The 144,179-nt window shown below is 44.5% G+C and overlaps 5 protein-coding genes, 2 non-coding genes and 1 pseudogene across 7 annotated transcripts; 5 read left to right on the plus strand and 3 right to left on the minus strand.

Moving 5' to 3' along the window:
* Positions 1-12,687: 12,687 nt before the first annotated feature.
* Positions 12,688-27,777, plus strand: LOC137349287 (zinc finger protein 239-like). The gene is made up of 3 exons (XM_068014829.1): positions 12,688-12,763; positions 15,648-15,769; positions 23,148-27,777. The coding sequence occupies exon 3, from the start codon at positions 23,511-23,513 to the stop codon at positions 24,183-24,185; it is 675 nt and encodes a 224-aa protein (XP_067870930.1). The 5' UTR covers positions 12,688-12,763; positions 15,648-15,769; positions 23,148-23,510; the 3' UTR covers positions 24,186-27,777.
* Positions 27,778-37,922: 10,145 nt separating this feature from the next.
* Positions 37,923-43,947, plus strand: LOC137349282 (zinc finger protein 229-like). The gene is made up of 2 exons (XM_068014818.1): positions 37,923-38,179; positions 38,956-43,947. Exon 2 carries the CDS (start codon positions 39,305-39,307, stop codon positions 40,145-40,147), a length of 843 nt encoding a protein of 280 aa, XP_067870919.1. The 5' UTR covers positions 37,923-38,179; positions 38,956-39,304; the 3' UTR covers positions 40,148-43,947.
* Positions 43,948-52,251: 8,304 nt separating this feature from the next.
* On the minus strand, positions 52,252-61,882 carry LOC137349263 (zinc finger protein 16-like). Its single transcript, XM_068014779.1, has 2 exons — positions 61,797-61,882; positions 52,252-61,118 (listed from the first exon to the last, which is right to left on the minus strand). Exon 2 carries the CDS (start codon positions 60,763-60,765, stop codon positions 59,671-59,673), a length of 1,095 nt encoding a protein of 364 aa, XP_067870880.1. The 5' UTR covers positions 60,766-61,118; positions 61,797-61,882; the 3' UTR covers positions 52,252-59,670.
* An 823-nt stretch (positions 61,883-62,705) lies between these two features.
* LOC137348759 (jerky protein homolog) lies at positions 62,706-69,780 on the plus strand (annotated as a pseudogene).
* Positions 69,781-69,911: 131 nt separating this feature from the next.
* On the minus strand, positions 69,912-73,781 carry LOC137348760 (zinc finger protein 664-like). The gene is made up of 3 exons (XM_068014011.1): positions 73,629-73,781; positions 70,243-70,537; positions 69,912-70,165 (listed from the first exon to the last, which is right to left on the minus strand). Exons 1-3 carry the CDS (start codon positions 73,779-73,781, stop codon positions 69,912-69,914), a joined length of 702 nt encoding a protein of 233 aa, XP_067870112.1.
* A 3,900-nt stretch (positions 73,782-77,681) lies between these two features.
* On the minus strand, positions 77,682-91,645 carry LOC137349267 (zinc finger protein ZFP2-like). The gene is made up of 2 exons (XM_068014792.1): positions 91,595-91,645; positions 77,682-89,380 (listed from the first exon to the last, which is right to left on the minus strand). The coding sequence occupies exon 2, from the start codon at positions 89,343-89,345 to the stop codon at positions 88,302-88,304; it is 1,044 nt and encodes a 347-aa protein (XP_067870893.1). The 5' UTR covers positions 89,346-89,380; positions 91,595-91,645; the 3' UTR covers positions 77,682-88,301.
* Positions 91,646-135,784: 44,139 nt separating this feature from the next.
* Positions 135,785-135,856, plus strand: trnae-uuc (transfer RNA glutamic acid (anticodon UUC)). The gene has a single exon. It is a non-coding gene; the product is annotated as a tRNA-Glu (tRNA).
* Positions 135,857-137,441: 1,585 nt separating this feature from the next.
* Positions 137,442-137,513, plus strand: trnae-uuc (transfer RNA glutamic acid (anticodon UUC)). The gene has a single exon. It is a non-coding gene; the product is annotated as a tRNA-Glu (tRNA).
* The last annotated feature ends 6,666 nt before the right edge of the window (positions 137,514-144,179 follow it).

The following is a 144,179-nucleotide window of genomic DNA, read 5'->3' on the forward strand; positions in this document are numbered from 1 at the left end:
GTAAGACGTGTGGGGGGAGCGGGTTAATAAACTCTGGCGGGAGCGGCTCCCGGGTTCACCCCGGCCGGAAAGCACAGTGTAAATCGCAAACTCCAGGAGGAACAGCAAGAGCTGGGAACTCTCAGGGAGAGTCTGTAAATAGAGGCAAAATGGGGACAGGTCAGGGAATTTCTGTAAATGATAGAGCAGTGGTAAAGAGTGAGAAGGATGGTATCAGATCTCTGGAGGATATTGACAGACTGGTGCAATAGGCAGTTACATAGCAGATGAAATTTAATGCAGAAGATTATCAAGTAATACATTTTGGAAGGACGATTGAGGAGAGGCAATATAAACTAAATAATACAATTTTAAACAGTGTAAGATCAGAGAGACCTGGGGGTGCCTGTACACAAATCTTTGAAGGTGCCAGGACAAATTAATAATGCTGTTTAAAAAGCAGATCAGATCCTTGGCTTTATAAATAGAAACCTAGAGTACAGAGGCAAGGAGGTTCTGTGAAATCTTTATAAATCACTAGTTAGATCTCAGTGAGAGTATTGTGTCCAGTTCCAGGCACCAGACTTTGGAAAAGAATCAAGGCCTTGGAGAGAGTGCAGAGGAGATTTACTAGAATGATACCAGGGATGAGGGGTTTCAGTTCGCTGGAGAAGCTGGGATTGTTCTCCTGAGAGCAGAGAAGGTTAAGGGGAGATTTAATAAACGTGTTCATAATGATGAGAGATTTTCATTGAGTAGAGTCGGAGACACTGTTTCCACTGGCAGGAGGATCAGTAACCAGAGGACAGAGATTTCAAATAATTGACCAATAAAGCCAGTGGGAGGAGGTGAGGAGAAATGTTTTTAGGCAGTGAGTTGCTCTGATCAGGAATTCACTGTCTGAAAGGGTGGAGGAAGCAGAATCAATAATAACTTTCAAAGAGAAATTGGATAAAAACTTCAGAGGGGCAATTTTCCAGGGCTATGGGGAAAGTGTATGGAAATGGGACTAATTGGTTAGATCTTTCAGTGAGCCAGCACAGACATGACAGGTCGAATGGCCTCCTCCGCTGTATGATTCTATGAAATGGTGACAATCAGGGAGCATCTGCATGAGGAGGAGAAATGGAGAGTGGTCAGTGAGAGCCCATCACCAGAACTGGGAGATGTTACAATGGACAGGGAGGGCCAGAGTGTCGGAGAAGGGGGAGAGAGCACGTACACACAGAGAGAGTCAGCACCTTCAGAGGAGGAGAGAGAGGGGAACCAGTGAGTTTAGATTTGAATCCAGCCAGAGTCAACACCTTCAGGGGAGGAGAGAGAGGGAAACCAGTGAGTGTAGAACTGAACCCAGTCAGAGTCAGCACCTTCATGGCCCAGCTTGCAGACTGAACGGAGTTGTTCCTCAAGGTGATCACCCAATCTGTGTTTGGTCTTCCCAATATAGAACAGACCACATTGGGAGCAGTGAATCTCATATACTAAATTGCAAGAAGTAGACATAAATCACTGTTTGTTTTCATCCCTCAAAACCTTGAGAACAGCCCAATGGAAGAGACTTTAATTGAAGAGTGAAGGTTACAATGTAAAGCAAAACAATTGCCTGAATATTAAACTCCACCCCAGTTATAAAGACTATTAACAACAGTCGATATAAACCCCACTGTCAGAATGAATATGGTTCAGTCCTGGATGTGATTCACAGCAGCAATAACAGCAGAATCCAACCCCTTCCCACACACAAAGCACGTGAATGGCCACTCCCCAGTGTGAACCCGCTGGAGCATAAGCAGTTTGGATAACTGAATGAATCCCTTCCCACACACACACAGCAGGTGAACGGCCTCTCCCCAGTGTGACTGCGATGTGTTTCCTGCTCAGAATTGGGGAATTGAATTCCTTCTCACAGTCCCCACATTTGCACTGTTTCTCCCCAGTGTGACTGCGCTTGTGATTCGACAGGCCAGATGATCGGCTGAACCCTCGTCCACACGCAGAACACGAGTCCTGTTCCTCCACACTGTGAATGAGGCTTTTTGCTTCCATGATCATAGGTCGATGACCTTCATATCCTGATGAATGGATTGACTCTGTCAGATCTTGACGTGATGTTTGGTTTGAGCTTCACTTCTGCAAATCCTCCCTTTCTAATACCCTGTAAAATGAATTAATTTAAAACAGGAAAAGAGTGAGAGAGATCCCACAAAACACAAAGACAGGTTGTGAAATGGAGCTGAATGAATCTGGTAACTTGTGGGACCAGAACAGAGAGTGGGCGGAGTTTCAGGGTCCCAGTGACCGAGAGAGAAAATCATTGACTCGTTGATTTGATTCTCACTCTGCACACAGGGGCTGGAGAACTGAACCCAGCCAGAGTAGAGGGAGGGAGAAAACTGGCAGAGGAGGAAAGAAATGGTGCAGATGGTGCCATGGGTTTGGATTTCAGCACAGGGAGGAGGGAGAGTGTGTGGGACGGGGATTTACAGCATTGGGGGAACAAGAGAGGGATAAAATGTTCCATAGAAACTAGAATTGTCTGTTCTGAATTTCTATCCTGGACTGACCGTGATGACTTTTGATTTTATTCTCACTCTGCACACAGGGGCTTTCTCACCATCTCTCCTGAAGGTGTTGATAAATGCTGAGGTCACTGTTCACATCCCATTGAATTGTAACAGATAAAATCAAACAAAACATCGCATCAAGAACTGACTGTCACTCGATTTTTCAGGACCTGAACATCATCAGCCTTTGAACACGAGATCAAAAAGCCCCGTTCACAGCCGGGAGAAATGGTAGACCCATTGTGTGTGTGGACGAGGCTTCAGCTAATCATCTGGCCTGTCGAAACACAAGTGCAGTCACACTGGGGAAAAGCCGTGGAAATGTGGGGACTGTGAGAAGGAATTCAATTACCCGTCTGAGCTGCAAACTCATTGGCGCATTCACACTGTGGAGAGGCCGTTCACCTGCTCTGCATGTGACAAGGGATCCACTCTGTCATCCAAACTACTGGCACACCAGCGAGTTCACACGTGACTGCAGGGGTTGGATTCTGCTGTTATTGCTGCTGTTAATCACATCCAGGACTGAACCATGTTCATTCTTCTATTTGAGGTTTGTTTCTGCTGATGTTAACAACTCCTGTAACCAATGATGTCTGTAAATGTTATTTGTTCTGTGACTGTTTATTTCAAGACCTGTTACCTTTCAATCACTGTATCTTAAAGGGGCCAACTTGTACCTTCCAGAGAGCCTATCCTTGCTTTGGTATCCAGGGAAGGTATCAGTAACACACCCGGAATCACTAAACACAAAACCCAGTCTGTTAATCCTTTTAGCGACCAAACTAAGTGTGATCCCACCACATCTCTCTCACCTTTGATGTGTGAATAGATCATTATGTCTGCAAATCTGGTTTAAGTTTCAATTTAAATCCACTCAGCAAATGTATTTAACAAAAGACGAACAATTAAACACTTCAAATAGTTGACAAAATACTGAGTGATTTGCCGTGATCTGGAATGCTCTGTCTGAAAGGGGTGGAAGTAGACCTTATCGAAAGCTTTCTGAAAGTCCAAACACACCACATCCACTGGTTCTCCCTAATCCATTCTACCAGTTACATCCTCAAAAAATTCCAGTAGATTTGTCAAGCATGATTTCCCTTTCGTAACTCCATGTTGACTTTGTGTGATCCTGTCATTGTTTTCCAAGGACTCTAGCATTTTCCCCACTACTGATCTATAATTCCCGGTTTTCTCTACCTCCTTTTTTTAAATAGCAGGGTTACATTAGCTACCCTCCAATCCATTGGAACTGTTCCAGGGTCTATAGAATTTTGAAAAATGACCAGCAATGCATCGACTATTTCTAGGGCCACTTCCTTAAGTACTCTGGGATGTAGATTATCTGGCCCTGGGGATTTATCAGCCTTAAATCCTGTCAATTTCCCTAACACCATTTCCTTCTAACACCTTCTGTGCCAGAACGACTCTAAAACTCATTTGTGTAACCCTTGCAGTCCAGGTATCATTCAGGTAAATCTACACTGCACTCCCTCCAAGGCCAATATATCCTTCCTAAGGTGTGGTGCCCAGAACTGAACACAATACTCCAGGTGTGGTCTAACCAGGGCTTTGTGTATCTCAGTGCTTTTCCAGTCACACTGATACCTGAAAACTTTTCCCACAGACAGAACAGACAAATCTTTTTCCTTCCAAGTTCAAAGGCTGATGATATTCAGGTTCTGATGAGTCGAGTGACTTTCAGATTTTGTTGTGATGCTAGGATTGAGCTTCCTGTCTGCAAAACCTCCCCTTCTAAGTCCCTGTAAAAGGAGTTTACAAAAGCCATCAACGTTAGTCCAGGATAGAAATTCACAACATTCTCTCCTCCTGCTTCCTGGTCCAAGATGTCTGCGTATGCGCCCTGCTGCACATTGCATGTAGAAAGATGGCGGTAGGTCAAGGGACCTCCACGTGGGACTGCTCCTGGACCTGGCTAAAGTGGCGATCAACAGGTCCAGGCAGCAGGCATTCGAGGGGGTTGGCCAGCCACACTGTCTGTCTCTCTTCTGTGGCTATGTCTGTGCCCAGGTGTTGCTGGACAGGGAGCATGTGGTGTCTGCCTGCAAGCTTGGGCCCTTACACGACTTGTGGGCACTGGAGGACCTGGAGTGTAGCATCACGTCCAGGAATTACTTTTTATTTTGATTTAGTTAAGTTTCCTTTGTAGTTTTGTTACAAGATATTATTGGTGCACCTCCCTTAAAGTTACTGATGCAACAAAAATGACCTATACAAGTCAAAGGCCAACTTCCACATTCAACACCCACCCCAATACCAATTGGTCTGTCTGTGTTTCTTGACTGAGTTCTGAGAGCAATGCCTGCAATAAAACAAAAGCAAAAAACTGCAGATGATGGAAATCTGAAATAAAAGGAGAAAATGCTGGAAATACTCAGCGAGTCAGGCAACACCTGTGGAGGGTTAACATTTCAGGCACATCGAGCCACCGGAGCCTACAGTCTGGAACTCGGAGTGGGAGAAGGAGGAAGAATGAGGAGAGGCAATATAGTCCAACACTCACAGCAACCTACAATCCACCGACATTACTGGGATAGGGAGACAGAGTTTAGAAACACTCAGCAACACGACTCCAGTAAAACATCCCAGGAAGAAAAGGTGGGAGCAGTGTGTGTACCTGCCCTGATATCCCCCTCGCCAGGCCTGTCAGTCAAACCCCCCACTCCTCCCAGTCCACAGCTCAACCTATCAGCTTGCAGCTTCCTGCACCTTGAGCCAGCCCTGCCCAGGTGTGGCCCAGTCCAAGGGGAGTCTTTGTGGAACCAGGGAGGGGGGACCTCCTGCCCTGTGCTGTGTCCCAAATGGTTCCTCCCTCCCTCCCCTCCCCCAGGCCCCTTTATAACTGAGCTCAGTTTCCTTTAAAGTTTTGTCCTTTGATGTTACACTTTATTAATCTTTAATTCCTCCAAAACAGCTGGAAATCTGGCGGCCGTTAACCCCGGGCCTGTATCCGGGAGAAGCCCCACTGGGTGCAAACGCGGCACCGGGAGCCGACACTGGGTGTTTCTGAAGCCTCCTCGCCCACCCTCACCGATGCGACTCACAAATGTCACTCCAAAGCCATCACTAGCACTGCGCATGCTCCAAGTATTGTTCCGCGATGCGCCTGCGCTGTTCTCTCCGGAAGTTTCTGCCGGCGAGAAATCGCTTCTTAATTGACGGCAGCTGCGGACCAATAGCAAGAGGGGGCGGGACCGGAGGAGAAGAGGCTCCGCCCGCTCGCTCTGATTGGTTGGAGGATCCAAAGCCCGTCCGGTCCTCCAGCCCCATTGCCGCTCTTTCTATTGGTCTGGAGATGCTGTCAATCAGATGGGAGGGCGGAACGTTTGAATTGAGCATGCGCGGCCGGCAGGGCTGAGGTGGAGAGCGCGGTTCCAGCGGGCGAGAGGGAGGCGGGTTAATGAAACCCAGATGATCAGAAGCTTGATCAGAGAGGTGGGTTTTAATCAGTGTCTGAATCAGGGAAGGTGAGGTAGAGAGGCGGAGAGGATTAGGGAGGGATTTCCAAAGATTATATCCTTGGCAGCTGAAGGCACGGACACCAGTGGTGGAGCAATGAAAATCAGGGATGTTCAAGATGCCAGAATTAGATGATCCCTGATCTCTCGGAGGGTTGTAGGACTGGAGGAGATTATAGAGATAGTGAGGGGTGAGGGAATGGAGGGATTTGAAAACAAGGATGAGGATTTTAAAATTGAGGTGCTGTTTAACTGGGAGTCTGTGTAGGCCAGTGAGCACCGTGGTGATGGGTGAACAGGACTGGGTCCGAGTAAGGACACAGGCAGCAGAGTTTTGGATGATCTCAAGTTTACAGAGGGTAGGATGTGGGAGACTGGCCAGGAGTGTGTTAGAATAGTCAAGTTGAGAGGTAACAAATACATGGATGTACGTTTCAGAGGCAGATGAGCTGAGGCAGTGGTGAAGTCGGGCGATGTTACTGAGGTGGAAATAGGCGATCTGAGTGATGGTGCCGATATGCAGACGGAAGCTCACCTTGGGGTCAAATATGACACCAAGGTTATGAATGGTCTGGTTTAGCCTCAGACAGTTGCCAGGGAGAGGGACAGAGTTGGTGGCGAGGGAGTGGAGTTTGTAACAGGAACTGAAGACAATGGCTTCAGACTTCCCAATATTTAAATGGAGGAAATTTCTGTTCATCCAGTACTGGATGTCAGACAAGTCAGGATGGCGTGTGACTTGGAGGAGAACTTGGAGGTGATGGTGTTCACATACACCTGCTACCCTGGTCCTTCTAGATGATGGAAGGTGAGGGTTTGGGAGGTTGTGTCAAAGTTCTGGTTGAGTTGTAGATATCTAAAATCCCTCTCCTCTCCCTGCTCCTCCCACTTCTCCCTCTCTCTCTCTTTCCTCGCATAGAGGGCAGAGTCATGTGTAGGTCCAGACTGGGTGACAGGTTCCCTTCCCTGAAGGACATTAGTGAACCAGTTGGGATTGTACATCAATCCAGCAGCTTTCATAGTCACTTTTTCTTAGTGTTGGCCCCAAAAATTACCAGATTCATTCAGCTCCATTTCACAACCTGCCTTTGTATTTTGTAGGTTCTCTCACACTCTCTTTTTTCTGTTTTAAATCAACTTCACAGGGTTTTAGAAGGGGAGGAATTGCAGCTGTGAAATGCAAAGCAAACGTCAGATCAGGATCTGAAGGAGTCGCCCAGTTTATCGCAATCTGAATATCACCAGATTTTGAACATGAAAGGAAAAAGCAGCGATCACAGTGGGGAAAAGCTGTACACGTGTTCTGTGTGTGGACGAGGTTTCAGCCGATCATCTGGCCTATCAAAACACAAGTGCAGTCACACTGGGAAGAAACCATGTAAATATGGGGACTGTGGAATGGGATTGAATTATCCAGTTGAGCTGGAAACTCATCCACGCAGTCACACCCTGGAGAGGCTGTTCACCTGCTCTGAGTGCGGGAAGGGATTCACTCAATCATCCCACCTGCTGAGACACCAGCGAGTTCACACTGGGGAGAGGCCGTTCACCTGCTCCATGTGTGGGAAGGGATTCACTACTTCATCTGACCTGCTGAAACACCAGCGAGTTCACACCGGGGAGAAGCCATTCACCTGCTCCATGTGTGGGAAGAGATTTGCTGATTCATTCTACCTGCTGACACATCAGCGAGTTCACACTGGGGAGAGACCTTTTAAATGTCCATTCTGTGGGAATTGCTATAAAAGTTCTGCTGAACTGATGTCCCATCAACGTGTTCACACTGACGAGAGACCATTCAGGTGTTCTCATTGTGGGACTGGGTTTAAGCGATCATCTGAACTCACTGTACACCAGCGGGTTCATACTGGGGAGACGCCATTCGCCTGCTCTGAGTGCGGAAAGCGATTTACTACTTCATCCGCCCTGGTGAGACACCAGCGAGTTCACACTGGGGAGAGGCCGTTCAGCTGCTCTGAGTGTGGGAAAGGATTCACTACTTCATCCCACCGCCTGAAACACCAGCGAGTTCACACTGGGGAGAGGCCATTCACCTGCTCAGAGTGTGGTAGTGGATTCTTTACTCCATCCCATCTTCTGATACACCAGCGAGTTCACACTGGGGAGAGGCCGTTCACCTGCTCTGTGTGTGAGAACAGATTTGCTGATTCATCTGTGCTGCTGATACACCAGCGAGTTCACACTGGGGAGAGGCCATTCACCTGCTCCGAGTGTGGGAAGAGATTCACTCGGTCATCCAACCTGGTGAGACACCAGCGAGTTCACACTGGGGAGAGGCCATTCACCTGCTCAGAGTGTGGGAAGGGATTCACTACTTCGTCTGACGTGCTGAAACACCAGCGAGTTCACACTGGGGAGAGGCCGTTCACCTGCTCCGAGTGTGGGAAGGGATTCACCACTCCATTCAACCTGCTTACACACCAACGTACTCACACTGGGGAGAGGCCATTCACCTGCTCACAGTGTGGGAAGGGTTTCACTCAATCATCCAACCTTCAGAAACACCAGCGAGTTCACACTGGGGAGAGGCCATTCACCTGCTCAGAGTGTGGGAAGGGATTCACTCAGTCATCCAGTCTTCTGACACACCAGCAAGTTCACACTGGGGAGAGGCCGTTCACCTGCTCAGAGTGTGGAAAGAGATTCACTCGGTTATCCAACCTGCTGAAACACCAGCGAGTTCACAAGTAACTCAGGGATGAGAAATTTCTGCCAAATAGTGGATTTCTGACATTGGGGTTTCGAAATCCTACATTGGCTTCTCCCTTTCTGATCTTGACCAAAAGACCAGCTTTAAAAAAAAAATTGGAACTGATTGTTCCCTTTTAATGTCTGACAACCACAAAGCTGTCCTGTGGTCTTTTTACCTGTTTTTAAGTTGTCTTTATTTTTTATAGTCTTCCACCTTGTTGGAAATGAACTTCAACCAGGAAAGCAAATGGGTGGAACTGCATACTCCTTCACAACTTCAGTGTGTCAGTCTTCTGTAAATGGCCAAAAAGGAGGTGTGTGTAAACACAGACCAATTCCCAATGTTTGTTTTTGCCTTCATGGGATATCTTAGCAGAGACCACCTGAGAACTGACACATCTCATTTGACATGGTTTAAAATTAATGGTGCAGAATCAGTAGCTGGCAAGTCGCTGGTCTGCAGCAAAAACATTGGTCTGTTAATAGGAATTTGAAACTTGTTTCAATTTACACAGCAGTGTGTATCTGAAGTAATTTCTGAAAACTCTGCACAAACTGGTTACTGCATGTGAATATCCTGCAGTGAGCATGAACTGGATAAACTGAATATATCCTGTGTTTTGCAGCAACTGAAGTGATCTGGAATTTCCACTTATCAGTTTGCTCAGGTGTATGGCTGAATTCCATTCATTGTTCATCTCCATTTTCACTGTCTCCTGTCCCAGTCACACTGTAAACCTTGAGTCAGTGTGAAGCTGTCTTTTGCACCATAGTGATGCAAGGCAAGGAGTATAACTCTGGCCATCTTCCTTCAATGTGTGGTTTGGCATTGCTTAAGATTATCTGGAAAAGGCTGTCCTGCACCACAAGTGCTGTGCATTGGCTACAGTGCAACTATCCTGTGAGCTCTCTGCAGTCACTATAAATTCTCACTTTGTAGGTTCGTATGGAAGTATGAATTTGGAAAATGCCGAGAAATAATGTAAGATTCCTATATGTGGAGGACAGCGGAAGGAAATAGCAAGCTTTTATAAAAGCTGCGGTCAGGAAGTATTCTGACCTTTGACTGTTTGGAGGCTTGGATAAGCATTTTCATCTGCCGAGCTCTATAATAAGACAATAGCAAAGATAAATAACTATGTTATGTTAACTATGTTCGCTAAAGGATCTCCTGCTTAGTAAACAAACACACCCTGCATGAGGGACATGTAAGTTTACAATATAGTCATGGACAATAATAAAATCATAGTAAACTAATCAGGTTGGTTAAGATGAGGTTTCACCCTACTCACGGGTAAACTAATCAGTCAGCTAATATGGCACAAGGCTGGACTCAAAAGAAGAAGAGCTTTGTGGCTCTCAACACACAATCAGGAGAAGAGGAGATAGACTGTGGTCGACAAGAACACAGCATCAACAAGGACAGACCAGGAGACAGCACCCCAATCAACCAGAGAGTCTGGAACTGGTGTTTGTAATGTCAGAGTGTGACACTGCCTTGCTAATAACCATTTTGTTATACTACTTGTGCTTCCACTTAATAAACTTGCTACTGCTTATAACAAAAGCCTCATGGCTTGAGTGGTCAGTGACTCATCGGAACTAAAGGTCCCAAACATTGACTTAAACCTACAATAGTACAGAAAACGAGAATGGTTCCAGGGATGAGGAATTTCAGTTATGAAGATAGATTGGAGAAGTTAGGTTTTCTTGGAGAAGAGAAGGCTGAGAGGTAATTTGATAGAGGTATTCAAAATCATGAGGGGTCTGGACAGAGATAGATAGAGAGAAACTGTTTCCACTCGTGAAAGGATCGAGAATGAGAGGGCACAGATTTAATGTATTTGGTAAGAGAAGCAAAAGTGACATGAAAAACGTTTTCACGCAGTGTGTGGTTAAGGTCTGGAATGCGCTGCCTGAGAAAGTGGTGGAGGCAGGTTCGATTGAAGCATTCAAAAGGGAATTAGACTGTTGCCTGAAAAGGAAAAACGTGCAAGGTTATGGGGAGGAGGCAGGAGAATGGCACTAAGTGAATTGCTCTTTCGGAGATCCAGCGCAGAAACGATGGGCCGAATGGCCTTCGTCTGCGCTGTAACAATTCTGGGAGGAAGGCAGATGGTATGTTGGCCTTCATTGCAAGCGGGTTTGAGTACAGGAGTAAAGAAGACTTTGCAATTGTGTAGAGTTTTGCTGAGACCGCACCTGGAGTACTGTATACAGTTTTGGTCTCCTTGTTTAAGGAAGGACATACTTGCCATAGATGGAGTGCAATGGAGGTTCACCAGGCATGGAATGGCAGATTGTCTTATGAGAAGAGACTGAGGAAACTGGGCCTGTATTCTCTAGAGTTTTGAAGAATGAGAGGTGATCTCATTGAAACTTACAAAATTCTAACAGGGCGTGACTAGGTGGATGTAGATTGGATGTTTCCTCTGGTTGGTGAGTCTAGATCCAGGCGACACAGTCTCCGCATGAGGGGTAAGGCATTTAAGACTGAGATGAGGAGGAATTTCTTCACTCAGAGGGTGGTGAATCTATTGAATTCTTTACCCCAGAGGGCTGTGGAAGCTCAATCATTGAGCATATTCAAGACAGAAATCGATAGAATCTGGATACTAATGAATCAAGGGATATGGGGATAGTGTGGGAAAGTGCTATTGAAGTAGATGATCAGCCATGATCTAATTGAATGGCAGAGCAGGCTTGATGGGCTGAAAGGTCTACTATATGTTTTGCTGTGTTCCTCACTCCACAGATACTGCCAGAGGTGCTGAGCATTTTCTGCTTTCATTCAGCAAATAAGACATGTTGGTTGTGAATGTCTGCGTAGAAGTGAGAATTATTCATTCTCTGACCAGGAATCCAACCCGGATCGCGTCAGTGAAAGCACCAAATTCTGACCACCAGGGAAGCTCTGCAATGCCCCTTCAGTTTAGCTGCTTTTCCCATTTCACTTTCAGAAGAAAATTTCTATGATTCGATCAAGATTTGAATTCTGCTGCGGCCGTTTTACACACAGAAATTTGGTTCAAATTAATGAAACCAAACAGCATTCCCACTCATTCACTGAAGGAATCATTTTCCTTCGAAACATTGCAAGAATCTTCATTATAATACATTTTTCTTGCTTTTTTTCCGTGTGTATTTCTCACTCATTTTTACATGTTTTGTTTGCAACAAATTCACAATATCTAATTGATGCCACTCCAGAATTGGCCTTTATAGCCACTCCAGGCGCTGCTTCACAAACCACTGACCACCTACAGGCGCGTATCCATTATCTCTCGAGATAAGGAGGCCCAAAAGAAATTGATGCCACTAAATGTTGTTTCCAATTCGAGAAAGGTTAGCCTCAATCATTTTAATAGAGTACAGTAGATGTTGTTGTGATCAGTTTGCAAGTCAGTGATCTCCCCAGGCAACAAACTAAAGAAAGCAAAATCACATTCACTGCCAGCAGGATTTGAACCTGCACAGGAAAACCCCACCTTAACCTAAAATAAAAGCAAAACACTGCAGATGCTGGAAAACTGAAATAAAAACAGAAAGTTCTAGAAATACTCAGCAGGTCAGGCAACATCTGTGGAGAGAGCAACAGAGTTAACATGTCTATGACTTTTCATCAGAACTGGGGGCTTCATTAACCCACCTCCCTCTCACCTGCTGGAACCGCGCTCTGTGCCTCAAAAACGGGCGAACGCGCATGCTCAGCTCACACAGCCCGCCCACCTGGCTGATTGACGGCATCTGTGGACCAATAGGAAGCGCGGGGGCGGGACTGGAGCAGCGGCAGGTCCTCCAAACAATCGCAGCGAGTGAGGGGCGGGGCTTGAGCAAGGAGTGGGCGGGCCGCCGACTGCACTCTAGTCCCGCCCACTTTTGCTATTGGCCTGGAGCTGCCGTCAGTCACCCGAACAATGGGGGTTCTCAGGTCGCTGGAGAGCGCGTCAGGTACCGAGAGCGCAGGCGCAGTGCGGACCATTGTGATGACGGTGGAGAGGTGCTTCTGAGTGGCATCTGCAGTCGGTAAGTGGTGCAGGGAGCGATGGAGCCGGTCAGTCGGTGGGCGGGGAGGCTTCAGAAATACCCGGTGTAGGCCTCAACATCCCCAATAAGAAGCTCCCGGTCCCGCGTTTGCACCGAGCGGGGCGGCATCTGCGGGGCTTCTCCCGGTGACAGGCCCGGGGTTAACGGCCGCCAGATTTCCAGCTCTTTTGGAGGAATTAAAGATTAATAAAGTGTAACATCAAAGGAGAAAACTTTAAAGGAAACTGAGCTCAGTTATAAAGGGGCCTGGGGGAGGGAGGAACCATTTGGGACACAGCACAGGGCAGGAGGTCCCCCCCTCCCCCACTCCCTGGTTCCACAAAGACTCCCCTTGGACTGGGCCACACCTGGGCAGGGCTGGCTCAAGGTGCAGGAAGCTGATAGGCTGAGCTGTGGACTGGGAGGAGTGGGGGGTTTGACTGACAGGCCTGGGGAGGGGGATATAGGGGCAGGTACACACACTGCTCCCCCTTTTCCTCCTGGGATCTTTTACTGGAGTCGTGTTGGTGAGTGTTTCTAAACCCTGTCTCCCTATCCCAGTATTGTAGGTGGATTGTAGGTTGCTGTGAGTGTTGGACTATATTGCCTCTCCTCATTCTTCCTCCTTTGTCCACTCCCGAGTTCCAGACTGCAGGCAGAAGTTGGTCTTGTTTGTTGTATCAATTGAGCTGGAGTGAAGATGGAGGAGAAACTGCTGGGTTTAACTCTGTGTACATTTGAGCCCAACAATTTCCAGTGTGGTACTGTTAAAACGACTCGAGCGAAGACTTTCCCCACTATGCTGAGCAGGGAGATTCCACAGTAGTTGTTTCAGTCACCGCGGTCACCCTTGTTCTTATAGAGGGTGATGATATTGGCATCGTGAATGTCCTGTGTTACTGCTCCCTCATCCCAGCACAGGCAAAGCAGTTCATGGAGTGCTGAGAGTCTAGCAGGCTTGGCACTCTTGATTATTTCAGGGATAATGCTGTCCTTTCCAGGGGCTTTTCCACTGGCTAGAGAATCAATGACATCACTGAGTTCCGATTTTGTCGTACAATTTCCAGTGTGGTACTGTTTTCCCTTCACCAGCTACAGGAGAAATGCCGAGAACAACAGATGCCCCTCTACATTGCTTTCATTGATCTCACCAAAGCCTTTGACCTCGTCAGCAGACGTGGTCTCTTCAGACCACTAGCAAAGATCGGATGTCCACCAAAGATACTCCGTATCATCACCTCATTCCATGACAATATGAAAGGCACAATTCAGCATCGCGGTGTCCCCTATCCTGAGTGGCGTGAAACAGGGCTGTGTTCTCGCACCTACACTGTTTGGGATTTTCTTCTCCCTGCTGCTCTCACACGCGTTCAAGTCTTCAGAAGAAGGAATTTTCCTACACACAAGATCAGGGGGCAGGTTGTTCAACCTTGCCCATCTTAGAGTGAAGACCAAAGTACAGAAGGCCCTCATCAGGGAACTCATCTTTGCTGACGATGCTGCATCAACATCTCATACTGAAGAGTGTCTGCAGAGACTCATTGACAGGACTGCGGCTGCCTGCAAAGAATTTGGCCTAACCATCACCTACCTAGGCTCAACTATCACCAGTAACCTGTCTCTCGATGCAGAAATCAACAAGCGCATGGGAAAGGTGTCTGCTGCTATGTCCGGACTGGCCAAGAGGGTGTGGGAAAATGGCGCACTGACACGGAACACAAAAGTCCGAGTGTATCAAGCCTGTGTCCTCAGTACCTTGCTCTACGGCAGCAAGGCCTGGACAGCGTATGTCAGCCAAGAGCGACGTCTCAATTCATTCCATCTTCGCTGTCTCCGGAGAATCCTTGGCATCAGTTGGCAGGACCATATCTCCAATGCAGAAGTCCTCGAGGCGGCCAACATCCCCAGCATATACGCCCTACTGAGCCAGCGGCGCTTGAGATGGCTTGGTCATGTGAGCCGCATGGAAGATGGCAGGATCCCCAAAGACACATTGTACAGCGAGCTCGTCACTGGTATCAGACCTACCGGCCGTCCATGTCTCTGCTTTAAAGATGTCTGCAAATATGACATGAAGTCCGGTGACATTGATCACAAGTCATGGGAGTCAGTTGCCAGTGATCGTCAGAGCTGAAAGACAGCCAGAAAGGCGGGGCTAAAGAGTGGCGAGTCGAAGAGACTTAGCAGTTGGCAGGAAAAAAGACAAGCGCAAGGAGGGAGCCAACTGTGTAACAGCCCCGACAACCAATTTTATCTGCAGCACCTGTGGAAGAGTTTGTCACTCGAGAATTGGCCTTTATAGCCACTCCAGGCGCTGTTCCACAAACCACTGACCACCTCCAGGCGCTTACCCATTGTCTCGCGAGACAAGGCCAAAGAAGAAGACGACTGTTAAGGGAGGTTTCTTCCAGGGGAGATGAGGTTGCGAAATGGACACCAGCCACTCAATGTAGAAGAGTATTGTTTCAGTAACAAGTATTTATGTAGAGGCTTTTAATTCATGTTACATATACAGATTTTTTTTTTTAAACTTCATTCTTGGGATATGGGCGTCACGAGCAAGACCAGCAGATATTGCCAATCCCCCCCCAGTTGCCTGTTGAGAAGGTGACGGTGGGCCGCTTTGTTGAAACACTACACTGTCCTATCAAACGCTGCCGTATCAGATACAGCACAGCAGGTTAGATACAGAGTAAAGCTCACTCTACACTGTCCCATCAAACACTCAGGACAGATTACTGATACATTCCCTAGATGCCATCTTTCCTGACGATGTGCAGCAGGGCACATGCATGGCCATTCTGGGTCAGGAAGCAGGAGGAGAGAATGTTGTGAATTTCTGTCCTGGACTGACTTTGATGGATTTTGTAAACTCCTTTTACAGGGGCTCAGAAGGGGAGGATTTGCAGACGGGGAAACTCAAACCAAACATCACATCACGATCTGACAGTCACTTGATTCATCAGAACCTGAATATCATCGGCCTGTGAATGTGGAAGGAAAAAGGTTTGTCTTCTGTCTGTGGGAAAAGATTTCAGGTATCAGTGTGACTGGAAAAGCACTGAGATACACAAAGCCCTGGTTAGACCACACCTGGAATATTGTGTTCAGTTCTGGGCACCACACCTGAGGAAGGATATATTGGCCTTGGAGGGAGTGCAGTGTAGATTTACCTGAATGATACCTGCACTCCAAAGGTTAAATTATGAGGAGAGATTACATAGATGAGTCATAGTCGTTCTGACACAGAAGGACATTGAGAATTTTGATTCGCTGCCAGCTCTCTGTAGAGCAATCCAGTCAGTCCCATTCCCCCACTCTATCCCCGTAGTCCTGCAGGTTTATTTCCTTCAAGTGCCCATCCAATTTCCATTTGTAATCATTGATTGTCTGTGCTTCCACCACCCTCGTAGGCAGCGAGTTCCAGATCATTACAACCCACTGAGTAAAAAAAGCCTTTTCCTCGCATCCCCCTGTATCTCTTGCCCAAAACCTTAATCTGTGTCCCCTAGTCCTTGTCCAATCATCTAATGGAACCAGTTTTTCCTTGTCTATCTTATCGAGAGTCATGGAGTTGTACAGCATAGAAACAAGCCCTGCCGACCATAATGCCCATCCATACTAATCCTACCTGCCTGCATTAATTCCATATCCCTCTGTGCCTTGCTCATTCAAGTACCTGTCCAAATGCCTCTTAAATGTTGCTACTGTTCCTGCCTCCACCACCACCTCTGGCAGCTCATTCCAGATACCCACTACTCTTTGTGTGAAAAATTTACCCCTTTGATCCCCTTTAAACCTCCTCCCTCTCACCTTAAATCTATGCCCTCTAGTTTTAGTCACCCCTACCATGGGAAACAGACTCTGGCTATCTACCCTATCTATGCCTCTCATAATTTTATATACCTCTATCATGTCCCCTCTCAGCCTTCTTCGCTCCAGGGAAAACAGACCCAGCCTATCCAATCTCTCTTTATAACTCAAGCCCTCCAAACCAGGCAACATCCTTGTGAACCTTTTCTGCACCCCCTCTAGCTTAATCACATCTTTCCTGTAGTGCGGCGACCAGAACTGCACCCAGTACTCCAAATGCGGCCTAACTAACGTTATGTACAACTGTAACATGACGTCCCAACTCTTGTACTCAATGCCTCGGCCGATGAAGGCAAGCATGCCATACGTCTTCTTCACCACCCTGTCTACCCGTGTTGCCACTTTCAGGGAACTATGTACTTGCACCCCAAGGTGTCTCTGCTCAACAACACTCCCCAGGCCCCTGCCATTCACTGTGTATGTCCTGCCCTGGTTTAACTTCCCAAAATGCATCACTTCGCACTTGTCTGCGTTAAATTCCATTTGCCAATCCCTTGCCCACTTTCCCAGTTGATCTATATCCTGTTGTAACCTTAGACAACCTTCTTCACTGTCCACTTTACCGCCAATTTTGGTGTCATCTGCAAACTTACTAATCATGTCCCCTACATTCACATCCAAGTCATTAATATATATGACAAACAACAGAGGGCCCAGCACTGATCCCTGCAGCACACCACTGATCACCGGCCTCCAATCTGAAAAACAACCCTCCACTACCACCCTTTGCCTCCTACCACCAAGCCAATTTTGTATCCAATTTGCTAGCTCACCCTGGATCCCATGCGTTCAAACCTTCTGGACCAGTCTACCATGCAGGACCTTGTCAAAGGCCTTGCTAAAGTCCATGTAGACAACATCCATCACCCTGCCCTTGTCAATCCTCTTGGACACCTCCTCGAAAAATTCAATCAAATTCGTGAGACATGATTTCCCATGCACAAAGCCAAGCTGACTATCCCTAATCAGACCACACCTTTCCAAATGCATATAAATCCTGTCTCTCAGAATCCCTTCCAATAACTTTCCCACCACTGATGTCAGGCTCACCGGCCTGTAGTTCCCTGGCTTATCCCTGCTGCCGTTCTTAAATAAAGGCACAACATTAGCTGTCCTCCAGCCTTCCGGTACCTCACCTGTGGCTAACGATGATATAAAAATCTCTGCCAGGGCTCCAGCAATCTCTTCCCTTGCTTCCCATAGAATCCTAGGATACACCTGGTCAGGCCCTGGGAATTTGTCCACCTTAATGCGCTTCAAAACCTCCAACATCTCCTCCTTTGTAATGTTGATATGTTCCAGGATATCGCTGTTCCCTCCCTTGAACTCACTAGCTTCCATGACCTTCTCCACGGTAAAGACAGATGAGAAGTATTCATTTAATACCTCGCCCATTTCCCATGGCTCCACACATAGATTACCACACTGATCCTTAAGGGGACCTACTCTCTCCCTAGCTACCCTTTTACTCTTAATATACTTATAGAATCTTTTAGGATTCTGCTTTATCTTATCTGCCAGGGAAATCTCATGGCCCCTTTTCGCCCTCCTAATTTCCTCCTTAAGTGTACTCATACATCCCCTATACTCCTCGAGGGACTCGCTTGATCCCAGCTGCCTATACCTGACGTATGCCTCCTTCTTTGTCCTGACAAGACCCTCAATATCCCTCGTCAACCAAGGTTCCCTAAACTTGCCAGCCTTGCCCTTCCATCTAACAGGAACATGCCAGCCCTGAACTCTTCCTATCTCACTTTTAAAACCCTCCCACTTGCCAGCCGTCCCTTTACCTGTAAACATCCTCTCCCGTTTAACTTTTGAGAGTTCCTGTCTGATGCCATTGAAATTAGCTTTCCCCCAATTTAGGACTTCAACCTGAGGACCAGTCCTATCCTTTTCCATAACTATCTTGAAGCTAATAGAGTTATGGTCACTGGTCCAAAAGTGCTCCCCCACTGACACATCAACCACCTGCCCAGCCTCATTTCCCAAGAGGAGGCCGAGTGTAGCCCCTTCTCTAGTAGGGCCATCCACATACTGCTTCAGAAAACTATCCTGGACACACTTAACAAATTCTTCCCCATCTGATCCCTTAGCACTAGGGCAGTCCCAGTCAATATTAGGGAAGTTAAAACCACCTCCTATTATAACCCTATAATTCCTACTCCTATCTGTGATTTCCCTACATATATGCTCCTCCATTTCCCTCTGACTATTGGGGGGCCTATAGTAAAATCCCATCAAAGTGGTCACCCCTTTCTTAATTCTAAGTTCTACCCAGATGGCCTCGCTGGACCTTCCCCCGGGATATCCTCTCTAAGTACTGCCGTGATGTCCTCCCTAATCAATAGTGCAACTCCCCCTCCTCTCTTACCTCCACCTCTGTCACGCCAGAAGCATCAGTACCCCGGAACACTGAGCTGCCAGTCCTGCCCATCCCTCAACCACGTTTCCGTAATAGCTATAATATCACAATCCCATGTACCGATCCATGCTCTGAGTTCATCTGCCTTACCTGTAAGGCTTCTTGCATTAAAGTAAATGCAGTTTAGCCTACCAGACCTTCCACACTCCCCGTCCTGCCCCTGCCCAGCCTGCCTACTGGACTTGCTTGCTTTCACCTCTACATTTGCCTCAACTATCTCAACGGAGAGACTACTACTTTGGGTCCCACCCCCCTGCAAGACTAGTTTAAACCCTCCCGAGTAGTACCAGCAAACCTCCCTGCAAGGATATTGGTCCCCTTCCAGTTCAGATGCAACCCGTCCCTTTTGTACAGGTCACCTCTGCACCAGAAGAGATCCCAATGATCCAAGTAGCTGAAGCCCTCCCGCCTACACCAGCTCTTCAGCCATGCATTCATTTGCCTTATCCTCCTATTCCTCCCCTCACTAGCACGTGGCACAGGGAGTAATCCTGAGATTACAACCCGAGAGGTCCTGCTTTTTAACCTTCTGCCTAACTCGCTATATTCACTTTGCAGGACCTCATCTCTCTTCCTGCCTATGTCGTTAGTACCAATATGGACCACGACCTCTGGCTGCTCACCCTCCCCTTTCCGAATGTCCTGCAGCCGCTCTGAGACATCCTTGACCCTAGCACTAGGGAGGCAACGTACCATCCTGGAGTCTCGTTTGTGGCCATAGAAAGGCCTGTCTGCACCCTTTACGATAGAATCCCCTATCACAATAGCTCTTCCAACCTGAGCAATAATCCACCCCTGGGCCCTGTAAATCCGAGCACTAATCCATCCCTGGGCCCTGTGAACCTCAGCATTAATTCATTCAGGCTGAACGTACCCAGAATTACAGCCCAAAAACAGTCCATTCAGCCCCGCTGGTTAGTGCTGATGTTTATAATCCACATGAGCCTCCTTCTAATCGAATTGCCTCGTCCTCACTCTGCCCCCATATCCCTCTATTCCCTTTTCCCTCATAAATGTATTGAGCCTCTCCTTAAACACATCATTGTTATCTGCTTCAAACACTCCACATGGCAGTGAGTTCCACATTCTCACCACTCTCTGAGTAGAGAAATTCCTCCTAAGTTCTCTATTTGACCTGTTAATGTCTGTATTATATTGCTGCCCCCTTGTTCTGACTGACTGATAATTTTAAAGACCTCTATCAGATCTCCTCCTAGTCTTCTCTTTTCCAGAGAAAGGATCCCCAGCCTGCTCAATCTTGCTGGATAGTAACATCCTCTCTGGTGACATCTTTGTAAATCTATTCTGCACTTTCTTCAGTCTTCAATATCCTTTTTTAATCTGGAGACCAGAACTGCTCACAGTCCTTCTAAGTGAGGTTCTCTATAAATTTAACATTCCCTCCCTGCTGTTACATTGTATTCCTCTAGAAAAGAACATCAGCTCTTTCTTTGCTCTCTTATCGACTTGTGTTGCTCCTTTTAGTGATTTATGTGACTCTGTTCCCAGATCTCTTTGCTCCTCTGCTCCATTTAATTTCTTACATTCTAACCAATAACTGGCCTCCTTATTCCTCCTCCCAAAATGAACCAGCTCACATTTCACTATGTTGAATTTTATTTCCATTTATCTGTCCAGTCTGCCAGCCTGTTTGTCTTCCTGGATTTCAGTGCAGTCTCTACATTATTAGTTCGACCATCCAATTTGGTGTCATCTGAACATTGTGAAAACATCCCTCTAATTCCTGAGTCCAAATGTGGGTCATGAACAGAAGTCCCATTGTACTTCACACCATAGTTGATGGCCCGGGCACTCTGGTTTCTGTATCATTTATTTAATAATTTTATTCATTGTCTCTCTGGCCCCAATATGCATGTGATGACACAAAAATAATCATCCATTTAACAAGTGAAGCTTTCGATGGCGAATTAATTACCCAGGACTCCCCGCGTGTCAGAAAGACATTGACTACAGGACCCCAGTGCACCAGTGGAAAAACGGACTGTGTTCTGAGCATGTGCAGTGCAGGCGGCCCTGGAGGCGGGAGGAGATTGTGGGGGCAGGGGAGGAATTGGAGAAGTGGGTGGGCTGGGAAGCTTCATAAACACTGGGATTGGCCTAAGGCCCTGAATAAGAGGCCGCAGGCCCCGTGTTTACCCCGCGGTGACAGGCCCGGGGGAGCGGGGGCACTGGCCGTCATCTTGGACTGGGCGAGATCAGGGCACATGTGCGGCCATTTGGTGAGGATGCAGAGAGTGGGCGGGGCTTCAGCATCTCTGTTCCCAACCGGGTCCAAGTGCCCAAGAGATGGAGCATCCTGAACAACAAGGTTTTAAGCAACTTCACCCACTCCCAGGCTGCTTGTGATGTTTACAGCCTAGAGGAGTCCATGGGCCATATATATATTCAGTGTGAGAGGTTACAGTACCTGTATAGTTACCTGAAGGGGCTGCTCATCAAATTTAATATCATAGAAATATACAGCATGGAAGGAGGCCATTCGGCCCATTGTGTCCGTGCCAGTCGACAATGAGCCATCCAGCCTATTCCCACTTTCCAGCTCTTGGTCCATAGCCTTGTAGGTTCGGGCACTTCAAGTATACATCCAAGTACTTTTTAATTATTGTGAGGGTTTGTGCTTCTACTTCCCTCCTAGACAGTGAGTTCCAGATCCCACCACCCTCTGGCTGAAAACATTTCCCCTCAAATCCCCTTTAAACTTCCTACCTCTTACCCTAAATTTATGCCGCCTGGTTATTGACCCCCTCAACCAAGGGGAATGAGGCCTACCTATTCACTCCATCTAGACCCCTCATAATTTTATACACTTCAATTCAGTCTCCCCTCAGCCTCCTCTGTTCCATGGAAAACAATGCTCACCTATCCAAACTTTCCTTATAACTAAAATTCTCCAGTCCAGGCAACATCCTTGTAAATCTCCTCTGTACCCTCTCGAATGCAGTCACATTCTTCCTGTAATGCGGTGCCCAGAACTGCACACAGTACTCCAGCTGTGGCCTAACCAGTGTTTTATATGGTTCCAGCATAAACTCCCTGCTCTTGTATTCTGTGCCTTGGCTAAGAAAGGCAAGTATCCTTTAAGCCTTTTTTAACCACCTTATCTACCTACTCAGCCACCTTCAGGGATCTGTGGACATGCACTCCAAGGTTCCTCCATACTTCCCAGTATCCTATAATTTATTGTGTATTCCTTTACCTTGTTTGCTTTTCCCAAATGCATTACTTCACACTTCTCCGGATTGAATTCTGCCTACCTGACTAGTCCATTGATATCTTCCTGCAGTCTACAGCTTTCTTCTTCATTATCAACCACACGGTCCATTTTTCTTATTGTCTGCAAATTTCTTGCTCATACCCATTCAAGTCCAAATCATTGATATATACCACAAAAAGCAAGGGACCTGGTCCTGAGCTTTGCAGAACTCCACTGTAACAGCCTCCAGTCACACAAACACCATCGACCATTACCCTTTACTTACTGTCTCTGGGCCAATTTTGGCTCCAACTTGCCACTTTGCCTTGGATCCCATGGGCTTTTACTTTGGTGATGAATCTGTCATGTGGAACCTTATCAAAAGGTTTGGTTACACTTTAGCCCCACTCTCCTAATCTTTGGTCGCTCAGTGTGGAGGGGGGTGGGTAAGTTGGATGATCTTCTTCTGGACCTGCTCTTGGGCCTGGTTGAAACAGCGGTGTTTAGGTCCAGGATGTGCAGGGACTGTGTTGGGAATGAGGGTGTCTCTGTGTCTGCCGGTCTCTGTTTCGTGGTCTTGTCCATGCCCGGATGGCCCTGGAGAGGGAGCTCGCTTGATATCTTCATATCTTCTGTGTCCTGGTGAGGGGGTACCTCAGAGTACAGAGGGTCTCATAGACACTGCTAATGCCATTCTGGTCGAGTTAGGAAGGTTCCCTTTGATTTTGTTAATTTTGTCGTCTTTTAGTTTGAATGGACCACATGTTTGGGGAGAACAAAAGAGGGAACAATGTTCCATAGAAACTAGAATTGTCTGTTCTGAATTTCTATCCTGTACTGACAGTGATGACTTTTGTAAACTCCTTTTACAGGGTATTAGAAGGGGAGGATTTGCAGACGGCAAACACAAACTAAACATCACATCAGGATCTGATAATGTCACACAATTCATCAGGACCTGAATATCATCGGCCTTTGAATGTGGAAGGAGAAATGTTTGTCTGTTCTGTCTGTGGGAAAAGATTTCAAACAACAGTGTGACTGGAAAATCACTGAGACACACACACACCCGAGTGAGAGTGTTCCAGTGACTGACTGTGGAAAGAGCTTTAACCAGTTACACAGCCTGAAAAAACATCACCATTCACAGCGGGGAGAAACTGTACACGTGTTCTATGTGTGGACGAGGCCTCAACTGATCATCCAACCTGGAGAGACACAAGGACACCCGCACCATGGAGAAACCGTGGAAATGTGGGGACTGTGGGAAGGGATTCAATTACCCATCAGAACTGGAAATTCATCGACGGAGGCACACTGGGGAGAGGCCGTTCACCTGCTCCGAGTGTGGGAAGGGATTCACTCGGTCATGCAACCTGCTGACACACCAGAGAATTCACACTGCAGAGAGACCTTTTAAATGTCCGTTCTGCGGGAATTGCTATAAAAGTTCTGCTGAACTGATGTCCCATCAACGTGTTCACACTGACGAAAGACCATTCAGGTGTTCTCACTGCGGGACTGGGTTCAAGCGATCATTTGATCTCACTGAACACCAGCACACTCACACCGGGGAGAGGCCATTCACCTGCTCCGAGTGTGGGAAGGGATTCACTCGGTCTTACGCCCTGCTGAGACACCGACACACTCACACTGGTGAGAGGCCATACACCTGCTCTGTGTGTGGGAAGGGATTCACTCACTCATCCGCCCTGCTGACGCATCAGCGAGTTCACACTGAGGAGAGGCCATACACCTGCTCCGAGTGTGGGAAGGGATTCACTCACTCATCCGCCCTGCTGAAACACCAGCGAGTTCACACTGGGGAGAGGCCATTCACCTGCTCCCTGTGTGGAAAGGGATTTGCTCAGTCATCCCACCTGTTGAAACACCAACGAGTTCACAAGTGACTGCAGGGATTGGATTCTGCTGTTATTGCTGCTGTTAATCACATCCAGGACTGGACCATGTTGGGATTTATTTCAGTTTCTAATCCCTGTACCTGAGCTGGAGTTTAATATTCTGGATATATATCAAACTGATCAGCTTTGCTTCAAACAGAGTGTTCGAGTTATTGATTTCTCTCAGATAAGAGGAGACTGATGTTCTGTTACTGACTGTTCCATTTTTGGGCCTTTTCTCCTTTATTAATGGAAGACTTGTATTTGTATAGCGCCTTTTATGACATCAGATGTCCCATAGTGTTTTATAGCTAATGAATTTCTTTTGATGTGTACTCAGTGCTGTTGGCAGCTGTGGTTCAGTGGGTAGCACTTTCACCTCTGAGTCAGAAGGTTGTGGGTTCAAGTTTTCTCCAGGGCTTGAGCACAAAATCCAGGGCTGGCACTCCAGTACTGCAATACTGAGGGAGTGCTGCACAGTCGGATGTCCTGTCTTTCAGATGAAACATTAAACTGAGACCCCATCCTCTCCCTCAGGTGATTGTATAAGATCCTGTGGCACTATTTCAAAGAAGAGTAGGGGAGTTATCCCCAATGTCCTGGTCAATATTTATCTCTCCATCAACATTAGTAAAATAGATGATCTGGTCATTGTGACATTGCTGTTTGTGGGATCTTGCTGTGTGCAAATTTGCTGCTGTGTTTCCTACATTACTACAGTGTCAACACCTTAAAAGTACTTCATTGACTGTAAAATGCTTTGGAACATCCTGAGGTCATGAAAGGCGCTACATAAATGCAAGTCCTTTTAATGTTGGAGATACAGCAGGAAAATTGTGCACAGCAACACCCACAAACAGAAAGGAGACTATGACCACATAATCTTTTCGGAGTGTCTCACGCACAAGAGGTGCGATAACGAAAGGTTATGGATATAACTGAAGATTTATAAAAACTGACTTTTTATTTAAAGAATGGACCTTTCTTTTGAAAAGTGAACAATGCTCCAAAATGGCTGTCGAAGGAAAAGGACTTGGACTTTTTCTCTGTCAGACAGTTTGAATTTACAAAGAAAACTATTCTTCAATGCTAAGAGGTGTCAATTGCTCCCATCCTAGAATATTCCAAAATTGAATGGGTTCTTTTGAAACAAAGAAGGTGTGAAGTAGCTGCGTCCTGGGCCATTGTGTGATCACCAATGGGGAGAGACCAAAGCGTCTCCTACCCGGAGGTGAGAAGTAATACAGCTTTACTTTAAAAAGCAGCCGAGAGAGAGACACCCGAGAAAAAAGGCAGAATTTAGAAGCTTGTTTCCATCAAACAAGAAAGCACATGCCCTGCTGCAGAATTCTGTATCTACTCTATACAGCAGTGAACTAGAAGTGATCCACTGACTTCAACTGAACTTTCAACCAAGAGAGAAATCTAAAAACACCTCAGGCCTGCAACCAACGAGAACTGGATTTCCAAGAGAATTCAACAGGTTTACCATGAACTCCTCGAAATCTAACCCCTCCCACCCCCCCCCCCCCTCCTTTGTAATTGCTTCACTCTTTTTCTCTCTCTGTCTGTCTCTTGTGGCTGTGTGTGAGAGCAAATACGTGAGTGAATGTGGTTATGACAATTTCAGGATAAAGTGTATAGATCAATAAACAATTGATTTTCTGTTTTAAAACCTATAAGAAATCCTGTCACTGTCTGTTTATTTGACAAATAAAACACTGAGCGGCTAAACCCTTATAACAAAACACACTTGCTGTGGTCAGGTGGGAGTTGAACAGTGGGAACCACTCAAGGCTCCACGTGGCTGTAACATTAGTGATGTTGCTTGAAGGATAAATATTGACAGCACACTGGGGAGAACACCTCTGCTCCTCAAAATAACTTTATGGGATCATTTGTGTCCATCTGAGAGGACAGATGAGATCTTGGTTGAAGGTGTCATGTGAAAGACGGGACCTCTGACAGTGCAGTGATCCCTCAGTGCTGCACTGGAATATCAGCCGAGATTTTGTGCTCAGGTCTCTGTATGTGGATTTGAATTCACAATCTATAAACGCAGAGATGAGAATGTAAACACTGAGCCATGACTAACACCTCATTGTTACTCTAGATTATTTCAGTTCTCAGACCTTCGGTTATTCTCATGGCCAGGTCCCAGCTCCTGTGTATTCCTCTCCTAGTCTTGGTATCCAGGGAAGGTATCGGTAACATGCACATGTATCTGCCCTTGGAGTATTTGATGGGACAGTAAAGATGGAGATTTACTCTATATCTAACCCGGTGCTCTACCTGCCGTCGGAGTGTTTGATGGCAGAGTGTAGAGGGAGCTTTACTCTGTATCTAATCTGTACGTTTATCTAACTGGAGAGTGCTTCAAGCAGACACACAGTGCTCGGAATTCCCCATTCCCGCGTGCTGATATTCAATACCTCGATAAGAACAACATTGAACCCAATGATAAGGGAAATCCATCAGTTTCCCTCCTGGACACACTTCCAGAGGGAAAATGAGTGTCCCGGATATTTTTGTACATTCTGCTGGATATTTCCTCCCTGTGTCTGAGTCTTTTGGTGTTTATTTGAATTTGATGTCCTCTAGTTACTGACCTACCGACTAGTGGAAATATTTTTTCCTCATTTACCGGATGAAATTTTGAACCCCTCCCTCTGATCTCCAATGACCCTTTGTTCGAATGAAAAGAGCCCCAGTTTCTCTAATCTCTCCTGATAACTAAAGCCTCTCTTCCCTGCTATCATCTCAGTGAATCTCTTCTGCACCCTCTCCATGGCCTTGACATCCTTCCTGGTGTAAGATGCCAATTCTTGACCCAATATTCTAACTGCAGCCGAACCAATGATTTGTACAGGTTTACATGACCTCTGTCCTTTTGTACTCTACACCCTGAGTTATAAAACTAGGATCCCATGTGCTTTTTAACCACTTTATCAACTTGTCCTCCCACTTTTATAGATTTGTTTCTTTGAACCCCTTGTAAGTTTTAGAGATATTAGCATAACATGGCTAAAATACATTGACATTAAATGTCTGGTATAATGTGTATTATGGGATAGAGAAGTTTAATCTGAGTTAGAAACTCTAACCGGTGATTCACTGTAGACAGGTTGCTATGGCAACACTGACAAGACATTTCATTCCACAGAATCAGCTCATTGGAAACTCTAATCAGATCAGGGGAAAGGACAGGGTTTGTCTGTTATTAAACACAATATAAACTGAAACCGGATTGAGGAATAGATTAGGTTATAATGTGTGCTGGTTATACTCATAATTGTGAAACAATAAGAAATAACAGAATTAAAACTAGGCAGGGTAGTTTAGGGAAAAGAAAATTACTGAAGAAAAGTAACTGCTGGGAACTAGGGAATGTGTCCTGGTAAATCATAGATTAGAGAAGTTCCCATAATACACATATCAGGATGGTGTGTGGCATGGAGGAAAACTTACAGATGCTGGTGTTCCCATGTGCCTGCTGCCCTTGTCATTCTAGGTGGCCGAGGTCGCAGGTTTGGAAGGTGCTTTTGAAGGAACCTCAGCAAGTTGCTGTGGTGCATCTTGTAGATGGTTCACACTGTTGCTACTGTGCGTTGGTGGTGGAGAGAGTGAATGTTTAATGTGGTGGATGAGGTGATGATCATGTGGCTGCTTTGCCCTGGATGGTGTCGAGCTTCCTGAATGTTGTTGGAGCTGCACTCATCCAGGCAATTGGCGAATAAACACTCCTTTACCAGTGAGTTCGCAACTGACTGCTCAGGTTGGATTCTGCTGTGATTGCTGCTGTTAATCACATCCAGGACTGAACCATGTTCATTCTGATAGTCGGAGTTTAATTGTCCTCCTGTTATGAACTCTATATCTGGGCTGTAGTTTAATATTTTGACATCTGTCAAATGAATTCATGTTGTTTCAAACACACACTTTAATTTCCCCAGGAGAAGAGGAGACTGATTGATGTCCTGTGACCAACTGTTCCATTTTTGTGTATTTTCTCCTTTCTAACTCTACATTATTTCAGTTCTCAGATGTTCAGTTACTCTCATGGACAAGTCTCAGCTCCCCATCCCTTCCAGAGAGCCTCTCCTAGCCTTGGTATCCAGGGAAGTTATCAGTAACATGCCGGGATCACTAAGTGCAAAACCTAGTCTGTTCATCACTTTCAGCTACTGGAGTTTGTGTGTTTCCCACATCATCTCTCTCACCTACGCTGTGTGAATTGAGGATCACACCTGCAAACCTGGTTTAAAAGGGAAATCATGCTTGACAAATCTACTAGCATTCTTCGAGGATGTAACTAGTAGAGTTGATGAGGGGGAGCCAGTGAATGTGGTTTATTTGGATTTTCAGAAGGCTTTCGACAAAGTCCCACATAAGAGATTAGCGTGTTAAATTAAAGTGCATGGGATTGGGGGTAGTGTATTGCGATGGGTAGAAAATTGTTTGGCAGACAGGAAATAAAGAGGAATAAATGGGTCTTTTTCTGAATGGCAGGCAGTGACTAGTGGGGTACCGCAGGGGTCGGTGCTAGGACCCCAGCTATTCACAATATCTTTGGCCTACTTATCTCGAGAGACAATGGGTAAGCGCCTGGAGGCGGTCAGTGGTGTGTGGAGCAGCGCCTGGAGTGGCTATAAAGGCCAATTCTAGAGTGACAGGCTCTTCCACAGGTGCTGCAGAAAAATTTGATTGTCGGGACTGTTACACAGTTGGCTCTTTCCTTGCACCTCTGTCTTTTTTCCTGCCAACTGCTAAGTCTCTTCGACTCGCCACACTTTAGCCGTGCCTTTATGGCTGTCCGCCAGCTCTGGCGAACGCTGGCAACTGACTCCCACGACTTGTGATCAATGTCACAGGATTTCATGTCACGTTTGCAGACGTCTTTGAAGCGGAGACATGGACGGCCGGTGGGTCTGATACCAGTGGCGAGCTCGCTGTACAATGTGTCTTTGGGGATCCTGCCATCTTCCATGCGGCTCACATGGCCAAGCCATCTCAAGCACCGCTGACTCAGTAGTGTGTATAAGCTGGGGATGTTGGCCGCCTCGAGGACTTCTATGTTGGAGATACGGTCCTGCCACCTGATGCCAAGTATTCTCCGGAGGCAGTGAAGATGGAATGAATTGAGACGTCGCTCTTGGCTGACATACATTGTCCAGGCCTTGCTGCCACAGAGCAAGGTACTGAGGACACAGGCTTGATACACTCGGACTTTTGTGTTCCGTGTCAGTGCGCCATTTTCCCACACTCTCTTGGCCAGTCTGAACATAGCAGTGGAAGCCTTTCCCAAGCGCATGTTGATTTCTGCAGCTAGAGACAGGTTACTAGTGATAGTTGAGCCTAGGTAGGTGAACTCTTGAACCACTTCCAGAGCGTGGTCGCAAATATTGATGGATGGAGCATTTCTGACGTCCTGCCCCATGATGTTCGTTTTCTTGTGGCTGATGGTTAGGCCAAATTCATTGCAGGCAGCCGCAAACCTGTTGATGTGACTCTGCAGGCACTCTTCAGTGTGAGATGTTAAAGCAGCATCGTCACAATATATATTAATGATTTAGATGAGGGAACTAAATGTAATATCTCCAAATTTGCAGATGACACAAAACTGGGTGGGAGGGTGAGTTGGGAGGAGGATGCAGAGAGGCCTCAGGGTGGGGTAGCAAAAACAGGAAGGCAGATTATTATCTGAACGGCTATAAACTGAGGGAAATATGCAGCAAGACCTGGGTGTTCTTGTACACTAGTTGCTGAAGGTCAGCATGCAGGTGCAACAGGCAGTAAAAAAGGCAAATGGTATGTTGGCCTTCGTAGCGAGAGGATTCGAGTACAGGAGCAGGGATGTCTTGCTGCAATTATACAGGACATTGGTGAGGCCACACCTGGAATATTGTCTGCAGTTTTGGTCTCCTTATCTGAGGAAGGATGTTCTTGCTATAGAGGGAGTGCAGCGAAGGTTTAGCAGACTGATTCCTGGGATGGCGGGACAGACTTACGAGGAGAGATTGAGTCGGTTAGGATTGTATTCGCTGGAGTTCAGAAGAGTGAGGGGGGGATCTCATAGAAACCTATAAAATTCTCACAGGACTTGACAGGGTAGATGCAGGAAGGATGTTCCCGATGGTGGGGGAGTCCAGAACCAGTCTCAGGATATGGGGTAAACCTTTCAGGACAGATGAGGAGAAATTACTTCACTCAGAGAGTGGTGAGCCTATGGAATTCGCTACCACAGAAAGCAGTTGAGGCCAAAACATTGTATGTTTTCAAGAAGGAGTTAGATATAGCTCTTGGGTCGAAAAGGATCAAAGGATATGGGGGGAAAGCGGGAACAGGTTACTGAGTTGGATTATCAGCTATGATCATAATGAATGGCAGAGCAGGCTCGAAGGGCCGAATGGCCTACTCCTGCTCCTATTTTCTATGTTTAATCCGCTCAGGAAATGTAGTTAACAGGAACCTTTAGGTCGATGAGACTCTGAAGGCACCAACATAAATCCATAGCTCGACCTGTATGAAATTAGCTGAAAGCATTTCATTCGCATGTTTAAAATTAAAATTGGGATTAATATTGTGGCAATTTTGTACATTTCTGGATAAAGCATCATTTCTGCTGCACTCAAGTCAGCCTTTTCCTAATACAGTAAGGAGGCGGTGATATCACACAAATGGAAGATCAGTGGGGCTTTAAGTCAGCAGCTGACTCACACCAGGATGAGTCCGATTTCCTTCCACTCTGGTTAATGTTGTTCTTATCCACCGTCAGCTTCACGGACCCTGATTGGAAATGACTGGGAACATTGGTCCAATTGTGTCCTGTATGAGGTCACAGTCCTGGGTTCATCTTGGGTGTTGTGTTGACCTTGGAGTGGCAGCTACTCTGTGTCTGAGGTGGAGAATCAATGTTAGCAGATTAGAAAATGAAACCAAGCAAGAGGGACAGAGAGAGCGACAGACAGACTGACAGTGAGAGACAGAGTGAATTTCAAACCACGAGATTGATTTCTATTTGTTAGGTACGATTATTAAGGGATATGGAACCTAACTGGGTAAATGTAGCTGAGATACAGATCAGTCATGATGTAACTGAATGGCAGAACAGGCTGGAGGGGCTGAATGGCCTCCTCCCACTCAAGTATTCCACTATTTCACAGGATCACTGAGACTGATGCTCTGTGGCTCCTCTCACAATCCCGACAGTTATGGAGCAAGGGTATTCAGGGTGGTCTAGACAGGACAACAACCTCCCCTTCATAGACACATGATCCTGACTGGGAGGTCATGGTGAGTCTGGGAGAACGATGGGTGGACACAGTGTGTGTTGTCATTTTAATGTTAATCTTGCCCTCAAGAAATAAACCAGCCCCACGAGTGAAATGAGGCCCTTCAATTAAACATGAAATTTCATTTGGAGCAAATCAGATCTGGGATTGTCTTTCTCACACATGGATGTCGAGATGGTCCATGTTATCGGGGCTGGTGGAACTGGACAGGGCCTGACCCAGCAGTGACAGGACAGGACAGACCCACTGGGAGGTGATAGAAAGCTGAATTAAACACAAATGTAGCATTTTCATTATTTAATTAATTTTACAATGAGACTCAGTGGATATTTCCTGTCGGGTTACCTTTCAGCTGAAGGAAGGATAAAGGTTTTCACATCACCAATCACATCAATGTTCATTATATCGAACAGCCCTGATAAACTTTCCTGCAAGTCCCTTTAACAGGACACTGATGAACTTTACATTCAGAAATGTAAATGTACAAGGAGTTTATTGTATAATTTAGGTGGAGGTGGGGAGGGGTCTGTGATTACTAATCCATTTGAAAATGGGATCAACCAAAAATCTTTGAGAACCACTGCTGTTGATTCACTGTGACTCTATGTACTCGATGTAATTTTATATAACTCTGTTACTATGTCTCTGACTCCTAACATAGCTGGAAAAGCTTTCACTATTCTCACCACAATGGTGCACCATCTTCTTTTCCAAAGATATCTCAGCTTCTCTAATGACTGCTTTTGTCTCCCTCAATTGTGGGTGATATTTGTCCCTATTCTCCTGGAAACTGAATTCATCTTGTTCCAAACTGGGTTCAATGTATGACAGTTCGGGGAGTCAGGCATCATTCACCCCTAGACCTACACTGGCAGGTAAACCCCCAGACAGTTCCTTAGTAAGGATACCTCTGCTTCCTCTATCAGGATACTGAAACCCAGCTTTCTTGCAGTCCACTCCTGGAGGCTCCACTCTCTGAGCCTACAACCTTCAGCAGGGTCAGTAATGGAGTTCCACAATGGGAGTGATCCCAGAGTAACTGTCAGGATCGCACCCCCATGGATGTTCTGGGTTGTGTATTTTTAGTTATCCTGGTGTCTGACACTCTCACATCAATAAAACAGGGAATTCCTGGAAACACGCTGCAGATCCTTCTTTATCTGGAGATCAAATGTCTGTTATATAATTGTACCAGCAGTGAACAGGCTCCTGTGAACTCCTCCATCTGTTATTTTAATGCAGACTTTAACCAATTTACTTTTAACAGGGATATTTTAAATGAGTTAACACCTGCCTTAGAATAGTAGACTCAGGACTGTCACACAAACCTATTAAAGTTTTGTAAAATATTTACCACAAACATTTTCAGACTGGAAATTTAAACCTGCCGTTTCACTTTCAGTCAGGAACAGTTTTACACCAATCTCTGATTTGACAGCACGTTTCCAGCATTCACTGTTGTTCTTCCTGACTCTAAACACAGTTGTAAAGGAGCCTTCTGTTCCATGCCCAGGAGCTCTGAGCCATGGAAGAGAGCGGCTGGGACACATTTCTTACAGGCCTCAGGATTAACCCACACGGGGACTTTGCTGTCAGTGAAGAGAGACGAGAAAGACCAAAGTGCCGTTTGTCCCTCTCAGTGTGATCCTGAAGGACTGTGTTCAGACTGAAGTTCTGTTCCTGCCGTACGATCCTCCCCCCAGATTGTCCTCTCTGAGCTCCAGCCAGGTGATGCTAAACACTCAGGTGGGAAAAACAAAAAAAATCTACAACAGTGTGTTTAAAACAAAGCTAATTTATTTGACATTTGACCAAAATATTAAACTCCAGCCAAGTTACAGGGATTATTCTCATCAGCAGAAACAAGCCCCAACTCTCAGAATCGAAAGATAAAAAAGCTGTGCACAGGAGGCCATTCAGCCCATCATGTCTGCACTGCCCGTTAACAGTTATCCAGTCTCATTCTACTTCCCAGATCTTGGTCTGTAACCTCGTAGGTTACGGCTCCTCAGTTCCATATCCAAGTACATTTTAAATGTGACAAAGATTGCTGCCTCGATCACCCTTTCAGACAGTGCGTTCCAGACACCAAACCCCCAACCCTCTGGGTGAAAAGAATTCTCAACTGTCTTCCAATCCTTCTGCAAATTACTGTAAATCTATGTCCCCTGGTTATTGACCTCTCTGATAATGGAAATAGCTCCTTCCTATCCACTCTATCTCAACTCCTCATAATTGTATGCACCTCAGCCGCCTCTGTTCCAAAGAAAACAACCCTAGCCTAACCAATCTTTCCTCACAGCTAAAATTCTCCAATCCTGGCAACATCCTTGTAAATCTCCTCTGTACCCTCGCTAATGCAATCAGATATTTCCCGTACTGTGGTGACCAGAACTTCACACAGTACTCCAGCTGTGGCCTCACCAGTGTTTTATACAGTTCTACTATATCCTCCCAGCTTTTATATCCTATGCCTTGGCCAATAAAAGCAAGTATCGAGTCTGCCTTCTTAACTATCTTATCTACCTGTCCAGCCACCTTCAGGAATTGTGGACATGCTCTTCAATGTCCCTCTGTTCCTCTATACTTCTCAGTATCCTACCATTTATTGTGTATTCCCTTGCTTTTCTTTCCCTTCTCAAATGCATTACCTCACACTTCTCCGGATTGAATTCCATTTGCCATTTTCATAGAATCACAGAATTGTTACAGTGCAGAAGGAGGCCATTCAGCCCATCATGTTGGCACTGGATCTCCGAAAGAGTAATTCATCTAGTGCCATTCTTCCGCCTTCTCCCTGTAACCCTGCACATTATTCCTTTTTATATAACAGTCTAATTCCCTTTTGAATGTTTCAATTGAACCTGCCTTCACCACATTCTCAGGCAGTGCATTCCAGACCTTAACCACTCGCTGTGTGAAAACAGTTTTTGCTCATGTCACTTTTGCTTCCCTTGCCAAATACTTCAAATCTGTGCCCTCTCGTTCTCGATTCTTTCACAGGTGGAAACAGTTTCTCTCTATCTACTTTGTTCAGACCCCTCTTGATTTTGAATAGCTCTATCAAATCACCTCTTAGCTTTCTCTTCTCCAAGGTGCATAGTCCTAATTTCTCCAATCTATCTTCATAACTGAAATTCTTCATCCCTGGAACCGTTTTCATGAATCTTTTCTGTACTCTCTCCAATGCTCTCACATCTTTCCTAAAGTGCGGCACCCAGAACTGGATGCAATACTCCAGCTGAGGCAGAACAACTGTCTTATACACGTTCAACATTATCTCCTTGTTCTTGTACTCTATGCCCCTATTAATAAAGCCCAGAATATTGTATGCTTTATTAACTGCTCTCTCAACCTGTCCTGCCACCTTCAATGACTTATGAACATATACACCCATGTCCATCTGCTCCTGCACCCTCTTTAGAACTGTACTCTTTATTTTATATTGTCTCTCCATGTTCTTCCTACCAAAATGAATCACTTCACATTTCATTGCATTGAACTTCATCTGCCACCTGTCTGCCCATTCCACCAATTTGTCTATGTCCTTTTGGAGTTCTACACTATCCTCCTCATATTTCACAATGCTTCCAAGTTTCGTATCATCTGCAAACTTTGAAATTATGCCCTGTACACCAAGGACCAGGTCATTAATATGTATCAGGAAAAGCAAGGGTCCCATCACTGACCCCTGGGGAACTCCACTACAATCCTTCCTCCAGCCCAAGAAACATCCATTAACCACAACTCTTTGTTTCCTGTCACTCAGCCAATTTCATATCCATGTTCCAACCGTCCCTTTCATTCCATGAACCATAACTGTGCTCACAAGTCATTGTCTGTGGCATTGTATCAAATGCCTTTTGGAAGTCCATGTACACCACATCAACTGCATTGCCCTCATCAACCCTTTCTATACCTCCCTTAAGAAATCCATGCTGGCTTTCTTCAATTAATCCGTCTGCGTACCTGACCAGTACATTGATATCTTTCTGCAGTCTACAGCTTTCTTCCTCACTGTCAATCATTTAGTCACTTTTGTCTCATCTGCAAAATTCTTAATTATGCTCCCTATATTTAAGTCTAAATCATTGATGTATACCATAAAAAGCAAAGGTCCTGCTACTGAGCGCTGTGGAACCCCACTGGAAACAGACATCCAGTCATGATTCAGTTCTGGATATGATTAACAGCAGCAACAGCAGAATCCAACCCCAGCAGTTATATGTGAACTCGGTGGTGTGCCAGCAGGGCGGATGACTGAGTGAGTCCCTTCCTACATACGTAGCAGATGAACGGCCTCTCCCCAGTGTGAACTCGCTGGTGTGTCTATAGATCCTTTTGCCTTTTCAAGCTCTTCTCACAGTCAGAACATTTAAACGGGCTCTCCCCAGTGTGAACTCACTGGTGTGTCAACAGGTCAGATGACTGAGTGAATCCCTTCCCACACACGGAGCAGTTGAACGGCCTTTCCCCAGTATGACTGCGTCGATGAGTTTAAACCAGGATGGGCGATTGAATCCCTTCCCACAGTCACCACATTTCCACAGTTTCTCTCTGGTGCGGGTGTCCTTGTGTCTCTCCAAGTTGGAAGATCAGTTGAAGCCTCGTCTACACACAGAACACCTCAATGGTTTCTCCCCATTGTGAATGATGCAATGTTTTTTCAGGCTGTGTAACTGGTTAAAGCTCTTTCCACAGTCAGTGCACTGGAACACTCTCACTTGGGTGTGTGTGTGTCTCGGTTTGTTTCCAGTCACACTGATGTTTGAAATCTTTTCCCACATTCAGAATACTCAAACATTTCGACTTCCACATTCAAAAGCCGATGATATTCAAGTTCTGATGAATCAAGTCAGATCTTGACATGACTTTTGGCTTGACATTCCCATCTGCAAATCCTCCCGTTCGTATACCCTGTAAAAGGAGTTTATAAAAGCCATCACTGTCAGTCAGGATAGAAATTCACAACATTCTCCCCTCCTGCTTCCTGGCCCAGAATGGTCGTGCCTGCGCCCTGCTGCACATTCCCCTCCAATCTACCTCCCTTGACAGTCTCACATTGGAAATTGTTTTGCCTGACTGGACTCAAAAGTACTTGGGGTTAAACCCAACAAGTTTCTCCTCCACCTCCACTCCAGCTCAAACAGATGCAAAGACCATCACAGGAGTTCAGGGACTGATTTCTGCATCCAACACCCACCCTGATACAAACCGTCTCTTAATTAGTCCGTCTGTGTTTCTCAACTCGGTTCTGTGAGCAATGCCTGTGATAAAAGAAAAGCAAAATACTTCGGATGCTGGAAATCTGAAATAAAAGGGGAAAATACTGGAAATACTCAGCAGGTCAAGCAGCATCTGTGGAGAGAGAAAGAGAGTAAACATTTCATGTACATCAATCCACCAGAGCCTGCAGTTTGGAACTCGGAGTGGCAGGAGGAAGAACAAGGAGAGACAATGTAGTCCAACACTCACAGCAACTTACAATCCACCGACATTACCGGGATAGGGAGGCAGAGTTTAGAAACACTCAGCAACACGACTCCAGTAAAAGATCCCAGGAGGAAAAGGGGGAGCAGTGTGTGTACCTGCCCTGATATCCCCCTCCCCAGGCCTGTCAGTCAAACCCCCCACTCCTCCCAGTCCACAGCTCAGCCTAGCAGCTTCCTGCACCTTGAGCCAGCCCTGCCCAGGTGTGGCCCAGTCCAAGGGGAGTCTTTGTGGGACCAGGGAGTGGGGGAGGGGGGACCTCCTGCCCTGTGCTGTGTCCCAAATGGCTCCTCCCTCCCCTCCCCCAGGCCCCTTTATAACTGAGCTCAGTTTCCTTTAAAGTTTTGTCCTTTGATATTACAGTTTATTAATCTTTATTTCCTCCAAAAGAGCTGCAAATCTAGCGGCCGTTAAACCCGGGCCTGTCACCAGGAGAAGCCCCGCAGCTGCCGCTGTGCTCGGGTCCAAATGCGGAACCGGGAGCTTCTTCTTGGGGGTGTTGAGACCTACACCGGTTGTTTCTGAAGCCTCTCCGCCGCCGCTTACCGACTGGTTGGGGGAGGGGCGAGCGGACGGGTGGGGGAGAGCGCGGGAAAGAGAAGCGGCAATTTCGGTAGCAATCGCGACGATAGTTTGGTTGAATCTGTATTTTTGTGACAAACCGAGCAGCACCATCTTTAATAATAAATAAAATATATTATTATAGCACCATCTTTAATACTGGCAACGGCCTGAGACGTCGCAGAGAGTGACGTTTCAGTCGATGAGGGTGCATTTGCGCATGTGCCAGTGTGCCACCACCTAGTGGTTGGGTTGTCAACATTTAATAATAACTATTATTAATAATTCGCATCTTTAATATATTTTCAATGTTTGACACTATTAAATTTTTCTATGAGTATTATACATGAACTTACCCTCCATTCTATTTCAGGTATATGGCAGACTACACTATCCAGAATGCTCCGCGGGTGAATACGGCCTATCTCCATCAGAAGGGTCGCAACGCGCAGGCGCGGGACCCCCCGTGCCCGCCTGACTGCGCGGAGCGTGCGCATTGTGGCTCCAGGAAGTTGAGCGGGCCGAGGCTCAGAGGCTCTCAGACCTTGAATCAGAGCTGCCGGATTCAGCGGACGTGCGGCGAGGGCCCCGGGGGCACCATTAAAACGATGCTGTAGTGTCTCTTCCATCCTAGGCGCCACTTCCCGGTTTCTGCTTCTGGTAAGTATTGTAACTTTGTTTCCCTTTCTCCAAAGTTAGGAAGTTAGTCCAAGGAGCTGGAAATTAAACATTCCAGTTTTCTTCAGAATAAGGGCCAGCTTCCCTAGATTTCAGTGACACCAACAGAAGGGAAGTGGTAAGGTTTAAGTAAGAAGGTTTTTTTTTAGTATTGGTAAGGTTTATTACTGAATAGATAGAGGAATGGCAGGGCCGCTCCAACCTCCCGGGTGCACATCCTGTGCTATGTGGGAACTCCAGGACAATTGCGATTTCCTGGATAACCAGTTGTTCAGGAAGAGTCATCAGTTGCAGCAGCTTGAGCTCCGGGTTTCGGAGCATGAGCAGCAGCTGGTGTCACTGCGAAAGTGACGGTTCATCTTGGGAGTGCAGCCAGAGCCAAGGCCATGGCACCATGGGCGGCTCAGCTGCCCAGGCGGGCACTAAGAAGACTGGAAGAGCAGTAGTGATAGGAGATGTGATAGGGGAATAGACAGGCATTTCTGCAGCCACAGACGTGACTCCAGGATGGTGTGTTGCCTCCCTCAGGACAATGCGCAGCAGGGTGCATGCGCGGTGATCCTGGGCCTGGAAGCAGGAGGAGAGAATGTTGTGAATTTCTATCCTGGACTGATAGTGATTGCTTTTGTAAACTCCTTTTACAGGGGCTTAGAAGGGGAGGATTTACAGACAGGAAACTGAAACTAAAAGAAATGTTTGTCTCTTCTGAATTTCTATCCTGGACTGACAGTGATGACTTTTGTAAACTCCTTTTACAGGGTATGAGTAGGGGAGGATTTGCAGATGGGAAACTCAAAATCTGATGGTGTCATTCGATTCACCAGGACCTGACTATCATCGGCCTTTGAATGTGGAAGGAGAAATGTTTGTCTGTTCTCTCTGTGGGAAAAGATTTCAAACATCAGTGTGACTGCAAAAGGACCGAGACACACACACACCCGAGTGAGAGTGTTCCAGTGCACTGACTGTGGAAAGAGCTTTAACCAGTTACACAGCCTGAAAAAACATTGCATCATTCACATCGGGGAGAAACCATAAACGTGTTGTGTGTGTGGACGAGGATTCAACTGACCATTCAACCTGGAGAGACTCGAGGACACCCGCATCATGGAGAAACCATGGAAATGTGGAGACTGTGGGAAGGGATTCAGTTACCCATCAGAACTGGATGTTCATCGACGCAGGCACACTGGGGAGAGGCCATTCACCTGCTCAGAGTGTGACAAGGGATTCACTCGGTCATCCAACCTGTTGACACACCAGAGAGTTCACACTGGGGAGAGACCATTCACTTGTTCTGTGTGTGGGAAGGGGTTCACCAGTTCATCTGCCCTGCTGATACACCAGCAAGTTCACACTATGGAGAGACCATTCACCTGCTCTGAGTGTGGGAAGGGATTCACTCGGTCATCACTCCTGCTGACACACCAGCGAATTCACACTGGGGAGCGGCTGTTCACCTGTTCCGAGTGTGGGAAGGGATTCACTCAGTCATGCAACCTGCAGAGACACCAGCGAGTTCACACTGGGGAGAGGCCGTTCACCTGCTCTGTGTGTGGGAAGGGATTTACTCAGTTATCCAACCTCACTGAACACCAACTTGTTCACACTGACAAGAGACCTTTTAAATGTTTTGACTGTGAGAAGAGTTTTAAAAGCAGAAATGATCTGATGAGACACAAACACACTCACACTGGAGAGAGGCCATTCACCTGCTCCGAGTGTGGGAAGGGATTCAGTCAGTCATCCACCCTGCTGAGACACCGACACACTCACACCGGGGAGAGGCCATACGCCTGCTCTGTGTGTGGGAAGGGATTCACTCACTCATCTGCCCTGCTGATACATCAGCGAGTTCACACTGGGGAGAGGCCATTCACCTGCTCCATGTGTGGGAAGGGATTTGCTCAGTCATCCCACCTACTGAAACACCAACGAGTTCACAAGTGATGGCAGGGATTGGATTCTGCTGTTATTGCTACTGTTAATCACATCCAGGACTGGACCATGTTGCAATTTATTTCCATTTATAATCCCTGTAACTGGGCTGGAGTTTAATATTCTGGATATATATCAAACTGATCAGCTTGAGATCAAACAGAGTGTTCGAGTTATTGATTTCTCTCAGATAAGAGGAGACTGATGTTCTGTTACTGACTGTTCCATTTTTGGGCCTTTTCTCCTTTATTAATGGAAGACTTGTATTTGTATAGCGCCTTTTATGACATCAGATGTCCCATAGTGTTTTATAGCTAATGAATTTCTTTTGATGTGTACTCAGTGCTGTTGACAGCTGTGGTTCAGTGGGTAGCACTTTCACCTCTGAGTCAGAAGGTTGTGGGTTCAAGTTTTCTCCAGGGCTTGAGCACAAAATCCAGGGCTGGCACTCCAGTACTGCAATACTGAGGGAGTGCTGCACAGTCGGATGTCCTGTCTTTCAGATGAAACATTAAACTGAGACCCCATCCTCTCCCTCAGGTGGTTGTATAAGATCCTGTGGCACTATTTCAAAGAAGAGTAGGGGAGTTATCCCCAATGTCCTGGTCAATATTTATCTCTTCATCAACATTAGTAAAATAGATGATCTGGTCATTGTGACATTGCTGTTTGTGGGATCTTGCTGTGTGCAAATTTGCTGCTGTGTTTCCTACATTACAACAGTGTCAACACCTTAAAAGTACTTCATTGGCTGTAAAATGCTTTGGAACATCCTGAGGTCATGAAAGGCGCTACATAAATGCAAGTCCTTTTAATGTTGGAGATACAGCAGGAAAATTGTGCACAGCAACACCCACAAACAGAAAGGAGACTATGACCACATAATCTTTTCGGAGTGTCTCACGCACAAGAGGTGCGATAACGAAAGGTTATGGATATAACTGAAGATTTATAAAAACTGACTTTTTATTTAAAGAATGGACCTTTCTTTTGAAAAGTGAACAATGCTCCAAAATGGCTGCCGAAGGAAAAGGACTTGGACTTTGTCTCTGTTAGACAGTTTGAATTTACAAAGAAAACTATTCTTCAAAGCTAAGAGGTGTCAATTGCACCCATCCTAGAATATTCCAAAATTGAATGGGTTCTTTTGAAACAAAGAAGGTGTGAAGTAGCTGCGTCCTGGGCCATTGTGCAATCACCACTGGGGAGAGACCAAAGCGTCTCCTCCCCGGAGGTGAGAAGTAATACAGCTTTACTTTAAAAAGCAGCCGAGAGAGAGACACCCGAGAAAAAAGGCAGAGTCCAGAAGCTTGTTTCCATCAAACCAGAAAGCACATGCCCTGCTGCAGAATTCTGTATCTACTCTATACAGCAGTGAACTAGAAGTGATCCACTGACTTCAACTGAACTTTCAACCAAGAGAGAAATCTAAAAACATCTCAGGCCTGCAAACAACGAGAACTGGATTTCCAAGAGAATTCAACAGGTTTACCATGAACTTCCCGAAATCTAACCCTCCCCTCACTTATAATTGCTTTGCCCTTTTGCCCTCTCTCCCTCTCTGTCTCTTGTGTCTGTGTGTGTGAGTGAATGTGGTTGCAGCAATTTCAGGATAAGGCGTATTGATCAATAAACAATTGATTTTCTGTTTTAAAACCTACAAGAAATCCTGTCACTGTCTGTTTATTTGACAAATAAAACACTGAGCGGCTAAACCCTTATAACAAAACACACTTGCTGTGGTCAGGTGGGAGTTGAACAGTGGAAACCAACCAAATCTCACCATGTGGCTGTAACATTAGTGATGTGGTTTAAAGGATAAATATTAACAGCAAACTGAGGAGAACACCTCTGCTCTTCAAAATAACTTTATGGGATCATTTGTGTCCATCAGAGAGGACTGATGGGGTCTTGGTTGAAGGTGTCATGTGAAAGACGGGACCTCTGACAGTGCAGTGTTCCCTCAGTGCTGCATTGGAATATCAGCCTAGATTTTGTGCTCAATACTCTGTATGTGAAATTGAACCCACAACCTACTGACTCAGAGATGAGAATGTAAACACTGAGCCACGACTAACACCTCTTCATTACTCTCGATTATTTCAATTCTCAGATCTTCGCTTGTTCTCATGGCCAGGTCCCAGCTCCCTGTATATTGCAGAGTGCCTCTCCTAGTCTTGGTATCCAGGGAAGGTATCGGTAACATGCACATGTATCTGTCCTTGGAGTATTTGATGGGACGGTGTAGTGGAGATTTACTCTATATCTAACCCTGTGCTATACCTGCCGTCGGAGTCGTTGATGACAAAGTGTAGATGGAGTTTTACTCTTTATCTAACCCATGCTGTATCTGACTGGAGAGTGCTTGAAGCAGACATGCAGTGCTTTGAATGCCCCATTTCCAGGCACTGACATCGATAAGAACAACATTGAACATAATGATAAGGGAAACCCATCTGTTTCTTTCCTGGACACACTTCCAGAGGGACAGTGAGTGTCCCAGATATTTTTGTACAGTCTGCTCAATATTTCATCCCGAGTCTGAGTCTTTTGGTGATGATTTGAATTTGATGTCCTCTAGTTACTGACCTACCAACTAGTGGAAGTAGTTTTTCCTCATTTACCGGATGAAATTTTGAGCTCCTCCCTCAGATCTCCAATGACCCTTTCTTCTAATGAAAAGAGCCCCAGTTTCTCTAATCTCTCCTGATAACTAAAGCCTCTCTTCCCTGCTATCATCTCAGTGAATCTCTTCTGCACCCTCTCCATGGCCTTGACATCCTTCCTGGTGTAAGATCCCCAAACTTGACCCAATATTCTAACTGCAGCCTAACCAATGATTTGTACAGGTTTACATGACCTCTGTCCTTTTGTACTTTACACCCCGAGTTATAAAACCTGGGATCCCATGTGCTTTTCAAACTCTTTATCAAATTGTCCTCCCACATTTAAAGGTTTGTTTCTCTGAAAAAACTTTCTTTTTGTTATTTCTTATTGTTTCACAATTGTAGGCATAACCATCACACATTATAGTCTAATCTAATCCTCAATCTGGTTTCAGTTTATATTGTGTTTAATAACAGACAAACCCTGTCCTTTCCCCTGATCTGATTAGAGTTTCCAATGAGCTGATTCTGTGGAATGAAATGTCTTGTCAGTGTTGCCATAGCAACCTGTCTGCAGTGAAGCGCCTGTTTGAATTTCTAACTCGGATTAAACTTCTGTTACGACCAGGTGACAAAGGTGTTTAGGGGTCTGCAAATATGGAGACAGAGAAGAGCAGAAGAAAAATGAAGTAAAGAAGTTTGAGGCAATCTCTGAAGAGGGTTTTTTTCTTTTACTGTGCTTCGAGCTCGCTGTAATCTTTGATTGTAGGTAGTCTTGTTTTTTGTTGGGGCCCAGTATTCTTCTTAAACCTTGTTCATTATAGGAGACTTTTCTCTCTTAGTCTTCAATGAGAGCAGACAGGAGAGAGATGTTTTCAGTCCAGGAGCAAAGTGCTTTCTGATTTCAAATTCCGTGGTGGAAATTCAAATTCGAAAAAGTCCAACAGTCAGCCAGCCATGTGACCAGACCTGTCCTATCATGTCTGTTTGTGTATTTGGCCATCTTAGCGGTTAACCTGGAATGCTAGCCTTTCCACCTTCAACGTCTGGTAATCAAAAGCCAATTGTGGATTAAATTGGAGCAGGGAATAGCCCTTTTGTCCTTTGAAGTACTGTCTGTGGACGTGGTAATGTCTCTCTCTAGCCAAAGTCTCCAATTGTTTTTTTAAAGCAAGTTCTTTCTTCATCATCAGCAGTTTAAAATCAATGTTCATGTAGCAAAATTAATTTTCCTCATTCTTGGCAGGTGGGGAGGAGGGAGGGGGGTGGTGGTTGGGGTGCTTGCTTGACACTTCTCTATCCCATAATACACATTTCAGGATGGTGTGTGGCTTGGAGAGACACTCACAGTAATGATGTTCCCATGCATCTGCTGCCCTTGTCATTCTAGGTGGCAGAGGTCATAGGTTTGGAAGGTGCTGTCGAAGGAGCCTCAAGAAGATGTTACAGTGCATCTTGTAGATGGTTCACACTGCTGCTACTGTGCGATGTTGGTGGTGGGAGTCAATGTTTAGGTGGTGGATGAGCTGCCGATCAAGCGGTTGATTTGTCCTGGATTGTGTCGCGCTTACTAAATGTTGTTGGAGCTGCACTTATCCATGCAATTGGTGAATAAACACTCCTTTGCCAGTGAGTTCACAACTGACTGCTCGGGTTGGATTCTGCTGTTAATCACATCCAGGACTGAACCATGTTCATTCTGATAGTTGGAGTTTAATTGTCCTCCTGTTAATAACTACATCTGAGCTGGAGTTTAATATTCTTATATCTGTCAAATGGATTAATGTTGTTTCAAATGAACACTTTGTCAGGTCTTTAATTTCCCCAGGAGGAGACTGATTTAAAAAAATAGTTCTTTCCTGAAATGTGGGCCTCGCTGGCTGGGCTGGTACTTATTGCCCATCCCTAATTGCCCTTGAGAAGGTGGTGGTGAACTGCCTTCTTGAGCCGCTGCAGTCCATTTGGGGTAGGTAGACCCACAGTGCTGTTAGGAAGGCAGTTCCAGGATTTTGACCCAGTGACAGTGAAGGAACGGTGATATAGTTCCAAGTCAGGATGGTGTGTGACTTGGAGGGGAACTTGTAGGTGGTGCTGTTCCCATGTATCGACTGCCCTTGTCCTTCTAGGTGGTAGAGATCACAGGTTTGGAAAGGTGCTGTCTAAGGAGCCTCGGTGCGTTGCTGCAGTGCATCTTGTAGATGGTACACACTGCTGCCACTGTGCGTCGGTGGTGGAGGGAGTGAATGTTTGTGGATGGGGTGCCAATCAAGCGGGCTGCTTTGTCCTGGATGGTGTCGAGCTTCTTGAGTGTTGTTGGAGCTGCACCTATCCAGGCAAGTGGAGAGTATTCCATCACAATCCTGACTTGTGCCTTGTAGGTGGTGGACAGGCTTTGGGGAGTCAGGAGGTGAGTTATTCGCCGCAGGATTCCTAGTCTCTGACCTGCTCTTGCAGCCACTGTATATATATGGCCAGTCCAGTTCAGTTTCTGGTCAATGGTAACCCCCAGGATGTTGATAGTGGGGAATTCAACAATCATAACGCCATTGAATGTCAAGGGTAGAAGGTTCGATTCTCTCTTGTTGGAGATGGTCATTACCTGGCACTTGTAGGCATGAATGTTACTTGCCATTTTTAAGCCCAAGCCTGGATATTGTCCAAGTCTTGCTGCATTTATACACAAACTGCTTCAGTATCTGAGGAGTGATGAATATTGTGCAATCATCAGCGAACATCCCCACTTCTGACCTTATGAATGAAGGAAGGTCATTGATGAAGCAGCTGAAGATGATTGGGCCTAGGACACTACCCTGAAGAACTCCTGCAGTGATGTCCTGGAGCTGAGATGTCTGACCTCCAACAACCACAACCATCTTCATTTGCACTAGATAAGACTCCAATCAGCAGAGAGATTTCCCCCTGATTCCCACTGAGTCCAGTTTTGCTACGGCTGCTTGATGCCAGACTCAGTCAAATGCTGCTTTGATGTCAAGGGCAGTCACTCTCACCTCACCTCTTGAGTTCAGCTCTTTTGTCCATGTTTGGACCAAGGCTGTAATGAGCTCTGGAGCTGAGTGGCCCTGGCGGAACCCAAACTGAGCGACACTGAGCAGGTTATTGCTAAGCAAGTGCTGCTTGATAGCACGGTCAATGACGCCTTCCATCACTTTACTGATGATTGAAAGTAGACTGATGGGGCGGTAATTGGCCGGGTTGGACTTGTCCTGCTTTTTGTGTACAGGACATATCTGGGCAATTTTCCACATTGCCGGGTAGATGCCAGTGTTGTAGCTGTACTAGAACAGCTTGGCTAGGGGCACAGCAAGTTCTGGAGCACAGGTCTTGAGTACTATTGCCGGAATATTGTCAGGGCCCATAGCTTTTGCAGTATCCAGTGCCTTCAGTCATTTCTTGATATCACGTGGAATGAATCAAATTGGCTGAAGACTGGCATCTGTGATACTGGAGACTAAAGAGGAGGCCAAGATGGATGATTGTTGATGATTGAAGATTGTTGCAAATGCTTCAGCCTTATCTTTCGCACTGATGTGCTGGGCTGCCCCATCATTGAGGATGGGGATATTTGTGGAGCCACCTGCTCCAGTTAGTTGTTTAATTGTCCACCACCATTCACGGCTGGATGTAGCAGGACTGCAGAACTTAGATCTGATCCATTGGCGTGGAATTGCTTAGCTCTGTCTATTGCATGCTGTTTACACTGTTTGGCATACAAGTTGTTCTGGTTTGTAGCTTCACTAGGTTGACCCCTTATTTTGAGGTATGTCTGGTGCTGCTCCTGGCATGCCCTCCTGCACTCTTCATTGAACCAGGGTTGGTCCCCCGGCTTAATGGCAATAGCAGAGTGGGGGATATGCCCGGCCATGAGGTTAAAGATTGTGCTGCTGCTGATGGCCCACAGTGCCTCATGGATGCCCTTTTGCATTGCTAGATCTGTTCTAAATCTAGCCCATTTAGCATGGTGGTTGTGCCACACAGCACGATGGAGGGTATCCTCAATGTGAAGGTAGGACTTTGTCTCCACAAGGACTGTGCGGTGGTCACTCCGACCAATACTGTCATGGACAGATGCATCTGCAGCAGGCAGATTGGCAAGAATGAGGTCAAGTATGTTTTCCCCTCTTGTTGGTTCCCTCACCACCTGTCGCATACCCAGTCAAGCAGCTATGTCCTTTAGGACTCGGCCAGCTCGGTCAGTAGTGGTGCTACCAAGCAACTCTTGGTGATGGACATTGATGTCCCCCACCCAGAGTATTTTCTGCCCCCTTTCCACCCTCAGTGCTTCCTCCAAGTGCTTGATTGATGTCCTGTTACCCAATTTTTTCATTTTTGTGTATTTTCTCCTTTCGAACTCTAGATTATTTCAGTTCTCAGATATTCAGTTACTCTCATGGACAAGTCCCAGCTCACCATCCCTCCCAGCCTTGATATCCAGGGAAGATATTGGTAACATGCCCAGAATCGCTAAACACAAAATCTAGTCTGTTCATCACTTGCAGCTACTGGACTTTGTGTGTTTTCCACAGCATCTCTCTCACCTTCCATGTGTGAATAGAGGATCACGGCTGAAAACCTGGTTTTAAATGTTAATCCATTCAGGAAATGTATTTAACAGGAGCCTTTAGGTCGATGAGACTCTCTGAAGGTGCCAACATTATAAACCAATTGCTAAACCTGTAGGAAATTCGTTCAAATCATTTCATTCACATGTTTAAAATTAAATTGGGATTTATATTGTGACAGTTTTTACATTTCTGGATAAAGCAGCATTTCTGCTGCACTCAAGTCAGTCTTTTCCTAATACAGTAAGAAGATGGTGATATCAGACAAATGGAAGGTCAGTGGGGCTTTAAGTCAGCAGCTGACTCACACCAGGATGAGTTTGATTTCCTTCCACTCTGGTTAATGTTGTTCTTATCCACTGTCAGCTTCACGGACCCTGATTGGAAATGACTGGGAACATTGGTCCGATTGTGTTCTGTATGAGGTCACAGTCCTGGGTTCATCTTGGGTGTTGTGTTGACCTTGGAGTGGCAGCTACTCTGTGTCTGAGGTGGAGAATCAATGTCAGCAGAATAGAAAATGAGACTGAGCAAGTTAGAGAAAGGGTCAGAAAGGGGGTGAGAGATAGCGAGAGAGAGAGAGTGAAAGACATAGAGAGACTGACAGAAAGCGAAAGAGGGTGAGCAACAGACACAGCTAGACAGAGAATGAGCAACTAACAGAGAGAGAGAGACAGATAGATAGATAGAGTCAATGTTAAAACTCGAGATTGATTTATTTTTCTTGGATAAGATTATTAAGGGATATGGAACCAAACTGGGTAAATGTAGCTGAGATACAGATCAGTCATGATGTACCTGAATGGCAGAACAGGCTGAAGGGGCTGAATGGCCTCCTCCCACTCATGTTCCTCTATTTTACAGGATCATTGAGACTGATTCCCTGTGGCTCCTGTCTCAATCCCAGGACCTTCTATTCCTTACAGTTATGGAGAACGGGTATTCAGGGTGGTCTAGATAGGACAACAACCTCCCCTTCATAGACACATGATCCTGACTGTGAGGTAATGGTGCGTGCGTCTGGGAGAATGATGGGTGGACACAGTGTATGTTGTCATTTTAATGATAATCCTACCCTCAAGAAATAAACCAGCACCACGAGTGAAATGAGGCCCTTCAATTAAACATGAAATTTCATTTGGAGCAAATCAGCTCTGGGATTGTCTTTCTCACACATGAATGTCGAGATGGTCCATGTTATCGGGGCTGGTGGAACTGGACAGGGCCTGACCCAGCAGTGACAGGACAGGACAGACCCACTGGGAGGTGAGAGAAAGCTGAATTAAACACAAATGTATCATTTTCATTATTTAATTAATTTTACAATGAGACTCAGTGGATATTTCCTGTCGGGTTACCTTTCAGCTGAAGGGAGGATAAAAGTTTTCACATCACCAATCACATCAATGTTCACTATATCGAACAGACCTGGTAAACTTTCCTGTCAGTCCCTTTAACAGGACACTGATGAACTTTACATTCAGAAATGTAAATGTACAAGGAGTTTGTGGTATAATTTAGATGGGGTAGGATCTGTGATTACTAATCCATTGGAACATGGGATCAACCAAAAATCTGAGAACCTTTGCTGTTGATTTGATGTGACTCTATGTACTCGATGTAATTCTATGTAACTCTATGTTACTATGTCTCTGACTCCTGAAGTAGATGGAAAAGTTTTTGCTATTATCAACACAATAGTGAACCATCTTCTTTTCTGAAGATCTCACAGTTTCTCTAATGGCTGCTTTTGTCTCTCTCAGGTTTGGGTGATATTTGTCCCTATTCTCCTGGAAACTAAATTCATCTTGTTCCAAACTGCGTTCATTGTTAGACAGTTCAGGGAGTCGGGCATCATTCACACCTTGACCTATCTTTCTTTGGCTTCCTTATCTCGAGAGACAATGGGTAAGTGCCTGGAGGTTGTCAGTGGTGTGTGGAGCAGCGCCTGGAGTGGCTATAAAGGCCAATTCTAGAGTGACAGGCTCTTCCACAGGTGCTGCAGAAAAATTTGTTTGTTGGGGCTGTTACACAGTTGGCTCTCCCCTTGCGTCTCTGTCTTTTTTCCTGCCAACTACTAAGTCTCTTTGACTCGCCACACTTTAGCCCCGCCTTTATGGCTGCCCGCCAGCTCTGGCGAATGCTGGCAATTGACTCCCACGACTTGTGATCAATGTCACAGGATTTCATGTCGTGTTTGCAGACGTCTTTAAAGCGGAGACATGGATGGCCGGTGGGTCTGATACCAGTGGCGAGCTCGCTGTGCAATGTGTCTTTGGGGATCCTGCCATCTTACATGCGGCTCACATGACCAAGCCATCTCAAGCGCCGCTGACTCAGTAGTGTGTATAAGCTGTGGATGTTAGCCGCCTCGAGGACTTCTGTTTTGGAGATACGGTCCTGCCACCTGATGCCGAGTATTCTCCGGAGGCAGCGAAGATGGAATGAATTGAGACGCTGCTCTTGGCTGACATACGTTGTCCAGGCCTCACTGCCATAGAGCAAGGTACTGAGGACACAGGCTTGATACACTCGGACTTTTGTGTTCCGTGTCAGTGCGCCATTTTCCCACACCCTCTTGACCAGTCTGGACATAGCAGTGGAAGCCTTTCCCAAGCGCTTGTTGATTTCTGCATCTAGAGACAGGTTACTAGTGATAGTTGAGCCTAGGTAGGTGAACTCTTGAACCACTTCTCGAGCGTGGTCGCCAATATTGATGGATGGAGCATTTCTGATGTCCTGCCCCATGATGTTCGTTTTCTTGAGGCTGATGATTAGGCCAAATTCATTGCAGGCAGCCGCAAATCTGTCGATGAGACTCTGCAGGCACTCTTCAGTGTGAGATGTTAAAGCAGCATCGTCAGCAAAGAGGAGTTCCTTGATGAGGACTTTCTGTACTTTGGACTTCGCTCTTAGACGGGCAAGGTTGAACAACCTGCCCCCTGATCTTGTGTGGAGGAAAATTCCTTCTTCAGAGGACTTGAATGCATGTGAAAGCAGCAGGGAGAAGAAAATCCCAAAAAGTGTGGGTGCGAGAACACAGCCCTGTTTCACGCCACTCAGGATAGGAAAGGGCTCTGATGAGGAGCCACCATGTTGAATTGTGCCTTTCATATTGTCATGGAATGAGGTGATGATGCTTAGTAGCTTTGGTGGGCATCCAATTTTTTCTAGTCCTTGACCTATACTGGCAGGTAAAACCCCAGACAGTTCCTTGGTAAGGATTCCTCTGGTTCTTCACCATGTATCTGTCAGGATACTGAAACACAACTTTCTTAAAGTCCACTCCTGGAGGCCTCACTCCCTGAGCCTACAACCTTCAGCAGGGTCAGTGGTGGAGTTCCACAGCGGGAGTGATCCCAGAGTAACTGTGAGGCTCGCACCCCCGTGGATGTTCCAGGTTATGTATTTTTTAGTTATCCTGGTTTCTCACATTCAAACATCAATAAAACAGGGAATTCCTGGAAACACACTGCAGGTCCTTCTTTATCTGGAGATCAAATGTCTGTTGTATAATTGTACCAGCAGTGAACAGTTTCCTGTGAACTCCTCCATCTGTTATTTTAATGCAGACATTAACCAATTTATTATACAAAAGTTTTATTTCAAATGACTTAACCCTTGCCTTAAAATGGTAGACTCAGGACTGTCACACAAACATGTTAAATATTTGTAGACCAATTACCAAGTCATTTTCAGACTGGAAACTTCAACCTACTGTTTCATTTTCAGTCAGGAACAGATCCCAGTTTTACACCAATCTCTGATTTGACAGCACGTTTCCAGCATTCACTGTTGTTCTTCCTGACACTAAACACATTTGTCAAGGAGCCTTCTGTTCTGTGCCCAGGAGCTCTGAACCATGGGTTAGAACCCAGACTGGAGGAGTGCACTGTCTTTCTCTAGTTTCGCTTCTCCATGGGTCACATTTAAATATTTTACCCAGTTACCAATGCGGCCAATTATATTGTCATGCTAGGCCTCCACATGCCAAGAATGAGGCACATTAATTTTGTCATGAATGCAGAATTTAAACTCTTGCTGGAGTGAAGAAAGGACTTGTTAAATCGATCAGCTGTGGCTGGAAAAGACATTTGCATATTAACAGACAGTGTTTGGAAGGACAAAGCAGCCATTCCCTGATGCATTCAACACACAATGGACTTTTGATTACCAGACGTTGAAGGTGGGGGAGCTCGCATTCCAGGTTGACTGCTGAGATGGCCGAATACACAAACGGACATGGTCAAACCAGCTAGTTGCATGACTAACCTAAGTTTTTTGAATTTGTACAAACAGTTTGGGCAGAAAGCAGAATGCTCCTGGACTGAGAAGATTTCTCTCCTGTCTGCTCCAATCTCTTTCTCACAAGCCTCTGAATCCACTGATCTCCTACAGTCTCCTACAGCCAACAAGGTTTAAGAAGAATACTGGGCCCCAACGAAAAGCAAGATCTACCTGCAATCAAGGACTCTGCAGTGTGTTCGAAGAACCGTAACAACAACTCTTCAGATATTGCCTCAAACCTTCCTACTTTCTTTTTCTTCTGCTCTTTTCTTTTTCTATTTGCATGTGTGTATCATGTATACATGCAAGCGTGGGTGCATCGTGTATCCATAGGCGTTAACCGAATTAGAGTTTACGTTTAATAAATTTCAACTTTTCTTCTTTAAGCCTATGTAAGTCTGTTTGTGTTGGTTTCTTTGCCTTATAATTGAAAAGCGGTGAACAAGGATTCATCAAGGGGGAGCCAAAAACACGGTGTGTTTAAAAATAAACCCTGTTACAGTAAGACCAGGTGAAGGCTGAAAGGGAACCCTGGACCTCTTTCTCACCTGGTCGTAACAATATATTCTATTTTTTTATTTCATAATAAAATCCAGATGTCTAATAAACAAGAAAATAGTTCATTTATTATAAAACACGAGTTATTCAATAAAGTTGCAAAGCTTATTAACATACAGATTGAAATATGAGAGTTCCATTCTAAATTAACCCAACACGCATACTTGCACACACCAGTTAAAGAATAAAATAAAGAAGTTTTTTTCTGCAGCGAACTCTTCACAAAAAAGACAACAAAAAAAAACTTTGGTCAAATACTTGTCACTTCTTGAAGAAAAAAAGGATAAGATATGGAATGTTCGCCACTGGCCCTTTCAACTGGCGTCCAGATACTCAGCTGTCACTGGGATCGTTTTTGAAGCAGTTCGCTTCAGCGACATCCAGGATTCGTGTGACAGGCTTTTCAGGAGAAATGCAGCATCAGTTTCTCTATTTCCCACATTGAATTCTCAAGGTTTCTCAAAGGGATAGAAAAGGATGAGCTGGTGGCCGCTCTCTTAGCAGGCTTACCCCTAACAGATTCAAAACAATATCCAAAAACAAAACCAACTCTTGTTCACCATAAATCTTGACATGTCACTTCTCTGTAAACAACTCCTCTAATCACCAAGGCTCCTGATGTTTACTTAGCTTAAGACATGTCACTTCCAGTAAGGGTGTGTTTTTAAATAAAGTCTGAAGTCCTTCCAATGACCTTTTTTAAAAAAAAACGTCCAGCAGTATTGGAATCACTTCAGAATTTCAAATGAATCAATTTCCTCAATCATTTACACGAGTGATCAAAAAACATATTAGTTATGGAAGCACCTTCAGAACACCTCCATCCTTGGAGGAATGAAACGCCATTTTTTAATGTGTTCCATTCCAAAGTATGGAAAAAACAGAAGATGAAAAAAATGATTTTACACACTCATTTACATTCACTCTTTACCTGTAACAGATAGTTATACCCTGCACCATCTTTGTGCTCAGATAACCAGATAACTCAAATCAAGATTAACTCTAGACGAAGCATTAACAATTGCATTGTTTTCCCCCATAATGTGGATAATCTTTATGTGGTAGGACTGCAATAGTTAAACCCCATTGGAATAGTCTGGCATTCTGGATTTTTCCACAAAGGCCAGGGGGTTATGATCAGTATATACCAGTGTCTTTCTGTAATCATGGTGGACATATACTTCAAAATGTTTAACAGCTAGTAGTAAGCACAGGGTTTCTTTTTCCACTGTACAGTATCTCTTTTGGTGTCGATTTAGCTTTTTGGAAAAGTATCCCACTGGCCTCTCTGCCCGATTCATCTTCTTGTAACAGGACTGCACTGACCCCCAGGTCACTAGCATCAATTGCTACCTTGAAGGGCTTAGTGAAATTTGAGACAGCCAACACTGGTTCATTGATCAAAAATGGCTTTCAGCCTCGCAAATGATGCTTAGCACTTTCCTGACCAGACTACATTGGTTTTCTTTTTTTTTAGCAAATCCATCAGTGGAGTATTTTTAGTGCTAAAATTTGATACAAACTTGTGGTAGAAACCAAACATCCTCAAAAGCCTCATGATTTCTTGTTTAATCTTAGGGGCAGGGAACTCCATCAATGCTTATACTTTTGCTGTTCTTGGCAACACTTGTCCTTTCCCTACTGTATGCCTGAGGTAGGTTAGCCGCACTTTTAAAATTCACTTTTGGAAAGGTTTATCACCAAATTAGCCAACTGTAATTTTCTGAACAGAGCTTTTAATTGTTCCAAGTGGTCCTTTCAAGTGTAACTGTGTACCAGCACATCATCAAGGTAAACAACACAGTTAGGAACACTGGCTACCATTAAGTTCGTTAGTCTCTGGAAAGTTGCTGGGACAATTTTGGCCCAAATGGCATCACTTGGCATTGGAAAAGAGCATCTGGTGACAAAGGTCAATATTTCTTTAGCCTGGGGTGTTAAAGGAACTTTCCAATATCCCTTTAACAAATATATTTTGGTAAAAAACATGGCTCTGCCAAATCTGTCATGGCAGTCTTCCAAGCAAGGAATTGGGTAGGATTCTGCCTTTGTTACTGCATTAATCTTTCTGTAATCTATGCAAAATCTAGATGAACCATCAGGCTTAGACACTAATACAACTAGGGAACTCCAATTGCTTTAACTGGATTCAATTAGGTGATTTTCCAACATGTATCGGATTGCTGCTCATGCTTGGCTGCACATTCCTTCATGGCTGTTTGTGAAGCTTTTGGGTGTTCCTGAGCCACTTTGCAAGCTCTCGTGAACCACTCATGGAACATGGATACATTATCTAACATGAAAGTATCATCCCTCTGTTCTAAATACATTTCTTTGATTAGTTTTAGAGCATTTCTTACCTCATGTCCATAAGCTAACTCAAAAGGACTAAAACTGGTAGACTCATTAGGTGAATCCCTGGTGGCAAACAAAGGAAATTCCAGCCCTTTGTTCCAATCATGAGGATATTCATGACAATAAGCCGTGATAATTGTTTTGAGGGTCTTGTGGTACCGTCATAAAGCCTCTGTGACTGTGGGTGGTATGCTGAGGACTTTAACTGTGTTATATTCAGATTACTCATGGCTTCCTGAAAAATTTTAGGCATAAAATTGGAACCTTGACCCAACTGGATCTCAATTGGTAATTGATATCTCATGAAAAACTGGGTTAAACTCTCTACCACCTGAGCAGAAATTGTTCTCAATGGAATAGCCTCTGGGAACTGAGTAGCCATATCCATAATAGTGAGTATATATTGATGTCCCACTTTTGTTTTTGGTAGAGGTCCAACACAGTTACTAATATCCCACAAAATAGTTCCACAAAAACTGGTATGGGAATTAGAGGTGCCGGTTTTATGGCAGGCTGTGGTTTTCCCATGTTTTACAAAACTGCAACACGTCCTTGTAAAGATCCGGCCAGTAAAAATGTCAACTTATGCGTGATTGGGTCTTCTGGATCCCCACATGTCCTGCCATAAGAATTTCATGGGCTATCCTTAATATTTCCCAGCGATACTTGGCAGTACCACTATCTGTTGAACCACCGTCAATTCTTTGTCTGCAAGTCTGTGAGGAGGTCTCCATTTCCTCATCAGAATTCCAATTTTAATATAGAATCCTTCTGGAACTCCCTTTGCTTCAGCTTTAGTTAGAACCGATTGTGCCACTTAATTCCGGATCGGCTTGCTGAGCCTTGATCCTAGAAGACCTACTGAACATTTCCTTTGGATTATCCAAATCACCAAAGAAAGTTTCAGATATTCCCCTATCTGTTTGTAGTGTCAATCTGACCTCCGACAATGTAACTTTACAATGTAACAAGCCATTGCTTGGGTCATTACACACAAAGGAAATTCTTTTCCTGCAACTATCTGCCTCCTTGAACTCACGTGGTCTTTCCATGATTACTGGAGAAGCTACAACCTTCACTCTGGCCAAATCATTCTGCAGTAGGTCAACTCCGTCTCCAGGCAAACTACGGACAACTCTTACAGTTATCGTTCCAGACATTAGGTCACACCCCAGGTGCACCTGATACAAAGGTATGGGTATATACTTCCCACTGAAAACATTCACTAATACTTTGGCATTCAATATACTCTTATCGTGGAAAGGTTATGCCTTCCCCAGCAAAAGAGTTTGGGTGGCTCCTGTATCCTTAAGTATAACTATAGGTTTACCTGTCTCACTTGTGGGATAAGGAGTTACTTTTCCATTTGATAAAAAATCCCTATAACTCTCAGGTTATCTTGTCCACATCCACCACACTCACAGTGGTTTTTCTACTTGGCCTTACAGCTGCAGTCAAAGCTACAGTCTGATCTGCTGTACTCTAGGTCAGGGCCCTTTTCTCTGCATTGGCTTTGTGTAGCCCAATAAGTTCCATTAGTTTACCTCATAACTTGCAGCATTTGGCACGAAGGTGTCCCACCATGTGACAGTGGTAATACTTAGGCTTTTGAACCTCATTTCCACACTCAGCACCTTCCTTTCTGCTTGAGAAGGAGATCCTGAGCTATCCATCCTTTCCTGTCCCCAGCTACTTGCCTTCCTTTCACCCTCCCACCTTGTAGGGTTTGTGGGAGTGACAGAAAAAGGGTTTGGGCTTGCAACCAAGCTCGTAATCATCAGCGATCTCAGCTGCCTGTCTGGCTGTTGAAACCTTCTAGTTCTCTACCTGGGTTCTTAGTAACGAAGGGAGCGAATTTTTTAATTCTTCCAGAGAATTATTTCCCAAAGGGAGTCATATGTGGCCTCTACCTTTAGTGCCCACATCCAGCGATCAAAGTTAATTTGATATACCCTCTCAAATTCTACATATACCTGCCCAGGCTTTTTCCAGAGGCTCTGAAATTTCTGTCGGTGAGCTTCAGGGACTAACTCATAAGCAGCAAGAATAGCCTTTTTTGCCATCTCAATCTGCAGAAGCCTCCTCAGAAAGCATGGCATAAACTGCATGAGCTCTGCCAATCAACCTGCTTTGTATGAGCAGTGTCCAGTTTTCTTTTGACCACCTCATCTGTTTAGCTAGCTTTTCAAAAGAAATGAAAAATGCCTCTACGCCACTTTCCTCAAACTTCTGGAGGGCTTGCACAAATTTAAACAGCCCCCCACTGGGTCCTGGGTTGGAGTCAGATTCTTCCTCCTCAGAACTTTCTCTGGAGTCAAGGCCACCTTTTTGTTATAGTTTCTGTTATTTTTTGAAATACTGTTTCTTGCTCTCTTTCTCTCTTCTATTTTTCTTTTGTAATTCTAGTTCCAGTTTATGAAATGCTCTTTCCTATTCTCTCTCCTGCTGCTCTGCTTGCTCCCTTTGAAATGCCCTTTCTTTTTCCTTTTCCTCTCTTTCTTCTTTTTTCCTTTCTTTTTCTCTTTCAAGTTCAAGTTTTCTCATTTCTTTTTCTTGTTCAAGCTGCTTCATCTGCAACTGAATTCTAGCCAATTCAACTGAACAACCATCTGGATTGCCTTTTCCTTCTTCCAATTTCAAATGCCCTGCTATTACCTCAATTATATCTGCTTTCTTAGCTCCTGCTTTTAACTCAAACTCCAATTGTTCTGCCAATGCTTTTAGCCTAGGCTTGGTTAAGATTTGCAAATCACTCAGGGATAAAACCTCCCTCTCCAGAAAGGTCATAGCAACTGACAAAGCTATTCTGGTAGTGTAAACTTTACTCTAATGCACAAGAAACAAGGTGCTTTCCTTTACCTCTTTTCAATTATTATTATCCCACTTAAAATTCCATTTCATAGGCTTTGGGTTATCCTAGATGAGACCCTAACTATATGTTACAACTGAGGCTGGAAGAGTGCACTGTCTTTCTCGAGTTCCACTTTTCCATGGCTCACAACACATATTTAAATGTTTCACCCAATTGCCGACACGGCCAATTAAATATGCCTTTTTTTTTAAATTTCAGAATAAAATCCACTAAACAGGTTTTTTTTAATGAACAACAAAATTATTAAATTATAAAACAGACTTATTCAATAAAGATGCAAAGCTTATTAATGCACAGGTTGAAATATGAATGTTCCCTCCTAAATTAACCCAACACAAACTGCTCACACACACAGGTGAAAGAAGAAAGTAAAGAAGTTTTCCCTGCAGCAATCTCTTTACAAAAAAGACATAAATAAACTTTGGCAAAATCCTTGTCAATTCTTGAAGAAAAAAAATAAGATATGGGATGTTCTCCGCTGGCTCTTTCATCTGACGTCCAGATATTCATAGGCAGTTGTCACTGGGATCCTTTTGGGAGCAGTTCTTCTCAAGCGACGTTGAGGATTCGTCTGACAGGCTTTTCAGGAGAAATGTAGCATCAGTTTCTCTATTTTCCACACTGGAATCTCAGGGTTTCTCAAAGAGATGGAAAAAGAATGAACTGGTGGCTTCTCTCTGAGAAGGCTTACCCTCAACTGACTCAAAAGATTATCCAGAAACAAAACCAACTCTTGACCACCATAAATCTTGACATGTCACTTCTTTGTAAACAACTCACCTCGTCACCAAGGCTCCTGCTGCTTACTTAGCTTAAGACATGTGACTGCCAGTAAGGATTTTTTTTGAAACAAAACACAAGTCCAGCAGCTATGAAATTTCGTCAGTCTTTCAAATGAATCAATTTCCACAATCTTTTACAAAAAACACATCCGGCATGGAAGTACCTTCATAACACATGGAAGAGAGCAGCTGAGACACATTTCTTACAGGCCTCAGGATCAACCCACACGGGGACTTTGCTGTCAGTGAAGAGATGAGAAAGACCAACGTGCCATTTGTCCCCATCAGTGTGATCCTGAAGGACTGTGTTCAGGCTGAAGTTCTCTTCCTGCCATACGATCCTCCCCCCAGACTGTCCATTCTGAGCTCCAGCCAGGTGATACTAAACACTCAGGTGGGAAAGACAAAGATCTGTAGCACTATGCTTGAAATCAGGTTGATTTGCTTCACCTTTATCCAGAATATTAAACTCCAGCCAAGTTATAGGGGTTATTCTATCAGCAGAAACAAACCCCAAATGTCATAATAGAAACGTAGAAAAGTTATAACACAGAAGGAGCCTCATAGGTTACGGCTCCTCAATTGCATAGTCAAGTACTTTTTAAATGTGATGAGGGTTGCTGCCTCGATCACCCTTTCAGACAGTGAGTTCCAGACACCAAACCCCCAACCCTCTGGGTGAAAAGATTTCTCAACTGTCTTCCAATCCTTCTGCCAATTACTGTAAATCTATGTCCCCTGATCATTGACCTCTCTGATAATGGAAATATCTCCTTCCTATCCACTCTAACTCAGCTCCTCATAATTTTATACACCTCAGCCTCCTCTGTTCCAAAGAAAACAACCCTAGCCTAACCAATCTTTCCTCACAGCTAAAATTCTCCAATCCTGGCAACATCCTTGTAAATCTCCTCTGTACCCTCTCTAATACAATCACATTCTTCCTGTAATGCGGTGACCAGAACTGCACACAGTACTCCAGCTGTGTCCTAACTAGTGATTTATACAGTTCCAGTATAACATCCCAGCTCTTATATCCTATGTCTCGGCCAATAAAAGCAAGCATCACGTATGCCTTCTTAACCACCTTATCTAACTGTCCAGCCACCTTCAGGAATTTGTGGACATGCACTCCAAAGTCCCTCTATTCCTCTGCACTTCTCAGTGTCCTACCATTTATTAAATAGTCTAATGCTTTGTTTGTCCTCCCCAAATACATTACCTCTCACTTCTCAGGATTGAATTCCATTTGCCATAATCTGCCCACCTGACTAGTCCATTGATATCTTCCTGCAGTCGACAGCTTTCTTCCTAACTGTCAATCACACAGTCACTTTTTATCTCATCTGCAAACTTCTTAATCATGCCCCCTGCATTTAAGCCTAAATGATTGATATAAACCACTGTGGAACCCCACTGGAAACAGGCTTCCAGTCATGTTGTAGTTCTGGATGTGATTAACAGCAGCAATAACAGCAGAATCAAACCCATGCAGTCACTTGTGAACTCTTTGGTGTCTCAGCAGGTTCGATGACTGCGTGAATCCCTTCCCACACACGGAGCAGGTGAACGGCCTCTCCCCAGTGTGAACTCGCAGGTGTTCCAGCAGGTGGGTTGACCGATTGAATCCTTTCCCACACTCTGAGCAGGTGAACGGTCTCTCCCCAGTGTGAACAAGCTGGTGCATCAGCAGGTGTGATGAATGAGTGAATCCTTTTCCACACTCAGAGCAGGTGAACGGTCTCTCCCCAGTGTGAACTCGCTGGTGTGTCAGAAGGTTGAATAAAGTAGTGAATCCTTTCCCACAGTCAGAGCAGGTGAATGGTTTCTCCCCAGTGTGAGCTCGCTGGTGTGTCAGAAGGTTGGATAACTGAGTGAATCCCTTCCCACACTCAGAGCAAGTGAACGGTTTCTCCCCAGTGTGAATTCTCTGGTGTGTCAGAAGGTTGGATAACTGAGCGAAACTCTTCCCACACTCAGAACAGGTGAATGGCCTCTCCCCAGTATGAGTGCGTTGGTGTGCCAGTAATTCCTGTTTACGTTTAAATCTCTTCTCACAGTCAGAACATTGAAAAGGTCGGTTATCAGAATGAACTGGTTTGTGCTCATTGAGCTGGGATGAGTGAGTGAATCCCTTCCCACACTCTGGACAGGTGAACGGCCTCTCTCCAGTGTGAACTCGCTGGTGTGTTAGAAGGTTGGATAACTGAGTGAATCCCTTCCCACACTCTGGACAGGTGAATGGCCTCTCCCCAGTGTGAACTCGCTGATGTGTCAGAAGGTTGGATAATTGAGTGAATCCCTTCCCACAATCTGGGCAGGTGAATGGCCTCTCCCCAGTGTGAACTCGCTGGTGTGTCAGAAGGTTGGGTATCTGAGAGAATCCCTTCCCACACTCAAAGCAGGTGAATGGTTTCTCCCCAGTGTGAGTGCGTTGGTGTCTCTGCAGATCCCTTGTTCTTTTAAAGCTCTTCTCACAGTCAGAACATTTGAACGGTCTTTCCCCAGTGTGACTGTGTTGATGAGTTTCCAGCTCAACCGGGTTACTGAATCCCTTATCACAGTCCCCACATTTCCATGGTTTCTCCATGATGCAAGTGTCCTTGTGTCTGTCCAGGTTGGATGATCAGTTGAAACCTCGTCCACACACAGAACACGTGTACGGTTTCTCCCTGCTGTGAATGGTGATGTTTTTCAGGCTGTGTAATTGGTTAAAGCTCTTTCCACAGTCAGTCACTGGAACACTCTCACTCAGGTGTGTGTGTGTCTCAGTTTGTTTCCAATCACACTGATGCTTGAAATCTTTTTGCACAGTCAGAATAGCCAAATATTTCAGCCCCACATTCAAATCCGATGATATTCAGGTCCTGATGAATTGAGTGACTGTCAGATCTTGACAGAAATTTTGGCTTGACAGTCTGCAAATCCTCCCATTCTTATACCCTGTAAAAGGAGTTTACAAAAGTCATCACTGTCAGTCTGGATTGAAATTAGCAACATTATCCCCTCCTGTTTCCTAATCCAGGATGGTCCGGCAGGCGCCCTGCTGCACATTCCCCTCCAATCTACCTCCTTTCACAATCTCACATTGGAAATTGTTGGGCCTGACTGGGCACAAAAGTACTCGGGGTTAAACCCAGCAGTTTCTCTTCCATCTCACTGCAGCTCAAACTGATGCCTGCAGCCTGGAACTCGGAGTGGGAGAAGGAGGAAGAATGAGAGGCAATAGTGACCAACACTCACAGCAACCTACAATCCACCGACATTACCGGGATAGGGAGACAGAGTTCAGAAACACTCAGTAATACGACTCCAGTAAAACATCCCAGGAGGAAAAGTGGGAGCAGTGTGTGTACCTGCCCTGATATCCCCCTCCCCAGGCCTGTCAGTCAAACCCCCCACTCCTCCCAGTCCACAGCTCAGCCTATCAGCTTCCTGCACCTTGAGCCAGCCCTGCCCAGGTGTGGCCCAGTCCAAGGGGAGTCTTTGTGGAACCAGGGAGTGGGGGAGGGGGGGGACCTCCTGCCCTGTGCTGTGTCCCAAATGGTTCCTCCCTCCCCTCCCCCAGGCCCCTTTATAACTGAGCTCAGTTTCCTTTTAAGTTTTGTCCTTTGATCTTACTGTTTATTAATCTTTGGTTCCAGCGGCCGTTAACCTCGGGCCTTTGACCGGCAGAAGCTCCGCTCGCAAAGCGCCTGCGCACTTATCGCTCCTGCCAGCGACCTCTGACCTGTGAGCTCACAATGTCCGGGTGATTGACGGCGGCTCCCGACCAATAGCAAGAGGGGGCGAGACTGCAGAATGGGGGCGGCCCTACGCGCTCGCTGATACGAGACCCGCCCCAGTCTCACTCCGATTGCTTGGAGGACCATCCGGCCAGTCGGTCCTCCAGTCCCGCCCCCGCTCTTCCTATTGGTCCTGAGCTGCCGTCAATCAGTCGGGTGGGTGGGCGGTGTGAGTTGAGCAGGCGCTGCTGGCAGGGTCTGAGGCAGAGAGCGCGGTTGCAGCATGTTAAGAGGGAGTCGGGGTAATCATAATCGACCTGTCCAGCCACCTTCAGGAATTAGTGGACTTGCACTCCAAGGTCCCTTTGTTCCTCTACACTTCTCAGTATCCTATCATTTATTGTGTATTCTCTTGCTTTGTTTGCCCTCCCCAAATACATTTCCCCACACTTCTCCAGATTGAATTCCATTTGCCATTGTCTGTCAAGCTGACCAGTCCATTGATATCTTCCTGCAGTCTACAGCTTTCTTACTCACTGTCAACCTGATGGCCACTTTTTGCCTCATCTGCAAACTTCTTAATCTTGCTCCCTACATTTCAGTCTAAAGCATTGAAATACACGATTATAACTTTGTTAACCAGCACTTTAGCAACCCGAAAGTTCTATTATCTGGAGTTTCCGAAAACATCTGAGGCTTGACTCTCAATGCTGAGTTTTCCCCGAGTGCAGCCGATTGTTCTGGGCATTACTGTCCTGTAGTTAGTGGTGCTGCTGACAGTCCATCTTTTTGTGTCACTGTGCTTATGCAGTATTGCAATTTATCTCCCCACCCACCCATTATTGCATCCAATAAAGCATTGGCAGGAAAAGGGGGAAAGTGGAAAAGGGTTGTGTTGATGCTACACCAGAAAATAAAAATTTACCCATGTCTTGAAAAAGGTGGAAATTGTAATCTGGTGACGAATGAATATAATGTTGGTTCGCCAACCATATACAACTTCAGGGGTCAAAAAGACCAGTTGTTGAAATTCTTTGCTAGTTCTGAGACTAATAAAGCTGTTGAACAACACCGTACTCTACATAAACCTAAATTAGAGCAGCTAGACAGTGTACTACATGAATAGATTTTGCTGAAACGCTCCGGGGATTCCCTAGTCTGAGGCCCAATGCTCATTGCAAAGACAAATGACTTTTATAAACAAATGGAATTGACTGAACCATGTGCATTTTCTGATGGATGGCTTTCCGGCTTTAAATAGTGGCATGGCATATGAAGACTGGATTTAACCAGTGAACAAAAATCAGCCGACCATGAGGCTGCAGAAAAATATTGTGATTTCTTCAACAAATTAATTGCTGAACATCTATCCCCAGAACAGATTTATAACACAGGTAAAACAGGCCTATTTTGGCATTGTTCCCTAATTCTACCCGAGATGGGTGCGAGTGTGACTAATGTAAAATAAATGCAAAATTAAGCAAAATAAAGACAGAATAACCGTACTTACATGAGCTAATGCTACAGGAACGCACTGACTGAAGCTTTTGGCAATGGCAATGGCAATGGCAAAAAAAAAATGGAAAAGTTAGAAAACCTGAAAATAGCAAAGCTATTCTTTTATTCGATAATTGTCGAGCTCACCCTCATGAATCGAAGTTTGTGTTGGTAATAGTTTTACCATCTTCCTGTCTGACAATGTTACCTCGTTGATTTAACCAATGGTCCCGGGCGTCACCCAGAATATGAAGTGTTTTTACAGGAGAGATTTCCTCAGAAGGTTAATCAATTATGAAGGCACAATTCAAAGCTTTCAATCAAATTATAACATTAAAGATGCCATTTTCAATGTGGTTTGTGCATGGAATTCAGTTAAAGGTGAAACATTAAGGAAAGCTGGGAGAAAACTGTGGCCCAGTGTTATGTTTGCAGAAGTGTCTTCTGATGAAGAGGAATTTGAAGGCTTTGATGTTCAACATATATATAAAAAATCACAAATTCTTGACATGCTGAGTAATGTTCCTTCTATAAACCCAATCAAGCAGCTTAGTGAAAATCATGTAGGGAAAATGTGGTGGGGAAACCATTGGAAAAAAACTCTGAGGGACAGGATTAATCTCCACTTGGAGAGGCAGGGATTAATCAGGGATAGTCAGCATGACTTTGGACTGGGGAGATCATGCCTAAATAACTTGATTGAATTTTTTGAGGAGGTGACTAGATGTGTAGATGAGGGTGAAGCAGTTGATGTAGTCTACATGGACTTGAGTAAGGCTTTTGATAAGGTCCCGCATGGGAGATTGGTTAAGAAGGTAAGAGCCCATAGGATCCAGGGCAAAATTTGGCAAATTGGATCCAAAATTGGCTTAGTGGTAGGAGGCAGAAGGTGATGGTCAAGGGTTGTTTTTGTGAATGGAAGCCTGTGACCAGTGGTGCACCGCAGGGATCGGGACTGGGACCCTTGCTGTTTGTAGTGTACGTTAATGATTTTCTTTTGGGCCTCCTTATCTCGAGAGACAATGGATACGCGCCTGGAGGTGGTCAGTGGTTTGTGAAGCAGCGCCTGGAGTGGCTATAAAGGCCAATTCTGGAGTGACAGGCTCTTCCACAGGTGCTGCAGAGAAATTTGTTTGTTGGGGCTGTTGCACAGTTGGCTCTCCCCTTGCGCCTCTGTCTTTTTTCCTGCCAACTACTAAGTCTCTTCGACTCGCCACAATTTAGCCCTGTCTTTATGGCTGCCCGCCAGCTCTGGCGAATGCTGGCAACTGACTCCCACGACTTGTGATCAATGTCACACGATTTCATGTCGCGTTTGCAGACGTCTTTATAACGGAGACATGGACGGCCGGTGGGTCTGATACCAGTGGCGAGCTCGCTGTACAATGTGTCTTTGGGGATCCTGCCATCTTCCATGCGGCTCACATGGCCAAGCCATCTCAAGCGCCGCTGACTCAGTAGTGTGTATAAGCTGGGGGTGTTGGCCGCTTCAAGGACTTCTGTGTTGGAGATATAGTCCTGCCACCTGATGCCAATTATTCTCCGAAGGCAGCGAAGATGGAATGAATTGAGACGTCGCTCTTGGCTGGCATACGTTGTCCAGGCCTCGCTGCCGTAGAGCAAGGTACTGAGGACACAGGCCTGATACACTCGGACTTTTGTGTTCCGTGTCAGTGCGCCATTTTCCCACACTCTCTTGGCCAGTCTGGACATAGCAGTGGAAGCCTTACCCATGCGCTTGTTGATTTCTGCATCTAGAGACAGGTTACTGGTGATAGTTGAGCCTAGGTAGGTGAACTCTTGAACCACTTCCAGAGCGTGGTCGCCAATATTGATGGATGGAGCATTTCTGACATCCTGCCCCATGATGTTCGTTTTCTTGAGGCTGATGGTTAGGCCAAATTCATTGCAGGCAGACGCAAACCTGTCGATGAGACTCTGCAGGCATTCTTCAGTGTGAGATGTTAAAGCAGCATCGTCAGCAAAGAGGAGTTCTCTGATGAGGACTTTCCGTACTTTGGACTTCGCTCTTAGACGGGCAAGGTTGAACAACCTGCCCCCTGATCTTGTGTGGAGGAAAATTCCTTCTTCAGAGGATTTGAACGCATGTGAAAGCAGCAGGGAGAAGAAAATCCCAAAAAGTGTGGGTGCGAGAACACAGCCCTGTTTCACACCACTCAGGATAGGAAAGGGCTCTGATGAGGAGCCACCATGTTGAATTGTGCCTTTCATATTGTCATGGAATGAGGTGATGATACTTAGTAGCTTTGGTGGACATCCGATCTTTTCTAGTAGTCTGAAGAGACCACGTCTGCTGACGAGGTCAAAGGCTTTGGTGAGATCAATGAAAGCAATGTAGAGGGGCATCTGTTGTTCACGGCATTTCTCCTGTATCTGACGAAGGGAGAACAGCATGTCAATAGAGTATCTCTCTGCACGAAAGCCACACTGTGCCTCAGGGTAGACGCGCTCGGCCAGCTTCTGGAGCCTGTTCAGAGCGACTCGAGCAAAGACTTTCCCCACTATGCTGAGCAGGGAGATTCCACGGTAGTTGTTGCAGTCACCGTGGTCACCTTTGTTTTTATAGAGGGTGATGATGTTGGCATCGCGCATGTCCTGGGGTACTGCTCCCTCGTCCCAGCACAGGCATAGCAGTTCATGTAGTGCTGAGAGTATAGCAGGCTTGGCACTCTTGATTATTTCAGGGGTAATGCTGTCCTTCCCAGGGGCTTTTCCGCTGGCTAGGGAATCAATGGCATCACTGAGTTCCGATTTGGTTGGCTGTATGTCCAGCTCATCCATGACTGGTAGAGGCTGGGCTGCATTGAGGGCAGTCTCAGTGACAGCATTCTCCCTGGAGTACAGTTCTAGGTAGTGCTCAACCCAGCGGTCCATCTGTTTGCGTTGGTCAGTGATTATGTCCCCCGATTTAGATTTGAGGGGGGTGATCTTCTTGATGGTTGGCCCAAGAGCTCTCTTCATGCCATCATACATTCCTCTGATGTTTCCGGTGTCTGAGGCCAGCTGAATATGACTGCATAGGTGTTGCCAGTAGTCGTTTGCGCAACGCCTAGCTGTTCTTTGTGCAGTACTTCTGGCTGCTTTAAGTGCTGCGGATGTTAAATCGCTGGGGGCTTTCTTGTAGTTCAAAAGTGCAATGCGCTTAGCGGCTATGACAGGTTCCAGCTCTTCATTATGAGATTGAAACCAGTCTGCATTTCTCTTCGCACTTTTGCCGTAGGTGGTCAAAGCTGACTCATAGATGGCGTCTCTGATGTGGGCCCACTTGGTCTCAGCATCCCCTGTGGGAGTGTTTTGAAGGGCTGTTGCAAGTGAATTTAGAAATTTTTGTAACAGCTGTGGGTGAGAAATTCTGCTCGTGTTGATGCGCGGGTGGCCCTTCTGCTTGGAATGATGCAACTTCTTTGGTCTGAGTCTAACCTTGCTGCACACCAGGGAGTGGTCGGTGTCGCAGTCCGCACTGTGGAAGCTGCGTGTGATTTGAACACTGTTTAAGGCGGCTCGCCTTGTGACAATGAGGTCTAGCTGGTGCCAACGACGTGATCTTGGGTGCCTCCATGAAACCTGGTGACAGGGTTTAGTGTGAAAGAACGAGTTGGTGATGCAGAGGTTATGATAGGTACACAACTCAAGCAGTCTCTGCCCGTTCTCATTCATCCTTCCAACGCCATAGCGCCCAAGGCAGGAGGGCCATGAGTCATGGTCGGCCCCAACCCTGGCATTAAAGTCCCCCAGCAGGAATAGGTGTTCGGTGTTGGGGATGCTGCTAATGATGTTATGGAGTTGTTCATAGAACTGGTCTTTAGCTTCAGGTGCGGAACAGAGTGTTGGAGCATAGATGCTGAGTAGGTGTACTGGACCAGAGGTGGTGAGCAGTCGGATGGACAGTATGCGTTCCGAGCCATTTGAGGGAGGCTCTATCATGCTGAGCAAGGAGTTTCTGATGGCGAAGCCCACTCCATGCTGTCTTGGTTCTTCAGGATCCCTGCCCTGCCAGAAGAAGGTGTAGTCTTGCTCTGCTAGAGAGCCACTCGCGGGGAGGCGAGTCTCCTGAAGTGCTGCAATGTCCACATTGAGTCTACTGAGCTCGTTGTTAATGATGGCGGTCTTCCGAGAATCGTTGATTTGTGTAAGGTCTTCCGACAGGCCAGGACACATAGTTCTGACGTTCCAGCTTGCAAAGCGAAGGGCTGGTACCTTCTTTCCATTTTTCATGTTGTTTGGTGCGGTGTATCAGTCCACCTTTCGGGCAATGACCCTGAGCTCCAAGCACCCATTGAAGCAGGCAGACTGTGGCGGGACAGAACCTTATTGACCGGGGGCTGCCCGGTTTGAGGCGGGCGGTAGCTGTCCAGTGAGGTGCAATGACCTCTCCCACCGACAAAGGCAACCCGTGGCGCCCAGTTTCTACGCCAATTTATCTGGACTTATAACCCGTAACTGCTGCCTTCCGTGTTGTTTCAGTCGCTGTGAGGCAACTATGGAGTGACCTCTCCATGGCGCATGCCTGGGCAAATTTATGGAGGTTGAGAGTTGCCCAGTCGTCAAAACCCCCCTCTCGGCCTTTCTGGTGGGGTCCAAAGGAGTGCAGGACACGACGTTTGGCACCAGTATGGCTGCAGGATCTGCCGGAAACATGCCAAAGGTGACACATGACCGCCTACGGGGTTCCGCTCCGGATTTTCTGTTAGGGTTTACTCCCTTAGCCTTGGTCTCTCCCGAGACGCCCAATGATTTAGATGTGAATATAGGAGGTATGATCAGTAAGTTCGCAGATGACACGAAAATTGGTGGTGTTGTAAATAGTGAGGAGGAAAGTCTTAGATTACAGAATGATATAGATGGACTGGTAAAATGGGCGGAGCAGTGGTAAATGGAATTTAATCCTGAGAAGTGTGAGGTGATGCATTTTGGGAGAACTAACAAGCCAAGGGAATATACAATAGATGGTAGGACCCTGGGAAGTACAGAGTGTCAGAGGGGCCTTGGTGTACGTGTCCATAGATCACTGAAGGCAGCAGCACAGGTAGATAAGGTGGTTTGGAAGGCATATGGGATACTTGTCTTTATTAGCAGAAGCATAGCATATAAGAGCAGGGAGGTTATGATGGAGCTGTATAAAATGCTAGTTAGACCACAGCTGGAGTACTGTGTACAGTTCTGGCCACCACACTATAGGAAGGATGTGATTGCATTGGAGAGGGTGCAGAGGAGATTCACCAGGATGTTACCTGGGCTGGAGATTTCAGCTCTGAAGAGAGACTGAAAATGCTAGGGTTGTTTTCCTTAGAGCAGAGAAGGCTGACGGGGGACCTGATTGAGGTATACCAAATTATGAGGGGCATTGATAGGATAAATAGGAAGAATTTTTTTCCCTTAGCTGAGGTGTCAATAACCAGGGGAGATAGATTTAAGGTAAGGGTCAGGAGTTTTACAGGCGATTTGAGGAAAGATTTTTTCACCCAGAGGGTGGTTGTATCTGGAACGCACTGCCTGAAGTGGTGGTAGAGGCAGGAACCCTCACAACATTTAAGAAGTATTTAGATGAGCATTTAAAATGCCATAGCATACAAAGCTATGGGACAAGTGCTGGAAAATGGGATTAGAATACTTAGGTGCTTTATGGCCGGCACAGACATGATGGGCCAAAGGGCCTGTTTCTGTGCTGTATAACTCTATGACACTAAGCTTGGGTTGAAGCTGACAAGGAGTTTGAAGTGACACATGTTGTTAATTGTTAGTGATATGGAAATAATAGTGTCCTGAATCCTGAAAAGTCTCAGGAAACTGAAGAAGGATCTATAGAAGATTTTAGCGAGGAACAGAAAATAACTTGGGCTAATGTTACTTCAGTACTTGATACATTAATCAAATCTGCTGAAAGGCAGACTTGTTATTCTGCACAAGAGTTCATGCAGCTACATGCTTTGCACTCTACTTCCATGCAAAAAAGACATGAGGCAAGTAGGCAAACTGATATCTGAAATCTTTTCAAGAAAGCTTCCAGGGCTTGCCCTAGGCTCAGTACAGATTCTGTCCCATCACCGTCTACATCTAGTGTTTTAGTGTAATTTATACATTAAGTTTACTGTTCCTCAAGAATTCCATGCATCATTACTGCCTCAAGATTTCTGTATTGTACATGCTCTTGTTCTTTGTATGTAATCATTTCTATTAAAATTAAAACTATTGCATTGTATTGCCTTGTATTGCATGCCGGATAACAAAGATTTTATTGTACCACAAAAGCAAGGAACCTGGTACTGAGCCCTGTGGAACCCCACTGGAAACAAGCTTCCAGTCATGGTTCAGTTCCAGATGTGATTAACAGCAGCAATAACAGCAGAATCCAACATGCATGAAAGTGCTGGTGTGTCAGCCATTTGGGACGGCTGAGTGAATCCTTTCCTACACACAGAGCAGGTGAATGGCCTCTCCCCAGTGTGAACTCACTGGTGTATCAGTAAATCACTAGCACTTTTAAAAACTCTTCTCAGTCAGAACATCGAAAAGGTCTGTTATCAATGTGAACAAGTTGGTGTTTATTGAAGTGGGATGACCGAGTGAATCCCTTCCCACAAACAGAGCCGGTGAACGGTGTCTCCAGAGTGTGAACTCGCTCGTGTCTCTGCAGGGAGGATGAGTGAGTGAACCTCTTCCCACAGTTGGAACAGGTGAACGGCCTCTCCCCAGTGTGAACCCGCTGGTGTTTTACCAGGTTGGATAAGAGAATGAATCTCTTCACAACTGCAGAGCAGGTGAACGGCAGTGTGAGTATATTGGTTTGTCTGTAGATTCCTTGTGCCTTTTAAAGCTCTTCTCACAGTCAGAACTTTTAAATGGCCTTTTCCCAGTGTTAATGCGCTGGTGTATACAGAGGCTGGATGAACATGCAAATCCCTTTCCACATATGGAGCAGGTGAATGGCCTCTCCCCAGTGTGAACTCGCTGGTGTATGTAAAGGCTGGATGAACATGCAAATCCCTTCCCACACTCGGAGCAGGTGAATGGTCTCTCCCCAGTGTGACTGCATCGATGAGTTTCCAGCCAGCTTGGATAATTGAATCTCTTCCCACAGTCCACACATTTCCACGGTTTCTCTGTGGTGTGGGTGTCCTTCTGTCACACCAGGTTGGATGATCAGTTGAAGCCTCGTCCACACACAGAACATGTGTACAGTGTCTCCCCACTGTGAACGGTGGGATGTTTTTTCAGGCTGCGTAACTGGTTAAAGCTCTTTCCACAGTCAGTGCACCGGAACACTCTCACTCGGGTGTGCGTGTCTCGGTGATTTTCCAGTCACACTGATGTTTGAAAGCTTTTCTCACAAACAGAACTGACAGCCATTTCCCCTTCAACATTCAAAGCTGATGTTATTCAGGTCCTGAAGAATCTAGTGACTCAGTCAGAACTTTATGTGATGGCTGGTTTCCCATCTGCAAATCCTTCCTTTCTAAGCCCCTAGAAAAGGAGTTTACAAAAGCCATCACTTTCAGTCCCTGACAGAAATTCAGAACAGACAAACATTTCTCATGGTCATGAATGAATCCATTTCAGTAACAAATGTTGAAATGTTTGCTTCTCACCCACAGGGTTTTATCTGTTTAAAGCCACAACAGAAAAGGGCCAGTTTGCTCCTGGAGTCTGAGAGAAATCAGCTTTCAAAATGATGCAGAGTTTCAGCCAATGAGGGGGATCCATACTCAGCCATGCCCACTCGATGCCACAGGCCACCCTCCTCATTCACTCCAATTGGCTGGAGGACCAACTGCCCGCTTGGCCCTCCCGCCCTTTCCCACTCTTCCAATTGATTTGGACATGCCGTCAATCACCGGGCACTGTGAGTTGCCAGGTAAGAGGTGTGGAGGTGTGGGTTCTGATGAAGGGTTGAAACATTAACTCTGCGTCGTTCTCCACAGATGCTGCCAGACCTGCTGAGTATTTCCTGCATTTCTTGTTTTTATTTCAGATTTCCAGCATCCGCAGTATATTGCTTTTATTATGCAAGAGGTGTGGAGGGAGCGGGTTAAGAAACCCTGTAGGGAGCGGCTCCCAAGTTCACCCTGGCTGGAAAGTGCAGTGTAATTGGCAAATTTCGGGTGGAACAACAAAAGCTGGCAACTCTCAGGGAGAGTCTGGAAATGGAAGAGAAATGGGAAGTGGGCAGGGAGCGTGTGTAAATGGAGGGAAACTGGAGACTGATCAGGGAGCATCTGTAAATGGAGGAGAAATGGGGGCTGGTTAGGGAATGTCTGCAAATGATAGAAGAGTGGTAAAGAGTGAGAAGGATGGTACCAAATCTCTGGAGGATATTGATGGACTGGAGCAATGGGCAGATACATGGCAGATGAAATTTAGTGCAGAAAAGTGTAAAGTAATGCATTTTGGAAAGAAGGATGAGGAGAGGTAATATAAACTAAATAATACAATTTTAAACAGTGTAGGATCAGAGAGACCTGGGGGTGCCTGAACACAAATCTTTGAAGGTGGCAGGACAAATTAATAAAGCTGTTTAAACAGCGGAGCAGATCCTTGGCTTTATAAATAGAAGCCTAGAATACAGAGGCAAGGAGATTCTGCTAAACCTTTATAAAGCACTAGTTAGATCTCAGCTGGAGTATTGTATCCAGTTCTGGGCACCAGACTTTAGAAAAGAATCAAGGCCTTGGAGAGGGTGCAGAGGAGATTTACTAGAATGATACCAGGGGTGAAGGGTTTCAGTTCTCTGGAGAGGCTGGAGAAGCTGGGATTGTTCTCCTGAGAGCAGAGAATGTTAAGGGGAGATTTAATAAACATGTTCAAAATGATGAGGGATTTTCATTGAGTAGAGAGGGAGACACGGTTTCCACTGGCAGGAGGGTCAGTAACCAGAGGACAGAGATTTAAAATAATTGGCCAATAAAGCCAGCGGGAGGAGGTGAGGAGAAACGTTTTTAAGCAGCGAGTTGTTCTGATCTGGAATTCACTGCCTGAAAGGGTGAAGGAAGCAGATTCAATAATATCTTTCAAAATGGAATTCAAAGAAATTTAAACAGGAAATTTTCCAAGGCTATCGGGAAAGTGTAGGGGAGTGGAATTAATTGGATAGTTCTTTCAGAGAGCCGGGCACTGACACAATCTACCGAATGGCCTCGTTCTCTGCTCTATGGTTACGTGAAATGGTGACAATCAGGGAGCATCTGCATGAGGAGGAGAAATGGAGAGTGGTCAGTGAGAGTCCATCACCAGAACTGGGAGATGTTACAATGGACAGGAAGGGCCAGAGTGTTGGAGGAGGGGGAGAGAGCACGTACACACAGAGAGAGTCAGCATCTTCAGGGGAGGAGAGGGAGGGAGACAACTGAGTGTAAAACTGAACCCAGCCAGAGTCAGCACCTTCAGGGGAGGAGAGAGAGACAGAGAGGAACCAGTGAGTGTAAAACTGAACCCAGCCAAAGTCAGCACCTTGAGGGGAGGAGAGAGAGACAGAGAGGAACCACTGAGTGTAAAATTGAACCCAGCCAAAGTCAGCACCTTCAGGAGAGGAGAGAGAGGGGAATCAGTGAGTGTAGAACTGAACCCAGTCAGATTCAGCTGTTATGCTCACAGAAGGAGCAAGGATGAAAAATGAAGTTAACTGGAGCAGTTATGAACTATAAAAAATGAATTGATGAGTTAAAACTCCAAAACATGGACACATTGCTGCAGACAAGATTGGGTAGGGGTCAGGTGACTCCCCTCCTGTAATATAAAATACATCTGGGCTGTTGGAGACCAAAACCAATCATCACATATGGTCCAGCCCTGGGAAGACATTAAAATGGGAAACAGGCAATTCATAGCAAAGCAGCTCCTATCTTCAACAATTGTGTTATCAAAGACCCTGGCAGAGAGGGAGACTGTGGATTCAAAACCAAAATAATAGGTGTGACCTAACACCACGGTATCACGATGAGCCATCTTCAAACCCCATTTTTAACAATGGTGCACGTTCAAAGACATTGTATAAACCCTGCAGGGGAGAGTATTCTTTGATCACATGATCGAAACCAAGCTGATAAGACATTTTCTTAACGACAGAGATAGAGAGAGACTGAAGGCCATACTTCCAGCCAGAGAAGCTGTGAGGCTGACCAGCTGAGCAAAAGTGCCCTGTCTGCAAAAACAGTTTCAAAACACCTTTAAACAACTGGGGCAGAGATAAATTACAAGGTGACTTTGAATTCCCCACCAGTGGAAGTAAACCAGAAATCTGCAACACTTCAGCAAGTTCAAGATTACAAACATCCAGGCCTGCACCTTTGAAAAGACTTTCCTCCCGAGATGATCCAACAGGTTTTTGCAAACCACAAAACTCTTCCGTCACTTGGGACTTCACATGCATCTTTCCGTTTCCTTTCTAGCTATGCTTGTGTGTCAATGCATGAGCAGGTGAAGGCTGCGAACAATTCAGTTATTGTGGAAAAAATGGTTATCTTTCTTTCTTTAAATCTATGAGAAAACCTGTCGATGGTCTGTTTATTTGACCCTTAAAACACTCAGGGCTTGAAACATTGTTCTTTTTAAAAAAATGTGTTTTGTGGAATATGGTCATCACTGGTTGGCCAGCATTTATTGCCCATCCCGAAATGCCCTTGAACTGAGTTCTTGCTCGGTCATTTCAGAGGGCATTTAAGAGTAACCACATTGCTGTGGGTCTGGAGTCACATGTAGGCCAGACCAGGTAAGGACAGCAGATTTCCTTCCCGAAAGGACAGAAGTGAACCAGATGAGTTTTTCCAACAATCGACAATGGTTTCATGGCCAGCATCAGACTAGCTTTTAATTCCAGATTTTTATTAATTGAATTAAAACTTCACCATCTGCCTCAGTGGGATTCAAACCTATGCAGCAGTGGACTGAGTGTGATGTATCCAGGTTTGCTGATGATAGAGAGTGAGATGGAAAAGTAAGCAGTGAGGAGGACACAAACAGGCTGCAGTGATAGAGAAAGGTTGGGTGTGTGGGCAGATGGAATACAATGTGCCAAGTAGGAACTCATCCACTTTGATAAAAAAATGATTTATAATTTTTCCTATGAATCATGAGAGACTGAGAAATGTTTGCACTCAGAGGGACCTAGTGTACGTGGAACACAGAAAGTTAACATGCAGGTACAGTAAGCAATAAGGAAGGCAAACGGTATGTTAGCTTTTGTTGCAAAGGGATTGGGGTAAAAGAGTAAAAATGTCTTACTGCAATTACGCAGGACATTGGTGAGGCCCCACCTGGAGTACTGTGTGCAGTTTTGGTCTCCTTACCTAAGGAGGGATACACTTGTCCTTGAGGGAATGCAACAAAGGTTCACTAGTCTGAGTCCTGAGATACAAAGGACAAAGAACAGTACAGCACAGGAACTGGCCATTCGGCCCTCCAAGCCTGCACCGATCTTGATGCCTGCCTAAACTAAAATCTTCTGCACTTCTGGGGACTGTATCCCTCTATTCCCTTCCTATTCATGTATTTGTCAAGATGTCTCTTAAACGTCGCTATTGTATCTGCTTCCACCACCTCCCCTGGCAGCAGGTTCCAGGCACTCACCACCCTCTGTGCAAAAAACTTGCCTCGCACATCCCCTCTAAACTTTGCCCCTCACACCTTAAACCTATGTCCCCTAGTAACTGACTCTTCCACCCTGGGAAAAAGCTTCTGACTATCCACTCTGTCCATGACGCTCATAACTTTGTAAACCTCTATCATGTCGCCCCTCCACCTCCGTCGTTCCAGTGAAAACAATCCGAGTTTTTTCAACCTCTCCTCATAACTAATGCCCTCCAGACCAGGCAACATCCTGGTAAACCTCCTCTGTACCCTCTTCAAAGCCTCCACGTCCTTCTGGTAGTGTGGCGACCAGAATTGCATGCAATATTCTAAGTGTGGCCTAACTAAGGTTCTGTACAGCTGCAACATGACTTGCCAATTTTTATACTCTATGCCCCGACCGATGAAGGCAAGCATGCCGAATGCCTTCTTGACTACCTTATCCACCTACATTGCCACTTTCAGTAACCTGTGGACCTGTCCGCCCAGATCTCTCTGCCTGTCAATACTCCTAAGGGTTCTGCCATTTACTGTATACCTCCCACCTGCATTCGACCTTCCAAAATGCATTACCTCACATTTGTCCAGATTAAACTCCATCTGCCATTTCTCCGCCCAAGTCTCCAACCGATCTATATCCTGCTGTATCCTCTGACAATCATTATCATTATCCGTAACTCCACCAACCTTTGTGTCGTCCGCAAACTTACTAATCAGACCGGCTACATGAGGCGATTGTTCTATTTATTCACAGAATGTGGGTGTTGCTGGAAATGCCAGTATTTATTGCCCATTCCTAGTGGCCCTTGAGAAGGTGAGCTGCCTCCTTGAATATAATTGACTGGCTTGCTAGGATACTTCAAATAGAAGTTAAGTCAACCACATTTCTGTGGGTCTGGAGTCACATATAGGCCAGACGGGTAAGGACGGCAGATTTACTTCCCGTAAGGAAAGTAGTGAACCAGGTCGTTTTGCAAGGACAATTTAGTAGTTTCATGCTCATCATTACTGATACCAGCTTTAAAAAAAAAAATCTCAGATTTATTTAATGAATTGAGTTTAAAATCCCTAAACTGCTGTGGTCGGATTTGAATTCATGTCTCTGCATCATTAGTCCAGGCCTCTGGATTACTAGTTCAGTAAGATAAACCACTGTGCTACAGCACCCCCACTATGATCCATCTCCTCCTATGAGGAGAGATTGAGTAGACTAGGCCTATATTCCCTGGAGTTGAGAAGAATGAGAGGTGATCTGACTGAAACATAATAAATTCTTAAGAGACTTGACAGGGTAGATGCTGAGAAAATGTTTCCCCTGTCTGGGGAATCTGGAACACTGGGTCACAGTCTCAGGATAAGGGATCGGCCATTTAGGACTGAAATGAGGAGAACTTTCTTCACTGCAAGGGTTGTGAATCTTTGGAATTGTCTACCCCAGGGAGCTGTGGATGCTCAGTCGTTGAGTATATTTAAGACAGAGATTGATAGATTTTTGGGTACTGAGGGAATTAAGGGATATGGGGATAGTGTGGGAAGGTGGAGTTGAGGGAGAAGATCAGCCATGATCTTGGTGAATGGGACAGCAGGCTCGAAGGGCCAAATGGCCTCCTCCAGCTCCTATTTCTAATGTTCATTAAACCTCAGTCTGGTTCCTCTCAAGCTGCTGAGTGAATGAATTAAATCTTTCTTGACAAATCACCAAGATACCAGACTACAAGTCATGCCCAAAACATCATTTATTGGTTACAAACCACAACTTAGTTAAATCTGGACACACAGACACTTTATAAACATGTATAAACACATAGAAATGTAATCAGAGTTATCCAGCAGTTGAGCACTAATAGGGAGAGCATTTCACAAAACAAGTAACAAATGCAGGAGTGAGAGTGGCCAAAGACCAAAAGGTCTCAAAATTAGTGGCCGAAGACTAAAAAATCTGACTTTTTTTTCCCAACAAGGAATCATGTAATTATAGCACTGTTATTGAAGCAAACTGGTTGAGTAATGGTAATTTTGTACAATTTTCTGTATGAATAATATTGCACTGTACTCAGAATACAATTACACGAGATTAACCTGACAGCTGATAATTGGTCTTTGGAACTTTATGTTCTCAATGTCCTGCTTCTGCCTATTTATAGCTTGTTCATGTAAAAGGTGTTCTGTGAAGATGTGTCAACTTTAATGGAAAGCACCATCTATAAACATACCAGATGGTGCGTTCTGGTATCTCGGTAAGTGATGGCACAAATCAGTAGGTATATAAATTAATAAAAAGTAAACATTTATGAGACATTGACAATCAGAAACTTGAACATAAGTGGGGTCATTTTTCTTATTTTGTGCTATGACATAATCACCTGAATGAAGCAGAAAGTAAAACCAGGTAGGGAGGATTGTATACCAGTTATACAGACTGTCCAATTTACTGTCCATTAACTTAAATGTACTGGAATATCATATAAATTCTGCATGGAGCATGTGAAACTCACAACCCATTTTTCTTTCAATTATTTACCTCCAAGCACAAGAGAGGAAAATATCCTATTAACTTCAGCAAATGTGGTGACTCTAGAGATAGAATGATTGTTTTCAAATATCATGACTGATGAAAAAAAAAGTGGGTAGGCACAGTAGAAACAAACTGAACAAACTAAAATGAAAAACACACAAAAAAAGTATTTTATTTTAGTTTGTTTCTACTGTGCCTACCCACTGTGTTTTTTTAATGTTCGTGCTTGTGGCTGTTCAGTTTTCAGTCCATTAACACCCTATCTGTACTAATGCTTTGTCTTTCAACACACCATTAACATATTGTTTGCCTTATCTCCATAACCTTCTGGTCAGTTATTCTGTTACCTTGTCCTATCAACACCTCTTTTGTTATCTCTTGCCCCACCCCTGCTTTACTTGCTTAAAAGCTTTTACATTCCTTATGTCTGACAGTTCTGAAGAAGGGTCATTGACCTGAAACGTTAACTCTGCTTCTCTCTCCACATATGCTGACAGACCTGCTGAGCATTCAGGAAATATGTGGTTTTCCTCTTCAAAGAGTCCAAATACGATGCACCGTAAAAATTGTACTAGATCTTGCTAGCAACAGTGGAAAAGTAATGAGACTAGTGTTGTATCTCTAGGAAGCAAATCCTGCACTCCGGGTCCTTCTACCTGTTTGGACGTCCTGCCCCATGTGCCCAGAGATCTACGGGTCAGTTACCTGATGACTTATGGCAGAAACCCGCAACCTTGAGTAGACCTCATCCTCGAATCGAGGGACAGCCGATGACGAGTTCCACAGTAACAGGTTTGAGGTTCTGTTGCATCATCCTCAAATCGGGCTCAAAAGTTTGTTAATGGCCCTGTGACAATGCAGCAGGTCCAATGGACAGCTGTATATCCCAACAGTGATGAACACTTCTGGCTCCTGTTCTACTGCATCAATTGGTGCAGTGACAGCTGCATTTAACAGCAAGGTGAGCTGAAAATCATAACTATTGTGTTGGCTTGGAGAAAGGCAGCACTCTGTATATACATATTCATACACGTACAGAGTATTGTGCCATCAGCCTCAGAAGCCCTGTGACCATTTATAGTGACTGCAGAGAGCTCACAGGATAGTTACACTGTAGCCAATACACAGCACTTGTGGTGCAGGACAGTCTTTTCCAGATAATCTTAATCAATGTCAAACCACACATTGAAGAAAGATGGCCAGAGTTATACTCCTCGTCTTGCATCACTATGGTGTAAAAGACAGCGTCACACTGACTCCAGGTTTACAGTGTGACTGGGGCAGTTGACAGTGAAAGTGGAGATGAACAACGACTGGAATTCAGCCATACACCTGAACAAACCGATAAGTGGAAATTCCAGATCACTTCAGTTGCTGCAAAGCACAGGACATATTGAGTTTTTACAGTTCATGCTCACTGCAGGATATTCACATTCAGTAACCAGTTTGTGCAGGGTTTTCAGAAATTATTTCAGACACACACTGCTATGCAAATGAAAGCAAGTTTCAAATTCCTATTGACAGACCAATGTTTTTGCTGCAGACCAACGACTTGCCAGCTACTGATCCTGCACCATTAACGTTAATCCATGTCAAATGAGCTGTGTCAGCTCTTAGATGATCTCTGCTAAGATATCCCATGAAGGAAAAAACAAAAATTGGGAATTGGTCTGTGAACACAAGAAATAGGAGCAGAAGTAGACCATATGGCCCATTGAGACTGCTCTGCCATTCAACACGATCATGCCTGATCTTGGTCTTCAATTCTACTTTCCTGCCCGCTCCCCATATCCCTTGATTCCCTGTTAGACCAAAGGTCTATCTATCCCAGCCTTAAATGTATTCAACAATGGAGCAATGAATCTGGGGTAGAGAATTTCAAAGAATCACAACTCTTTAAGTGCAGTAATTTCTCCTCATTTCAATCTTGAATGATTGGCCCCTGATCCCGAGACTGTGCCGCCACGTTCTAGATTCCCCGACCAGCAGGAACAATCTCTCAGCTTCTAACCTATCCAGTCCTTTCAGAATCTTGGATGTCTCAATTGGATCGCCTCTCATTCTTCTAAACTCTAGAGAATATAGGCCCAATTTACTCAGCCTCTCATCACAGGACAACCCCCTCATCCCAGGGACCAATTTAGTAAATCTTCACTGCATTGCCTCCAGTGCAAGTATATCCTTTCTTAAATGCGGAGACCAAAACTGCACACAGTATTCCAGGTGTGGTCTCACCAAAGCCCTGTACAATTTTTGTAAGACTTCTTTATTCCTGTACTCCAATACCCTGGCAATAAAGACCAACGTGCCATTTGCCTTCCTAATAGCCTGCTGCACCTGAATGTTAACTTTGTGCATCAACACTTACCAGTTTCACACCGTTAAAAAATATTCTGCTTTTCTATTTTTACGACCAAAGTGAACATCACACTTCTCTACATTATACTCCATTTGCCATCTTGTTGTCCACTCACTTAACTGTCTATATGTCTTTTGCAACCTCTCTACATCCTCCCCGCAGCTTACTTTTCCACCGAGCTTTATATCATCAGCAAAATTAGATACATTACTCTGTGTCTCTTCATCCAAATCATTAATATTGAATGTAAATAGCTGAGGTCCAGCACTGATCCTTGCAGTATCCCACTATTCACTGCCTGCCAATTTGAAAATGCTTCATTTATGCTCACTCTCTGCTGCTTGTCTGTTAGCCAATCCTCTATCTATGCTAATATATTACCCCCAACACCAGGAGCCCTTATCTTGCCCATTAATCATTTATCTGGCACCTTATCAAATGCCTCTTGGAAATCCAGGTATACTACATCTACTGGTTCCCCTTTATCTACTCTACTCATTGCATCCTAATATAATCTAATAAATACGTCAAACAGGATTTCCCTTTCGTAAAACCATGCTGACTTTTCTAATCATACCATGCTTTTCCAAGTGCATTGTTAAGACTTCATTAAGAATAATTTCCAACATCTTCCCAATGACTGATGTTAGGCTAACTGGCTTGTAGTTCCCTGTTTTCTCTCTACCTCTTTTCTTGAAAAGCACTGTAACATCTGCCAACTTCTAATCTGATGGGACCACTGCTCAATCTAAGCAATTCTGGAAAATCATAGCCAGCGTATCCACTATCTCTGCAGCTATCTCTTTTTGAAGGCCATCTGGTCCCAGGGACTTGTCAGATTTTAGTCCCTCATGTTTCTCCAATGTTTTCTCGGCTGATATTGCTCATTCCCCATGATAATTTCTCCTGTTTCTGCCTCTAAAGGACCAACATCTCACTTTAGCTAATCTCTTCCTTTTTATGAACTTATCAAAGCTCTTAAAATCTGTTCTTATATTGCCGGCTAGTGTACTCTCATTCAATTTTTACCTTTTTAATCAACTTTTTGGTGGCCCTATACTGGTTTAAAAAAAAACTCTCAATTCTCAGACTTGCTACTATTTTTTGCAACATCATAAGCCTCTTCTTTTCGTCGAATCCTCTCTATAACTTCCTGAATGAGCCATGGATGGTCATTGATAAGTTTTGTTTTTGAATGGAACGTACTTTTGTTGAACCCTTTGAATTGTTTCTTTAAATATTTCCCACTGTTCATTGACCTTCCAGTCTATATACCCAATTAACCTTAGCCAGTTCTCCCCTCATACCTTCATAATTGGCTTTAAGTATAAGATTCTTGCTTGTGTTTGAAATGTGTCACTGTCAAACTTAACATGAAATTCAATGGTATTATGATCACTATTTCCCAGTGGATATTTTGCTAATCAACCCTGTTTCATTACACAATACAAGATCTGAGATAGCTTTATCCCTAGTCAGTTGTGTAACATATTGCTCCAAGAAACTGTCACAAAACCATTCCACACATTCATCTTCTAGACCACTGTTGCCAATTTGATTGTCCCAGTCTATATGCAGATTAATACATTACCTTTTTACAGCGAATTTTAAGGGTTAATCTCTCAAGACTAGTTTTTGTTTTGTTTACATCTAGCAATTAATTGAAATTCCTGTTTCATTTAGAGGTAAGTGAGGTTCCTTGCAGTTTTAAACAGGGGTATACTAACACTCTGGGAATAGATGTAGCTAGTTAAGTAGGTAGCTAGCTTAAACTAGTTTCTGAGCTGTAGTAGAGCTCTAGCAAAGCTGACACGGCATTTTTTTCAGAGTATAAATTCAGGGGACTCTCAGTGCTGCTTGCCTGCATTGAGTGCTGCTGGAGGGCACAGAGTATTAAGGGAGTTTGGTAATTGAGGGAGTTCGGTAAGGAGGGGAACATAAATGAAGAAGAAAATACATTTGACTGGACAGAGTATAAAGTGGGAGCTTGGTGCATGAGGGAGGGACCCCTTTCTTTCTTCTACCTTTTTTCAGCCTCCAGTAGCTGCCTCTCTCTTCGGTACAGGGGAAGAAGTTGATTGGTGAGTAACTGGTAAGTTATTTTACTTCTCATTGTAATAAAAAGTTTTTAAAGTTGCGTTATGGCAGGTCAGCTTGGCCAAGTGGAATGTACATCCTGCGGTATGTGGGAAGTCATGGACATACCATGTGTCCTAGGCGAACACATCTGCAGGAAGTGTTACCGGCTGCAGAAGCTTGAGCTCTGGGTTTCGGAACTCAAGTAGCGGCTGGAGTTACTGTTGTGCATCAGCGAGGTAGAGGACTACGTGGATAGCATGTTTAGGGAGGCGGTCACACCACAGGTTAGGAGCATGCAGGCACAGAGGAAATGGGTGACCGCCTGGCAGTCTAAGAGAACTAGGAAGGCAGTGCAGGAGTCCCCTGGGTCTATCTTGCTTGCTAATGAGTTTTCCATTTTGGATACTGATGAGACTGATGGTTCCTCAGGAGAGTGCAGCCAGAGTAAAGTCCGTGGCACCGGGTGGTTCAGATGCACAGAAGGGAGGAAGAAGAGTGGAAGAGCAATAGTGATAGGGGATTTGATAGTCAGGGGATCAGACAAGCAGCTCTGCGGCAGTAAACATGACTCCAGGATGAAATGTTGCCTTCCTGGTGCCAGGGTCAAGGATGTCATGGAGCGTCTGCAGGACATCCTTCTGTGAGAGGGTGAACAGCCAGAGGTCGTGGTCCACATTGGTACCAATGACAAAGGTAGGAAGAGGCATGAAGTCCTGAAAGCAGATTTTAGGGAGTTAGGCAGGAGATTCAAAAGCAGGACCTCCAAAGCAGTAATCTCAGGATTACTCCCAGTGCCACGTGTTAGTGAGCATAGGAACAGGAGAACATGTGGTGGGAAAATTGGTGTAGGATGGAAGCATCAGATTTCTGAGGCATTGGGACCGGTTCTGGGGCAGGTGGGACCTGGACAAGATGGACGGGCTACATATTAACAGGACTGGAAATAACATCCTCGCAGAGAGATTTGCTAGTGCTGTTGGAGAAGGTTCAAACTAGTTTAACAGGGGGATGGGAACTTGAGGGGTAGCTCAAACTGAAAGGCAGTAAAGCTGGTAAAAGGAGGTAGAAAAGTAGCAAATGACACCAGAAGGCTGACAAAATAAATGCAAGCATCAACTAGGCTTAGAATGCAGAATGTCAAGACGACAAGGGTAAGGGCACTCCACCTGAAGGCAGGCAGCATTCGCAACAAAGTCAATTATTTAAAGGCCTCAATAGAGGTCAATGGGTATGATTTAATTGCCATAACAGAAATGTGGCTACAGGGTGACCAAGACTGGGAACTGAATATTGAAGGATATTTGACATTTAGGAAGGACAGGCAAAAAGGAAAGGGAGGTGGTGTTGTGCTGATAATAAGGGATCGGATCAGTACATTAGTAAGGGAGGATCTCAGATCAGAAGAACAAAATGTGGAATCTGTGTACATGGAGCAATGAAACAGCAAGGGGCAGCAAACATTGGTAGGAGTTGTTTATAGGCCACCAAATAGTAGTGGTAGTGTGGGGCATGGCATTAATCAGGAGATTAGAGAAGCATGTGGCATGGGTAATACAGTAATCATGGGTGATTTCAATCTGCATATAGACTGGGCAAACCTAATGAGCACCAATGCTGTGGAGGATGAGTTTCTGGAGTATGTTAGGGATTGTTTTCTAGAGCAATATGTTGAAGAACTGACTAGAATACAGGCTATTTTAGATTTAGTTTTATGTAATAAGAAAGGGCTAATTAATAATCTTGTTGTAAAAGAACCTTTTGGGATCAAAAACCATAATATCATAGAATTTTGAATTATGTTTGAAAATGAAGTAGTTCAATCTGAAGCCAGGGTGTTAAATTTGAACAAAGGAAATTATGAAGGTATGAGGGGCAAATTAGATGAGGTGGATGATGAAAATACATGAAAAGATATGACAGTACATAGGCAATGGATAGTCTTAGTTTACAGTAACTTTACATTCCTTCAAGGCACAAAAACATAGAAAGTAAAGGCAGTCAACCGTGGTTAACAAAGAAAGTTAAGGATTGTGTAAGATTAAAAGAAAAGGCCTATAAAGTATCCAGAAATAGTAGCAAACCTGAGGATTGGGAGGATTTTAGAATACAGCAAAGGAAAAACAAGAAACTGATAGAGAGAGAATAGAATATGAATGTAAGCTAGCAAAAAATATAAAAATGGACTGTAAAAGCTTCTTCAGGTACACAAAAAGGAAACGTTTGGCTAAGACAAATCTGGGTCCATTACAGGCAGAGTCAGGAGAATTTATAATGGGGAATAGAGAAAGGGCAGAGAAGCTAAATGATTAATTTGTGTCTGTCTTCACTGAGGAAGATACAAGAAATCTCCCAGAATTAGAGATCCAAGGCATTAGGAGGAATGAGGAATTGAAGGAAATTAATATTAGTAAGAAGGTTGTATTGGAGAAATTAATGGGGCTCAAGGTTGATAAGTCCCCAGGACCTGATATTCTACATCCTAGAGTGTTGAAAGAGGTAGCTATGGAGATAGTGGATGCATTAGTGATCATCTTCCAAAACTCCATAGAGTCTGGAGCGGTTCCTGCAGATTGGAAGGTAGCAAATGTCACCCCACTATTTAAGAAAGAAGGGAGAGAGAAATCAGGGAATTACAGACCTGTTCGCCTCACATCAGTCATTGGGAAAATACTAGAATCTATTCTAAAGGATATGATAAATGGACATATGGATAATAATGATCTGATAGGGCATAGTCAACATGGATTTATGAAGGGAAATCATGTTTGACGAACCTGTTGGGAGTTTTTTGAAGATGTTACTAACATAATTGATGAAGGAGAGTCGGTGGACTTGGTATACTTGGATTTTATACACATTCGTACATATGAATTAGGAGCAGGAATGGGCCACTCGGCCCCTCAAGCCTGGTCCGCCTTTCAATAAGCTCACAGGTAAACTGATTTCTCCACATTTCCACCTATCCCTGATAACCTTTCACCTATTTGCTTGTCAAGAATCTATCTATCTCTGTCTTAAACACATTCAAAGACTCTGCTTCCACTGCCTTTTGAGGAAGAGAGTTCCAAAGACTCACGACCCTCTGAGAGAAAAAAATTCTCCTCATCTCTGTCTTAAATGGGCGACCCCTTATTTTTAAACAATGACCCCTAGTTCCAGATTCTCCCACAAGGGGAAACATCCTTTCCACATCCACCCTTTCAGACCCCTCAGGATCTTAGCTGTTTCAATCAAGTCACCTCTTACTCTTCTAAATTCCAGTGGATACAAGCCTGTCCAATCTTTCCTCATAATATAGCCCACCTATTCCAGGTATTAGTCAAGTAAACCTTCTTTGAACTGTTTCCAACGCATTTACCTCCTTCTTTAAATAAGGAGACCAATACACAGTACTCCAGATGTAGTCTCACCAATGCCAAGTGTAGCTGAAGCATAACCTCCCTACCTTTGTATTCAGTTCCCCTCACGATAAACAATAATATTCTGTTAGCTTTCCGAATTACGTGATGTACCCGCATACTAACCTTTCGCGACTCATGCACTAGGACACTCAGATCCCTGCATCACAGAGCTCTGCAATCTCACACCATTTAGATAATATGCTTATTATTCTTCCTGCCAAAGTGGACAACTTCACATTTTCCCACATTATACTCCATCTACCAGATTTTTGCTCACTCACATAACCTATCTATATCCCTTTGTAGCCTCCTTATGTCCTCTTCACAACCTACTTCCCTACCTATCTTTGTCTCATCAGCTAATTTAGCAACCATACCTTCGGTCTCTTCATCTAAGCCATTTTTATAAATTGTAAAATGTTGAGGCCTCAGCACAGATCCTTGTGGCACACCACTCATTACATCTTGCCAACCAGAAAATGACCCATTTATTCCTAACCCCTGTTTCTTGTTAGCTAGCCAATCTTCTATCCATGCCAATATGTTACCGCCTACACCATGAGCCTTTATTTTTTGCAATAACCTTTGATGTGGCACCTTATCAAATGCCTTCTGGAAAACTGTAACTCCCTCAAAGAACTCCAATAAATTGGTTAAACATGACTTCCCTTTAACAAAACCATGTTGACACTGCCTAATTACTTTCAATTTTTCTAAGTGCCCTGCTCTAACGTCTTTAATAATAGTTTCTAAGATTTTCCCTAAGACAGATGTTAACCTAACTGGCCTGTAGTTTCCTACCTTGTTTCCCTCCCTTTTTGAATAAAGGAGCTACATTCGCTATTTTCCAGCTTTTGATAAAGTCCCCCACAGGAGATTGGTTAGCAAAATTAAAGCACAGGGGATTGGAGGTAATATACTGGCATGGATTAAGGATTGGTTAGTAGGCAGAAAGCAGAGAGTAGGAATAAACAGGTCATTCTCACGTTGGCAGGCTGTAACTAGTGGAGTACCAAAGGGATCAGTGCTTGGGCCCCAGCTAGTCACAATATCGATCAATGATTTGGATGTGGGGACCAAATGTATTTCCAAGTTTGTGGATGACACAAAACTAGGTGGGAACGTGTGTTGTGAAGAAGATGCAAAGCTGCTTCACGGGGATTTGGACAGACTTAGTGAGTGGGCAAGAACGTGGCAGATGGAATATAATGTGGAAAAATGTGAGGTTATCTGCTTTGTTAGGAGGAATAGATGTGCAGAGTATTTCTTAAATGGTAAGGGATTAGAAAGTGTAGATGTAAAAAGGAACCTGGACGTCCTTGTCAATAAGTCATTGAAAGCTAACCTGCAGGTGCAGCAAGCAATTAGGAAGGCTAATGGTATGTTAGCCTTTATTGCAGGAGGATTTGAGTACAGCAGTAGTGAAGTCTTGCTTCAATTGTACAGAACCTTGGTTAGTCCGCACCTGGAGTACTGTGCAGTTTTGTTCCCCTTACCTTAGAAAGGATATTATTGCCATTGAGGAGTGCAACGAAGATTCACCAGACTTGTTCCTGGGATGGCGGGACTGTCCTATGAAGAGAGACTGGGGAAACTTGGCCTGTACTCTCTAGAGTTTCGAAGCATGAGAGGTGATCTCATTGAAACTTACAAAATACTGAAAGGAATAGACAGGTAAGATTTTTCCCCTGGTTGGAGATTCTTCCAACCAGGGGACACAATTTCAAAATATGGGGGAAGCCACTTAGGACAGAAAAGAAATGTCTTTACTCAGAGGATTGTGAATCTTTGGAATTCTCTACCCCAGAGGGCTGTGGAAGTTCAGTCATTGAGTATGTTTAAAGCAGAGATTGACAGCTTTCTAAATACAAATGACATAAGGGGGATAATGTGGGAAAAAGTGGATGATTAGCCATGATCATATTGAATGGCAGGGCAGGATTGATGGGCTGAATGGCCTACTCCTGCTCCTATGTTTACACGCTCCACTAATTTCCCGTTTAATGTTCTGTCCAATAATGTAACTACTGTTAAGGGGCCTGTAAACTACTCCCACCAGTGTTTTCTGACTCCCGCTATTCCTAATTTCCACCCAAACTGATTCTACTTCATGATCTTCTGAGGCCAGATCCCTTCTTATTAATGTCCATATGCCATCCTTTACTATCAGGCTACCCCTCCTCCTTTGCTATTCTGTCTGTCTCTCCAAAATATTGTGTACCCTGTGATATTCATTTCCCAACCTTGATCTCCTTTTAACAATGTCTCAGTCATGGCAATTAGATCTAGATTATTTACCTCTATTTGTGCCACTAGTTCATCTATCTTACTACAGATGCTTCGTGCATTCAGATAAAGGAACATTGTTTTACCTCTATTCCCTGCAATGACCTTATTTGGCAATGTACAATTTTTGTTAAACTCTCTGTCCCTGCCTGTCCCATTCTGTTGGCATTTACCCACATCACTATCCTGCTCCGATGCCCTGAGCTCTCTCTTTGGATTTCTAAATTTCCCTTTACCAAATCCTCCCCCCGCCCCCACCCTATGTTAGTTTAAAGCCCTGTCCACAGCCCTAGTTATGCGATTGGCCAGGACACTGGTCCCATCCCACTGAAGCCCATCCCAACAGAATAGCTCCCTCTTCCCTGAGTACTGATGCCAGTGCCCAACAATTGAAACTCCTTCTTCTACGTATACACACGCCTCCTTTTTGGCCATTTACAGAAGACTGGCACACTGAAGTTGTGTGAAGGAGTATGCAGTACCACCCATTTGCTTTCCTGGTTCCAGTTTTTTTCTTTTACAGCTGGCCTTTTGGTAAAGGTGGGAAAGGGAGAAGCCAATGGTGGGTCTCCGAAATCCCAAAGTCGGAAATCCGCCATTTGGTGGAAAGTTCTCATCCTCAAGTTACTTGTGAACTCACTGGTGTGACAGCAGGTTGGATGCAGTATTAAATCCCTTCCCAGACTATGAGCAGGTGAATTGCCTCTCACCAGTGTGAACTCGCTGATGAGTCAGTTGATGGGATGACTGAGTGAATCCCTTCCCACACACAGAGCAGGTGAACGGCCTTTCCCCAGTGTGAACTCGCTGGTGTACAGTGAGATCAGATGATCGCTTGAACCCAGTCCCACAGTGAGAACACCTGAACGGTCTCTCGTCAGTGTGAACACGTTGATGGGACATCAGTTCAGCAGAACTTTTAAAGCAATTCCCACAGTCTCCACATATAAAAGGTCTCTCCCCAGTGTGAACTCTCTGGTGTGTCAGCAGGTGGGATGACTGAGTGAATCCCTTCCCACACATGGAGCAGGTGAATGGCCTCTCCCCAGTGTGAACCCGCTGGTGTGTCAGACGATTGGATGAAGTAGTGAATCCTTTTCCACACATGGAACAGGTGAATGGCCTCTCCCCAGTGTGAACTCGCTGGTGTGTCAGCAGGGCAGATGGATGAGTGAATCTCTTTCCACACTCAGAGCAGGTGAACGGCCTCTCCCCAGTATGAGTGCGCTGGTGTACAGTGAGGTTGCCTGATTGCTTGAACCCAGCCCCACAGTGAGTGCACCTGAACGGTCTCTCGTCAGTGTGAACACGTTGATGGATTATCAGCTCCGTGGAACGTTTATAGCAGTTCCCACAGTCTGAACATTTAAAAGGTTTCTCCCCAGTGTGAACTTGCTGGTGTTTCAGCAGATCAGATGATTGAGTGAATCCCTTCCCACACTCCGAGCAGGTGAACGGCCTCTCCAGGGTGTGACTGCGTGGATGAGTTTCCAGCTCAACTGGATAACTCAGTCCCTTTCCACAGTCCTCATATTTACATGGTTTCTTCCCAGTGTGACTGCACTTGTGTTTCGACAGGCCAGATGATCGGCTGAAACCTCGTCCACACACAGAACACATGTACAGTTTCTCCCCACAGCGATTGATGCTTTTTCCTTTCATGTCCAAAATCCAGTGACATTCAGGTTCCAATAAATTGGGCCACTCCTTCAAATCCTGATTTGACATTTGCTTTGCATTTCACGGCTGCAAATCCTCCCCTTCTAATACAGAAAAAAGAGAGTGTGAGAGAACCCACAAAAACACAAAGACAGGTTGTGAAATGGAGCTGAATGAATCTGGTAATTTATGGGGTCGGCACTAGGAAAAAGTGACCATGAAAGCTGCTGGATTGATGTACAACCCCAACTGGTTCAGTAATGTCCTTCAGGGAAGGGAACCTGACACCCAGTCTGGACGTACACAACAGTCTGCCCTCTGTGGGAGGAAAGCGAAAAAGAGAGTCACGGTGAGGTGGGTCGGGCAGCGATAGGAGAGGGATTTTATATATTCACAACTCATCCACAAGTTTGACACACTCCTGGCCAGCCTCCCACATTCTACCCTCCGTAAACTTGAGATCATCGAAAACTCTGCTGCCTGTGTCCTTACTCGAACCAAGTCCTGTTCACCCATCACCACTGTGCTCACTGGCCTACACAGGCTCCCAGTTAAGCAGCACCTCAATTTTAAAATCCTCATCCTTGCTTTCAAATCCCTCCATTCCCTCACCCCTCACGATCTCTATAATCTCCTCCAGCCCTACAACCCTCCGAGAGATCAGGGTTCATCTAATTCTGGCCTCTTGAACATCCCTGATTTTCATTGCTCCACCACTGGTGGCCGTGCCTTCAGCTGCCAAGGCCATAATCTTTGGAAATCCCTCCCTAATCCTCTCCGCCTCGCTACCTCACCTTCCGTGATTCAGACACTGATTAAAACTATGTCTTTAATCAAGCTTTTGGTCATCTGCCCTAATGCTCCTTATGTGGCTCAGTGTCAAATGTTGCTTTATAACACTCCTGTGAAACACCTTGGAATATCTTATTACATTAAAGGTGCTACATAAATACAAATTGATGTTAACTTGCACATATATCACCGTTCCATCATCACTGGGTGAAAATCCAATAACACCTTCCATAACACCATTGTGGGAGCACCTTCACCACACGGACTGCAGTGGTTCAAGAAGGCGGCCCACCAGCACTTTCTCAATGGGCAACTGGGGTTTGGCAATATATGCTGGTCTGGTGAGTGATGCCCATATCCCAAGAAGGAAGTAAAAATCTGTATCTGTAAAACGGATGAAAAGCCTCTACAGAAATACTTGTTACTAAAACAATACTCTTTAACATTGAGTGGTTGGTGCCCCTTTAGCAACCTCACCTCCCCTGGAATCTCCCTCCCTTGTCAGTCTCACATTGGAAATTGTTGGGCCTGACTCGGCTCAAAAGTATTCGGGATTAAACCCAGCAACTTCTCCTCCATCTCCACTCCAGATCAAACTGATGGAACAAAAAAGACCTTGGGACTGACTTCCGCATCCAACACCCACCCAGATACAACCCAGCTTTTAATTGGTCCGTCTGTGTTTCTTGACTCAATTCTGTGAGCAGCGCCTGTAATAAAACAAAAGCAAAATACTGCAGATGCTGGAAATCTGTGATAAAAGCAGAAAATGTGGGAAATGCTCAGCAGGTAGGGCAACAAATGCGGAGAGAGAAACAGAGTTAACGTTCCAGGCGCAGCAAGCTGCTGGAGCCTGCAGCCTGGAATTCAGAGTGGAAGGAGGAGGAAGAATGAGGAGAGGCAATATAGTCCAACACTCACAGCAACCTACAATCCACCTACATTACCGGGATAGGGAGACAGAGTTTAGAAACACTCAGCAACACGACTCCAGTAAAACACCCCAGGAGGAAAAGGGGGAGCAGTGTGTGTACCTGCCCCTATATCCCCTTCCCCAGGCCTGTCAGTCAAACCCCCCACTCCTCCCAGTCCACAGCTCAGCCTAGCAGCTTCCTGCACCTTGAGCCAGCCCTGCCCAGGTGTGGCCCAGTCCTAGGGGAGTCTTTTTGGAACCAGGGAGTGGGGGAGGGGGGACCTCCTGCCCTGTGCTGTGTCCCAAATGGTTCCTTCCTCCCTCCCCCAGACCCCTTTATAACTGAGCTCAGTTTCCTTTAAAGTTTTCTCCTTTGATGTTACACTTTATTAATCTTTAATTCCTCCAAAAGAGCTGGAAATCTGGCGGCCGTTAACCCCGGGCCTGTCACCGGGAGAAGCCCCGCAGCTGCCACCCCGCTCGGTGCAAATGCGGGACCGGCAACTTCTTATTGGGGCTGTTGCGGCCTACACCGGTTGTTTCTGAAGCCTCCCCGGCCGCCCGCTCCCTCCCTCCGCCCCGCCGCCCCTTACCAACTGTAAAAGCAACTCACCGCCATCACTCACTCGAAACAGTTTCGCAATGCGCCTGCGCACTCGGTTTATGACCTCTGACCTGACACGTCGCACTTTCCGGGTGATTGAAGGCTGCTCTGGACCAATAACAAGAGTGGGGCGGTACGGGAGGAAAGCGGCGTCCCCGCCCCCTCATTACCGCAAGCCACGCCCCTCACTGGCTCCGACTCGTCGGAGGACCCACAGCTCGAACGGTCCTCCTGGACGCGCCCGTTCTTCCTATTGGTCTAGAGCAATTGTCAATCAGCTGGGCGAGCGGTGTGAGCTGAGCATGCGCGGCGGCCCGGCTGAAGTGGAGAACGCGGTTCTGGAAGGTGAGAGGGAGCTGGGTTCAGAAAAGTGCAGCATTGTTCCAGTGCAGAAGGAGGCCATTCGTCCCAGCGTGTCCACACCGGATTTTTCAAAGAGCAATTCAAGCCATTCCGTTTCATTCCGCCGTCTGCTTCGCCACCGTTCCCCCACCCCCACCTGTAACCCTGCACGTTCTTCCTTTTCATACAACTGTCTAATTCCCTTTTAAACATTTCAGTTGAACCTGCCTCCACCACACTCTCAGGCAGTGCATTCCAGACCTTCACCACTGGCTGCAAGTTTTCCTCACGCCACTTTTGCTTCTCTTACCCAATGCTTTAAATCTGTGCCCTCTCATTCTCAATCCTTTCATGAGTGTGAACAGTTTCTCTCGATCTACTTGTCCAGACCCCTCTTGATTTTGAATAACTCTATCAAATCACTTCTCAGCCTTCTCTCCCAGGAAAACATTCCTAACTTCTCCAATCTACCCTCATAACTGAAATTCCTCATCCCTGGAACCATTCTGGTGATTTTTTTTCCTGCGCTCTCTCCAATGCCTTCACGTCTTTCCGAAAGTGTGGTGGCCAGAACTGGGCATAATAAAGCATCTGAGGCTGTACTAGTGTCTTATACAAGTTCAACATAATCTCCTTGCTCTTGTACTCTATTTATTAATAAATCCCATGATACGGTTTGCTTTCTTAACTGCTCAACCTGTCCTGCCACCTTCAATGACTTATGCACATATACACCCAGGTCCCTCTGCTCCTGCACCCCCTTTAGAATTGTACCCTTTATTCTATATTGTCTCTTCATGTTCTTCCTACCAAAATGAATCACTTTGCACTTCTCCGCATTGAACTTCATCTGCCACCTATCCACCCATTCCACAACTTGTCTGTGTCCTTTTGGAGTTCCACACTATCCTCCTCACAGTTCATAATGCTACCAAGTTTCCTATCATCTGAAAACTTTGAAATTGTGCCCTTTACACCAAGGTCTAGGTCATTAATATATATCAGGAAGAGCAAGGGTCCCAACATGACTCCTGGGGAACTCCACTACAAACCTTCCTCCAGCCTGAAAACATCAATTAACCACTACTCTTTGTTTCCTGTCACTCAGCTAATTTCGTATCCATGTTGCAACCATCCCTTTTATTCCATGAGCTACAAGTTTGCTCACAACTCTGTTGTGTGGCACTGTATCAAATGCCTTTTGAAATTCCATGTACACCACACCAAAAGCATTGCCCTCATCAACCCTCTCTGCTAGCTCCTCAAAAAACTCCAGCAAAGTAGTTAAACCTGCTACAAAAACAAGAAATGCTGGATTCACTCAGCAGGTCTGGCAGCATCTGTGGAAAGAGAAGCAGAGTTAACATTTCGGGTCAGTGACCCTTCTTCGGAACTGACAAATATTAGAAAAGTCACAGATTATAAACAAGTGAGGTGGGGGTTGGGCAAGAGATAACAAAGGAGAAGGTGCAGATTGGACCAGGCCACATAGCTGACCAAAAGGTCACGGAGCAAAGGCAAACAATATGTTAATGGTGTGTTGAAAGACAAAGCATTAGTACAGATTAGGTGTGAATATACTGAATATTGAACATCAGCAAGTGCAAACCTGAAGAAAAACAACCTGAAAAAAACAGTGGGTAAGCAAACTGAACAAACTAAGATGAAATGAAATAAATGCAAAAAAAGATTGTAAAAAATGTAAAAAGGAATGCAAAAAAAAAAAAGGAGAAAAAGTAACTAAAAATGACTAAAAATGAAAGTAAAGTGGGGGGCTGTCATGCTCTGAAATTATTGAACTCAATGTTCAGTCCGGCAGGCTGTAGTGTGCCTAATCGGTAGATGAGATGCTGTTCCTCGAGCTTGCGTTGATGTTCACTGGAACACTGCAGCAATCCCAGGACAGAGATGTGAGCATGAGAGCAGGGGGGAGTGTTGAAATGGCAAGCAACCGGAAGCTCAGGGTCCTGCTTGCGGACTGAGCGGAGATGTTCCGCAAAGCGGTCACCCAGTCTGCGCTTGGTCTCCCCAATGTAGAGGAGACCACACTGTGAGCAGCGAATACAGTATACTACATTGAAAGAAGTACAAGTAAATCGCTGCTTCACCTGAAAGGAGTGTTTGGGGCCTGGGATAGTGAGGAGAGAGGAGGTAAATGGGCAGGTATTACACCTCCTGCGATTGCAAGGGAAGGTGCCCTGGGACAGGGACGAGGTGGTGGGGGTAATGGAGGAGTGGACCAGGGTGTCGCGGAGGGAACGATCCCTTCGGAATGCTGACAGGGGAAGGGAGGGGAAGATGCGACTGGTAGTGGCATCACGCTGGAGGTGGCGAAAATGGCGGAGGATGATCCTTTGCATATGGAGGCTGGTGGGATGAAAAGTGAGGACAACGGGAACCCTGTCACGGTTCTGGGAGGGAAGGGAAGGGGTGAGGGTAGAGGTGCGGGGAATGGGTCGGACACGGTTGAAGGCCCTGTCAACCACAGTGGGGGGAAATCCTCGGTTGAGGAAAAAGGAGGTCATATCAGAAGCACCGTCATGGAAGGTAGCATCATCAGAGCAGATGCGTCGGAGACGGAGAAACTGGGAGAATGGAATGGAGTCCTTACAGGAGGTAGGGTGTGAAGAAGTGTAGTCGAGGTAGCTGTGGGAGTCAGTGGGCTTATAATGGATATTGGTAGACAACCTATCCCCAGAGATGGAGACAGAGAAGTCGAGGAAGGGAAGGGAAGTGTCAGAGATGGACCATGTAAAGGTGAGAGAAGGGTGGAAATTGGAAGCAAAGTTGATAAAGTTTTCCAGTTCGGGGCGGGAGCAGGAAACGGCACCGATACAGTCATCAATGTACCGGAAAAAGAGTTGGGGGAGGGGGCCTGAGTAGGACTGGAACAAAGAATGCTCGACATATCCCACAAAAAGACAGGCATAACTAGGACCCATGCGGGTACCCATAGCGACACCTTTTACTTGAAGCAAATGCATGGAGTTGAAGGAGAAGTTGTTCAATGTGAGAACAAGTTCAGCCAGGCGGAGGAGGGTGGTGGTGGATGGGGACTGGTTGGGCCTCTGTTCCAGGAAGAAGCAGAGAGCCCTCAAACCATCCTGGTGGGGGATGGAGGTGTCGAGCGATTGGACGTCCATAGTGAAGAGGAGGCGGTTGGGACTAGGAAACTGGAAATTGTCAAAATGACGTAGGGCGTCAGAAGAGTCACGGATGTAGGTGGGAAGAGACTGGACCAGCGGAGAAAAGATAGAGTCTGGATAGGAAGAAATAAGTTCAGTTGGGCAGGAGCAGGCTGACACAATGGGTCTGCCGGGACAGTCCCGTTTGTGGATTTTGGGAAGGAGGTAGAAGCGGGCTGTCCGGGGTTGCGGGACTGTGAGGTTGGAAGCTGTAGAGGGAAGATCTCCAGAGGAGATGAGGTCAGTGACAGTCCTTTGGACGGTGGCTTGATGTTCGGTGGTGGGGTCATGGTCCAGAGGGAGGTAGGAAGAGGTGTCTGTGAGTTGGCGTTGAGCTTCTACAAGGTAGAGGTCGGTATGCCATACAACAACAGCACCACCCTTGTCTGCAGGTTTGATGACCATGTCGGGGTTAGACCTGAGAGAACGGAGTGCCTCAAGTTCAGAGGGGGACAGGTTAGAGTGAGTGAGGGGGGCAGAGAAATTGAGACGACCAATGTCTCGCCGACAGTTTTCAATGAAGAGATCAAGAGCGGGTAAGAGGCCAGGGTGAGGGGTCCAGGTAGAGGGAGAATGCTGGAGGCGGGTGAATGGGTCTGCTGGTCGGGGGGAGGACTCCTGGTCGAAGAAGTGAGCCCGGAGGCGGAGGCGACGGAAGAAGAGCTCAACGTCATGCCGAGCGCGAAATTCATTGAGGTGGGGGCGTAAGGGGATAAAACTGAGACCTTTGCTGAGTACAGAACGCTCAGCATCAGAGAGGGGGAGGTCAGAGGGTATAGTGAATACACGGCAAGGGGTCAGATCAGAAGGGGTGGGGTCAGAGGGAAGTGAAGGGGAAGAAGGATCTGGAGGGGTATTAGTCCCCATCAGCTGCTGGAGCTTGCGTTCCTTAACACCTGAAAGGACGAAAAAAAGTTTTTTGTTAATGCGTCGGATGAGACGTAAGATGAGATGAAACTGCGGAGTAGAACAGATTTGAGATAAGGTGAGACGGTGCTGCTGGAGAGAGAGGTCCAGTGTGTGCATATGGCAGCGCATAGCACTGAGTGTGGATCTCAGGATGCGGCGAGAGTAGCAGTCCGAGGAACGTTGCATTTCTCGGAGATACCTGTGATCCTGGGTGGTTTCAAAGCATGATGGGTGAAACTGCAGTTGGAATCCACGTGGAATCAGTCGGAGCCGGAGACAGTCACTGAGGAAGGAGATGTGGCTGTGAAAACGAGTTTTGGTAGATACCTTATCAAACACCAGGAGGGAAATAGAAAGCAATGAAGGTGAACAAGGTAAAAGAGACAAACGAAAATCCCGTCGGAGAGAAGAGCAGAACTTCTTCAAGGTAGGCATTCCTGGAAGAGAAGTGGCAGTGAATTAAACACTAAAATAAAAGCAAAATACTGCGGATGCTGGAAATCTGAAACAAAAACAAGAAATGCTGGATTCACTCAGCAGGTCTGGCAGCATCTGTGGAAAGAGAAGCAGAGTTAACGTTTCGGGTCAGTGACCCTTCTTCGGAACTGACAAATATTAGAAAAGTCACAAATTATAAACAAGTGAGGTGGGGGTTGGGCAAGAGATAACAAAGGAGAAGGTGCAGATTGGACCAGGCCACATAGCTGACCAAAAGGTCACGGAGCAAAGGCAAACAATATGTTAATGGTGTGTTGAAAGACAAAGCATTAGTACAGATTAGGTGTGAATATACTGAATATTGAACATCAGCAAGTGCAAACCTGAAGAAAAACAACCTGAAAAAAACAGTGGGTAAGCAAACTGAACAAAGTTTGCTTAGTTAAACCTGCTTTTCCCTTAAGAAATTCGTGCTGATTTTCCTTAATTAACCCACATTTGTCCATTAATTTTGTCCCAAATTATTCTTTCCAGGAGTTTCCCCACCACCAACGTTAATCTGACTGCCCTGAAGCTGTTGGGCTTATCTTTACACCCGTTTTTGAACAAGGGTGTGACATTTGCAATTCTCCAGTCCTCTGGCACCATCCCAGAGTCTAAGGAAGACTGAAAAATTATGGCCAGTGCCTCTGCGATTCCCACCCTCACTTCCATCAGTATCTTTGGATGCATCTTATCTGGTCCTGGTGTTTTATCCACTTCAAGTACAGACAGCCTATCTAATACGCCCTCTTTATCAATTTTTAGCCCTTCTAGTGTCTGAGTTATCTGCTCTTTAACCATTGTCTGGGTTGCATCTTCTTCCTTGGTAAAGACAGATGCAAAGTATTCATTTAATACCTCAGCTACGCCCTCTATTCCATATGACCTTAATGGTCTCTAATGGGCCCCACACTTCCTTTTGCCATCCTTTTATTGTTTATACGTCTATCAAAAACTTTGGGATTGCCTTTAATGTTAGCTGCCAGTCTCTTTTAATGCTCTCTCTTTGCTTCTCTTATTTGCTTTTTCACTTCACCTCTGGACATTATTTTCAGCCTGATTCTTAATAGTATTTTCTACCTGGGAATCTGTGATAAGCACACTTTTTCTTCTTTATTTTAATCTCTCCCTCTTTTGCCATCCAGCGTGCTTTGGATTTATTTGCCCTATCTTTCTCCTTCGAGGGAATATATGTTGACTGTGCCCGAACTATCTCTTCTTTGAAGGTAGCCCATTATTCATCTACTGGTTTTCCTGCCAACTATTGAATCCAATTTAGTCTCGCAGCTCCATTCTTGCCCCATTGAAGTTGGCTTTCCTCCAGTTAATTATTCTTACTCCGTATTGCTCTTTTCCCTTTTCCATAGTCAGCCTAAATCTTATGATACAATGATCACTCTCCCCTAATGCTTTCCTACTGATAATTGATCCACTTGGCCACCTCATTCCCAAGAACCAGGTCTAGCAGTGCCTCCTTTCTCATAGGACGAGCAATATCCTGTTGTAGAATGTTTTCCTGAACACATTTTATGAACTCTTACCCCTCACTGCCCTTTACACTACTACTATCCCAGTCCATGTTTGGATAATTAAAAATCCCCCATTATAACTACCCTATAATTTTTGCATCTCTCTGCAATTTTCTTGGAAATTTGTTTGTCCACGTTCTTCTCACTGGCTGATGGCCTAAAGACGATACCAAGCAATGTAATTGCACCTTTTTTTTATTCCTTAGCTCTAGCCAAATTGGTTCTGTCCTCGACCCCTATGGAACACCCTTTTTCTCCAACAGTGCAATATTCTCCTTAATCAATACTGCCAACCCTACCCTTCTTTTCCCTTTCCAATCTTTCCTGAACACCTTGTATCCAGGAATATTTAACACCCCGTCCTGCCCTTCTTTGAGCCCGGTCTCTGTTATAGCCACAACATCATATTTCCACATGGCAATCTGCGCCTGTCCCTCACCAGTCTTATTAACCATGCTCCCTGCATTTGCATACATGCACATTAACCCTGATTCAGACTTTATTACTTTCTCCCTTGCTCTGACCCCACCTAATAACTTACTGTTCCCTACTCTAGTGCTATCTATCTCCCCCAGTTTTCTGTGCACCTTGGTATTCCTCTCTGGTATTTCCTCCTGGTTCCCACACCCCTGACAAATTACCAGTTTTGTTTCCCTCCACTCTGAGCTCCCTCTCAGGTTCCCATTCCCCTGCCAATCTAGTTTAAACCCTCCTCAACAACACTAGCAAATCTCCCTGTGAGGATATTAGTCCCAGTCCTGTTAAGAATCAACCTCTCCATCTTGTACAGGTCCCACCTGCCCCAGAACTGGTTCCAATGCCTCCGAAATCTCATGCCCTCCCTCCTACACCTGTTCTCCAGCCACGTGCTCAATCGCTCAGTTCTCATATTCCTATGCTCACTTGCCCGTGGGACTGGATAGTAACAATCTCCTTAAGGGTTCTTGGAGTTGAATTCATCCGGGCAAGTGCAAAGTATTCCACCACGCTCCAGACTACTGCCAGGATATGTATGGCTGGTCCCATTAAGTTTCTCATCAATGATAAAGTGGGAGTGCAGGAGCCTCAGTACTTGCAATTGAGCAACAAGTTAGATGTTCTTGCAGTATGGACAAGAGCGAAGGCTGCAGTGTGGATGAGCAGACTGACCATGGCACCCTGGTATAGGAAGCCATTCAAGTCGGGAGAGCTAAAAAAGAAAGTAGTGGCAGTAGGGGACAGAACAGTAAGGGGGGGAATTGGCACTGTTCTCTGCAGCAAAGTGCGAGAGTCCAGAAGACTGTGTTGCCTGCCCAGTGCCATGGTTCGGGACATCTGCTCAGGTCTGGAGAAGAACTTGAAGTGGAAAAATGAGGATGCAGTCGTCGTGGTACCAACGACAAAGGCAGAACGAGGAAAGAGGTTCTGCATAGTCACTATGAGGAACTGGGCACCAAATTAAGAAGCAGAACTTCAAGGGCAATGAACTCTGGATTATTACCTGAACCACTTGCAAATTGGAGAAATGAATGATGGGACAAAGACTAGTGTGCTGTAAGCAGATTCTTGTTCGTGGGGCACTGGCACCAGCACTGTGGAAAGTGGGGGCTATTGCGTTGGTATGGTCTACATGCTGCGACCAGTGTTCTAGTAAGCTGCACAACTAGGGAAGTAGAAAGTGTTTTAAACAAAATAGTGGGGGCAATGGATCAAATTTGGAAAGATGTGGTAAATAAAAGAGTAGAGACAGTTCAAGAGAGAAAAGTATTAATACGGGAAAAGATAAACAGACAATGACAGGAAGGGACAGTGAGTACAAATCTTTGAGTAAATCTGCAGACAAGGCTAGAGGTTACAAAAATAATAAAAGGACAAAACTAAAGGCTCTGTACCTGAATGCACGTAGCATTTGAAATAAAACAGATGAACTCCTAGTGAAAATAGAAATAAATGAGTACGATGTGATAGCCATTGCAGAAACATAGCTGCAGGATGGCAGATTGTGACCTGAATATTGAAGGTTACGTGATATTTTAGAAGGACAGGAAGCTAGGAAAAGATGGAGGGTTGGCTCTGTTAATTAATGATGGTATTAGCACAATAGAGAGGGATGGCCTAAGTTCAGGAAACCAGGATGTAGACCCGGTTTGGGTCGAGATGAGAAATGATAAAGGCAAGAAGTCACTTGTGGGAGTCATGTACAGGCCCCCTATCAGTAACCACACGGCAGGATGGGGTATAGATGCAGAAATAATGGGTGCTTGTCAAAACGTACGGCGAAAATCATGGGGAATTTTAATCTATCGAACATAAAAATCAGATGGGAAAAGGTAGCCTAATGAACAGTTCATAGAATGTTTTCAGGGTAGTTTCTTAGAACTGCACGTTCTGGAACCAACCAGGGAGCAGGCTATACTAGACCTGGTAATGTGCAACGAGATAGCATTAATTAGTGACCTCAAAGTGAAGATGCCCCTAGGCTGCAGTGGTCATAATATGAATGAATTTTGCATTCACTTTGAGGGACAGAAAGGTGCATCTAATACTAGTATTTTAAACTTAAATAAGGGCAATTATGAGGGCATGAAAACAGAGCTAGCAAAGGTGAACTGGCAAAGTAATTTAAGGGATAGGTAACAAGTGCTGCTGTGGCAGACATTTAAGGGGATATTTCAGAATGCATAGAATAGTTACATTCCAACGAGGAAAAAGTATTCCAAGGGAAGGACAAACCATCCATGGTTAACGAAAAATGTTAAAGATATTATCAAACTTAAAGTGTTTCATTTTTGTACTAAAAACTTAGCATTCCGTGTGTTTAAAAAAAAAACAAAAAAGGTATTTTCCAGTGGGTATTGACACCTCCAAACAGCTGAATTCATTGGAGGTTGACTTTGTGAACAAAAACAAGAAAGCAGCGATTTCAAGGAAGCTGGCAAGGTGGTTTGACGTCCTCAGAGCAACACTTGCAATGAAAGAGAGACTCTATGTCTGGTCATGTGATCGGATCAGGAAGGTTTTGCTTTCACTTTGGACCCTGTAAAAAATAGTGAGTTGGACAAAAGCAGGCATTTTAAATTTGGCTTTGACTTGCCTGGAAATCAGAGAGGAAGATTCAGGAAAAAGTGTTACCTCTCTCTGTGAAGAAGGCCCACATTTCTTGAGAAGAAACCCTGTTTGTCAGAGGTAGCAGATTCCTAGTGCCTCCCGTCTCTGAAGAAACCCTGCAACAAATGTGGTTTTTGTTGCCTCCTGTGTTTTAAGAAATCCTGAAACCTGGAGAAGTCTTCTATTGCTAGACTGTTGTTTTAAGACATAAGCAGACCAGTTGCTGCATCCCTGCTGAAAGATCTATGTGAAGCCTGCTGCAGTTGAATAGCTTTGAATGCCTACCCCATCACAGACTGTTCATCAACCTCACCTGGTGAGACTTAGAGCAGCATCCGACGATTCGACTCTGGGCCACCTCAACAAAACGGACAATTTCCCAGCAAAACGTGACAATTGAATTACTTTATTATTCCTTCTATCACTATGAAATAAATGTAAACCCAAAATCCTTTCTCCCCAGTTAAGTGGTTTCTTTTTGAATGTATGTGTATGTGCATGGAGGCTAGGTAAATAAGGAGTTTTTGTATATAGATTTAACTCATTATTGGTTAAGACTTACTTTATAAATGAATAGTTATTTTTTTGTTGTTGGTTAAAGAAACCTGGTTGGTGTGCTTTATTCTGGGGGACAACTAACTTATGGAATTAGCTGTTCTTCGGTAAGTGGGAAAATTTATTGATACGCTGCGACCTGTGGAGAAGTGGTACTGAATTAACAGTACACTTCTCCTGCCTCGGTTGTAACAATATTATCAAACTCAAAGACAAAGCAAATAATTGTGCAAAGATGGGTGGCAGCTCAGAAGTTTGGACAGAATATAAAAAAGCAACAAAGAACCATTAAAGATTAATAAATAAGAAAAGTTAGAGTACAAGAGAAAGCTGGCGAGAAATATAAAAACAGATAGTAAGAGTTTCCATAGATATTTTTAAAAAAGAACAAAGAACAGTACAGCACAGGAACTGGCCATTCGGCCCTCCAAGCCTGCGCCGATCTTGATGCCTGCCTAAACTAAAACCTTCTGCACTTCCGGGGCCCATATTCCCTTCCTATTCATGTATTTGTCAAGATGTCTCTTAAACGTCGCTATCGTATCTGCTTCCACCACCTCCCCTGGCAGCAAGTTCCAGGCACTCACCATCCTCTGTGTAAAACAATTGCCTCGCACATCCCCTCTAAACTTTGGCCCTCGCACCTTAAACCTATGTCCCCTGGTAACAGAGTTAACAAAGTAAGCGTTGGTCTTATTGAAAGTGAGTCTGGGAATTAATAAGGAAAATAAGAAGGTGATGAACGAATTAAATGGTATTTTGCATTGGTCAACACCATAGAGGATACAATAACATCCCAGAAATGGCTGTCAATCAGGAAATGGAAGGGAGGGAGGAACTCCAGAAAATTACAATCACCAGGGAAGTGGTACTGGGAAAATTGTTGGAACATGGGCCTGACAAGTCACCGGGTCCCGATGGACTTCATCCTAGGGCCTAAATGAAGTGGCTCATGAAATGGTTCTGAAATGAGTTGTTTTTGACTTTTCAAAATTCCCTAGATTCGCAGAAGGTTCCATTAGATTGGAAAATAGCCAACATAACTACTTTATTCAAAATGGCAGGGAGGTGGAAAGCAGGAAACTACAGGCTAGTTTGCTTAACATCCGTCATAAGGAAATGTGAAAAGCTATTGTTAAAAACGTTATAGCAGGGCACATCCAAAAATTAAAGGCAATCAGGCAGAGTCAACATGGTTTTGTGAAAGGGAAATCATGTTTAACCAATTTATTGGAGTTCTTTGAAGAGGTAACATGTGCTGTGGATAAAGGGGAACCGGTGGATGGACTGGTACTTAGATTTCCAGAAGGCATTTGATAAGGTGACACATCAAAGGCTATTGTGGAAAACAAAAAGCTCATGGTATAGGGGATTGAATATTGGCATGGATAGAAGATTGTCCAGCTAACAGGAAACAGAGAGTAGGCATAAATGGGTCATTTTCTGGTTGGCCAGATGTAACGAGTGGTGTGCCACAGGGATCTGTGCTGGAGACTCAACTTTTTACAATTTATATAAATGACTTAGATGAAGGGACTGTAGGTATTGTTGCTAAATTTGCCGATGATACAAAGGTAGGTAGGAAAGTAACTTCTGAAGAGGACATAAGGGGCTACAAAGGGATATAGATGGGTTAAGTGAATGGACAAAGACCTGGCGAATGTAGTATAATGTGGGAAAATGTGGAATTGCCTATTTTGGAAGGAAGAATAAAAAGAAGCATAAAATCTAAATGGTGAGAGATTGCAGAGCTCTGAGATGCAAAGCAATCTTGGTGTCCCAGCGCATGAATTACAAAAGGTTAGTCTGCAAATACAGCAAGTAATTTGGAAAGCTAATAGAATGTTATCATTTATTGCGAGTGGAATTGAATACAAAAGTAGGGAGGTTATGCCTCAGCCATACAGGGCATTGGTAAGACCAAATCTGGAGTAGTGTGTACAGTATTGGTCTCCTTATTTAAGGAAGGATGTAAATGCTTTGGAAGCAGTACAGAGAAGGTTTACTAGACTAATACTTGGAATGGGTGGGTTGTCTTCTGTGGAAAGGTTGGACAGGCTAGGCTTATGTCCGCTGGAGTTTCGAAGAGTAAGAGGTGACTTGATTGAAACATAAGATTCTGAGGGGTCTTGACAGGATGGATGTGGAAAGGATGTTTCTTCTTGAGGGAGAGTCTAGAACTAGTGGTCACTGTTTAAAAATAAGGGGTCGCCCATTTAAGACAGAGATGAGGAGAAATTCTTTCTCTCAGAGGGTCGTGAGTCTTTGGAACTCTCTTCCTCAAAAGGCACTGGAAGCAGAGTCTTTGAATATTTTTAAGTCAGAGGTAGATAGATTCTTGATAAGCAAGTGGGTGAAAGGTTATCGTGGTAGGTGGGAATGGGAAGCTGAGGTTACAATCAGATCAGCCATGATCTTGTTGAATGGTGGAGCAGGTTCGAGGGGCTGAGTGTCTTACTCCCGCTCCTAATTCGCATGTTAGTATTTTCGTATGTCATAGGGTTGAGACTAAAACTTGAGGAATATCCACTGAAATGCGATTCAACTGGCAGGAAGCATAGAATGCAAAATGGGATATGGTAGCATAGCAACTAGTAATCCCGAAGCTGCATGAGTTACCTCGGAGGCTTGAGTTCAACTGAGACCACGGCAGCAGGGCAACTTAAATTCAGTTAGCACAAAAAATTTGGAGTAAAAGGTTTCTGTCAGTAATGGTGACTATTTAAGTACTGGATTGTGGCAAAAACTAGTCTCGTTTACTAATATCATTTAGGGAAGGAAAGTTGCCACACCAGGTCTGACACATAAGTAACTCCACATTCACAGCAATGTGTTTGACTCTTAACTTCCCTCTAAAATGGCTTATGGAGCTGCAGCATAACCTCGTGGCTCTTAAACTCAATCCCCCTGTTAATGAAAGCCAACAAACCATATGCCTTCTTAACAACCCGATCAACTTGGGTGGCAACTTTGAGCGATCTATGGACATGGACCCCAAGATCCCTCTGTTCCTCCACACTACCAAGAATCCTGTCTTTAAGCCTGTATTCTGCATTCAAATTCGACCTTCCAAAATGAATCACTTCACACTTTTCCAGGTTAAACTCCATCTGCCACTTCTCAGCCCAGCTCTGCATCCTGTCAATGTCCCGTTACAACCTACAACAGCCCTCCACACTATCCACAACTCCAGCAATCTTCGTGACATCGGCAAACTTGCTAACCCAGCCTTCCACTTCCTCATCCAAGTCATTTATAAAAATCACAAAGAGCAGAGGTCCCAGAACAGATCCCTGCAGAGCACCACTGGTCACCGAGCTCCATGTTGAATACTTTCCATCTACTACCACCCTCTGTCTTCTATGGGCCAGCCAATTTTGTATCCAGACAGCCAACTTTCCCTGTATCCCATGCCTCCTTACTTTCTGAATGAGCCTACCATGGGGAACCTTATCAAACGCCTTCCTAAAATCCATATACACCACATCCATTGCTCTTCCTTCATCAATGTGTTTTGTCACATCTTCAAAGAATTCAATAAGGCTTGTGAGGCATGACCTGCCCCTCACAAAGCCATGCTGACTGTCTCTAATCAAACCATGCTTTTCCAAATAATCTTCCCTCACTTCCCGTAATATCCTTGGGTATGTCCCATCTGGCCCCGGGGACTTATCTGTCCTCATATCATTCAAAAGTTCCAGCACATCCTCCCTCTTAACCTCAACCTGTTCGAGCATATCAGCCTGTTTCACGCTGTCCTCACAAACGACCAGGTCCCTCTCACTAGTGAATACTGAAGCAAAGTATTCATTAAGGACCTTCCCTACCTCCTCCTACTCCAGGCACAAGTTCCCTCCACTATCCCTGATCGGCCCTACCCTCACCTGGCCATCCTCTTGTTCCTCACATAAGTGTAGAACGCCTTGGGATTTTCCTTAATCCTACCCGCCAAGACTTTTTCATGTCCCCTTCTAGCTCTCCTAAGTCCATTTTTGCAGTTCCTTCCTGGCTACCTTGTAACCCTCTAGAGCCCTGTCTGATCCTTGCTTCCTCAACCTTAAGTAAGCTTCCTTCTTCCTCTTGACTAGCTGTTCCATATCTCTTGTCATCCAAGGTTCGTTCACCCTACCATCCCTTCCTTGCCTCATCGGGACAAACCTATCCAGCAGTCGCAGCAAGTGCTCCCTAAACAACCTCCACATTTCTGTCGTGCATTTCCCTGAGAACATCTGTTCCCAATTTATGTTCCCCAGTTCCTGCCTAATAGCATTGTAATTCCCCCTCCCCCAATTAAATATTTTCCCATCCCGTCTGCTCCTGTCCCTCTCCATGACTATAGTAAAGTTGTGATCACTATCACCGAAATGCTGTCCCACCGAGAGATCTGCCACCTGGCCTGGTTCGTTGCCAAGCACCAAGTTCAACATAGCCTCCCCTCTAGTCGGCCTATCTACATATTGAGTGAGGAAACCTTCCTGGACACACCTGACAAAAACTGCTCCATCCAAACTATTTGCACTAAGGAGGTACCAATCAATTCCCTATTGTGTTATTGTTGTTTTACTTGAGTGTATTCTCAGACTAATATAACCATGGCCTTAAACTTTGTATGGCGCTGTATTATCTTTTTATAATATTGCCATATTATGATGCCAGGCATGATTGTGCAGGTTAATGCAATTTACTTCTCCTCTGTGGCTTGTACTGCCTCTCCTTACAGTCACATTCTTAAGATTTCATTTGTCTGTTACCCAGCCTATTTCTGTTGGAGCACTAGACATGTAATTATATGTCAACCGTGAATGCACAGTGAAATTGTCCTTCTGTGTGCGCTGAAACAAACTGAATAATTCTAATGTTTCTGACAGAATTTAATAAATAGTTCAATTAACGACACATGGTCTATCTGAAACGGTTCACAAGCAGTTTGGATGTTCACAGCTATTCAGAACATTGAATTATTTCAATGAACCATGAAATGATTGAACGAATTTAAAACAAATGAAGAAAATGATTGAACAAAATAATTAATTGAAGACAAGTTGTAAAGCATTGTGCATTTGTCAAAGTTGAAAATAATAGCAACAAATAAATAAAAGCAAGACACTACGGATGCTGGAAATCTGAAATTAAAACAGAAAATGCTGGAAATACTCAGAAGGTGTGGCAGCATCTGTGGAGAGAGAAGCAGAGTTAACGTTTCAGGTCTGTGACCTTTTATCAGAGCTGTGAAAGGTGAGAAATGAAATAGATATTAAGCACTTGAAGCAGGGGTAGAGCGAAGAGAACAAAAGGGAAGCTGTGCTATAGGGCAGAGGGCAGGAGAAATTGTGTGACAAATATGGCATGAAACAAAGGCAAAGAGAGTACGGATGGTGTGGTGAAAGACAACGCATTCTTTGAGAGACCGGAGACAGGGACAGAGAAAGAGAGAGGAGCACAGTGGGAGTGGAGAGAGAGAGGAGCACAGCGGGAGCAGAGAGAGAGAGAGAGAGGAGCAGAGTGGGAGCGGAGAGAGAGAGAGAGGAGCACAGCGGGAGCAGAGGGAGAGAGAGGAGCACGATGGGCGCAGAGAGAGAGAGAGGGGAGCAGGTTAGGAGCGGGGCAGGGAGAAATCGAAAGGTGACATCAGATTGACGTCACAATCAACGGTGAGAGCAGGGAAACAGAGAGCCGCAGAGGTGAGGATACAGGTAAAGTTTTAGCTTAATTTAATTTAATTTAAATCAAACATGGCATCAAACATCACAGGCAAGAAGAAGGCTCACTGACCTGAAACGTTAACTCTGCTTCTCTCTCCACAGGTGCTGCCGGACCTGCTGAGTATTTCCAGCACTTTCTTGTTTTTATTTCAGATTTCCAGAATCCGCAGTATTTTGTTTTTATTTAAGCAAGTAGGTGATTGGTTTGGGAAGAATAGTTACCTGCTTGGTGAGTATTTGGGAGGTGATTAAGATCCATTCTAATCCTGACCTTTAAAATAGCAAAGAAACTAGTGGTAAGCTTAATAAAATATATATAAAAAGGAAAATTAAATAAATAATTGAATAAAATAATTAAATTGTTAATTAAAACACATTAAGGATGGCAGAACAAGTACTGTGTCACTGCTGCAGCTTATGGGAGTTCCTGGATGCCAATGTGATCCAGGGCAAACACGTCTGCAGTAAGTGTTTGCAGCTCGAAGAGCGTAAGCTCAGAGTCATTGAACTGGAGTCTGAGCTGCAGACATTGCAACACATCAGGGAAGGGGAAAGTTACCTGGACATTTTCTACCAGGAGGCGATCACACCCCTTAGGATAGGGTCTTCTGATTTGGTCAGTGTTCAGGGACAGGAGAGTGTGGCTGCAGCTGAGGCAGGTAAGGGGACCCAGAGGGCTGGAGTGCAGGAGCCTCAGCCTTTGTGATTGTCCAACAAGCTTGAGGTTCTTTCAGTTGTTTGGATGAGAGTGGGGGCTGCAGGGTGGATGAGGAAACTGACCATGGCACCATGGTGCAGGAAGCCATTCAAGTGGAGGGAGAAAAAAGGAACGTACGGTGGTAGGGGACAGTATAGTGAAGGGGATTGATACTGTTCTCTGCAACAAAGAGCGAGAGTCCAGACGGCTTTGTTCCCTGCCCGGTGCCAGGGTTCAGGACATCTGCACAGGGCTGGAGAGAAACTGATAGAGGGAGGGGGAGGATCCAGTCGTCGTGGTCCATGTAGGTAACAACGACATAGGCAGGACAAGGAAAGAGGTTCTGCATAGTCAGTATGAGGGAATAGACGACAAATTAAGAAGCAGAACCTCAAAGGTATTAATCTCTGGATTATTACCTAAACCACGTGAAAATTGATATAGGGAAAATAAGATTAGAGAAATTAATGCGTGGCTCAAAGATTGGTGTGGTCGAAGTGGATTCCAGTCGTGGGGCACTGGCACCAGTACTGCAGAAAGTGGTGGCTGTACCATTGGGATGGTCTACACCTGAACTGTGCTGCTGCCGGTGTTCTATTGAGCCACATTACTCGGGGCGTAGAGAGGGGTTTAAACTGAATAGTGGGGGCAAGGGATCAAATCTGGGAAGATATGGTAAATCAAGGAGTAGAGACAAGACAAGACAGAAAGGTATTAATATGGGAAATGATAAACAGACTGTGACAGGAAGGGACAGAGCATATAAATCTAAGAGTAAATCAATAGATAAGGCTAGAGGTTACAAAAATAATAAAAGGACAAAACTAAAGGCTCTGTATCTGAATGCATGTAGCATTCGAAACTAAACAAATGAACTGAGAGTGCAAATAGAAATAAATAAGTACGATCTGATAGCCATTACAGAGACATGGCCGCAGGATGCCATAGATTTGGGCCTGAATATTGAAGGGTACATGGCATTTAGGAAGGACAGGAAGCTAGGGAAAGGTGGAGGGGTAGCTCTGTTAATTAATAATGATATTAGCGCAATAGAGAGGGATGAACTAAATTCAGGACACCAAGATATAGAAGCAGTTTGGATAGAGATGAGTAATCATAAAAGCAAGAACTCACCTGTGGGAGTGGTGTACAGGCCATCTAACATTAACCACATTGTAGATGGGATATAAAGGAAGAAATAATGGCAGATTTTCCGAAATGTACAGCAATAATTATGGGGAATTGTAACCTACATATAGACTGGAAAAATCAGATGGGCAGAGGTAGATGAGGAGTACATCGAATGTTTTCGGGATAATTTCTTGGAAGAATACGTTTTGGAACCAACTAGAGAGCAGGCTGTACTAGACATGGTATTGTGCAACGAGATAGGATTAATTAATGACCTCATAGTTAAGGTGCCCCTAGGTAGCAGCGATCATAATAAGAAAAATTTTACTTTCAGTTTGTGGGAGAGAAGAATGGGTCCAAGACCAGTATTTTAAACTTAAATAAGGGCAATTATGAAGGCATGAAAGCAGCGCTAGCTAAAGTGAACTGGCAAATCAGGTTAAGGGTTAGATCAATAGACATGCAGTGGCAGACATTTAAGGGGCTATCTCAGAGTACACAGAATAGAAACATTTCAAGAGAAAGAAAAATTCCAACGGTGTAACCCGCCATTTATGGTTAACTAAAGCAGTTAAAGGTAATATTAACCTTAAAGAAACAGTCTATAATTGCGCAAAGATGGGAGGCAGGTCAGAATATTGGACAGAATATATATATACAAAAAGCAAAGAATGACTAAAAGCTGGATAAGGAAGGTAAAATTAGAGTACAAGAGAAAGCTAGCTAGAAATAGAAAGACAGATAGTAAGAGTTTCTATAGATATTTAAAAAAGAAAAGTTAACAAAATGAGCGTTGGTCCTATAGAAAGTGAGTCTGGGGAATTAATAATGGATAATAAGGAGATGGCAGATGAAGTGAACAGATATTTTGCATCGGTCTTCACTATTGAGGATACAAGTAACATCCCAGTATTAGTTGTAAGTCAGAAAATGGAAGGGAGGGAGGAAATCAAGAAAATTGCAATCACCAGGGAAGTGGTACTGAGAAAATTGTTGGAGCTGTGGGATAACAAGTTCCCGGGTCCTGGTGGACTTCATCCTAGGGTGTTAAAATAAGTGGCTAGTGAGATAGTTGATGTGTTAGTTTTAATTTTTCAAAATTCCCTAGATTCAGGGAAAGTTCCATTAGATTGGAAAATAGCCAATGTAACTCCTTTATTCAAAAAGGGAGGGAAACAGAAAGCAGGAAACTACAGACCAATTAGATTAATATCTGCCTTAAGGGACATGTTAAAACCTATTACTAAAGACGTTATCGCAGGGCATTTAGATGAAGTCACGGTAATCAAGCAGTGTCAACATGGTTTTGTGAAAGGGAAATCATGGTTAACCAATTTATTGGAGTTCTTTGAGGGAGTTACATGTGCTGTGGATAAAGGGGAACTGGTGGAAGTATTGTACTTATATTTCAGAAGGCATTTGATAAAGTGCCACATCAAAGGTTATTGCAGAAAATAAAAGCTCATGATGTCGGGGGTAACATAGTGGCATGGATGGAAAATTGACTTGCTAAACAGGAAACAGAAAGAAGGCATAAATGGGCCATTTTCTGGTTGGCAAGATGCAACGTGTGGTGTGCCATCAGGATCTCTGCTGCAGCCTCAACTTTTTACAATTGATATAAATGACTTAGATGAAGGGACAGAAGGTATGGTTGCTACATTTGCCAATGACAGAAAGATAGGTAGGAAAGTAACTAGTGAAGAGGACATAAGGGGGCTACAAAGGGATATAGATAGGTTAAGTGAGTGGACAAAGACCTGGCAAATGGAGTATAATGTGGAAAAGTGTGAAATTGTCCTCTTTGGCAGGAAGAATAAAAAAGAAGCATATTATCTAAACGGTGAGAGATCGCAGAGCTCTGAGATGCAGAGGGATCTGGGGGTCCTAGTGCATGAATGACAAAAGGTTAGTATGCAGGTGCAGCACATAATTAGGAAAGTTAATAGAATGTTATCGTTTACCGTGACTGGAATTGAATACAAAAGTAGGGAGGTTATGCTTCAGCTACACAGGGCATTGGTGAGACCACATCTGGAGTACTGTGTACAGTACTGACCTCCTTACTTAAGGAAGGATGTAAATGCGTTGGAGGCAGTACAGAGAAGGTTTACTAGACTAATGCCTGGAATGTGTGGGCTGTCTCACGAGGAAAGATTGGATAGGCTAGGCTTGTACTTGCTGGAATTTAGAAGAGTAAAAGGCGACTTGATTGAAACATATAAGATCCTGAGGGGTCTTGACAGGGTGGATGTGGAAAGGATGTTTCCCCTTGTGGGAGAATCTAGAAATATGGGTCATTGTTTAAAAATAAAGGAGTCGCCCATTTAAGACAGAGATGAGGAGAATTTGTTTTCTCTCAGGGTCGTGAGTCTTTGGAATTCTCTTCCTCAAAAGGCGGTGGAAACAGAGTCTTTGAATATGTTTAAGTCAGAGGTAGATAGATTCTTCATAAGGAAGGGGGTGGAAGGTTATGGTGGTAGTTGGAAATGTGGAATAATCAGTTCAGCCATTAAGTTATTGAATGGTGGAGCAGGCTTGGAGGGCCGAGTGGCCTACTCTTGTTCCTATGTCATATGTTCCTATGGGTGTTGATAACAGAATAGTTTGCTCTGACAAAAGCACAGGCATGAAAATACAAGTGTAAGGCAGGCACATGGGCAGAAAATAAAATAAAATAATAATACAAAAGGCCAGTCAAGCTCCAAAATTGTTGAACACAATGTTGAGTCCGGAAGGCTGCAGCGTGCATAATCAGAAAAATGAGATGCTGTTCCTCGAGTTTGCGTTCATGTTCACTGGAATACTGCAGCAGGCCAACGGCAGAAAGGTGAACATGGTATCAGGGTAGTGCATTGAAATGGCAAGCAACCGGAAGCTCAGTGTCATGCTTGTGGACTGACTGGAGGTGTTTCGCAAAGCAGTCACCCAATCCCCCCACCCACTTGGTTAACACCCATTACTTTTCGAACCTTTGCCAGCTCTGATGAAAGGTCACTGACCTGAAACGTTAACTCTGCTTCTCTCTCCACAGATGCTGCCAGACCTGCTGAGTATTTACAGCATTTTCTGTTTTTATTTCAGTAACAAATAAATGTTTGAATGGTTTTAAATTAAAATATCCATTCATGTCTGCTCACAATGATCTGATCTCCAGATATTCGGAAAATGTTCTTCTGCCTTTCCAAATTAGCAACTCTTGGCGTCCCTCCAAACTCAAAGCTAATGCACTGTTTGTTCTATAAAATGGTAAATGGGATCATAGAATCTTGCAGCACATGAGGAGACCATTCGGTCCATCCTGCTCGAATGGGTTCTTTGAAAGAACGTCCTGACGTGCACTTGAAAAGGAAAAAAAAAACAATGCAGGTCTATGCCCGAAGAACAGGGGGAGTGGGATTGATTGAACAGTTTTTTCAAAAAGCACGTTTGAGCAGGATGGGCCGAATGTCCACCTTCTGCGATGCACAATCCTATGGTCAAAGTTTATTTTACATTAATTCTGACAGTTGTCCCTTCCCTGCCTCACTTTTACATTTATTTTATTTATACTTTAATCCCAGAATAAATGTACACGTTTCCAGCATAATCGAGCACTAAGCTGCAAATTCCTCCGATTTCAGCGGAGTTACTGCCGTTGCTTTCAGTCTCACCATTGGTTTCCCTTTTATCTCTCCTGCAGTTAATGTAGTCGCAATTGTGATCTTGTCCAGAGGAAGGTGTGGTCTGTCCAGATGTATCACTCGGTACCTGATGTCCACGGCGGTGACGGATCTCCTGGTGATTATCACTGGAGTTATATTAAATCGGATTAGTGGTATATATCTTCTCCGCAGTTTCTTATTCATCACCCCGGTGTGCTGTCTCAGTAATGCGCTGGTGTTTTGCAGCCAGAGACTGCTCTGTCTGGTTAATGGTCGCTTTCACCTTTGATCGATTTGTGATCATTTGCAGCCGAAACCTGAAAGCAAAATACTGCACCAAGAAAACTGCGACTAGAGTGATAGCAATAGTTTGTACCCTGGGATGTTTAAAGAATATTCCATCGTACTTTATATATAAACCGTTATATAAAATTAACAATGTGCCGTGGTATTGCAGAATTAAATCAACATATTATTCTTCACCCGCATGGACAGTGTTCCATTGGAGCGACCGTATTTTAACCCCTTGCATCCCATTCCTCCTGATTTTACTGCGTAATGCTCTAACTGGCAGACACATCCCAGCAGCCAGTAGAGGTCGCAGGAGACTCCAAGCCCACAACAATGGAGAGAATCAGAGTGACCCAGAGATGGAGAGCCGAAGAAAGTCCATTGTTTTACTCTTCGCCATCTCGGGTAGTTTCATCCTGTTATGGACAGTATATGTTGTAGACTTTCTTTACGTACGAATTACAAATGATTATTATTTCACGGGTTCCAATTTCAATGACATGAAATTTATTCTGTTGGAATGCAGGAATGTGCTTCAGCTCCTGAGTTGCTGCATTAATACATTTATTTATACTGTGACCCAGCGTAAATTCAGAGAGGAGTTAAAGAATGGCGTTAAATATCCACTTGGACTACATATTAAACTGCATCAATAATTAAAGCAATAATTAATTGTACCTGCTTAATGTTTCATTCTTGAATCTTTCAGTCTCTCGCTAATGAACTGCCTCTTCTTTTCAGACAGAGGCATGTAATTCCAATGCCATTTCCCAACATCCAATTTAGGAGTGCCAGGATCAGAGTCAGAATAGGTGTCAGGATTAGTTTCAGGTCAAGGCCACGGGGTGGGTCAGGCAAGGAATCTTGGGCACAGGTTAATTAAGCCAACAAAGGTAGTTTCTGAGAAAAAGTAGTCAAATTTGTAATTTGTTGTTAATTGATTTTAAGTTTTATCGAAGGTAAGTTATTTTTATCCTTGGAAATGCTTCTTTTTTTACAGCAGAACAGTCTCTTAAAGGGATACTGTGCCCATCCAATTTGTTTGCATCATTGGTATGGTATCACTTTCACACTCCCAGAAATACGTAGGCGACGCTGACAAGCTGTTCAACATCACATTGAATGACCTTCCTGTTTATCATCAGCAGTACGGTTTTCCTGCTTCCTCCACACAAATGGACATGGTATCAGAGTTTCATCAGACTCCGACAACCTGAATCAACTTACAAAGGTCCCTGGATGAACCTTCTATAGATAACTGCATCAACCTGTAATAGATCCTGGATAAAGCAACAATAGGTCACTAGATCCACCTACAATAAATCAATGGATAAACATTCAATAGGTCAGTGCGGATATTGACCAGGATATAGATGTTCCAGGTTTTCATGAATATGGATGGTAGGCAGCCAAAGAAATCACAGAACTTCGTATGTTAATCAAAGTTACCTTTAATGATTTAACATTGCACACAACACTAAAAGAGTTTACACAAGCAATACGTACGACGCTTAAACCCACGGATCTCAGGATCAAGGCAGAAGCGTGATCAGCTCCCTCTTAGTTCTTGAATTTTTTTTCTCTTGCTCTTGGACGTTTTTCCTCTTGGAGAAGCTTCTTAAGGTTGCTCTGACGACAGTGGCAGACCTGCCACAAGCCTTATTTAAAGTTGTTTCTATAGTTTGAGGCATAACTAAAGTTATATTGGAATGAGTCTGTGTGATCATTGATGTCAGTTTCTAAGCAGAGTCAGCACGTTTAGGCAAGGAGAGGGAATGGAACCAGTGAGTGTAGAACTGAGCCAAGCACAGTGGAAAAAAATATGTATTTGTCTGTTCTGCAATGGAAGAAGAGTTCGATGGGTAATTGAATCCCTTCCCACAGTTCCCACATTTCCAGACATTCTCTGGACACAACATGTTCTGTTGTGTTTCCTTGTATCTCTCCAGTTTGGCCAATCAATTGAAGCCTTGTCCAGACACAGAACATGTGCACGGCTACTCTTTGCTGTGAATGGTGCGATGTTTTTTTCAGGTTGAGAAACTGATTAAACCTCTTTCCACAGTCAGTGCATTGAAACTCTCACTCAGGAGTGTGTTTATCAGTGCTACTCTAGTGACGCTGATATTTGAACTCTTCTTCCACTGCAGAACAGACAAATACATATTTTTTCCACTGTGGGGGAAAATCCTCTGCTGGCTGGAGTCATACCTAGCACAAAGAAAGATGGTTGTGGTTTATGGAAGTCAATCATCTGAGCTCCAGGACATCACTGCAGGAGTTCCTCAGGGTAGTATCCTAAGCCAAATTATCTTCAGCCGGCTTCATCAGTGACCTTCCCTCAATCATAAGCTCAGAAGTGGAGATGTTCGCTGATGACTGCACAATGTTCAGTAACAGGGTCAGAGAGGTGACAAGCGCTCCTTTGATTGGACAAGCTCAGTAGTAGCAGAGAGCATATCTGGGAGGGCAGAAAACTGAGGGTGGAGGAAAGAACAAAATGGAATATGTGACATAGGTGGAAAGCAGGGGAAGTGAAATGTCAAGAGTCATGATGGTGCAAGTCAGAAGGGATGTTCATGTAACAAACAAAGAAACGACAGAAGGGAGACACGTTTTGTATCAGTTATCTGTCTCTGTTCTAATTGGGAATGTATTGCTTCTCTGTTCAACCGCATCACCTCTGTCCTGCAATGATAACTGTTAATCCTTCTTCTCAGTTGACTTTTATAAACATTTCCTTGATCAAACGCTCACAAGCCATAGAGGGAAAAATATTCTTATGTGAACAAGGTCCCCTAATCTTATGAATCAAATAATTCTCATTTTCAACATGCATCCGACAATATCGGTCCTCCAGAAATTTGCCATTCCAATTCTGTGATTCTAAGCAGTTTTTTTTTCGGACAGGGCTTGACTAGAACTTTCCACTTTTAAGGTGTCACATTCTCTGCACATTAGGCAGCACTTACAAACTTCTCTCTCGCCCTTACAGTGAAATGGAGGGCAGTTTTCTTTCATATGCCTCCATTTTTTTTCTGCTTTCGTTTTTTTTTTCCGAATTTGCTTTTTGCCAGATTTACTACCAAGTCCACTGCCTGCAGTTTTTAGATCAGAGTTTTTAGCTGGTTTAAGTGTTTTTGCCAAGTGTTACTGTATATTAGTACATCATCCAGATACACTACACAGTTGAGAACACTGATCTATTAATCTTTCAAAAGTGGTTGGGCCATTTTTCGCCCGAATGGCATTACCCAGCACTGATTATGACCGTCAGTTGTGACAAAAGTTGATATCTCTTTGGCTCGAGGAGTCAAAGGAACTTGCCAGCATCCCTTTAACAAGTAGATCTTGGTAAGAAACCTAGCACTGCCAACTTTGTCAATACAGTCTTCTAAATGAGGATTTGGGTAGGAATCTGCCTTCGTTACTGCATTGACTTTTCTATAGCCTATGCAAAGTCGGGTTGACCCGTTAGGTTTAGGTACTAGAACTGTTGTTGAACTCCAGCTGCTTTGACTCTGCTTTTACTTGGGCCTGTTTGTCTGGACTTAAGCGGTAAGGATGTTGCTTTAAAGGAAAGGACTCCCCACATCCACATCATGTGTTGTTCAGGTTATACATCCTGGCTTATCCCTAGAAACTCTTTTAAAGGTTGTGAAAAGCCTGGTTAGGTTTTGCATTTCCTAGCCATTCTGTATTCGCTAGCCTGAATGTTGGCGGTTCAATCTCTGAATTGTCTTGGCCTTCTTCTGCTTCATCCTCACTATCCCTTTCCTTCTCACCTGTCCCCGTTACCTGACATAACTGTATTGGCTTATCCTCCCCCCTGCGATAATATTGCTTGAACATATTGATATATGACATAACTGGTTCTTCTTCTGGCAAACAGGGGTGTCAATCAAATAATCTACCTCACCACTCTTTTGATTACTTTATATAGGCCACTGAACCGTGCTTTTAATGGTTGATTCTTTAACAGTAACAACACCAATATTTCATCCCAGGTTGAAAATTGCAAGTCTTTGCATTCTTGTCAGTCAATTTTTTTCATATTGGCCTGGGATGCTTTAAGGTGTCCCTGAGCCCGACAAAACTGCTTTACGTCCTTTGTCAGGTCTGGCCAATAATAATGTTGATTTATATGCGATTTAGTCTTCTGAATCCCCCAATGACCTGCAAAAGCAATGTCATGTGCTAACCTTAATAATTCCTGACGATATTTAGGTATTTAGTCTGTTTAACAATTGTCCAGTCTTCGTCCCAGATCTATGAGGCAGTCTCCATTTCCTCCTCAAAACCCCGTTTTCCATATTATAGCCGTCTGGAACTGCTTTCGCCTTAGCTGCTGTCAGAGCTATCTATGCTATTCTGTATATCTCTGGATCATCTTGCTGTGCTGCAATTATAGAAGATCTGTCAAACATCTCATTTGGATTATCTAAATCCACAAATACATTTTCAGATACTCGACTATCTGTTTGTGGTGCCACTTTTACCTCTGATGATGGACCCTGTTTAGCCATTGTTCGGGTGAGGGCCGGGGCAATATAAATTAGTTGTTTAAGGATCAGTTTAAAGTTACATCTGACATGATATGTAGGCTGCAGCTGCTGTAACTATAGACATCTTGCTTGCCACCCGACTCCTCTTCCTTCACACCTTCTGATTTCCTGTTTTCAGACACCCAGTAATGACCATCTGTCCAGCCACAGCCTCTCAAGAAGGGAGAGAGGCCTGGAGAGCTCGACAGACAGAGAAAGAGAGAGAGAGGAATAAAACATTACAGCTCGAATGAACTACCATACCCGAGCTCTAGGGGTGATAGGGTGTGTGAAATCTCAGCTTGATACCTAACAGTTTACAGGTTTCCTTAGTGATCATTCCAGTGAAGTGGCTCCCCTGGTCAGAGTCCAGTTGCAGCAGAACTCCCCACCTAGGGATGACCTCCTTGGCCATTATTCATGCCACGGTAGTGGCAGTGCAGTCCCGGGCTGGGAAGGCTTTCACCCTTCATGTGAATTGGTCAATGAGTATGTTCCCCATACTCAGTGGTAGGGGTCCCGTAAAGTTTATCTGTACATTCTCCTGGGGGCCCCTCAGCCGAGGCTGGTGTGACAGCCTGATCTTAAGTGGCTTCCTGGGGTTGAACTGAGCACACGTCACACACTGCTGGCAGTATTTTGCTACATCTCACTCCATTTCCGGCCACCACCAATCCTGGGCAAGGCATCATAGATTCCCTTCCCGCATGACTGGGCCCGTGGGGCAGGTTAAGTAGCATTCTGTGGACGCATCCTGGCGCCACCATCCTCTCAGCATACCACCAGATACTGTCTGGCCCGGGAGCCACCCACTAGCTCTCCCACATCGCCTTCTTGGCCTCTGGCGTGTTGGCACGGTAGGTGATGTCATGATCTTTTGCGTTATTTAGTGCAGCGCTAACCTTTAGCTCAGAGTCAGTGGCTTTCTTTGCCTCTTCGTCTGCTCTTCCGTTCCCCTCCTGGATTTCCTTATCGACCTTCTGATGATCCTTTAATCATAACTGATGCCTCCTTCGGTAACCTGGATTCTTCTATAAAATTCTGTATGATCTGCTCGTGTTTAATCGGATGTCCCGATGAGGTATTAAAGCCCCATCTTCCCAAGGCCCCATATAATCGTGCACTACCCCGAAGGCATACCTACTGTTGGTGTATACATTTGCTCTCTTTCCTTCTGCGTATCTCAGGACCTCCGTGAGTGTGACCAATTCGACCCCGTCTAACCATCCCGCTAGTATGAGTTCTCTGCTCCCTCCGACAACCGGCCACGTTGGGCTCACATCCACATACCTCCTGGATCCGTCTACAAACAGGTCCAGGACTGCCTCCTTAAGTTGGTCCTCCCCTATTGCTCCTGCGGTCTCTTTGGCACATTCGTGGGGCTTCCCTTCCGCGATCAAGCCCTCAGTGGGGTTTGCTCCTGTGTCCCATCCAATCTTAATGGCTTGTCTTTAGATAACAGGACAACCTCCCACGTCGCCCTTCGGGCGTTGGAGACTGTTCTCTTCCCGTACTTAATAGTTTTACCAGGGTGTGTCGGGTATGTAGGACTATGTCCCACAGCATTACCACAGGCTCGCTAGTCCTGACTGCCCCTGCTGCACAGTCTAGCACCGCTACACATTGTGGTAAGCTATCAGCTCCTGAGTTCTGTCTTGTAGTAGTATGCTACTACTGCCCACTGTTTATCCCCGTGCTCCTGGGCAACCACCGTGCAGTAAAACTGCCCCTCATGTAGAAGGGGCGCTTTGAGTTGGACAATCCTAATGCCAGGCTGAGACCAGTGCCCGTTTCAAGGCCCCATAAACCCATGTCCCCTTGTCCACTCTAGACTTTCCTGTGCTCAATTTCTCCCCTTTAGGTGGCCTTGTAGCATTTGGGCCATCTGCGCATAGTCGGGGATAAAGTTCCTACAGATCCTTATTAAAACTTTACATAATATCAAATTGACATAGGCACATCCTCAATAATCACATTCACACGTCCTTGATTCCAAACAACTTAGAAATATTGATTCCTGCAATGGGTCCCACAACAAAAAAAATATACGTCTATAAATAGAACAAGCAACCGACTCATGCTTTCACCATTTAAACTGGACGACAAAGTGTTAACAACTGTTAGCTCGACAGAACACAGATAAGGACATTCATTCGTGGAGGCTCCCAACATTTATACAGACTCGAATGAAAGACACAGTCATTTTGTTTCACTCACTTTAATGTTCCCACCTGAATTTTACTTTCTCAGCCTCATCTCTCCTACACTGTCGCTGATATGGCATCAGCCACACTACTTTCAGCAAGGCCTGTGTACAAGTTGACCCCTGTGTCCATTGTTCTGCCTCATCCACCGGATCATCCCCCTTTGTTCCGAATCCTTGTCTATTTAACTGGTTCTTCAAACTATTGCACTTAGATTCCAGGTCCTTGCAGCTTAAATAAAGTTCTTTAACCTTTTTCTGGGCTCGCTTTAAGTACCCTAAGTACCTGTTAACTACTATGGTAACTGCCTTATCATTTTTATACTTTTTCTGCCCTTGCCACCACTCCTTCAGTTTGGCTGGTTCGGACTCTGGATCCCACCCATCTTTAACCATTTTGCCATAGATTTTCTTTTGCTTTTCCATGACTATTTTAATGAGTGAGTCCTCTGGGCCCCATTGGGGCTCCGATTCCATTAGGCCTACAAAAGCCCGGATTCCCCCGAGGTCCACCTAACACCTGGGTATTCCCACAATTTAACAAGAGTGGTTGATACTTATTGCTGTTGTCTCGTCCTGCGGTGCTCCCGGCTCTCCAGGTGAATCCTTTGGACTACGCCAAAATGTTGTGGGAATCAAATTAAAATCAATTCATGACTCTCCACACCGTCTGATAGAGGTTTACAGTGTACCATTTATTTTTACTTGCAACAGTGAAGGCTCTGCAGACTCCCACTCTTCAGGAGATCGCAACTCATTCTCAATTCATCTCACAGACACTAGAGCTGATAAAAGCCCACAACCTGCTGGCAGTCACGTACAATTACCCATAATGCTGCAGTCATTTCCCACAATGTTGCTGTCGTACACATTACCCATAATGCTGCAGTCATTTCCCACAATGTTGCTGTCATACGCATTTCCCATAATGCTGCTACGTCTGCTGAATATGCTGAGTGTATTTTCACTCTTTCAAAGCAAAAAGGAGTTCTTTGGAAAACCTATTTCACAGTTAATAATATTGCTACTGATCACCATTGTTTTCATAATTGATCAATTACTTAACTTAATCAGAGCACAATCACACTTAGTTTTAACTCAATGTCCACAAAGTACCTTAAAAAATTAGATACAGGTTAAATGCAGTTTTTAAAAAAATCAAGAGCAAAGCAGAAGTAAAATGCAAAAACATAAAAGTACGAAAGTAGTGGCTCCAAGCCTTAGGCCTACATGTGTATTCAGGACTGAAAAGAAACAACGTGGGAATCAGTCAAAATATTTTAAAAGGGATTTGTGATTGTTTGATTGATAGAAACCAAAGGCTGGTGATACAGGGATTGTCATCGCCCTGAGAAAATATTGGCCATGGATCACACAGAGATCTGCCTTGGACCTTTTAATTTTAGCAACTTTCTAAATGACCAGGAACGAGGAGTAACAAGACAATAATAACATTTGCAGGTGAACCAAGCTGATGCAGGTGGCTGACTGCAAAGCTGAAGAGGATAAATTATAGGAGGATTAAATTATGTGGAAATGGGGCAGACAGGTGACAGATGACATCCAATGTGGAGAAATGCAAAGTCCATCACATGGAGAGAAGAAATTCAAAAACGGTCTATCACTTAAATGAAAAGAAATTAATTTGTATGGAAAATAAAACACATCTGTATTTTTTGATTAACAATAAAATGAAGCTATCACAACAATGAGCAAAGCAAAGCAAACATTGGGATGTGTGAAAAGGACGATATCGAGCTGAGATATTGCTGCAACCTCACTTAGATTTCTGTCTCAATTCTGGACACCACAGAATGTTGCAACTATTGAACAGACACCGAATAGAGTAATCAGAATGATTAAGGGGATGGATTAGATTGGATTATGAGGAACAATTATGCCTATTGACCATGCCCTCGCACCTTAAACCTATGTCCCCTAGTAACTGACTCTTCCACCCAGGGAAAAAGCTTCTGACTATCCACTCTGTCCATGCCACTCATAACTTTGTAAACCTCTATCATGTCGCCCCTCCACCTCCGTCGTTCCAGTGAAAATTCCAGTCATTTGTGAAAAAACTGGACAACCGCTGCCTATGTCATTAGCACAGTAGAGCCCCATGTATAAACTGATAGCAGTGACAATGCTCCCACAGTAACAGTGTAAATGGCACATTTGATCTACATTTACCCTGTGATAACAGGAGATAATTCGCCCGCAGAAACAGTGCCAATAACACAAGAGAAGTACATTTACACCATGATAACAACTTGGTAATTCACCCACAGTAATGGTGTCAAGCACAAAATAGAACTACATTTACAAAAATAAACAACAGTTATTTCCATGTATAAAATGATCGCAGTGATAATTCACCCACTGTAACAGTGTTGTGATAGCATTGTGATACATAATCCACTGTAAACAGTGTCAGCAACAAAGTAGAACTACATTTACACCATGATAACAGTGTGATATTTCCCCCATAGCAATAGTGTCAGCAACACAACAGAACTGCATTTATACCGTGATAGCAGCGTGATAATTCACACAACAGTATCAATTCCAGAAAGACAATAGAAATGCATTTACAGTATGATAAAATTGTGGTAATTCACCCACAGTAACAGTGTCAATAACATGATAGATCTACAATACCGTGAAGTGGCACATGAAGAGAGAACTTATACAGTTAGAAGCACTAAATTATACTTTCAACACAGGAGAACTTAGACTATTTAATGGGGAAATTATGCAGCTGAAGAGGAGAAATTGTGTTGCCAAAGTGGAAATGGATATTGCAAAGCATGAGAAATTACACTGATAATGTAAAGAAATTATGCTATTAAGGGGGAAATGAAATTCTAAAGGGGAGACATTACATCGAAATGATGATAATTATATCAGTAAATGGAAGAAATTATATCATTAAATGTAGAAATAATAACGTTAAAGTGGAAAAAATGATACTGTAAAATAGGAGAAATTATACCAATTGAAGGGAAGAAATCATCTCGTTAATGTTAAATAAAATAACAAATAAATAAATAAATGTGGAAGAATTATCCACTTAAATGTGAGAAAGGATATGTAAATCATGCAGAAACAAAGGTGGTAAATAGGAGCAGTGACAAAGCTTAACGATGATTTCTGTAACTAATATATAAGCACAATACTTTACCTGGAACTCCGATAACTGCAAGAATGGGATAGTAAATGGCAAATACCGAACCTTTTGCTGCCGCGTGCACTTCTATCTGAAGCTCTAAGAACGTTCTGAACTGCACTCAAAGATTGTCGCATTTATACCTGATGTCAGGCTCCACGGAGATAATTAGATGGTTTTATATTTTTGCATTATATACACTAATTGAAACAAACAGATACGTGCAGCACCTGCCAGACTGGTGTTTTTGTTTTGATGGATTGGAATATTTTTCAAGGGATCTGACACGGCTCTAAAATGAAATACCCAGAGATTACAACATGATCAGAGTTACAGTTATGGTAATGAAAAGTTTAATAGGCGGTTGGAATGGTGAAAGTTAAACTTGTAAACAAGAAATTCCCAGCTTTAAACCCTTTAACACTGAGTTAAGTGCCCTCAGCTCAAGGTATAACTGACCAGAGATATTCTGTTCCTGAAGGAAACTACAGCCAAGTTCTCGCTCCTGATCACTATTCAGCTCCAGTCGGTGTGATCCTGGGTCATATCCACCTGACTTCAAATCCCTCTGAGACGGGGCATCCACTTTGATGCAGCTGACTGTATTCAGTGTGGACTGATTTCGGTCAGCATGGTACTTTCAGTGTGCATTGGTGCAGTTGTGCGCGCTTAATGTTTTGTGTGGAAACATCCAGTTCAGCACGGTTTCGTTCAGTTTTAATGGTCAAGTTCAGTATGGTTATATTCAGTGGAGATATGCCCAGTTGAGCACATATACATTTAGTGTGGACTAGTCGAGGTCGGCGCAGTTATATCCAGTGTGGAGAGTCAAGTTAAGCACGGTCACAATCTGTGAACAGGTTTAGTTCAGCACGGTTATGTTCTGAGAGCACAGGTTTAGTTCAGTACCGCAACACTCCGGCTTTCTGAGTTCAGCCAAGTTATATTCTATGTGCACAGGTCCAGTTGTGCCTGCTAATTCTCATTGTTGAAAAGACCAATGTAACACGGTTGCATTCAGTGTTGACTAGTCAAGTTCAGTACAGTGTGGTCCCATTCGGTAGAGACAGGTACAATTAGCATGGTGATACTTAATGTGGGCTGGTCCATGTCTGCACGGTAATATTCAGCACACTCACATTCAGAGTGGACAAATCCAGTTCTGTGTTGTTACTTTCAGTGCGGACATCTTCTGTTCTGCCTGGTTCAACAGAATGTGGGTAGGCCCAATTCAGCACGGTTATTCCCAATATGATCGTGCCCAGGCTCAGCGTGCTTATATCGAGTGTGTTGATGGCTAGTTGATTACAATTACTGCAAGCATGCTCAAGGCTGGTCCTGTGCAGTTACTGTCAATGTGGAGAGGTCCAGGTCATCAGGGTTACATTTTTGAAGAAAAGTCCAGTTTTGCACAGCTACATTCACTGTAGACATGCCCAGTTCAACATGTTTGCATTTAGTGACCAGAGATCCAGTTAAGTGCCTTTGCATTCATTCTTTGGGGAGTCAGGAGGTGAGTGACTCGCAGCAGAAATCCCAGCCTCTGAACTGCTCTTGTATCCATAGCCTTTATATGGCTGGTGCAGCTAAGTTTCAGCCGTTAAATGTCTACATTTGTTACAAGATCCTTTTATTTCTTGATGGGCGGCTCTGGCAAGGCAGGCGTTTGGTGTCCATCATAATTGCCTTTGATTGATACCATATCCAACGGTATCGGTGTTTCTAGGAGGCCTATAAATTGCTCTCTCCTGTCTTAGTTTCTCCTTGTTATTTCATATCTCATCCGATACTGATTTCATTCCCTGTTCTTTCGAGCCATGATCCTTCCTGACTTTATGCGATCCTTTATTATCAGAGCGACCCTAACTCGTTTTTCATTTTGTATGTCTTTGTAAAGTATCATGTACTCTGGAATATTTAGTTCCCAACCTTGGTCACCATGCAATTACGTCTCAATAACGTTATTTGATCAAACCATTTATCTCTATTTGTGCCATTAACTTGTCTATCTCGCTACAAATCCTCCTGGCATTCAGATAAAGCAGTTTTAATTTTAACTTCCTGCTATTTCCCCCTGAATTTACATTATTTTCTGATACACTATTACCGTTACATTCTCGCTCCATTTCTGTCACATTCTGCTTAACTTTACCAAACTTGTTGCACTGCTCTGTGCCCTTCACTTTTCTCTTTACATTTATAAATTCCCCATCACTTTGAGCCTCCTCAACTTTTTTTTTATCATAAATCCCCATCTACAGCGTTGGTTATTTGATTTGCCTGGACATTGGTCCCAGCCCAGTTTAACTGGACCTCGTCGCAATGGAATCGCTCCCGCTTTCCCTAGTATTGAAGCCAGTGACCCATGAAACGAAATGCCTTATTCCAAACCACTGTTTGATCCTGCATTCAACTCATCGCATCGATCAGTCAATCCTCTATGAACTTACATTCAATCCCATTGACTAAACACCTTGGGATGGTTGCAGATACTTTGATCAGGTAATCCTCTATTACCCGTACATTTTACCCATTGACAAATACCTGGAGTCGGTTAAAGATGCATTGATCGGGTAATCCACTATTACCCGTACATTTCCTCCCAATAATCAAACCTTTTTTTGCTGGTTAAAAATACATTGATTGGCAAATCCTCTATTACCCATGCATTCTATCCTTTAACTAGGCATCTGGGCATGGTAAAGATATATTGAACAGCTGTTTCTCAGTTATCTGATCATTCACATGCATGATTGAAGTTCATGTGTGCAAAAACACGAAGCGTGGTTAATCAGTTTTGTGAGCTGAAAGCACATAGAGCCACGTGAAAATATGACATTCTGGCAATGTCTGAGATATGGTTCAAAATAGGGAATGATCGTATGTTTAACAATCCTGGATGCAAGGCGTTCAGGAAAGAACAGGAAGGAAAAAAGGAGGGTAGCTGTTTTGATGAAAAAAAAAACGCAGTACTGCGAAGAATATCCTCGAAGGGATAATGACAGAAACTATTTAACGGGAATTGAGAAAAGTTGAATTAGCTATTACGATACTTGGTGCATTTAAAGGGACAAAAGTAATGGGAAGTAGGTAGAGGAGCAAATTTGAAACAAAATTAACGAGAGAGGCAAGAGTGACAGAGTAGCAATAACTGGAGATTTTAATTTCAACAGTAATGAATGAGGCAATGATTGCGTTAAGGGCAGAGATTAAATAAATTCAGCCAATTCGTTTCACTCCACGTGATATCAAGAAATGACTGAAGGCACTGGATACTGCAAGAGCTAAGTGTTCTGACAACATTCTGGCAATAGTATTGAAGACCTATGCACCATAACTTGCCGGACCCCTAGCCAAACTGCTCCAGTACACTGGCATCTATCCAGAAATGTGGAAAATTGCCCAGGTATGCCCTGCACACAGAAAGAAGGACAAATCCAACCCAGCCAATTACTGCTTCATCGGTCTACTTCTGATCTTGTGATGGAAGGTGTCGTCGACAGTGCTATCAAGTGGCACTTGTTTAGCACTAATCTGCTCACTGATGCTCAGTTTGGGTTCTGCCAGGGCCACTCACTTGCTGGCCTCATTACATCCTTGGTTCAAACATGGACAAAAGAGCTGAACTCAAGAGGTGAGGTGAGAGTGACTGCCCTTGACATTAAAGCAGCATTTGACCGAGTATGACATCAAGGATCCCTGGCAAAACTGGAGTCAATGGGAATCGGGGGTAAACGCTCTGCTGGTTGTAGTCATACCTAGCGCAAAGGATGATGGTTGTGGTTGTTGGAGGGTCAGTTATCTCAGCTCCAGGACATCACTGCAGGAGTTTCTCAGGCTAGTCTCCAAGGCCCAACCACCTTCAGCTGCTTCATCAATGACCATCCTTCAATCATCAGGTCAGAAGTGGGAATGCTCACTGATGATTGCACAATGTTCAGCTCCATTTGTAACTCCTCAGATACTGAAGCAGACCATGTAGAAATGCAGTAAGACCTCGACGGCTTGAGCTGTTAGGTGGCAAGTAACATTTGCGCCACACAAGTGCCAGGCAATGACTATTTCAAACAAAAGAGATTCTAACCATCCCTCTTTGACATTCAATGGCATTACGATCACTGAATCCCCCACCACCGACACCCTAGGGGAACGTAATCATCGACCAGAAACTGAACTGGAGTAGCCATATAAATACCGTAGTTACAAGAACAGGTCAGAGGCTCGGAATCCTGCGGCGAGTAACTCACCTCCTGACTCCCCAAAGCCTGTCCACCATCTACAAAGCACAAGTCAGGAGTGTGATGGAATATTCTCCACTTGCCTGGATGGGTGCAGCTCCAACAACACTCAAGAAGCTCGACACCATCCAGGACAAAGCAGCACGCTTGATTAGCGCACCCCATCTACAAACATTCACTCCCTCCACCACCAACGCACAGTAGCAACAGTGTGTACCATCTACAAGATGCACTGCAGCAATGCACCAAGGCTCCTTAGATAGCACCTTCCAAACCCGTGACCTCTACCAACTAGAAGGACAAGGGCAGCAAATACATGGGAACCACCACCTGCAAGTTCCTGTCCAAGTCACACACCATCCTGATTTGGAACTATATCGCCATTCCTTCACTGTCGCTTGGACAAAATCCTGGAACCCCCTTCCAAACAGCACTGTGGGTATACCTACCTCACATGGACTGCAGCAGTTCAAGAAGGCAGCTCACCACCACCTTCTCAAGAGCAGTTAGGGATGGGCAATAAATGCTGGCCTGGCCAGCGTCGCCCACATGCCATGAATGAATGAAAAAAACTGCTCCTGCTTTGTTTCACATGCAAATCTAGTCGTTACTCTTTAATAAGAACAGAGAATTCGATAATTGACGAGAAATTGCTATCAACCACACATTGACTTATAAGGAAAATTCGTTAACTGCTGACACTAAAGTTAAACAACGAGATTAATTTAAATTCGTCTTCTCAAAAGAGGAGGAACCTGCCAGTGACATTGTAAAGCAGGACGGCCAGTGCAATTGGACAAGATGAAAGCTGATAAATGGTTTGGAAATAAATAGATTTATCTATAAATAGATAAAATTGTGTTTGGCAGACCTCAACGTAGAAATGGCATTGGGTCTTGATGGGATCGATCCTCGACTGTAGAAGGGAATAAAGGTGGAATTTGAGGGGTCTCTGGTCACAATTTATTAACCTTCCATGGAAACAGAATACCGGAGGGCTGAAAATATTACTCTGCTGTTCAAAGAAAGGGCAGAGGGATACACCCGGCAATACAAGGTAGTCAACCGAATATCAGTGGAAGACAATGTTTCAGTGAGCAACATCGGGGACATAGTTAATTCCCCTTGGAAGAACATGGTTTAATAAATGACCACTAACAAGGATTGGCAAAAAGAAAATCATGTCAGAGAAACATGCTTAATTACTTGAATGAAATAATGGAGAGGGTTTATGGAAATTAATATCTGTATGGACTTTCAAAGGGTGTTTGAGAAGATGATATGTAAAAGACCTGTTAGCACTATTGAAGCCAATGGGATTAAAGAGGCAATGGCAACATGGATACAAAAGTTGGCTAAAGAGAGACAGCAGAGAGTAGTGGTGAATGGTTATTTCAGATTGTGGGAAGTATACAGTACTGTCACCCAGGGGTTGGTATTTGGAAACCTGCCCTGTTTGGTATATATTTATAAGTTAGGTACTTAGGTGTAGGGGGTATAATTTCAAAGTTTACATATACAGAAAGCTTGGATATGTATTAATCGGTGAAGAAGAAAGTAACAAACTTCAGGAGGACAAAGACAGACTGGCGAAATGGACACACACATGGCAGATAGAATTTAATACACAGAACCGTGAGTGATGCATTTTGGGAAGAAGAACTATCGCAGATCATTCCACCTAAATAATACAATTTTAAAGCGGTTGCAGGAACAGAGACATCTGATGTTGCGTGTACGTAAATATTTGAAGGAGGCAGCAAAATTTGAGAAGATTGTTTTTGAAAAAACGAAGTGACTCCTGACAATACAGTGGCCCACTGACGTCATCAGAGTGCTCCAAGTGCACACATGCACAACGACATCTTGCCAGGACTACGTGGCGCATGCTGCGCTGACGTCATCTCGCAGCGCAAACGTCACCGCGTATCCGTGCAAGGTTACCCTCGCGCATGTGCAGTACTGCGCCATCCGGTATCCAGCCCCCAACTCGGCTGGAGGAAGCGACTGAATAGCAGACTTTGTGGCTGGAGCTCTCCCCCCTCGGCAACTCGCTCCAGGCCTCGACACTTCTTCCCCTCAGCCGCTCACTCCAGACGTCACTGCTTCCCCCTCCCCACTCCCTTGGCCGATTGCTCCTGCCTTTCTGCCAACCCGCTCTCCGGCCACAGTCTCCCTGTTTCCCCAATTCCCCCGCTTACCCACTCCCTCCGCCACTCCACTTTCCCACTGCCCCGACCACCCTGCTCTCAGGCCGCTCGCTCGCTCTCCACCCTTCCCCTTCAGCCACTAGTTATAGGCTGCGCCGCATCCCACTTCTTGGCCACTCGCTCCTACGTCGCCCCATCACTCCTTGCTTCTTCAGGCGGCGCATGGAGAACGATCAAACGTGGGAGCGAGTGGCCAAGAAGAGGGAAGCAGTGCGGCCTATAACTAGCGACTGGAGGGGCGGGGAGCAAGCGACCGGGGAGCAGGGTGGTGCGAGTGGGGATCAATCGGCCTGGGAATTGGGGGCAGGGCGGGGAGGGGAGCAGCGAGGTCTGGAGCGAGTGGCTGAGGAGGGGAAGTGGCCGGTGGGGAGGAGGGGGAGAAAATGAGTTGGAGAGTGAGGAGAGCGGCAAGGGGTGGGTGGGCGGGAGCTCGTAGCTGCGCTTGGTTGAAATCAGTCCTGGTCAGTCATATAAACGAAGCACAATAACGAATTGGCAACACATTTTATACTCTGCCCGATTCTCTTTTCCGTCAATCGGGGTGTCAAGTCACGATCTTCCAATAGAAATTCAATCATAAAATTCCTTTTGTATTTAATAGGATTACTGGAATACTAAATGGATCTGAGGATTACAGTCAGTATCCTATAACTACATAGCATATTACTGGGCTTCTATCCAACAGAATGTAAGGTTAGCTTGCTAGAATGATCTAGGCCTAAGCAATTCCTGTGATAAGTAGAGCAGCACCGTCTTTTAATCCTGGCAGCTGCCTGAAAGTCGCAGACACCGACGTTCCAGTTGAAGAGTCTGCATTTGCGCATGTGCAAGTACTGCTGCATTGTCAGCAAACGTAACCTTCAAAAAAGAAGGGTCTGGGCTTTATAAATTGAGGCATAAAGTACAAAACCAAGGAAGTTAGGCTAAACGTGCATCAATCACACGTTCCAACTTCCAAAGGTTGAACCTGACCAACTGCCTTTGCTTTATTTGAAATTTATCCACAATATCAACAGTCCTGGATACAAAGAACAAGAACAAAGAACAGTACATCACAGGAACAGGCCATTCGGCCCTCCAAGCCTGCGCCGATCTGGATGCCTTTCTAACTAAAACCTTCTGCACTTCCGGGGACCGTATCCCTCTATTCCCACCCTATTCATGTATTTGTCAAGATGCCTCTTAAACGTCGCTATCATACCTGCCTCCACCACCTCCCCCGGCAGCAAGTTCCAAGCACTCACCACCCTCTGTGTAAAGAACTTGCCTCGCACATCCGCTTTAAACTTTACCCCTCGCACCTTAAACCTATGTCCCCTAGTAACTGACTCTTACACCCTGGGAAAAAGCTTCTGACTATCCACTCTGTCCATGCCACTCATAACTTTGTAAACCTCTATCATGTCGCCCCTTCACCTCCGTCGTTCCAGTGAAAACAATCCGAGTTTATCCAACCTCTCCTCATAGCTAATGCACTCTAACCCAGGCAACATCCTGGTAAATCTCTTCTGTACCCTCTCCAAAGCCTCCACGTCCTTCTGGTAGTGTGGCGACCAGAATTGCACACAATATTCTAAGTGTGGCCTAACAAAGGTTCTGTACAGCTGCAGCATGACTTGCCAATTTTTATACTCAATGCCCCGACCAATGAAGGCAAGCATGCTGTATGCCTTCATGACTACCTTATCCACATGTATTGCCACTTTCAGTGACTTGTGGGGACCTGTATGCCCAGATCTCTCTGCCTGTCAATACTCCTAAGGGTTCTGCCATTTACTGTATACTTCCCACCTGCATTAGATCTTCCAAAATGCATTACCTCACATTTGTCTGGATTAAACTCCATCTGCCATTTCTCCACCCAAGACTCCCACTGATCTACATCCTGTTGTATACTCTGACAATCCTCATCACTATCTGCAACTCCACCAAACTTTGTGTCGTCTGCAAACTTACTAATCAGACCAGCTACATTTTCCTCCAAACCATTTATATATACTACAAACAGCAAAGGTCCCAGCACGGTCCTTGCGGAACACCTCTAGTCACATCCCTCCATTCATAAAAGCACCCTTCCACTGCTACCCTCTGACTTCTATGACTGAGCCAGTTCTGTATCCATCTTGCCAGCTCACCTCTGATTCCGTGTGACTTCACCTTTTGTACCAGTCTGCCATGAGGGACCTTGTCAAAGGCTTTACTGACAACATATAGACAACATCCACAGCCCTTCCTTCATCAATCATCTTCGTCACTTCCTCAAAAAACTCGATCAAGTTAGTGAGACACGATCTCCCCTTCACAAAACCATGCTGCCTCTCGCTAATAAGTTCATTTGTTTCCAAATGGGAGTAAATCCTGTCCCGAAGAATCCTCTCTAATAATTTCCCTACCATTGACATAAGGTTCACCGACCTATAATTTCCTGGAATATCCTTGCTACCCTTCTTAAACAAATGAACAACACTGGCTATTCTCCAGTCCTCTAGGACCTCACCAGTAGCCAATGAGGATGCAAAGATTTCTGTCAAGGCCCCAGCAAATTCAGCCCTTGCCTCTCTCAATAATCTGGGGTAGATCCCATCAGGCCCTGGGGGCTGATCTACCTTAATGCTTTGCAAGACGCCCAACTGCTCCTCCTTTCTGGTAACGACATGACCCAGATTATCCACACTCCCTTCCTTAGACCCACCATCCACCAAGCCCTTCTCTTTGGTGAATACTGATGCAAAGTACTCATTTATTACCTCACCCATTTCCTCTGGCTCCACACATACATTCCCTTCTCTGTCCTTGAGTGGGCCAACCCTTTCCCTGGTAACCCTCTTGCTCTTTTTTACGTATAAAAAGCCCTGGGATTCTCCTTAATCCTGTTTGCCAGTGACTTTTCATGACCCTTTTTAGCCCTCCTGACTCCTTGCTTAAGTTCCTTCCTACTTTCTTTATATTCCTCAAGGGCTTCATCTGTTCCCAGCCCTCTTGCCCTTACGAATGCTTCCTTTTGCTTTTTGACTGGGCTTACAATATCCCGTGTTATCCAAGGTTCCCGAAACTTGCCAAGCTTATCCATCATCCTCACAGGAACATGTCTGTCCTGGATTCTAATCAACGAACGTTTGAAAGACTCCCACATGTCAGATGTTGGTTTACCCTCAAACGGCTGCCCCAAATCTAAATTCTTCAGTTCCTGCCTAATATTGTTATAATTAGCCTTCCCCAATTAAGCACCTTCACCCGAGGACTACTCTTATCCTTATCCACAAGTACCTTAAAACTTACGGAATTATGGTCACTGTTCCCGAAATGCTCCCCTACTGAGACTTCGACCACCTGGCCGGGCTCATTCCCTAATACCAGGTCTATGTGCATATCGTTTCAAGAAGCTCTCCTGAATGCTCCTTGCAAATTTTGCCCCATCCAAGCCCTTAGCACTAATTGAGTCCCAGTCAATATTGGGGAAGGTAAAATCACCCACCACTACAACCCTGTTACCTTTACATCTTTCCAAAATCTGTCTACATATCTGCTCCTCTACCTCCCACTGGCTATTGGGAGGCCTATAGTAAACCCCCAACATCGTGACTGCACCCTTCCTATTCCTGAGCTTCTCCCATATTGCCTCGCTACATGACCCCTCCGAGGTGTCCTCCCGCAGTACAGTTGTGATATTCTCCTTAAACAGTAATGCAACTCCCCCACCCCTTTTACATGCCCCTCTATCCCACTTGAAGCTTCGAAATCCTGGAACATTTAGCTGCCAATCCAGTCCTTCCCTCAACCAAGTCTCTGTAATAGCAACAACATCATTGTTCCAAGTACTAATCCAAGCTCTACGTTCATCTGCCTTACCTGTTATACAATTAACATTGTTAAAAGTATTGGACCCGAGCGCCTGCAGTGACGGATAAACTGAGCAATTGTTATAAATGACCGAATCTCTCCCCACCCACGGACCATTTAAATGTCTTCACTCCCTTGTGAATATACTGGGGTGTATGCAGATGGGAAGAATGTTTGATTACCATCCCACATCCAGAGCAGGTGAATGCCTCTCCCAGTGTGACTGTGTCGAAGAATATCCAAATAAGGCGGGTAATTGAATCCCTTCTCACAGTCCCGATATTTCTATGGTTTCTCCATGGCGCAGCTGTACGTGTATCTCTCCACGTTGTACAATCATTTGAAGCTTCGTCCACACACAGAAAGCTTGTAGGGATTTGCTCTATTATGAATGGTATGCTTTTTCTCAGACTGTGCAACTGGTTAAAACTCTTTCCGCAGTCAGTGCACTGGAACATTCTCACTAGGGTGCATGTTGTCTCAGAGCTCTTCCAGTCACAATAATCTTTCCCCAAAGACAGAACAGACAGTTTTCCTCTTTGCCCTTTTCAGTAGTACACTCAGGAACCCCTCCCTCTGCTTTCCCAGAAGGAGCTGTTATGAAGGAACATAGGAACGAAAGGAGGCCATTTAGCCCCTCAAGCCGGTTCCAGTTTCAGTTGGAGAATGGACGATCAGAATATTAACTCCATTTACACACCTTGTTTGCTAACCCTTCATATCCTTGCTGAACCAAATGTTCATCAATCGCAGAGTTCAAAATTTTAATTGAGCACCAGACTCAGCAGCTGTTTGGAGAGGGGATTCCAAAAATCCACTGCCATTTTTGTGAAGCAGTCATAGAGTCTTAGGGTTATACAGCACAGAAAATGGCCCTCCGTTGTTTAGTGCAGCACTTACCTTTAGCTCAGAGTCAGCGGCTCTCTTTGCCTCCTCGTCTGCTCTTCCGTTCCTCTCCTGGATTTCCTTATCGACCTTCTGGTGAGCTTTTAATCATAACTGATGCTTCCTTCGGTAACCTGGCTTCTTCTATAAAATTCTGTATGATCTGCTCGTGTTTAATAGGATGCCCCGATGAGGTATTAAAGCCCCGTCTTCCCAAGGCTCAATATAATAGTGCACGACCCAGAAGGCATACCTACTGTCGATGGATACATTTACTCTCTTTCCTTCTGCATATCTCAGGACCTCCGTGAGTGCGAACAATTCGGCGCTGTCTAACTGTGCCACGAGGATCATTTTTGTGCTCCCGCCTCCAACCGGCCACCTTCGGATCCAATCCACGTACCTTCTGGATCCGTCCACAAACAAGTCCAAGCCTGTTTAGTGTGAGAAGAAAGTATGTGGGAAAAATGTGCTGAAGACCAAAATGAGGAGCAGTGTGGGTAACCCAACCTATAAAAAATAGAGTGCCGGCCTTGGTGGTCCAGTGGTTACGATGCAACGCTTTTACTGCTTGGCCCGGGTTCGATTCCCGGCCAGGAAACAAAGTTTCTTGTTTGGCATGGGAACGTTTAACACCATTACTTCCTTTAAAACTCCTGGATGAAGGCCATCTAGTTCAGGTCTAACAATTGTATTTATTTATTTTATTTTTTATTTATTTATTTGTTTATCGATACATCACAGAAACAGGCCCTTTGGCCCACCGAGCCTGTGCAGACCATCAACCACCCATCGATACTAACCGTACATTAATCCCATATTCCTACCATATCCCCACCTTCCCTCATTTCCACTACAACCAACCTATATTAGGGGCAATTTATAATGGCCAATTTTCCCATCAAACTGCAAGTCTTTGGCTGTGGGAGGAAACCGGAGCACCCAGCAGTTTTATCTGATGATGGTGAATGCTTTAATTTCCTCCCTCAGTTTCACTTAATGATTTTCAACTATCTTTGGCAGCTTTTCTAAGACATGTACAGTAAAATCAGATACTTACTAATAATGTTCACTGCAAAACCTACTGCTTCTCAATGTCCTGCATCTTTCATTGCTTTCCAGATAAAGCTGGAATTCATGATTCGATGTGTTTGCATCAAGCAGCTAATTCACCTGGGAACTGGAGGAGCCGAGGGAGCTGGAGAAAGAGCAGTGATAGAAGCAGAAGTAAATGTTCCCTGAAAATGGCTGAACTTGATGTGTGTCAGTTGTTTCAATTGAGCTATGACAACTGTGCATTGCCTTGCACATTCACAGGAGCCACGCAGATCCAGTTTGTCCGTTGTGCAAATTGAAACGTGACCGTCCACAGATTGTGTGACTGTTTCAGCTCAGTGCGCATTTCATGTTCACTTGGCACTGACATTGGTTGAGCAGGACTTCTGTATTGTGATTTAATATACTGTTTTGTGTGAGAAGAAATTCAGTGTGCAATGTGCTCTGAAGTGAAGAATGAGAAACAGTGTGGATGACCTAACTAACAGAGCGAGATAGTTCAGCGTCCCTGGTGGTCTAGTGGTTAGGATTTGGCGCTTTCACCACTGCGGCCCGGGTTCGATTCCCGGTCAGGGAACACAGTTTCTTGTTTAGCAGGGGAACGTTTACCACCATTACTTCTTTGGCGAATCAAAACAGACAATGTCCGGGCCCGGCTGAGTCTGTGGACTCAGAAATACAATTCAAGCTCCAGGTCGCTCTTGATTCGACAGAGCTGAACTTGTCAGAGTTGCAAAAGATTGCTAACAATTGCAGACACAGCTTGGGGCATTAAAGAAAACAAGGGAAGAACTGCGGAGTTTTGCAAGACACAGCAACATAATGACTGCAGGGACGATGATGCAAAGAAAAGGTGGATGATAACGGGGCAGCATTTTGTGCCTGCTGTTCAAACCGCTACTATTTGCTCCCAGATCAACAAAACGGAGCCGCTCTATCATAGAAGCACGCCAGGTGCAATGGCCTCTCCCAGTGCAGTACCTTTCTGTAATTGTTTGTTTGTTTGTCCCATGCTGGTTTTCCAAATAGCCTGCTATAATCTCCATAATAATCAATTCTTGTAATTTCCCTTTGCCAGTTATTAGGATAACTGCCCTATACTTTCCTGATTTCTGTCCCTGTCATTTCATGAATAATGAAATTACATGTGCTGTTTCCCAGTCCACTGGGGCCTACCTGAATCTAAGTAGTTTTGGAAGATTATAAACAAAGCCTCAACTATTTCTGCAGCCACTTCCTTTAAAACTCTAGGATGCAGGCCATCTGGTTCTGGGGACTTGTCAGCCTTCAGGTCTAACAATTGTATTTATTTATTTTATTTTATTTATTTATTTGTTTATGGATACATCACTGAAACAGGCCCTTCGGCCCACCGAGTCTGTGCCGACCATCAACCACCCATTGATACTAACCGTACATTAATCCCATATTCGTACCATAACTCCACTTTCCCTCATTTCCCCTACAACCTAACTATATTAGGGGCAATTTATAAAGGCCAACTTGCCTATCGCCCTGCAAGTCTTTGGCTGTGGGAGGAAACCCAACAGTTTTATCTGATAATGGTGAATGCTTTAATTTCCTCCCTCAGTTTCACTTAATGATTTTCAACTATCCTTGGCAGCTTTTCTAAGACATGTATAGTAAAAACAGATACTTAGTAATAATGTTCGCTGCAAAACCTACTGCTTCTCAATGTCCTGCATCTTTCATTGCTTTCCAAATAAAGCTGGAATTCATGATTCGATATGTTTGCATCAAGCAGCTAATTCACCTGGGAACTGGAGGAGCCGAGGGAGCTGGAGAAAGAGCAGTGATAGAAGCAGAAGTAAATGTTCCCTGAAAATGGCTGAACTTGATGTGTGTCAGTTGTTTCAATTGAGCTATGACAACTGTGCATTGCCTTGCACATTCACAGGAGCCACGCAGATCCGGTTTGTATGTTGTGCAAATTGAAACGTGACCGTCCACAGATTGTGTGACTGTTTCAGCTCAGTGCGCATTTCATGTTCACTTGGCGCTGACATTGGTTGAGCAGGACTTCTGTATTGTGATTTAATATACTGTTTTGTGTGAGAAGAAATTCAGTGTGCAATGTGCTCTGAAGTGAAGAATGAGAAACAGTGTGGATGACCTAACTTACAGAGAGAGGTAGTTCAGCGTCCCTGGTGGTCTAGTGGTTAGGATTCGGCGCTTTCACCACTGCGGCCCGGGTTCGATTCCCGGCCAGGGAGTGATGTTTCTTGTTTGGCAGGGGAACGTTTACCACCATTGCTTCTTTGGCGAATCAAAGCAGACAATGTCCGGGCCCGGCTGAGTCTGTGGACTCAGAAATACAATTCAAGCTCCAGGTCGCTCTTGATTCGACAGAGCTGAACTTGTCAGAGTTGCAAAAGATCGCTAACAATTGCAGACACAGCTTGGGGCATTAAAGAAAACAAGGGAAGAGCTGCGGAGTTTTGCAAGACACAGCAACATAATGACTGCAGGGACGATGATGCAAAGAAAAGGTGGATGATGACGGGGCAGCATTTTGTGCCTGCTGTTCAAACCGCTACTATTTGCTCCCAGATCAACCAAACGGAGCTGCTCTATCATAGAAGCACGCCAGGTGCAATTGCCTCTCCCTGTGCAGTACCTTTCTGTAATTGTTTGTTTGTCAACACCAGTGCATAGTCCCATGCTGGTTTTCCAAATAGCCTGCTTTAATCTCCATAATAATCAATTCTTGTACTTTCCCTTTGCCAGTTATTAGGATAACTGCCCTATACTTTCCTGATTTCTGTCCCTGTCATTTCATGAATAATGAAATTACATGTGCTGTTTCCCAGTCCACTGGGACCTTCCAGAATCTAAGTAGTTTTGGAAGATTATAAACAAAGCCTCAACTATCTCTGCAGCCACTTCCTTTAAAACTCTAGGATGCAGGCCATCTGGTTCTGGGGACTTGTCAGCCTTCAGGTCTAACAATTGTATTTATTTATTTTATTTTTATTTATTTATTTGTTTATGGATACATCACGGAAACAGGCCCTTCGGCCCACCGAGTCTGTGCCGACCATCAACCACCCATTTATACTAATCCTGCATTAATCCCATATTCCTCCCATATCCCCACCTTCCCTCATTTCCCCTACAACCTACGTATACTAGGGGCAATTTATAATGGCCAATTTGCCTATCAACCTGCAAGTCTTTGGCTGTGGGAGGAAACCGGAGCACCCAGCAGCTTTTATCTGATAATGGTGAATGCTTTAATTTCCTCCCTCTGTTTCACTTAATGATTTTCAACTATCTTTGGCAGCTTTTCTAAGACATGTATAGTAAAAACAGACACTTACTAATAATGTTAGCTGCAAACCACTGCTGCTCAATGTCCTGCATCTTTCATTGCACACCCTGCTTTCCAGATAAAGCTGGAATTCATGATTCGATGTGTTTGCATCAAGCAGCTAATTCACCTGGGAACTGGAGGAGCCGAGGGAGCTGGAGAAAGAGCAGTGATAGAAGCTGAAGCAAATGTTACCTGAAAATGGCTGAATTTGATGTGTGCCAGTTGTTTCAATTGAGCTATGACAACTGTGCATTGCCTTTGACATTCACAGGAGCAACGCGGATCCGGTTTGTACGTTGTGAAAATTGAAACGTGACCGTCCACAGCTTGTGTGACTGTTTCAGCTCTGTGCGCATTTCATGTTCACTTGGCGCTGACATTGGTGGAGCAGGACTTCTGTATTGTGATTTAATATACTGTTTTGTGTGAGAAGAAATTCAGTGTACAAAGTGCTCTGAAGTGACCAATGAGAAACAGTGTGGATGACCTCACCTACAGAGGGGCTCACGCAGCGTTTTCACCACTGCAGCCCGGTTTGATTCCCGGCCAGAGAACAAAGTTTCCTGTTTGGCATGAAAACGTTTACCACCATTACTTCTTTGGCGAAACATAGCAGAGAATGTTTGGACCCTCGAGCAGTGTCTGTGGACTCAGAAATACAATTAAAGCTCCAGGTCGCTCTTGATTTGGCAGAGCTGAACTAGTCAGAGTTGCAAAAGATCGATAGTGGCGAATGCGATCCTGTCCCGTGGAAGGTGCTGTCTCTCCAGATGTATCACTCCGTCCATGGCTTTGATGGATCTCCTGTTCATTATCACTGCCGTGATGTTGGACCGGATTCCTAGTAATCACATTCCAGGTAGCATCCTGGCCTTTACTTCCATGTGCAGTCTCAGGATTAGGTTCATTTATGCATCCAGAGACTCTACCATCTTGTTAACGGCCAATTTCACCTTTGATCGATTTGAAGTAATTTGTTGTCGGAGCCAGAAACAAAATATTGCACTGAAAAAATGGTGGCTGTGATTATTGGAACGACCTGAACGTCCGTTGGGTTATTTAATCAATATACCATGGTATTTTATGCACGAAGCGATCTACATAACTGAAAATGTCTGGTAATATTGCAGACTGAAAGATTTGCATTTTACTCTACGAATAGCGTCAGGTTTTCAATGGACTGACACGATTTCAACCCCTTTCTTTATGATTCTTTTGCTCAATGCTCTGACCTTCAGACTTAATCTAGCTTCCCATAAAACACACAACAAACTCCAGCCACAGTAAAGAATGGAATCCAAGTGACGCATTGATGGAAAGCCAGAGGAAATCCATCCATTTACTCTTTGCCATGTCAAGCAGTGTCATCTTCATGTAGATGATATACGCTTGCAGCAACATTGCTTTGATTCTAATCGTTCTTCTCTTGGGAAGTGGAGTACAAGATTTCCACAGCTTCAGCACTTTAAATCAAGCATTTATTGTGGACTTAAATCATGACACGGCAGAAAGCGAAAACGTCACATATGAGCTTGTACGAGTAATTATTCACATGCAGCCCAACAACTACTGTTGTGATGAACACGTTTATACACCCAATTCTTAATTTTTTATTCTTTCATGGGATGCTGGTTAGGCCAGCATTTATTATCCATCCCTAATTGCCCTTGCGAAGGTGCTGGTGAGCCACTTTCTTGAACTGCCACTGTCCAGTTGGTGTCGGTACACCCATAGTGCTGTTAGGAAACGAGTTCCATAAATTTGACCCGTCGACAGTGAAGGAATGGCAATATATTTCCAAGCCAAGATGGTGTGTGGCTGGTGTTGATTCAGCTCATTCTATTGGTAACATCAATTTATTGTATGTTTAGAAACAAGGCTGCAACTGAACAATGCTGTTGCACAGGCTAATATGACTGCAAATTTTAAGCAGATATCTCCTGGCAAAATAACCGAGAGAAGAAGCTGGAAAGTGTGGGAATGTGAGTTCATACCACCTATGTATCTCAATGTACATCGTTGTTTATAGGACTAGCACATGATGAGGTAAAACAGCTTTCAATTCAGCTGAACTGGGATGCTGTGCAAAGGATCAGAAGCTGACGGAATGGGAAGGTCACTGTTCCATGTTTTGAGGTCTTGGACATGTTGGTGTGGTCATTCTTTATGGTAATAAAGTGACTGAAGAACCTAAGTGGATCATATGACCGTGGTAACATAATTATTCGGAGAGATTGAAATGAACTTTGATATTCTTTGAAGCATGCTTCTATTTAATTGTGTGTATTTATTTCAATATTTATAATCCTAGGTTAGATGCTAGGACTCTCAGTTCGAGAGTCATCGGCTTGAAAACCCACTGAGGACTCTAGTCCACAGTCTATGTTGCCATTATGAAGCATTGAGGGAGTGCTACAGTACGGGAAATGTAGTTCTTACATGAGACGTTAAACTGATGCACCAGTTTGGTAGTTGGGATGGAAATTAAGAATTGCATTGAAGAAGAATCAGAGGTCTCCTTGTATCTTCTTGACTACATGTGAACTAGCTTTGTGATTCTTTTAATATTTTGTACTTTATTGTTCCTATGCATGGAATGTAGAGATGAAAAGGTGGGATTGGTATAAGTGTTTTGAGCAAGCCACTGTTTGCTGTAGTCAGGCTGCAATTATAAAGCATAGCAGCTAGGTGCTTATAGTGAATCGTGAACTTAATAATAATGAATCAAATAATCATAAGAAATCGTACTGTATGATTTCCCTGAGTACTCATGTTGAGTTGTGCAATATGAATTAGTTAAGGACAAAGATCTGATTCTGCTGTTGTTATAATTGATGTCTCTTTTTAAAGTAGCAAAATAAAATAGAACAGGAAAGTACTCCATCAGTAATCACTGGGGTTTTCTTCGTTACCACGAATTAAAATGTTATTATTTACAGTGTGAGTGATTCTGAGCAATTGCATTCCTCACTATTGCAAAGAGCAGTTTTTTTTTTCTCGGAGCAGCTCCCAGTAATTGGCATCAGTAGCGAACAGTGTTCGGTCATTATCGTGAGTAAATAAGTAGGTAAGCAATCCCACGGCCGCTCATTTACAAATAGATGAAACTCCCAGTGGGCCAAGAATCGGCAATGAGCCAATATTTTTAACATAGTTGAAAAGTGTTTTCTGGCAGGAAGGTGAGCGGTTGACAATATATATATTTATTCAATCCGATGACATAGAGAATATGTATGATTATATAGTTATACATATATAGATACCACTGTAATCTAATGAATTACCTTGTTGCTATTGCAAATCCAAAAAAACAGCATTATAAATTGTAAATGCAATTTACTTTAGTTAGAATAATAGAAACTGATAGCGGTGAAGAAGGTGACTCACGTTGTGCTTTTTGACCAAACTGTCCAATTTAGTCCAATCCAGCTTTTCCCCACCATAACCCTGAAAATTAGTTCTTTTCCAGTCAGACTTCCTTTTGAGAGTTCGTACAGAAACTGATTTCACCACCCTGTTAGGTGGTGCATTCCAGAACTAACATCTTATCTACTTTTGCACAGATCCAATTCTGACTGTCAGCGTCAAAACCAATTTAGGAGCAATTGTGCAACTGAGATCGAACATTGATGATCAAAACAGAAAATATTGGAAATGCTCAGCAGGTCAGGTGGCATCTGTGGAGAGAGAAACAAAGTTAACGTTTCAGATCATTAACCTTTGATCATAGCCGCCCTTTAAATGCAAGGTAATGTTGCTGCTATTATAGAATCATTTGACAGCATAACATAGAAGGAGGCTGGTCGCCCGTCATGTCTGTCTCAGCTCTTTTGAAGAGCTCTCCAGTTATTTCCACTCTCCTGTCCTTTCCCCATATCCCTCCAGTTTTTAAGGCTATTGTTGAATTTGAATCCAGCACACTATCAAGTAGCGTGTCGATGTTCTTAACAACTCATTGTGGAAGAAGGTTTGATTTTCTCTCGTGTTGTTACAAGAGGTTTATCTTTGTGCTAAAGTCGTAGAATACTGTGTGTTTTAAAAAAAACGAAAATAAAAAGATTTTCAGTGCACTTTGGCACCTGCAAATAGCTGCAAATAGCTACAATTTTTGGATGTTGATTTTTTTTTAGAATAATCGGAAAGGAAGCAGTTTCAAGAAATCGAGCCAGAGGTTTGATCTTCTCAAAGCAACACTTTGAATGACAGTGACGAAACAGTGTCTGGTCACGTGATCGGATCACGAAGGCTTTTTGCTTTCACTTTGGACTTTTAAAAAAGCAGTGAGTTGGGCAAAGAGCAGGCATTTTGAAACTTAGATCTGACATGCCTGGAGACCCAGAAAAAGACTTTTCTGCAAACGGAACTGGCATCTCTTGAAAAGAAATCCTGCATTTAAAAGGTGGCCGATTTCTATTGCCTCCTGTCTCTGACGAATTCCTGCATCCGTGCGATTCCTGTTGCCTCCTGTGATTTGGTAAATCCTGGAACCTGAACAAAGCTGCTACTTCTGTGCTAATGCTAAGACTCCCGAGCAGCCAGGTTGCTGCACCCTGCTGAAAGACCTGTGTGACGCCTGCTGTAGTCGAATTGCCCTTAATGCCTACCCATCAAAGACTGTTCATCAATCTCGCCTGGCGAGATTTTGAATGGCATCCTACTATTCGACTCTTGAACGCCTCACCATACCGAAAACATGCTACCAGAACGTGACAAACTGCTTTTTTTTAATTATTCCTTCTATTCTTAAGAAACATCTGTAAACCAAAATCCTTTTTCACCCCGTTAACCGGGTTTCTTTTTGAATGAATGTATGCTTTTCATATATATATATATGTAGATTAATCTCATTAGTAGTTAAGACTTATTTTTTTATTTTTTAATAAATAGTTATTGTTTTTTAAAGTAACCTGGTTTGGTGTGCTTTATTCTGGGGGACCAATAGAGTGTTTAATTTGGCTATTCATTGGTAGGTGGGAAACTGTATTCATATGCTGTGATCTGTGGCATATTGGGACTGAATTATCAGTGAATTTCCCCCGCCTTGGTCGTAACAATGTCAACAACTTTAGGGGAGGAGAGAAAATGGAAATAGTGATTGTACAACTGAATCCAACCAAAGGCAGCACCTTCAGGAAGGAGAGGGAGGGGTACCAGTCAGTATAGAAAGATGCATAACCAGAGTCAGCACCTTCAGGGCAGGACAGCGAGGGGAATTCGTGAGTGTAGAATTGAACCCAGCCAAAGTCAGTAAGTTCAGTGGAGGAGTAAGGGGAACAGTGAGTGTAGAATGGAATCCAGCCAGAGTCAGCACATTCAGAACAGGACAGGGAGGGAACCAGTGAATGTAGAACCAAACCCAGCCACAGTGTTTAAGAACAGTAAACAATTTGGTTGGGTAGGTAGGGAAACAAGTCTTCTGATTGGGACGTTCAGGACAAAGGGACTTAATGTACAGTTGATATTGTCAGTCAGGGGTGATTTCTGAAAGCACCGTTCATGCAAAAGGTAGCGAATATTTAAGATTTTCTCTTCAAACACCTGTTTAGGCTGGGCGTCGATTAAAAAT

This window comes from Heterodontus francisci, chromosome 34, assembly GCF_036365525.1.
Source record: "Heterodontus francisci isolate sHetFra1 chromosome 34, sHetFra1.hap1, whole genome shotgun sequence".
NCBI classification, from domain to species: domain Eukaryota; kingdom Metazoa; phylum Chordata; class Chondrichthyes; order Heterodontiformes; family Heterodontidae; genus Heterodontus; species Heterodontus francisci.

What these genes read in the sequence shown, in the direction of transcription:
- LOC137349287 (XM_068014829.1), top strand. Translation starts at nt 23,511, where the DNA reads ATGGAGAAACCGTGGAAATGTGGGGACTGTGGGAAGGGATTCAATTAC.
- LOC137348760 (XM_068014011.1), bottom strand. Translation starts at nt 73,781, where the DNA reads ATGCATGTGAAGTCCCAAGTGACGGAAGAGTTTTGTGGTTTGCAAAAA. An exon ending in TTTCTGGTTTACTTCCACTG is followed by an intron (nt 70,538 to 73,628) that starts GTGGGGAATTCA and finishes CTGGTGTGACAG; the next exon opens with AAGGACACCCACACCACAGA. An exon ending in GCCATTTAAAAGTTCTGACT is followed by an intron (nt 70,166 to 70,242) that starts GTGAGAAGAGCT and finishes CCTGCTCTGCAG; the next exon opens with TTGTGAAGAGATTCATTCTC.
- LOC137349282 (XM_068014818.1), top strand. Translation starts at nt 39,305, where the DNA reads ATGGAGAAACCATGGAAATGTGGAGACTGTGGGAAGGGATTCAGTTAC.
- LOC137349267 (XM_068014792.1), bottom strand. Translation starts at nt 89,345, where the DNA reads ATGTCAAATCAGGATTTGAAGGAGTGGCCCAATTTATTGGAACCTGAA.
- LOC137349263 (XM_068014779.1), bottom strand. Translation starts at nt 60,765, where the DNA reads ATGGAGAAACCATGGAAATGTGGGGACTGTGATAAGGGATTCAGTAAC.